Source organism: Pituophis catenifer, unplaced genomic scaffold (genome assembly GCF_029215685.1).
Source record: "Pituophis catenifer annectens isolate HBS135680 unplaced genomic scaffold, rPitCat1.0.hap2 SCAF_3, whole genome shotgun sequence".
Taxonomy (NCBI): Eukaryota; Metazoa; Chordata; class Lepidosauria; order Squamata; family Colubridae; genus Pituophis; species Pituophis catenifer.
This window is the reverse complement of record NW_027256883.1, coordinates 163574726-163714866: the sequence shown is the minus strand read 5'-3', so window position 1 is coordinate 163714866 and position 140141 is coordinate 163574726. Positions and strand designations below refer to the sequence as shown.

Sequence of the window (140141 nt, the reverse complement as noted above, 5' to 3'; positions counted from 1 at the left end):
TAATTTGTCAGACTTGCTGCTTACAGTCAAAACTACTCATACAGTTCTGATTCTGAATTGGAATTACCAATGACCACATTCGTGACTTCCGTCCCACTTCTTCATTCTCTTTCTTCCTACACAACTCTGAAGTGAATAGCCACAAAACATTTCTCCTCCCCACCCCACTTAAAAGGTTCTGACATCTAAGTCTGTCTTAGATATTTTCTTTTGGCAAAACTTAAGTTTTTGTGCAAATTTTAGTATTGTATAATACTAAAGACTGCTTTAAAATAAACAGATATAGGAGCTAGCTGCTAGATCTGACAAAACCAAGTGCCATTCATCCCACTTCTATTCCAGGAGCATTTTCACAGACTCAGTACTGCCATACACTATGTCGGAAATTCATACTTTCTGCTTTGTTTTCCAACCTGATACAGACCATCACTTGATAGCAAAGTGTTATAATTCTGCAAGAAAAATACACTATTAAAGGAACACTTTAACTTTTTAGAACATCATAGACCTTAGGATGGTCTTTCTCAACTAAAGTCATCTGTACTGAAAGGCAGGTTTTGACGGGAAAATGCTTAACCGCTTTTCTTCAGGAAATTCAGTCTTTAACTGCTGTCACTTGAGCAGAGATAAAGGTTTTTCTTTTTTTAAAAAAATCACATTGCATGCATAAATTAGCTCATTGGTTCATGGAAAGTTTCTGCTGTCACCTATCAGCTGCTTCTGAACGGCTGTGGTTGACCCAGAAAATTAACACAGTATTTTTTGCATTTCATTTCATTTCATTGCCTTGACTTGTTTACAATTTCATTCCTCCACATATGTGTTTATGCAGCCTCAACTCAGTTTAACGCATCGGTGATTTTATGAAACTGCTCACAAAAATCTATGGCGCATTACAAAAGTTTTTATAGTGATTCTTAAAGTGGTAGGATTCTTTATAATTTTGATATAAAATAACAGTGGTTTATTTTATTTAAAATTGATATTCAAAATTTCTGTCTAGGATAAGCCAGTCTACACTGTTATCAACTAGAATGAGTAATTTTTTTCTCCCTACCTACTACTCCAGACAATATCCTGTAATCACAGGTACAGTTAAGATCTCTTCCGTCTTCCACGCAGGAGTCATGTGAGGCAGAAAACTATTTGGGTGCATCTGATGTGTAAATTATACAAACATGTAACAAAAGGAACCAAGACCACAAAACTGATTAACTGCTGGATCCAAACTAGGAGTCAAAAAGATGTGAGGATCCAGTGTTCTTGCACTTCTTGAAGTTTTTTTAAAAGTATCCTCTGTTGCTGTTTGCAGCTAGGTTGACTTTTACTACATATACTCTGTTTACAAAGCTTTTCAGCAGGAGAGAGTTGTTAGTATAAGCATTCTACTGAGATATAGCATGACGTGGTCAACATAGCATGTGACCTGAGCTTGAAGCAAAATCCTTTGGCAGTGATGAGAATTTTTCTCCCTGGGAAAGAAATCTGTTTCCAAATGGAAAAATTAAAAAATCAGATGAGACATTTATGATTAACCAATTCCACCATGAAATTATTGATGTAATATCCTAAACAATCAGTCACCCTCCTGAGTCAAGGAAGGGATGTTTCTGACTAGCTATATATTTGTTTAATAGATTTTAAAGCTCCATAGGACTAGAGGGCTTTATATAGCTATTGTTTACATTTATTGTACTCTATCTATTCAACTGATTCATTAATCAAAGGTCCAGTTGGAAGTAGGGACTCTAGGAGTAGCTGTGGGAAGCAACCTGACTTGAGAACAACCTCCTGCTCAATACTGCATTGAACAGAGAATGCCATGCTACCATGATGTCGTCTTTCTCTAATCATTATTAATTAAATTCTCTATTACCCTAGACCACTTATATTTCCATTGGCTCCTTTACCTGTCTTTGTTTTGGACTTATAGGTACTTAACATCTGTGAAAACAACATCTCTATGATTTGATCATTCCAATTATTGAGAAACTGTCATCATATTCTCACCATATGCATTCTTATTTTTTGTCTGTATTTTTTTTCACAAGTGATTCTGGAAGATCTGCCAACCCCAGATAGCAGAGACAGTGCTTGCAATTTCTCACTGAGTACAACTCAGATCACCAGATCCAGAGACATATACATACAGATTTTCCCAAACAATACAGGCTTTTAAAGAAACAGCACCCTGAATTAATTATGTAATCCACTTAATCTAAAGATGACTTGCCACCAAAGTCCTTGGCTGGTATACAAAATGCTAAATATCTAAAAAGAAATCAAATCTTCCCCTTTTTAAATGTGGAAATTTTAAATTTTTAAATTTTAAATTCGTCTTATTTATAGGGGCATGGGTAAGGCGTTTTAAATTGGGGAGCCATTTTGGATTTAATTCTGTTTTAAATGTATTTTTAATGTTTATATTGTATGTTTTTGAATTTTGGCTGTTCACCGCCCCGAGTCCTTCGGGAGAGGGGGCGGTATAAAAATCTAATAAAATAAAATAAAATAAAATAAATAAAATAAAAGATATAAAACATAAATATTGCAAATCTAATTAAAATAAAGTTACTTTATCACTTTGGCAAAAGGCTTAATTAAACCTTTTAAAATGGAAAAAAACAACAACAATGTAGCCCAACTGAAAATGATATTTTACAAACTTTATGTCTCATTTGGAAAGTAGAAGAATGGCATTAAATGGCAGATCAGTCAAATTGGGCTATGGTGGCTACTATACATAACAACCCAGAATATGAAGATTATCAAGCAATCCTTCCAGAGCAAGTTGAAAACCATTAATTGAACTGGACGAACCATTCATAAACAAGAACTGTATTATTTAAACTATTGTTGTATCCACTCAGCTCTTCTTTCATTGCCTTAACTTTCTGTCCATTAAATGTACTTTCCACATTTTGTAAAGAATGTGACCACTGAATTTCAATTTTTCTTGAAATTCAGAATTGTTATTGAGATCTTTTAAGTTGGAATGGGACAACTCGCCATGACCAACTAGTCACAGTCATCTCGTTGCAGCCACCTCGCCACAGGACAACTCACCACAGCCAATTTGCCACGGGACAATTCTATGCGGGACAATTTAACCCGATAAATGTTATCCGCCACTGTTTCTTCAACATTATTTCTATTTTTGTGGAAATGGACAAAAAAAAATAATGTCAAAGAAAGAGCGGTAGATAACATTTAATGTGTTTTTTGTTTTTTGTTTTTTTTAATTTGATTTATATGCCGCCCTTCTCCGGAGACTCAGGGCGGCTTACAGTGCGTTAAGCAATAGCCTTCATACTTTTGTATATTTATACAAAGTCAGCTTATTGCCCCCACAAACTGGGTCCTCATTTAACCTACCTTAGAAAGGATGGAAGGCTGAGTCAACCTTGAGCCTTGGCGAGATTCAAACCAGCAGTAAATTGCAGGCAGCTGTGTTAATAACAGGGTGCTTTAAACCACTGTAGTACCAAGGCTGTGTTGAGTTATCCCACGTGGAATTGTCCTGAGGCAAGTTGTCCCACAGCAAATTAACTGCGGCAAATTGTCCTGTGGCAACTTGGCCGTGGCAAGATGGCTGTGCTGTGTTTCAAATATTAGCTGCCACTGCCCCATCTCACAAAGGTGTAGGCAACTCTGTTTTACATCTGGAAAATTGCAGAAAAATCTGAAGCAAAAGATTTTTGCTAAGAATATATAAGAAGCTGGTGGTTGAGGTAAAGTGATAACTCAAACTATCATTTTTGCATTAAAATCCTTATCTAGTTCTTGATGGGAGATCAGTTCCACATTGCAAAACAAATCCAATACTCCTCCCTATTCTCACTTAGAAATGTAGCATCCAAACTTGTTTACCAGGTTGTCCAAGTTTCTAAGAGTCTCATCCACGGGTTATAAACTTGTTCTTGAACTGTACTGCAAAGTATTTAAATTCCTTCAGATATGAATCTTGGATTCTAAAGATCAGATTGAACATTCATATGGAAATCAGACATGATCGGATGAAGGGAATATTTTTCACTTCTACCCAATTCCAAATGTTAAGTTTTCCGAAAGAAAGAAAAAAAGCAACAGTTAAATTGCAGTAGTTATCTAGAGCCTCCAAAATTTACTTTCTTGATTATTATAAACCCGATAAAAGTGGTTATTTGAGGAACTGCATCTCCCAGGTTATATTTACCTGTCCCGTTGGGATAGGCAGGTTACAAGTCCCATTGATGAAAGGGTGTTTTATGGAAATAATCTAGTTATCTAAGGAGTGGAGGAGAGAAAATAAGGAAAGAGGATGTGCCGGCATTACAAAATTACTGGATATATGCAATACAGGAATGGCCTTCCCATATTGGAAAAGTGATGAAATAGCAAGTTATCATCATTTTTTTTTAAAACTATTAGTTGAGTGAGATCAACTTTTTCCTGTACATGAGAGCTGGTAACCCATCATAGAAGCTAATTACCGGTAATCTTGACATCAAGTTATTTTTTCCCACTTCTTCTGGCAGAAAATGCCTGGGTCCAGCTCTGCGACCTGGATTACAAAGAGCCTGCAGGAGTGATAGAGGTGACATCAAGAGCACTGATGCAGAAAGTCAAGGAGTGAATTTGACTGAGCATAAGTACATGCCCCTGTGTGTGATAAGAGAGGCAAAACACCACTATTTCTTCTCTCTTATTGCCTCAACATGTTACGGCCTTGCTTCAGGAGGTCGATATCCTGTTTGGAAAGAACCAACGTCAAAGGCTCTAGCCCAAATGATGTAATCAATTGCAAGACTTTGCTGAGAGTCATCCAGATTGGTTTAAGTCTTGACTCCACATAGACAGGATCCAAGATGATGATAACATCTTGCTTGGTTACCTGGGATTCCTTTTTCCCTCTGATCATCAGTTAACTGGCTAGGGTACTCTCTCAGGTATCCTCTGCCACCTGCAGACGAATCCCTGCCCCTCTTGCTTCTAAGGGGGAGGCAATTCTCTGAATCTGGTAAACATATTGACACTTCATTGTGGAAGGACATGCTACTAGTGGTCTTGAAAGAGGCTCTGGTGAATCCCCTTTCTTAAGCCCTCTTTGGATTTGGAGATACTAGACAATTATCATCTGGTCTCCAAATTTCCGTTTTGGGGAAAGGTGAGGCAGTGATGGGGAAGCAGCTATGGAGTACCTTACAAGAAAAGGGTAACCATGATTGTCTAGAATCAAGATTCAGGACTGGATGTAGAAGAAATGGCATTGGTTGCACTAGTAGATTACTTTTATTGGGAAATGGGGTCTCTACTCTTTTTCTGATCTCTGCATTTGATACTACAGCATCATTCTGGACTCTCTATAGGAGGAGGGGATTGGAGGCACCATGTTGCAGAGGTTCCACTCCATTCCTTGTGGTTGGTTCCTATTGGGGGGGGGGTTGAAGAAAGGCCCAATACTATTTCCTTGTATGATGCCCAAGGGTTGGTTTTCTCTATCCAAGCTAATATTTACAGAAAGGCACTGGATGAGGTCTCTGGAGATTTGGTATAATCAACATGCTACTGATTGATTATGTATCATCAAGTCATTTTCTACTCCTAGTGATCACATATATAGATTTTCTCTATGCTGATGATACCCAGCTTTATATCACTCCCCCAGATGACACTGGTGATGTCACTGAAGTCCTGCTTGAGTGCTTGGAGGCTGTAAGAATCTAGATGGATGAGAAGAGGCTTAAATTGAATCTTAGTTAAGGGGGAATTAAGGGACGCAGTGGCTCAGTGGCTAAGACGCTGAGCTTGTCGATCGAAAGGTCGGCAGTTCAGCAGTTTGAATCCCTAGTGCCACGTAACGGGGTGAGCTCCTGTTACTTGTCCCAGCTTCTGCTAACCTAGCAGTTCGAAAGCACGTAAAAAATGCAAGTAGAAAAAATAGGGACCACCTTTGGTGGGAAGGTGACAGCATTCCGTGCGCCTTTGGTGTTTAGTCATGCCGGCCACATGACCATGGAGATGTCTTCTGACAGTGCTGGCTCTTTGGCTTTGAAACGGAGATTAGCACCGCCTCCTAGAGTTGGGAACAACTATTTTTATTTATTTATTTATTTTATTATTCATATTTCTATGCCGCCCACTCTCCGAGGACTCTGGGCGGCTTACACCAAAGACAGTATACTAAATAGCATATTGCCCCCAACAATCTGGGTCCTCATTTTACCCACCTCAGAGGGATGGAAGGCTGAGTCAACCTTGAGCCGGTGAGATCTGATCCGCTGATCTGCTGAATTAGCAGTCAGCTGAAGTAGCTGCAGTACTGCACCCTAACCACTGCGCCACCTCGGCTCATATGTGCTCGACTAGCACATATGTGCGAGGGGAACCTTTACCTTTAAGGGGGAATTACTGTTTGTTCACTGGAATTTCCAGTCCAGTGGTGTTTCTTTACCAGACAGCACTAGCACTGAAAAAGCCTTTGAAGATCATCCAGCAGGGATCAGCCCATCTGCTGATACATATAGGAACACCCTGTACCAATATTGCAGTCTCTTCACTGATTGCCAGTACAACTCTATGTAGTTATCAGGAGTTAAGAGTGACTTCTTGGCGTCGAACGAACCAACCTCAGAACCCTTTATCTGTAAACCTTTTTACAGGTAGTCCTCGACTTACAACTATTCATTTAGTGACCATTTGAAGTTACAACAGCACTGAAAAAAAGGACATTGTCGCCTTTTGTGACCTTCTGACAAGCCAAGTCAATGAGAAAGTCAAATTCAATTAACAACTGTGTTAATAAAGGTTGTAAAATGGGGCAAAACTCACTGAACAAGAACAACGGTCTTAGCAACAGAAATTTTGGGGTCAACTGTGGTCACAAGTTGAGGACATAAATAAATTATGGATAACCATTGAAGGAAACAAAAATGCTTCCATTTGTCCCAAATTCTATCCAGGAGAACTTCAGGGCAGAAATTCAAGTTTCTGATCTTTTTCCTCATATTTTCTTCAAGTAATTATTCCTTGTCATCATTAGATCATTGATACTGAGCCTTCACTGAGTTTCCTCTTCATTTATCCAGTGATGACGGCACAGATACAAGATCACCAGTTTTTCCTTCCTACACTCTTTCAGAGTACAAACAAGAAAGGAGAAAGATCAAGGCACAGCCAACACTTCTAGTTTACTTGGAGGCAAGTTAAGTTTAGAAATAAACTTAAACTGCAGCACAGATACATTAATCAGACTGTTGAAACCCTAGGATACAAAAAAAAAAATCAAGTTAATCTAGAATGCAACTTTTACAACAGTTGGCTCAACTTAATACCTTCCCAATACATTGATATCCAAGTATACAAAATCTCAATTTAGCACAGAAGTTATAATCTCAATACAACCCAATGCAGTTTTAGAAATCTGTTGTCTTATCAAAGCTTATAAGATAGAAGGCAGTGCTTCCCATAACCATCGTTTTTCTGTAGAAGATCCCAAAGGGCAATACAAAAAGAAAGAATTCATATGATCATTCACTTGGTCCTAATGCTATCCATTTGGCCAAGTGTGATTTCAAGTGAGTTCAAGGGATCTGAGTTTTACCCTTTGCATTGCAACTGGCCGTATCAAGGACTCAGTAGAGTCCTTTAATTGAACTTAATTGTTTTTCCATAACACTTCCGGGAAAATCTAACACCAATTAGTAGGTTCAGACTCTGAAGCAAGACCTGCCTTGCAGCCTTGCCTTTTGACACCACCCTTTAGCTGCAGTATTAAAAAGTGTGCACTTGCCAAGATGGTTAAGTGGGAGCTGGAGTCTCTCTCTCTTTCTCTCTCTCTCACACACACACACACCAGTTTATAAGGAAGCAGAAATGCCCATACTAGATGGGGGGTGATAACTTTAAATCCAACTAGCTTCAGGAAGGTGACAACAGGGATTATGTCCTAACGACCAAGTCTCTTTCCTTCTGGGGTTATTTACAAGAGCTAAAGAGCAGCAGATGAAAGATAAGCTTCATCTCAGTTCAGTATCTAAGTTTCCAGAGCCCAAGAGGAAGGAACTGTATGTGCCAACTTTCTTAAGCTTTTGCTGCCAAAGGGTGCAGAAGGTGTTGCTGCTCACTGATGGGGTTCATTACAAGGCAAAGTGTATTTTCTCAGTTTGGCATATCAAATAAAACCAGTCAGGGATTTGCAAATACTGGCTTTTGCCTTAGTATATCATGTCAATCAGTGAATTTAGTGTATTCACTAAATCATGATTAAACAGACCATAATTTACATAGGTTAGTCTAACCCCTGCTAACGTAAAATTCAGAAACAAATTATATACAGGTTGTCCTCAACTTACGACTACAATTGAGCCCAAAATTTATGTCGCTAGGTGAGAAATTTGTTAAGTGAGTTTTGCCCCATTTTATGACTTTTCTCACCACATTTGTTAAGTGAATCACTGCAGTTCTTAAATTAGTCACACATATGTTAAGTGACTGGTTTCCCCAGTGACTTTTGCAGAAACTTGCAAAAGGAGATCACATGACACTGCAACGATCATAAAAGTGAGTCAGTTGTCAAGCATCCGAATGTAAATCATATGACCATCGAGATGCTGCAACGGTCATAAGTGTGGAAAATGGTCATAAGTTACTTTTTTCAGTGTTGTGGTAACTTCAAATGGTCACTAAATGAACTGTTGTAAGTCGAGAACTACCCGTAGTGCAAAGAAGGCAGGACCAACAAATGAATAAATCTGGAAATACATCTTTCCTCTCTTATTGTCTAGCTTTACTGAAAATTGTGAGCCAATTGTTTGTGTTATAAGACAGGCAGCCAAATCTTTCAAATAAAATAAAATGTAAAAATGAAATGAATTTTTTTAAAAAAAGGCTCTCTGTTGAAAGCTGTCGACGGGATTTAGTGCCTTGATTATCTCTGTACATTGAGGACAGAAAGTCACATTTATCCAGGCATAGAGATTCAGCAGCAGTGTCAAAGTCTCTACCAGAATTTTTGTGCCAGATCCAAATGCTTACAAGAATTGGCTAATGGTCGAAGGCAAGCGTAAATTGGCAAAGTGAAGATCTGCCAAGGTTGAAGACAGGTTTTATTATTCTAGATAATAAAAAGCTTGAAGAGAAGGGTGTTTATAGCTGTCCAGAGAGTCAACGATTCTACAATAAATTACTGTAGTAATGACAAAGGAGTACTGACAAAGGAGGAAATACATGAGGAGTCAGACTGCAGATCTAACTTCTCTTTAAAACCAGTGTTGGCCAGCTTGAGCCAAATTTTAAACAGATTTTAAATTGGAATGTTTTAATTACGGCCAAAATTATTTAATTATTTTAAACAGTTTTTTTTAGATTTTGTATGTATGTCTTGTTTTTACTTTGGCTGTTCACCGCCCTGAGTCCTACATTGGAGAAGGGCGGTATAGAAATTTAAACAAATAAATAAATAAATAAACTCTTCCCATCCTTACTAGACAGGAGGGCTCGTAACCTGCTAATAAAACAGAACATCAAGTCGTTTTTCGGCTTCCGCTGAATCAAAAATATTGCTATAACAGAAAACAACAGGGGTGCGATCACAAGTCCCAAGTCTGTGCTTTTATCAACCAGCAGCGATCCGTCCCCACCCACAAATATAATAAGAAGAGGCAGGGGGAGTCCTCCATACCCACAAAGACCTTCATCTTTAATCCAATTCTTAGAACCCTTCTAAGTCCTTTAGGTTTCCCTCCTCGTGGCCAACCTCCCTTGCCCTGGAAGGAAAAGGGTCTGCCCCTGGCCTTTTTTTGGGTGTGGGAAGGCGAAGGAGTGGGGAGGGGGAGAGAGAAGAGCCAAGCACTCTGCATATGCTTAGCGATACCCTGTTTTTATTGCCGATTCATATTCCAGGCTACCCCCCACTCCACGTCCAGACCTACCCGCGGTCGTTCCGGCGAGGCAGAAGCGCAACAAAGACGCGGCCCTTCCTCGCCAGACGGGGTGGGGTGGGGGAAACGACGGAAAAGCCCCTCTTCTTCCCGCCAGTTCTCCTTTGGGGGCTGGGAGTAGAGCCGGGGCGCCGTTTCTTCCGCCGCGGGGACTCCGCTCTCGGCTGAGAGGAGCTGCTGGGCTGTTCGGGGAGTTCCCGCGCAGCCGAGGTGCCCCTTGCCCTTCTGGGGCAGGGAAGGTGGGGAAGAAGAAAAAAAAAAAGGAGCGGTTCCCTCCCGAGCTCCGCAAGAAACAGACGGAAGGAGAGCATCGGGCACAGACTGAGAGAGGACGGGAGCCACATCGCCGCGAAGGCGGGGCTTCCCGACCGGCCGGGCGTTTCAAAAGTCCCTAAGCGACGTGGGCTGGACGTCCCTGAGAGCTTATTGGTGTCGTGGGTCGGAGTGGGTTTATCGCGCGCTCTCGCGGAGCGGACGGAGCCTGGAAGGCGTCCGATACTCAAGAGCTCTTTTTTGGGGGGGTTGCCCCGCTTTTAACGACGATAGAGTCGTTGGATGTGGGGGGGGGGAAGGGAGGAGAGGGACTTGCCTGTGTCATGCCTCCCAGAAAAACGTGTTTTGGTGCTTAAAAGAGACCGAGAAGAGGGATTGTGAGAAGAGACTGTCAGGATCAGGGGTGAAATTCAACAGGTTCTGTAGAACAGATAGTGGAAATTTTGAGCAGTTCGGAGAACCGGTAGCAGAAATTTTGAGTAGTTCGAGAACTGGCAAATACCACCTCTGGCTGGCCCCAGAGTGCGGTGGAAATGGAGATTTTGCTTCCCCAGGAGTGGGGAGGGAATGCAGATTTTGCAGTATCCTTCCCCTGGAGTGGGTGGGAATGGAGATTTTGCAGTATCCTTCCCCTGCCATGCTCACCAAGCCACGCCACTCCCACCAAGCCACGCCTACAGAACCGGTAGTAAAAAAATTTGGATTTCACCACTGGTCAGGATGTAAGATTAATGTTTCAGTTTGGACACAGATATTCTTCAAATTTCGTTGAAGGAGGTGGCTCAGTCCTTGACTCAAAAACAGCACTTGAAAAACATTGTGGAGAACATTGCATATTAGGTGAAATTATAGTAGAAAAGTAATAAAAAGTGCATATGAAAATAACGGCGAGAGAGAGAGAGACCGAGAAATCGCTACTACAGTATTCATTTTAACTAATAGATTAAAGAATAATTCCAAGATTTAAGATAATATTTCAGGTTTCCTTCCTTCAATACAGCATATTGAAAACGAAAAGGAGGGGGGAAATGCACGGACAGAAAGGATATTTTAACTTCAGAAGTTGTGGGAGCTTCAACGCTGGAAGCTTTCAAGAAGAGACTAGACTGCCATCTGTCAGAAATGGTGTAGGGGTCTCCCGCTTGGGCGGCGGGTGGGGTGGGGGGGTTGGACTAGATGACCTACAAGGTCCCTTCCAACTCTGTTATTCTGTTCTGTTCTACATACTGAAGTGGGGAGGGGCGTATTCAAATGAACATTCGCCTCCCTCCTCCCCAGTTTCTCAAATTTCTTAGAATACTCTCCGGATTGCATTTCTGACTTGAGCAAAAGAAATGAGATCTTCCTCTTTTGAATAAGATTAATCCATTTAACCGGTTTATAGTTTAGTTTTACTGGGTTCCATCTGGAGATTTGTAAGGGAAAAAGATGAAGTATAAACAAAAAAAAAGAAGTGGTTTTAAAGAACTGATCACATGTGGAACAAATAATAAACAGTTGCACTTCCTGCTCGGGCAGAGCGACAAAATGCAACCACACTTTCCTCTTCGGTGCCCAATACTGAGAACAGAGCAATAGATATTACAAACTTATTTCCTGTACATGTGAAACCTTCTGCAGGCACTGTTAGAACTTGATAGATCCTTGGTGCTCTCTGGGTTTGTTTGTTTTTCTTGCAGATGTTTCATTACTTGGATTAGGTAATATCATCAATGCTAGTCACTGTTAGAATTTAGGTCCCATTTTGATGCAAGGCACTGACATCATTTTTCCTCAAAAAGAATTAAGGCACTAGCCAGAAATAGTTCAGCTTAATCTTAGAATACATGTGGTCATTGTGATGAGCTGCAGTACAATACAGGAAATTCAAAATCAATATAACAAAGAGAAAAAGTGAAGAAAGCAGAATTTGTTCGCATCTTTACTATCATAAGAAACAACATTCCTCTTTTTTTTAGCTTTGAGCACTTTCAGAAAAAGCAAAAATATTTCATCCAGCACAAGTAATCTTTGGAATTCACTATTTCAAGGCAAAGGTGATCACCACTATGTTCAATGCCTTTAGAAAAGGACTTGATAAATGAAATGATATCAGTGTTGAAGATTCAGTATAACCTCTGTGTTGGGGTGCAGCATGCTTTGACATATTTTTGTGTCCTTTTTTTGTGTCCATAATTTTCTGACAAAATTTTGTAATATGATGGTAAGCAATATAGCACCATAAAGTAAATGTTAACAATAATTTAATTGTGGAGAAATGTAATAGTTCCTATGTAATTTCTTAATCAGTTAAACAGTCCTCCAGAAGAGCTCTGTTTTGACTCATTTCTGGAAACTCAACAGGTTTGGGACATGGCCTATCCTCTTTGGAGGACTCTTCCATTAAATAAGCCAAAAAGGAAACGCCTCTTCCTAACCTCAGCACCCCCCACCCCCCCAATTTCATGACATGGCTTTACTAACAATTTCCCCATGTAGTGCATATCAGATAAATTGAATTTGGTTTAAGAAGATGGTCTGAAGGTGCCTTGCTTCCTAGGCATATAAGACTTTATAGATTATAGCCAGCCCTTTAAGTCACACCCAAGATCCTAATGGCAATCAGCACAGGAACAAAAATAGAGATGTAATATGTTTGCAGTGTCTAGTTCTCGTTAGCAAACAAAAATGATGTACCAACTGTATTTCCAGAGTGGTCTTTAAAAACAGAAGCTTTTAGAGTGCATTACTGCAGTTCAATCAAATAGTCCTAAAAGCAAAGCTGATTGTTGATGGGGTCTTTTGCTCCAGGTAGGGTTTCAACTAGCACATCTGCAGCCATGTTCCAAGTTATGAATCTGCTTCCTCAGCTACCACTTTGAGAGGCGTTAGTGAAATCGACCAAGAACCTCAATGGGCAGATAGCAGTTCTGTCTTGGGTTTAGCTTCAAGAAGTTTCTTCCAGCCCAAATGGCTTCTACAGATTGGAACAGGACTTCAGTTATATATGTTTCCATCTCATATTTGCATGTAACAAAAGATTATAGTCTTCCATTTTTATATTCTCCTAATTCTTGGAGACCACATTTAAACAACAGGATTTATCACATCTGATATAGTAGATTTGACATTACAGGAGAGGAAGGGATTTGAGAGTTGTATATTTTTGCTTCTGTCTCTTTTTTTTTATAACGCATCACACTTGTAACAAGGATGAAAGCCACCATTTTCTTAGCAGCAATCAGCAGAAGTCAGGTTTTCCAAGCCTGATACTCTCTAGTCATGCTGGGACAATTCACAAAATTTGCAGAGACCACATAAATTGTTTATATCTCAACACATCTGGAGGCAGGTTCAGCCACAATTGGAACAAAATACAACATAGTTTATTCTAACTGCCTTGACTTTTTGTTTTGTAATAAAAATAAAAATGGTCAATGTGGATTCCAACCAGGTTTAGAAATAGCTGTATTTTAGGAGTATGCTATTAACATTAACATTTCAACATAACCTATAGGAAACGGAGCACCCCCAAACCCAGTGGTTAGTTCCAGTTCCGGAAAGTGTGCTTGGTTTACAGGTGATATATCAGTCAGTACCTCTGATAAGCTTTGTTGACTCTCAGCAATTTTTCAACATCTTTTATTTGCATCCATTCCTCAGGTAAATAAGACATAATTCCAAATTCTTAACAGCATAAATGTAATGATATTAGTCAAATGGGAAGGGCATCCATTCTCAGTCCCACCCTGTTACATTCAGGGTTTTCTCAGGTGAGACAAAACTCTCTGCTATTCTTGAAATCCAATCCTTTGCATGTATCTTTGCTTCAGTCTCATGCAGTTTTCCAAATATGAAAGGGTTATGCCTTTGGTTTGCAAATAATGAAACAGAAGGACTAGGAGAGACATGTTAGCAGTGTTCCAATATCTTAGGGGCTGCCACAAAAAAGAGGGAGTCAAGCTATTCTCCAAAGCACCTGAGGGTAGGACAAGAAGCAATGGGTGGAAACTAATCAAGGAGAGAAGCAACTTAGAACTAAGGAGAAATTTCCTGGCAGTTAGAACAATTAATCAATGGAACAACTTGCCTCCAGAAGTTGTGAATGCTCCAACACTGGAAGTTTTTAAGAAGATGTTGGATAACCATTTGTCTGAAGTGGTGTAGGGTTTCCTGCCTAAGCAGGAGGTTGGTCTAGAAGACCTCCAAGGTCCCTTCCAACTCTTATTCTATTCTAGTCAGTTTATTTTTCTTCTTCTCAAATATTGTTACTGCAATTATGTGCTGGGCGAACCTCATTGCCACCCATTAGTGGGAAGGAATGTTGCTCAGCACATTTCCTCATCTGTGACTTTGATAAGTATCACTCTCATACTGAGGTTCAATTTCAAAGATTGTTTTAATCCTAGGACTGTAATGTATTCAATTACATATTTCTACCATCTTGAACATGAAAAAACTCCCTATTAAAAACCTAAGAACATTGCCTTTTTAGGCAATGACAATTATTCACATTATATATGAATATATTAATAAAGAGCTGTAAGCATTACCCCATTATTATAGTATCTCTTGAGCCGTGGTGGTGCAGTGGTTAAAATGCAGTACTGCAGGATACTTCTGCTGATTGCCAGCTGCCTGCAATTTAGCAGTTCAATTCTCACCGGCTCACAGTTGACTCAGCCTTCCATCCTTCTGAGGTCAGTAAAATGAGGAACCAGATGGTTGGGGGCAATATGCTGACTCTGTAAAACCGCTTAGAGGGGGCTGCAAAGCACTGTGAAGTGGTATATAAGTCTAAGTGCTATTGCTATTGCTATTGCTATTGCTATTGCTTAGCAAAGATATTATACTTACCGAACTAAAACCATATCACCTTCAGAAGAGTTCATACTTGAATTCATTCAAGTACTATTTGTGAGGTTTTTCAGGACATTTCAGCAGGGTGGAACCATATCTTGGGGCCTGGTCGGACTGAGTAGGACTATGTCTCAGGTCCTTTAGGGCACAGTGATCACAAACAGACATTCATATTGTTTTCCTTTTTTATTTTTCCGTAAGTCTGATGATGCAAAGTTATGTGCCTTCTGTGTCTAACAATCAGAGGCTGTAAATGAACATTGCTTCTGCAGCTCCAAGATCCAGATTAGAACAAGGCAAGCAATCCCCAAGACAAACATCCATAATGAAACCCAGTAGTATATGGGTATAGAAAACCAGGCTCTGCAAATCTCCAATTTAGATTTTTTGACCCTGCCAAGAATACATTTTAAAACAGTCATTTAGTGCAACTAAATATTAAAGCTGCTATCTTATCTCAAAATGAAAGTTCAGATCTGTAGCTCAAACCCCAAAATATATTCATATGTGGAGTTCTCGGTGATCTCTGAGCTTGGCTGTTTGCCGGCAGATATTTCATTACTCAACTAGCTAATATTATCAATGCTACTGGGTTTGGGGTTTGCTTCCTGTTTATATACAGTAACTTGCCCTGCCAATGTTGGTGGAGGGGAGTATGGTTTTCTCCTTGGTAGTTCCTTAATTAGGGTATTGGTTTGTGTTTGATTGTTTGACATTCATCCCTGATTATATAGGTGATAGCTGCTGAAAAGGATCTGTCTGTCTTTCTTTCTGTCTTCCTTCCTTTTTTCCTTCCTTCCTTCCTTTTCTTCCATTTTGAATGGAATGCAAATATAGTTTATTTTTATATGTCTATTGGTAGTTGATTTGTCTGAATGCCAAGCTTGCAGGAATTCCTTAGCAGTTTTGGATTTAGCTTGGTCTAGGATGCTCACAATTTCTCAGTTGGAGTTTTAATTGAGTATATGGTTGACCATTTTTGTGACATTAAGGAGTTTCCATGATGTCTTTTAAATGTTAGTTGGTGTTCATGGATGCACTCTGCTAGTCTACTGCCCATCTGTCATACATAGTGGCTGTTAGAGTCCTATATTCTATGTTAAATTAGCAAAAAAAAAATCTATAAATTTTAGGAATTCTTGGAAGCTCGACATTCAGACAAATCAGCTGTCAATAGACACATAGAAATAATCTATATTTGCATATCAAAAGACACAACAAAAAGCTAAGAAGATTAAAAAAAGAGACCAGAACACATCCCCTCCAGTAACCAAAGCTCAAATAAGCAGGGATTATCACCAGCAAACAAGCATAAAATGATACTCTAATGAAAGAACTACCAAGAAGAAAACCACATGCTGTCCAACACTGGTAGGGCAAGCTACTGTATACAAACAGGAAGCAAACTCCACACTCAGTACTACTGATTATGTATCTAGTTGGATAAATGAAATGTCTGCAAGCAAACATCAAAAGCTCAGGGAACACCAAGGACTCCACAGTGCAAGCCTGAGCTACATATATTCTCTTCTATTGGATACTCATATGCACTTCCCAGATATATAGACTCTAGTTCCATTATTATTGGACGTGAATGCAAAGTAAAATATTATGCCTACGAAACTCAAGTTCTGTATCTGTTGGAAGAAATAAAAAATTACACAACAATCTATACATTGCTTAATTCCATATTTGTACTTTGTCTGTTTACTTTTTTTGTAGCCATAAAGGCAAGAATCGTGGTTTTAAAATATAAAACAAGGATATTCTCAGCAAGTAAAACCCTGTACCTGATCCCAATTTCCTTGTTACACAGATGCATAAGTGGATTCTGTTGAATCAGATAAGTACTTTAGTTCAGCATTCTACAGGAACCACTCAGATGTCTCAGAGAAGGTTATAACACTTGCTTCCTGGCATTCATTGGCCATGTGTTACCGTCATGACTACTACAATAAACATTGATGGACCTACTGTTTGTAACTTCACCCATGTTCTTTCCTTCATTCCTACTTTAAACCCATCTGAGCTAGTATCTATTCTCACCATGGCAAACCTTCAAAATCCTTGCTAAGAGGCCACCACAGGTGATAAGAATAAAAGACAATATTCACTCACAGCAGAGCATTTTCTTCCAATTCTTCACATTCCTTGTTTGCCTCTTCAGTACCCAATCCTTCATTGAGATTTTCTAGACTTTTGCTAGTGTGGCTTCTATTCGTAAGTTCTGAATCTCTCCTGAGAAAGACAAGAGCACGCATCCTTTATTGTCAGCTCCAAAGAAAGAAATTTATAGCGCAGTTGGATACCGACGTCACTAAAAAGGCCAAGGAAGCCAAACCAGCAGTTTTGTTGAGCCTGACTTGATTTTCTTTTATGGTCTCAAACAGCTGCCTTTGCTTTACACAGCAATCATTATAGATGAAGCTGCATATATGTCTGAATGGGCTTCTGCTCCCCTGCTTTTCAATAGATCAAGAAATGCTTTTGAAATAAAATGTCTATGCTGAAATAAAAATATCTTTCTCACATTTTAAAACAATTGGAGCAGCATCATGATTTTAGGAGTAATAAAATGAATATCTGTAACTTCCACCACTTGTCTCCGAACCTGACCGAAGAATGTTGTTTAACAATAAAGAGGTAATATTGGCCTTTGCTAATCCAGGGCTAGGTTGCCAGTGTCCCCATCACTTGCTGATCCAGCACTGCATCACAGCTCAATGCAGGGGCAGGAATTCTTTGTTTCCCACATCAGAATTCTTTGTTTCCCACATATGCCAATGACCAATGGTATAAAAAACAACTTTGTATAAACACTTAGAGCTGGAGACCAATCAGAGCTCTAAGAGAGGGGTCTCCAACTTTGGCAACTTTACGACTTGTGGACTTCAACTCCCAGAATTCCTCAGCCAGCGCATGCTGGCTGAGGAATTCTGGGAGTTGAAGTCCACAAGTCGTAAAGTTGCCAAGGTTGGAGACCCCTGCTCTAAGATGTACACAGGACAGGATATCTATGCTTTGAAAATGATTTGGCACACCTTAATTGCTAGATTAACATTTTTCTGACAGAGAATCTGTCACAAAAATCAACTCAATAGGGAAACGATTTTGGACCAGAATGATAAATTACATACAGGCGTCTGCCACATCTGAAATGTGGGTTTCTTTAACATAAAGTCCTTTTTCCTCGGACTGAAATTCTTAATATTTTAGGCTTTATGTCAATAGGATTGCTATTGACATATGATTTCAATTTTTGTGGTTGGTAGGTTTGAAAATGAAAGCAGACCCTGCACTTGTGGGAATATGCTAGGAAGAAGAAGAAGAAGAAGTAGGTTTGAAAATGATACAGTATATTCAGTTACTTGAAGAAATTAACAAAATATTGAGTCGTTAATGTTTTATTCTTCCTTTTTGCCTCTCCATTTCCTGTTTGCTCCTCTATTTCTCCTTAAAATGATTAATAAAATATATCTAATAGACAATAATTGGAGGTGCTTCAGAATGTAAGGAATCGTGCAGTAGCTTCAAAGTAGCTGCATCCTTTTTCAACTGCCTTAATAAATAATGTCTTTTATGAGACTCTACATACAGCTAAGTTGATGTAGTGGCTAAAGCATCAGGCTAGAAACTGGGAGACCGTGAGTTCTAGTCCTGCCTTAAGCACAAAGTCAACTGGATGACTTAAGGCCAGTCATTCTCCCTCAACCCTAGGAAGGAAGCAATAATAAACCCACTTCTGAAAAATCTTGATAAGGAAACTGCAGGGACTTGTACAGGCAGTTCCGAAAATGAGACTCAATGGAATGAAAGGGGGGGGGAAGTATCTACATCATTTTTCAGGCTTATGCAGAAATTTTTTTAAAAAAAGATGTATGCTTTTAAAAAAGCTTTACTTCCACTTCCAAAGATCTCTTTTGGTTAATCTTTGAAGACCTAATTAAAGGCCTTCATACTGAAACTATTTTACCCATGGCAAAAAAATAAGAATGCAACAAACCCACATCTCCATTTACTTACAGGGAGCTAGTGCATTATAGTGGGAAAAGTACTAGACAAGATATGGGAGTTCACAAGCTGACTTGGCTCCCAGTCTTTCAGTCCAACCTATACCAGTTGAAGGCCAAACTAAAAAGAGAGAGCTTCTGGGCCTTCTTAAATGCTTGAGATAACAGGACCGTAATTTAACAAACTTAAGACGGAAATAATTTTTATAGCTACATCTGGTAAACAAAAAGATATATTTTAAAAGGACCGGCTATCCCTCAAAAAAAACAAAAAAACCCTGGCTCAGTGTGAGGTCCTTGAGCTACATTTCCTGGCTTTGAAGCTTTGAATACAACCCTCGAGATCCACAAGAGTTGCAAAGAAATCAGGTAGTTTAAATTTCAGAAAAGGAAAAATCATTACCTATTTGGGATTACATTTTTATATTAAAAAATTAATGCATATTTAGCTTTCTGCCTTCATTTACTTCTTGGCCCTGAGCTGCTTCCTTCTGCAGCACGTCCACCCACCCCAGCACTCATAGGCCAAATGCAGCCCATTTCTAGCAGAAAGGATGCCTGGATGATGCCTTACCCTTCTTCACAATGACTTCTTTCTCTGATACAATGGCTGCTATTTGCTCTTTGCAGGCTTTGCTGTGAGAAACTGGAAGGGCTTGGATGCAAGATCAGGTGATTCTCTGCAGGGTCTTCTTGGGAGAAATGGGAATGTCTGGGGTGGGAAAACAAAGAGAAACCATCACACTGAAGGCTAAGCCAAGCCAAAACAGTTCTCAGTGAGCGAAGGTTTTTGGGTTAGATGATCCCTACCTTTGTGGACTTTCATCTTTGTCTATTGATGGCTTAACCACTTCTCCCTCCAGGCCTTCCTCATTTTCAGAGCTATGGAACTGATGCAGATATAATTAGATAACAGAATAACAGAATAACAGAGTTAGAAAGGACCTTGGAGGTCTTCTAGTCCAGCCCCCTGCTCAAGCAGGAAACCCTATACCCATGATGGCGAACCTATGGAACGTATGCCACAGGTGGCACGCAGAGCCATATTGGTGGACACATGAGCTCAGCTCCAGTGCACGTGCACGTGCTGGCCAGCTAATTTTTGGGCCTTCTGGGCCTCCTGGAAGTCAGCAAACAGGCCGTTTCCGGCCTCCAGAGGGCCTCTGGGTGGGGAAGGCCGTTTTCGCTCTCCCCAGGCTCCTAGAAAGGCTCTGGAGCCTGAGGAGGGTGAAAAACAGGCTTATTTATTTATTTATTTATTTATTTATTTATTTATTTATTTATTTATTTATTTATTTTATTTCTATACCGCCCTTCTCCCAAAGGACTCAGGGTGGTGTACAGCCTGATTAAAAGCATAAAGACAAACAAAATTTAAAAATAATTAAAATTATTAAATAATTGGCTCAATTATAAAAACCCCAAATTTAAAATCCCATTTTTAAAACCAATTAAAATCTTTACATTGATAGCCCGGCCTGGCGGAACAACAAGGTTTTGAGGGCACAGCGAAATACACGGAGATCAGAGGTCTTACACAATTCTGGGGGCAGTTCATTCCAAAGGGCAGGAGCTCCCACAGAGAAGGCCCTCCCACTGGGTGTCGCCAGCCGACATAATTTGGCCAATGGCACCCTGAGGAGACCCTCTTTGTGGGAGCGGACTGGCCGGTGGGAGGCTACTGGTGGCAGAAGACGGTCTCGAAGGTAGGGCTCACTGTGCCATCATGTGCCAAAAGCTGAGGAAGCGCGGGGGGGTCACACGCTCATGTGCGGGGGTGGGGCTCATAGAATTATGGGTGTGGGCACGTGCGCACATGACCCCCCCCTGCGCTCCCCCTGCTTTTGGCACCCGATGGCAAAAAGGTTAGCCATCACCGCCCTATACCATTTCAGACAAATGATTATCAAATCTCTTCTTTAAAACCTCCAACGTTGGAGCACCTATAACCACTGGAGGCAAGCCGGTCCACTGCTTAATTTTCTCACTATTAGGAAATTTCTCCTTAGTTCTAGGTTGCTTCTCTCCTTGATTACTTTCCATCTATTGCTTTTGAATACAAGCAGAAGCGTGGGAAAGAAGTTGTGACTGGCTTGCCAATCTGTAGTACTCTCATCCAAGTATCATCTCTTGTATGATTTAAAGCAATTTCAAGAACGAGCATTTTAATGTAAGTTTCTTGTCCTCATGGGGTAAAGCTGGAAAATATGAGCAACTAAAAGCAACTATGCCAGTGGTTCTCAAATATATTTGTCTTGGGACCCCTTTACATTATTAAAAATGATTGAGAGCCCCAAGATCTTTGGTTTATGTGTAAAATATCTATTGATGTTTGCTGTATTAGAAATTAAAACAGAGAAAATTTAGAATATTTATTTTACTTCATGCCCTCCCCTGAAAAATTCTCAGGGGCTCCTGGGCTTCTCTAGTCCAGACTTTGATAACCACTGGCCAAGACAAGCTGCTATCAGTGTTTCTCAACCTTGGTAGCTTGAAGATGGGTGGACTTCAACTCCCAGAATCCCCCAGCCAGCAGCGCTTTAAGAAGCTGTGCAACAGCTGTTATATAAACATGACCCTAGCCTTGAAAGGGAGAAGTAAGAATGAAACTCAAGATTCAAGGGGTGGAAGAAAGAATCTCCATCTGGCTTTCAAGACTCCTTTATTACACTCTGTAACAAAGTAGACTTTCAGTTGTTTTTGTGGAGTTTATTTCCTGACCTAGCTTACTTCAAAAGGTTGCCAGCATGGATGGTTCTTGGCTGAAGATCCTTTTGTTACAGAGGAGGAAACTACTTCTCCATTGTCAATGAGAACCAAAAAAAGGTAAAGGTGTCCCTGCAGGTTTTACTCTGCTAGTTGTAGCCGTGCTCATCTCTGTTTCTGTAAGCCATTGAACCAATGATATCTGAAGATGATTTCACAGTCACATGGCCAGCATGACATGACAAGGACAAAACTAATAACTAAATAGAGTGGTAAGGCTACAGAAAGGGAACTGAGGCTTTCGGCATCATATTATACTAACTTTATGTAGGCATTCCCTGGCTTCCATGGGATACTAGGATATCAAAAGATGGTTATGGTTGCATAAGCAACCCAAGTTGCCCAAAGTTCGAACATTTCTGGCTGCTAATAGATATTTTAATATATCTGGGCTTGAGATCTAAAGAAGGATGAACCTGCCATATCTAGAATGCTGAATAAAGTCATATGGTGCATGCAGCTGTTGAGCGTCAACTGTGATTCTTAATAGCCGGAAGGAAAAAGTAGGAACTTTGCAAACATATGTTTTTTTCAGTAATGGTAAACTTTAACAGAAGTCCACAAGTTGCACAGATGAAAGCAATTAATCACATAAATATAGATCCTAGGGGCAGGGGAATGAAAAAAAAAAAAAACCATGAAAGGAAATAAAAAGGTGCTTCTTGTAGTTTCTTTTTTCACTGATTTGTATTACTTTTGCAGATGCTGAGGTCTTTATCTTTGAGTTACTTAACTAAAACAAAAACAAAAACTGAAGCTATCTGAAGTTTAATAAGATTGGGAAGAGAAAAAACTTGATAGTTGCCGTTCCAATACAGGAAATCATTCTTGAACAGTGCATCACTGATCCCTTGGAATAATGAAAAGCATGCTTATCATCTAGAACACAGGTGTCAAACTTGACATGCCATGTTGCCTTCACGTGATGTATTGCGATATTTTTTCCCTTCGCGGAGCTGGGGTGGCGTGGCCTGCACATGACACATCCAGCCCACGGGCCACCAGTTTGACACCCCTGATTCTAGAAAACCACTTTGAAACCTTTAATAAAGCTCATCTTGATTAGGGATGGGGGTATCCAGTAGGAGGCACAATACCTGAAGAAAGCATTCAGTCAACAGATAATACCACCTATCAAATTTTCCCAACCTGGTGCCTCCAAGTGTGCTGAACTTGATTTCACCAGTATGGCAGTTTTCAAAATTGAAATGCCTAATGTTTAGGGACGCCAAATTGAAGAAATCTGATGTATTTAGTTTAACATTACTCTCAGCTGGAAACTAGAACATTCTGGAGACAATGAGATGTTACTAGCAAATTTTCTAACTTTACCCTAGGCTGTAAATGAATTCAGAACTGGCCTACAAAGAGAAGAATGACAGTCAAATGGTAATGGAAATATAGTGCACTCAGCAAGTTATATTCTTGCAAAAGAGCCATAGTAATAGAAGGGATTCCTTACCGTTAGCTGCCTGGATACGACTGCAATGCTGACTCTACGCCGAGCTGAGCCCTGGAGTGCAAAGAAGTTTGATTAGCATGCCTAAAGTTTGGGATTGGCTGTATGGGGATCATGTTTCCCTTAAGGCTATACCTGTCTCCTTTCCTCAATCTGCAACAGTTCATTTTCCAGCGACAATATGATAGAGTTCACATATCATGCTAGGCTATCTACATACTGCTTAATCACAATTTAGTACAAACATGCATGTATCTGAATCACTCTAAACTCTGGTTTACAAATCAGTGCATGGTTTTACCCAGTACCTGTAGTCAAAATGAAGCAATCAATGTGGAGATGAAATAAAATGAGATCTTTGAGCTGAGCAAGAGTTGAAAGACCAACAAGATTGGCCCTGCCCAATTACAAGATAAGACAATAATTTCACCTTTCCTTCTCTGGAGGCAATGAAGCTCAATGACTGGGCTAGCTACCTTCTATAATTCTGCCACCATCTAAAGTAATGATTCTCCATTGAAACAGCTTAGAACTACTCCCCACAATCCTAATCTTCCTTACCTGCGGAAAAAATCGTGCTAAGGGATATTTCAGTCTCTGCTCACCATCATCTATGAGACAAAAATATTTTTTTAATGGGAAGGACCATAACTCAGAGCTCAAATACATGTTTTTCAATTCAAACATGTGCTGGATTCCACCTGTGGTATCTCCAGGAAGAATTGGGAAAGTCCAGTGTATTAAATCCTAGAAAAGGTAGATTGAATATGATTTGACATTCAATTTTCCTCAGTAGATTATGTTCCGGTTGGGTCATTAAGGGGCATATAATATGCCACACAACTGATTCATAGCAAGCTACCGGTAGTATCTTAAGGCAACTTTAAAAACTGCCTTTTTCTGAAATGGATAATTGTGATCACTAAATCTGGATAATTAGAAAATGCTTATTTTATAGTGTGAGACAAAGGGAGGTTTTGTATGTTAAACAGACTGTTATTTGGTAATGTCAAGAATGGATCTTATGGAAAACATGGAATGAATATCAGTATGTAGTGTCCTCATTAGCAAAACTAAGGCACAAGAATCTTGAAAAGATTGGTTTGGGAATCTCTCCCAGGGTAGCTTGCTACTCTAGTTTGCCAGTAAAATTATTTGAAAACTAACTTTTGTATGATTTTTTTGTGTGTGTGAGAGAGAAATGTTAATTATACTGAGGATTACTTAATTACACCAAAGTTGCATGTTTCTTGTCTTTTCTTGCTTCTTATTGAGATCTATATAACAACAACACATGCAACACATTCAAAAAATGTAATTGCATCAGCTTGGGAAAGAGGGAGAGAAAAATCAAATGGTTAGGATTTATTTAGCCCTTTCCTCTCCTGCTGCATTCCTGTAGAAAACCTGCTTTTTTGTAGTTAAGTTAAAGGGGAAATTATCAATCAACCAAAGGGAGAAATTATTGCCAAAATGAATACTTTATTCATTTCATTTTGTAGCACACACCAAAAAGTGAAACTCCATCATGCTGCTCTAATTGCTAGAGCTCTTTCTTGGTGCTTAAGTTTTGATCCTTCATATGTTTCATTGATGGAAGACACATATTTATTTTCATTTATTCAATTTCTATGCGGCCCAGTTCCCCTACAAGGTGAAATATGGGCATATGTTAGGGCTTGGTTTCAAAATCCTTTAATCAGCTTGCATAACCTTAAGAGGTAGGAAAGCTTCTTTCCAAGAGAAAACAGGTCAGAGCTAAACAAACCTTCTTAATATTTTCCATATCAGATGGACCAGGTTAAAGAGAGCTTCAAGTCAATTAAGAAACAGCTTTTCTTCTGCAGATAATGCATAGATTTTCTGCACAAATCTCTGTGAGGTGGGGGGTTTCCACAAAGTCAAGATGGCAACCATGACAGTGGTGGGTTGCTCCCGGTTCACACCGGTTCACAAGAACCGGTAGTAAAAATTTGTAGTAGTTCCTAGAACCGGTAATAACATTGGCTGGCCACGCCCCCGAACCGGTCCCTGGCCCGGTTGCCACTCGCTTAACCCCGCCCACCTCATCAGAGACTTTTTTTTTTTAACTTTTAAAAGCATTTTTTCTACAACCTTTTTGGCCGAAAAAATGCTTTTAAAAGTAAAAAAAAAAAGCCTCTGATGATACCGCGGCTTAGCTGGGATTGTCAGAGGCTTTTCAAAGCATTTTTTCTACAATCACTTCAGCCAAAGAGGTGGTTAAAAAAAATGCTTTGAAAAGCGTCTGACGATCCCAGCTGAGTTGCCTGATCGGCAGAGGCTTTTCAAAGCATTGTTTTCTGCAATCTCTTAAGGTTGTAGAAAAAATGCTTTTAAAAGTAAAAAAAAAAAAAGTTGGCCATGCCCACCCAGTCACATTACCCGCCCCACCAAGCCAGGCCCACAAAATAAGCCACGCCCACAGAACCGGTAGTAAAAAAATTTAGAACCCACCCCTGAACCATGACTATACAAGCCATGAATTAGGAAAGAGGCAGAAGGTCTACTGAACAATCTTCAGGGATGTTTTGACCTACTGGACACACTTCTCTCATTGACACCTCTGATTTTCAGTTGTGAGAGCAGAACTAGAAAAGGGATGGACTTTTTAAAAAAAACCTCCCATGTATTTAAAGTACAGCTGGTTCAATACAAAGTTTTTCACCATTGTGGGACCTGTTGATATATGATCAAGAAACAAAGGTCCTTCTAACTCCGTGATTGCGAACCTATGGCACACGTGCCACAGGTGGCATGCAGAGTCAGATCTGTGGGCATGTGAGCATTCCCTAGCTCAGCTCCAGCGCGCATGCCTGCACTGGCCAGCTGATTTTCAGGCCTTCCGATCCCACCGGAAGTTGGGAAATGGGCTGTTTCCGGCCTCTGGAGAGCCTCCGAGGGGATAGGGAAGGCCGTTTTCGCCCTCCCCAGGCTCCTAGAAAGCCTCTGGAGTCTGGGGAGGGTGAAAAATGGGCCTATGGGGCCCACCGTGCCAAAAGCAGGGGGAGTGCGGGGGGCACATGCGCGCATGCACAAGGGGGGCAGGGCGCATTGAATTATGGGTGTGTGCTCCTCCCACTTTTGGCACACAATGAAAAAAAGGTTAGCCATCATTGTTCTAACTCATTTGGTATTTTTTAAAGATATGAAGCCTCAAACAGATAAAAACAAAACTTTTCCACATTTCTCCTGAGAATTGAAGCAAGTGTTAATAAGTGCTACTCTTAAACCCAAAGTTTCTTCCTCTATACACACCAGCTGTTTCATTGTTTTATATTTCCATCCCAGGCTTTTTTCTAAGGAGCCAGGAGAACAATTCGTAATCTCAAAGTAGGCAACATTCAGCGACTGAGGATAGACACCGTGGATGCTTAATAATGAAAGATAGTAGGTTTTGTATTAATCCGTTTCATGCTTCAAAACAGGGGGAACCCTACGGCTCCAAGAAAGAGATTGGAGGCCTCATGTGGGCCTGGGTGCCTCAGGCTGCCCAGAGAGCCAATCTTACCCTTATTTTCAGTTAACTGCCAGTTTCGGGAATTCTGCTGGATCAGTCTCTTCATATCCTCCAACTCTGCATGCTCCCTCAGGTGATGCCGTTTCAGGTTCTCCACATGTTGCACCATCAGTTCTGCAGCTCGACTCATGCGAGCCTCCTGCAGGAAGGACAGGAAGGTATGAATGAATCCAAGGAGTGGAGTAATAAAGAAACTATGACCAAGCCAGCCCAACTTTTTTCAAGGAGATCGGTGAACAGGTTCGCCTGCTTCAACCCTACATTTTTTAAATTGTGCAGATCCTTCATTGAGTAATGACCATCACTGTAGGATAGTCAATGATTAATTGAGCCCATGAACCTTATGACTAATATTTTGCATTGGGATAGATTTCCATGCCCTGCTGGATGGCTGATTTTTAGACTTTAAGGGAGATCAAACCTGGTTGGTGGAAGACAGCAGCAGCAAAGCACTTTTATATTGATATAAATCACATAGCAATTAAGCTTCTCAAAGGATATTTTTACCTTTTATAGTATTTCCAGAGGCTCAGGATGCTACATTTTGCTAAATCTGCTATATTAACCCATATTGCAGGAAGCAGAGTGATGGCGACTTGCCTAAAATCATTTAAGGAGAATGAATACAGGGCCAAGTTTTGAACTGGAGACTTCCTAATCCTGGGAGAGCATTAGGTTCTCTGTTCAATTTTATTTCATCTGATTTAGTTTCAAATGTGACCTAATCATATAAAACTATCCAGTAGCTAAATTAAATGCAAATTGGGTGATTATTTGCCTACATGTAACACCATTACATAAAAATATGTTAACAGGATTCTAAGATTCTAACATTCTACAAATGTTGCTCCTTATTATCAAATATATCAAAACTGTGTAAACTCAAAATTAAAGCCAATTATTTCACTTCCTTTCTCAAAACCCTGAACTGTTCTCTGTGCTACCAACATACTAGAACAGATTCCATGATTTTGCAAATTCTTAATAAAAAAAACTTTCTACTGGGCCTTTTCCATACAGTGATACTGTGACAAAGGGAGGAAGGAATGGGTATTTTAGCTTTCCATCTACAATATCTGGAATAAAACTACAATTGAATGGATTGTGGGACATTAAAATAGGGAATTTAACATCAGAGCTGCATGACTCTTATCTAGGAAGTTACAGTCTCCTCAGCTCTTCAAAGAAGCTTAGTTGTGGTGTCTGAAGCAGAAATACACCACCAATGATGGCACTGCAAACATGCAACTGGAATATTATCTTTCTGTCCTGTGATACCTGAAGATGGGGATAAACAATCTTAACAACTTGCAACATGGATTCCATGGAGTCAACAATAATGCAGCTTCCTTCTTCCCTGGCACCAAAAAGATAACAAGTTGTGGCATTTTTACCTGGTTTCAATGTGGTTTTCAGGAGAACAAAGAGGAATGGAAGGTAGAAGTAGAAAAGATTCATTGTACTGATAAAACATGAAAAACGTGCATTGTTTATAAGTAATCCCTAGCAATACAACTTGCAAGCAGGCTTTCACTTGAGTTATCTTTTGGTAGCTAAATGCCAATGAATTTTGCATGTGACTTTATCTTATTTTTTACAAAGTATAAGAGCATTTATAAACTACTCTCAGGAAATCCTGGTGAAATGTATAGAGTTTGCCAACTAACACCATTTTTAAACTTGTTTTATCTCAAGCTCATCCTAATATTTCCAATTTTGTACCAGGGGCTTTTTTTTTTTTGTTTGATTATATGCCATCAAGTTATTTACAACTCCTAGTAACCATCTAAACAGAATTTCTCCATGATTAATTGTAGATAGTTCTCGACTTACAATCATTTTTAATTACAAAATTCAAAAAAGTGAACTACAACTGGTCCTTGCATTTATGACCATTGCAGCATCCCCAAGGTCAAGGGATCAAAATTCAGGTACTTGGCAACCAGCATAAATTTACAATGCTTTCAGTGTTGCAAGATCATGTGATAGCCATCAGTGACTTTCCCATCCAGCTTCCAACAGGCAAAGAAATAGGGAGGATCACTCAACAACCACATAATTTACTTAACAATAAAACTAGTGACTTGCTTAAGACCATGGCAAAAAAAGGTCAAAATTGGGCATGATTCATTTAATAACTGCCTTGTTCAGGAATGAAAATTGTGGTCATGACTACACGTATCCCTAACCTGGTGTCAGACACCAGGACTCAGGACTGTATGTTAAGTTGTCTGACTAGCCCAAGTTTAGTAACTGCCCTTCCAATGATCCCATAAGATGGCAGTTGCTGAGATCAGTAGCAATCTACTCACCTTTCCAATAATTCAGAGTTTAAATGACAGAAATAATAAACTTACAGTCTCACCTGATGGACAGCTCCTAATTTCTCTGCTGCACCTGTTGCTCTTTCAATTGTTCTTGTCAGAATTGCTAAGCTGTTCTGTAAATGTTCAACCAGTTCCTTATGCCTGGGGTCCAGACAGGCCTGATCTAATTTCTGGAGGGATAAAACAGAAATTCTTGAATGAACTGAAATAATGACTACTAGGACTTCTTCACTAGACTTCACACAATTTTCAGGATTGAATCAATTCATTATCAATGCAATGCAAGAAAAATTGGCCCAATTTCCTTCAGAAATCTTTATGTGCAACCTGCTCAATAGTAGCATACACAATGTTTTAGCCAAACTGTCTTAACTCCATATGGGTCACGATAAAATCAGAAAGGCAAATTATTTATGGTTAATGAATTAATGAAAAGGATAGGAAAAATGCAAAGTGTGAATCCATCCCAATCTCTGCTGGTCCTCTCCCTTTTGAGATTTTGGAAGCTCAATGCTATTGATGGCTCTAGACTACCATCCTTTGGAATGCAAAACAAATGGTCAAAAGACTCAAGAAAATTACTTCACTTGCCTGCAACACTGCCTGACATTCTGCCAACTCCTCTTGAATATTCTCTTCTGCTGTGTTCCGGGCTCGTTCTTCTATCTGTACTCGCTGTCTCAGGGTAAACATATCGCAGCGTAAAGCCAAGGCTAAATGCGCAAAAGCTGCCTGCCAAAAAAGGAAGATCATCCAAATTGTATTACTGATGGAACTCAATCATATTCCACACTTTTCAAACCAAAACATTTGGAGAAAACTGTTAATGAACAGATCCTAAGTCAAATGTTCTAATTTTCTCTAGGAAACAGAAAAGATAATGTACATTTTTTGGACTTTTATCAGTATCTTATCTGCAATCAAGTTTCAAGAGAAAGTCAAGATGTTGTGCATATGTATCTATGTATTTGTATTTCCATGTTAAACTAGCATGAAATTCATCCATGCTGTAACAAAAAGACAGAAAACCAATTGCTATAATGGTCAAAGGCTCTTGGCTTCGAGATGGGAGGTCCAGTTCTGTCTTGGGCAAAAAATCCTGTTGTGGGCCAGTTATTCCTTCTCAATTTTAGGAAGAAGGCAATGCAAATCACTTCTGAAAATGTTGCCCCAAAACCCAGAAGTGCTTTTTTTTTCCCACACGACAACTGGACTTCCTTGGTTTTTCTCCTTTGAAAATGTTTAGCTTCTCATCCAAGAAGATTCTTCAGCTCTTGGTTGAGAAATGAAATGTTTCAAAGGAAAAGAACCAAGAAAATCCAGTTACCTTTTGAGGGGGAAAAAAGAACCTTTGGGGCAACCATGACCTGAATCTCCATAGACGTGGCCCAGAAAACTGCATGGACCTGTCTGGGCAGTTTGCCAGGAGCTTTGACTGACTAAAAGACACTGATACGAAATGTCACCTTTCACGATGACCTGGTCATCTTAAATTATTAATTGTTTCAGACAGTTTCCCAGGACTCATACGCTTTAACTAAGAAAACAGTGGTGCCTCCCAAGCAATAACGTATTATTGTTTCCTTGTTGGAATACAATTGAATACAATTGAAATACAAATGTTTTGTTTCCCTGCTGAAAAATGTCTGGTGTCACAGCAAATTACATGCATTTATCCATTGTATGCTTTCTAGTGACACTGTAATGCAATGAAAAAAAAATTTAAATCATTTGAGTCCTCTGGTACCTAGAAAATTTGCCAACCCAGCCAACGTTAATATGAGCTGAACTTAATGCTAATATTTTGCAAATATCTTTGATGAAGGGAGATGTTCTTCACTAAGGACAATACTGTAGTATATATATGTAGTTGGGCCTCAGAACAAATAATATTCTGCAGGTCAGAAAAAGAGGTCTCCAAGCTAGCCAAGAAACCAATTATTTTAGAACATCTATCTCAATAAGCCTCAGAATATCTTCTGAAAAAGCTGAAATGCTATGAATTAGAAAGAATGCAGCTGCATGGACAACAACACTTACCTCCACATCTTGCTCTGTCAGAGATGCCCTGCAAGGAAAATACAAAATCATACAGAGTAGATATTACTAATATCTGATATTAGTGATCTGGCAAAGCTCAAACAACTTAGCAGAGGAGAGGTTCTGTAGCTTCCAACCTGAATAACTTCACCCATAAAGCTGGAAATAATGCAGAAAAACATCCCCCACTATTGCAACTTTGATCTCCGATTTACAGAACTTGTGAGCAAACATATTCAAATTGGTATAGTTCAGAGGAATGTTAAGTGCAAGAAGTAACTCACATTTACAAGAGGAAATATTTTGTAAATGATATGGAAATATTATTTATAATAATTGATAATGATTTCAGAAATGCTGTTGCTAAGGTTGGTAGAAGCAATTATTGGAGTTCAATTGTGTTCGTTTGGATTTTAAGGCCATTTTGAAGTTAACATCTAGGAATAGATAGATGCCTTATTTTAGAGAGCCTTTCCCACTCACAAAAAAACAGACAAGAAAGAAGGCCTATGAAAGAATCCTGTCAGACATGTGGATGGCTCTTACCTATGCAGGCCCAGCCTCTGAAGCACAGAAACCTCCACCTGTGAAGTGTTCAATTCATCTTCAGAAGAATCTGATTCTAGATAAGAAAAGTTGCACTTGAAATGTAAGTTACATTCCTGATAAAACAATTTGCCCTAACAGTTCCTGGGCATTTGTTTTTATACAAACTACAGTAGAAACCATTCAGATAGGACATTAATCTGGATCCTTTTTTCTAGACTAAATGACCATTCTACACAGTCTAAGAACATGACTATGGGGTTTGCTTATTTCAATAGAAATTTCAATATATGGTTAACTTTCAGAACTTATAATTCTAGAGGAGCACGCTTGAAGAAAATTCCTGATGAATATACAAATGGAGAAGATGGTAATCTTTTGGAGATGGAAAAATTGGAATTGGGGAAAAAAAAGAAGTAAACTAGTCATTCCTGGAATGTTAGGAGCATAAATTAAATATATAAAAGGGCAAACAAAATTGGAAGAAACAAAATGAAAGGTAGGGGACTATAGAAAACAAATGGAGCGTGGAATTCTGAAAGACATTTGAATATAAAATAAAAATAAGGAGGGGAGAGAAAAATTGGAACGTATGGAAGGGCAACAATGCAAAGAAAGGAGAATACAAGATAAATCCAGCACTCATTCACCAACCTTCATCGCTGTCACCACTGTCTTTAAAGCACACTGCTTGGACTCTACTCCTCTTTGCCGGCTCTTGGGATCCCACCACAGAAAGCTGCAAAGGAACAAATGTAGTTACAACCAAGCAACAGAAATATACACGCACATTCGTTCCTCAACATGGATTAGATCCTCTTAGGGAAATGGAGTTAACTTGGAAAGAAGGACCATGATACCACCCCAACTATACACAGCAGAGTGGGCTGTTATGAATAACACCAGCTGAAGAGAAAACCTTCCTTCATACGTTTTTCATTTAGAACATTGGTCTATTTGTTTCAAGCCCCACATCATGTTACAATACAGTAAAAGAGATTCCAATTGAATAATATGCTCCAATAAAGTTTTCTCCAACCTGGTATTCTCTATACATCTTGGATTACAACTCTCAGAATGCCCAGTCAGCCCATCTCCAAGATACTGAAGTGAAGGCACATGTTTTGGAAAATACTCTGACGATAGTACATACAGTTCTAAAGCCAAAGCTAAGCCATTCGGAGCCTGACCAATACCCAGCACTAAAAGCTGGGAATCTCCTCTTGAAAATAAGGCAGAAATTGTAAAACCATTCCAGTCTTACTTACTTTGGGTTTGCCATCAGAGCTTTGGCTTCTTTCATTCACCATTCTTTCTGATTCTCCTTCTGAAGTGGCCGTTGTTTCTGAAGGAACAAATACAGAAACATACTCTTCTCTTCTTGCATTGATTGTGTTCACGAGAAAATTTCCCATTCAACCTAAACCTAAAATCTGACAATAGGATTGACATCATCCATATATTTTGGGCATCTTAGGGACAAAAGCAGAATGCTAGAGGACTCAGTATAGAAAATGAGAGAACTAGCAGGTCCTCACATTTCTCCTTGCTAAGTAGGTTCCTTCCAGAAGGAACAATATAAGTTCTAATATGCAGGTCAAAGGTGAGTTATCAGAGTAACTTAGGCCTTTATTCAGAGAATTGACAATGAGGATGGGAGAATGGGCTGACAGTACATGCATTCTAAAGCAAGTAGAAAATCTTAGCTATCTCCAATCTAATGTTCTTCAAACATTTTTTGAAGTTGGGGTCTGAGCTCCCAGAAATTCCACCTGGTGTAGGGATGGCAGCATAGTGTTCTTGAGACTTGATCACAGAAGAGTGGTCACACAACTGACAGATAAATATACTGAATCCATAAAATATTTTTATTTAAGCAAAGACATATTGAAGTAGCAGTAACTTTGTAGTACCACTTGTGAAACTCTATTTGCAGCGGTGACCAACCTTGGCAATTTTAAAACTGGGGAATTCTGGGAGTTGAGGTCTACAAGTCTTAAAGTTGGTGTGATTGGACACCCCTACTGTAGAGGAATACAGAGATGATCTTGATGAAGGAACAGATGAGACTTGAAGGGAAAAATATTTACAATTTAATCCTGATAAAGTGGAAAGCATGAGAAAGAAACTCACAATAACCCTCTCTTAGTTTCATTCGGTATAAGATGGGGCACAGAGAAACTCTGACAAGTTTTCAAGTTTCTGTTATTATATCCTACCGTGATAAAGTAGCATTCCTGGAATCCTTTTGGTGTCTGTTTCCTGACTTAGACTACCTCAAAGGGATGACATAACCTTCCATCTAGCATGGAGAATGTCCAAACCAGCATTAGCCAAGTGATCAGAGCAAGGCCTTCTGGTGTGAATATGCTGTACGCGGGGCAGAGGAATAAACAAGGAGTGGTGCTGATGTTAAAGTGGCAGAGAGAAAGCAGCCACCGCATCCAGAATAAATTGTGGCAAGATACTGGATCTGTTGCAACTGAGAAATGATCCAGTGGTAGGCCAGAATAGAAGAAAATAAGAATGAAAAGAAAATGTGGGAGCCAGAGTGGGTTGTGTTCTATCTCCCTTTTAATAGGAGCCAGAAGGGTTCACCAAATACTGGACTTGTGATTGTTCCATTAGATGCAGGGGCATTTGCTCTCTTTGAGATACAGTTATATCTGTTGAAAACTGCTAACTTTGTGCAGTGAAGACCCATCAGCCACTAACGATACCAAGCTCTGATTAATCTTAATAGATCACATAAGGTTAGCACCCCATAAAATTAGGAGACAGCCCCCCTCCCTATCCCAAGGCTGGTCGTTACTCCATCGAATCCATGCCCAAGCTGCTTACCGGCATCCAAAGGCAGCACAGGTCCATCCAGATCTCCCAGATGCTGTATCTGCATTTCTTTGCTGAAAGGATAATTAGGCTTGATTAATTACTATGAAGTTCCACCGGCAATGAGACAAGCTCCTTAATGAAGTGGGCGACCACTCCTCCAGTTGAGTGTGGAAGTGAAAATTGTATGAGGTTTTTCACTCCAGGAGAGATAACCTTGGAATATCTGGCAGAGTGTGCAGTCAGAAGGGCTGCTTCAGGCTGAACCCTCTTCTGCAGTGTGATCTAATCATATGGAGTGCAGTAGGCATCCTTCAATCTTTCTTTCCCGCCTAAGCCTCACCATCTCCACAGGCACCCCTTGGCATGGAATCAGCTATCTTACCTCTGCAGTAGACTGCCATTCTCTTTGCTGGTTTAGGCTGACAGCCAATGCTGCAGTCTGCTGTGCCTTTTGCCTCCCTGGTAAATAAACTGAAGGGAACTCCCTGTAAATATATTTCCACAAAATCTGCGAGTCACAGAATCACAGAAAATAATCACATTTTAACCTTACTAGCAGCTTCCAGACTCCCAAGATGACTCTCTTGTCTAATACAGGAAGTAGGAAAAAGAATTTTAAAAAATCTACAAGGCCATCTGCTGGGGAAGGCTCAGAACTGAGTGGAAAGAATAAGCAAAGAATGGAGCACAGTGGAATACTAATTTTGCCAGCAATGGTAAAATTTAGCAATTACAACAAAACATGCCATTTAGCATGTTTATTGCTCAGTACAGTTACCTATGATCTGGAAATCAAATGTTTTTGACTCTATTCTTGGTTCAGCTGCAGGGGACTACAAATCCCAACATGCTAAGAATTTTGGGAATTGTAGTTCAAACATATCCAGAGGCTACCCACCTGAGGAAGAAAAGTATTATGAGTTTGCATCGTGGAAATGCCCACAAGATTCTTCAATTCTCTTTCTCACATAACTATCCAAGCATGACACCATGTTAAACTACAGTGAACTCGGCGCAATTGGCAACTCACAGTGTAATGTGCCATGCAAACTCAGAATAGAATTAATTCACGTGTAAGTAAATGATCGATAAAGTCGTTGTATGACTAGAATTTCTGATGTTGCATCTCCAGATTAATCTTGAAGCCATCTTCGTACAGGTTCAAGTGAGAAAAAAAAGAAACTGGTGTTTGTTGTTATCTAAGAGAGTATTCCAGAACATAATAGAATAACTCGCTGCAGCCAACTCATCACGGCCAATTTGCCACAGCCAACTCACCGTAGCCAACTCGCGATTTGGCAACTTGCTGCAGGACAATTCAACAATCCAATTTAATTATTTAAAATAATTTTAAAAATATTTTAATTTTTGTCATTCACATTTCATTTTGTCCCTCCTTTGGCATCTTTTCTTTAATGATTTAAGGAGCCGTGGTGGCACAATGGTTAGAATGCTGTATTGCAGGCTAAGCAGTTTGATTCTCACTGGCTCAAGGTTGACGCAGTTTCCCATCCTTCTGAGGTTGGTAAAATGAGAAGCCAGATTGTTGGGGGCAATATGCTGACTCTGTAAACTGCTTAGAGAGGCCTTTAAAGCACTATGAAGTGGTATATAAGTCTAAGTGCTATTGCTATTCTATTCCACTATTTCTTCAATATTAGTGTAACTCTTGTCCCGCAGCGAGTTGTCCCATAGTGAGTTGGCCATGGCAAGTTGTCCTGTAGCGAGTTGGCCCCAGCTAGTTGGCTACGGCAATTTGTGCAGATTTTGTTTGTCCTTTTATCAGCAGCCTCTTTTGTCATTCTGCATCGTCCCCCCCCCCCCCGCTGCCCTTGCAAAACTATAAAATTTAGTATTTATATTTGGTAATAAAACAAACAGGGGGTAGCATCTAAATCAAACTTCCGTAATGAAATTGAAGAAAGAACTGTGGAAAAGAGTGATCCTCTGTCTAGCACGTCTACAGTCTACACAGCTCATGCCATTACCAAGATTTTTACCCCAAATAGTTCTCAAAATCCAGACAAAATTGGAGTATAGTAAAAGGGCCTGATACCGCTCAGCTTATTAACACAGAGTCATTGCGGCCATTGGAGCTAAAACTGCTCCACCTCAGCACAATTTCTGGGTGAACAATGGGTATCCCTCAAGTGGTTATACCTCCCCACTTCCCACAACTCCATTGACACGGGTCCTCTACAAAATCCACCTCCACCAGAAGGCCAGAGAAGTTAGGCTTACTTTTTATATCTGCTCATTATTTGAAAAGACATTTAGGATTACTTTTTATCTATCCATTATTTGAAAAGACGTCACTCTTTTCAAAGGGGGCAACTTTATCTTAGTAGTGGAAGGTCCTTCCACTTTATCTGTGGAAGCTCCCAGGCTGGCATCTCCAGGCAGGATTGCTAATAAGAACAGGTAGTCCTCAACTTACAACAGTTCATTTAGTGACTGTTTGAAGTTACTGTTTGAAGTTACAACAGCATTGGAAAAAAGTGACTTATGACCATTTTTCATACTTACGATAGCTGCAGCATTCCCCTTCCCTTAACAACAATGATTCACTTAAAAACTACCGGTATGGCAAGAAAGGACATAAAATGGGGCAAAACTGACTTAACTGTCTAGCTTATTATATTGCAATAGGAACAGAAATTTGGGGCTGTGTTGTGGTTAGAAGTTGAGGACAATGTATGTAAGTAAATAAGACAAATTATAGACGAGATGAAATGAATAGTCTACTCAGAATGTAGTTTCCTAATAGGCAGTAGCTTTGCACTTATTACAAGTGCAAAAAGATTGTATAATATACTTGTTTTGTTTAGGAGAAGAATAGGCAAAAGAACTAGACACGAGACAGGAACGTAGGTGGAGACATTATTTCTTTATGTATTTAAGTATTTTTTGTTAAATACTTCCAAGTGGAGGAATATCAGCAAGCTTAACATCATTTCATTTCACAGATACTGATGGTGAGATGAGTTCAGTGAGCTACATTGACAAACAGCTCTGCAGGCTACATTCAGTTCAGCGCTGATCCACAGAGAAAAGAGAAGTATTCAGGGCCTCCCAACAGAAAACTGCCATCACCTGGAAGCTGTCCAAAACTGCCTCAACTTCAGAGCTTCCCTACATGGCAATTTATTACAGGGCAGCAGCTTGACATGCAAATCAGGTCATCATGCGCAGACAATTTTGGAGCTTTGAAAATGCAGAAGAAACGCTGTAGGGCTTAAACCACTAGATAAACACAGAAGCCAGATGAAACAAGAGTTGAAATATAAGAATGCAGAGGGAGAAAGGGCTACATGGAAGTGGGAAAAATGCTTTAAGACAAAACGAAAGGACTGGGAGCAAATACATTAAAAGGAGTCAGGAGCAAATACATAAAAAAAAAAAGCCAGTAAGGTTGGTGTGCAATGAAAAATCATGTTTATTTCATAATAGGAAAATATTTTCATTCCATTCTTCCCATGTGCTGCATAGTTTAACAACTCATAAACTACGAGACGCAACAGAAACAGCCATCACCATCTTAATTTGTGCCCCTATTTGGGGCCAAATAGCCCTAGTATCCAATGCAGCACGGAGGAGAGACCAACAGGAACTCCTTTGGCTTCAGATTAAATTGAGAAGTAAAAAAAATATTCTGGAAAAAGGCAAATGGTAAATTATTTCCATATTGTTGTTGCAACTCAGAGGCATCCATGGAGTCACACAGTCAAGCTCAACTGCAAGAAGACTCTCTCTCTCATCCATTTATATTGTCCTACTCACCACATAACTCAGGGAGCTGTACATAATCAGTACAGGTAGTCCTTGGGTTACAATCAGGGGTGAAATCCAGCAGGTTCTGACAGGTTCTGGAGAACCGGTAGCAGAAATTTTGAGCAGTTCAGAGAACCGGCAAATACCACGTCGGGCTGGTCCCAGAGTGGGGTGGGAATGGAGATTTTGCAATATTCTTCCCCCAGGAGTGGGGAGGGAATGGGGATTTTGCAATATCCTTCCCCTGGAGTTGGGTGGGAATGGAGATTTTGCAGTATCCTTCCCCTGTCATGCCCACCAAGCCATGCCCACCAAGCCACGTCCATAGAACTGGAGTAAAAAAAAATTGGATTTCATCACTGGTTACAATGGCAATTGGGATGGGAATTGCCATTGCTAAGAGACTTTATAAAGTGCGTGTCTGCACCAGTTAGCGATGGCAGATTTGGCAATCCCAAGTTGCCATTGTTAAGGATGAGCGAGAACCTCATGTGACTGTGACTTCCGAGTTGCTGCTGGTTTCCCCATTAATTTTCCTTGTGGAAAGCTGGCAGGGAACATTAGAAACCACAATTACATGACTGCAGAGGTACTGCAATGGCTGGATCTCTGAGAAATGATTGTAAGTGCCCCTCATTTATCACTGTTGTGAGTTAGAATGGTTGCCGAATCAATGAACTTAGGCGGAGGACTAACTGTGTCAGTAAAATAAATAGAAAACACATAATGGAACAAAATATAAAGAATAATTCAAACATTAAAAGCCAAATCCAGAGTGCTGGAGGAAAAAAAAATTATGCAATGGGTCGTACATTCTCAGACATGAGGAGGAGAAAAACCAGGTCTTTAATGTCTTCCAAAAGTCACATATAACCGAAAACTAAAGATATTGGAATAGATAAAGCAATAGCACTTAGACTTATAGACCGCTTCACAGTGTTTTACAGCCCTCTCTAAATGGTTTACAGAGTCAGCAGATGGCCCCCAACAATCTGGATCTTCATTTTACCGACCCACGGAAGGATGGAAGGTTGAGTCAACATTGAACCGGTCAGAATCGAACTGCTGGCAGTCAGCAGAATTAGCTTGCAATACTCCATTTCTAACCACTGCACCAATACGGCTCTTACACCCGATTGAGCGCATCTATTTAATAATATGCAAATTCAGACATGTCTTTTTCCCAGGATTGGTTGATATGGTCCTGAAAGCCAATAGGAGCCTTTTACCAGTGCTGCAGTGGTGGAACTGAGCTAATAAAATCCAATCTCAGCCATGCATTCATAAAAACAGAAGCCATGTATTAGCGACTGTATGCTGTGAATACTGTAACGTATCAACATACTCACAGGATCAATGCAGTATCTCTGCGTTTCATTCAGCGTTTTCACTTGTTTCTCAAAACAATTTTCAGAATCCCTGAAAGTACCATTTACTCTTTTAAGAGTGGCTGACCTGTCATTGACTTACCTTTGGGCAGTCTTTTTTTTTCCAAGGGTCCTAGGAGGGCTTGAAAGAATGGGAAAAACAAAGGCGAGAGGGCGTAAAGGTATTTCTGAGCTGCATGACCACCACCATTGCATTCTTGTTTGCTGAGAGTATGAAGTACCTGTTAAAGTTTGCTTCTTCACAGCCTGTTTATTATCACCATAATGAAGAAGCTCCTGGCTCCGTTGTTCCTTTTAAACCTGTCCCATAAAAAGCAGTTGTAATCCAGACCAGTTATAATCCAGTCTGCATGAGGCAAACCAGAAGCACCAGGAAAGGCGGGGCCACTAAACACTGTAGAACCTCTCTTTTATCTCACTCTTGCTATCTGTTAGTTATGCCAGGCTCCCAAGTGCTAACCCCTTAAAGCAGTGTTTCTCAACCTTGGTAGCTTGAAGATGGGAGGACTTCAACTTTCAGAATCCCCCAGCCAGCAACGCTGGCTGGGGGTTTCTGGGAGTTGAAGTCCTCCCATCTTCAAGCTTCCAAGGTTGAGAAACACTGCCTTAAAGTAAGGAATAGGACAGTTCAAGGAATCGTTATTACCACCCTCAAATTATGCTTTTCAGTCCCCAGAGAAGATCTCTTCCTCTAGAGTCTAGACTCACTCAAGTTTCTCCCACGTCAACCCAAATCTGAAAGAATTCTGACTCCCTTTTGGCTTCAGAACACAATCTGCATTTGTATATCATCGTACAAGTTCAATAAAGTGGCAAAAAGTGATTGAACAACATCGATCTATTTTTTTTTCAAAGTTATGCACAGAGATTTCTACAGAGTCTCAAAGAGACATTTGCTATTGAAAATAATTCTACCGTACGGTTCAGAAAGTGACATACAACGTGCCGTTTTAAATCCATAGTGCATAAAATATACTCGCCAATAAAAGCAAATAAATCACAAGAAAGGAAGGAAAGCAGAACAGGAACAGTTAAATACGACATCTACTTACGGTTGCTCTTTCCCCTCAGGCCCCATCATGTACATAGTTAGCTAGCATATTTAAAAGTATTCTTTAATGATATTAAGGACAACTTTCATTTGGGATAACATGGCATTGCTTGGAGAAAAATATTCTTTATTTCAAAACTCCTTTAAATGAACGACGAGAGAGCAAAAGAGGCAGTTTGTTGATCTTCCTTTGTGCATTACTTTCCCCATTTGTATATCAAATATTTAAATAACCGACTTACCCTAAACAGGATTTTGAGTGTCGTCAAGCAAAGAGAGTCTAAAGTGTGACGAGCCAAGAGGAATGAATGATCTCAGACAGGGTCTTCCTCTTAATCTGAAGGTACCCAAGGTGAGAAGCCACAGCAACACCGGTCCCTGCTCTGCCCCTTAGCAAAGCTGCCGACTTCTGAAGATCAGGTTCCTGGGCTGCCCCTCCTGCTCTCAGGCAGATGCTCTACTAACCAGACTCTGCTTCTCTGGAATGCACTTTTTCTGCTGCTGGAGAAGCCCCTTGTTTATAGGAGGGATGACGGCTGTCTCGTAAACACTGCCTGCTTGTGATGGTTTAGCTCTTTCTGGTTGTATGTTAACAGAGGTTAACCTGGAACGAAGAGTTAACCCTCTCTCGTGCTGCAGGAAGGAAATTCCCCTCGACTGCTCAAGGAACAAGAGAATATTTTGCCAAGGCTGGGAATACCATGAAAGGAGACCTGTAAAGAACATTACTGTTATTCCTCAAAGCTTATCATTTTTGGAATCACATCAACATATTTGAGACATCGCAACTGCTGCTGTTTACCCCCAACCAGGGCTTAATAGAGCTCCAATTTAATCATGCTCAACACCCATTGCAAACCTGCTAAAAGGCAACAGCTTATTCCCAAAATATATAAGTATGCCTCTGAGCACTCATTGAACGAGACTGCAAAGTTTAGTTGATGAATAATAATGTGATCTAGATTAAATGGGCATCAATTTTGAAAAAAAATCAAATGAAGAACTAGCAATGACTCAGATGGCAAAATGCATTTTTCTTTTTATCATTCGCATAGAAGAATGCTTCTTCTAATGCTTTTGTAATGTATGTGTGCAGAATCCAAACAAAAAAATATATTACTGATTTAAAATCAGTAGTATTGCTGCCAATGATACTGTATGTACATTTATGCAGATGGCCTCTCCCGACCAGTCCTCTCAAAATTGATTGGAATATAACTCCCAGGTATAGTAGCTAAGAGTAATTGGAGATATTTCCAAAAAAGTACACCATATAATTAATAGACAGGCAGCTTTCCTCTTTTCTTGTGACAATCCACAGGCAGTTCCAAAAGAAAGGAAATGATATAGCCTTTATGATATGTTAACATCAGGAACCAAATATCAAATGCCCACTTTCTGGCCTAATTTCACTGGCACTGAGCTATAGCCACAAAGCATCTATATTGCTTTCAACAAACTTCCCTGTACTATTTCAATCTTCCCTTAAAGCAGCTTTGCTACTTTTAATCAGACTTAAGCTGCAGTGATTTCTGGGCACAAAGACCTTCACTGGTTCCCAGATGTCACACCCTTAACATTTTAGGCTCTTCAGGTGAAGAGTTGAAGCCTTGCAGAATCACCTCAGCAGTTTGGGATGACTAATCTAGCTTTCTTACAGAATCCTGAAATTTACTCACGCTGCTGCCATTTCTGTCACAGGACTGAAGCTTACTACTTTGTGCTTAGGATGGAAGCACAGCATGAACCTTGAACTGTATGCATTGATCATCACATGTGACAATTATACAATGACCTCTAGTGCACCATGAGGATAACAATTGGAAGCTTTCTGTAGTTCTTTGTAATCATGCACAGTAGTTTGATTTAAATTTATCACACTTGAAATGCTCATAAAATCTATTGGGACTTTAGGAACTGTGTAGACAGTGCAATTTTTGCAGACAGTGCAAAAATTTATCTCATGCTTTTTAACCAGGGCCAAGCGTGAGCATTCTGTCCCCTAGTTAGGTTAGCTCTATCCCTGTTATCATTCTGGAAGTCCCTCGAGGCCTGGGGTCTCAGGGAGTCTTAAGAGGGTTCCACTGTGGTTAATCTTTTTTACTCTCTGCGGTTATATATTGGTTTTATTGATGTTTTAAAAAAACTTTTAATGACCTTATATTTTTTAATGAATTTTTAAATATATTTCCTGTATTATTGATCGATGAATTCCATCCATAATCACTTTTTTGTGAGATGAGCAGCCATGTATATGTGATGAATAAATATTTAAGCATTTCCACAGGAATTATCTCTGGGGAAGCTGGGTAGGCAAGAACCAAATTTAAACTAATGAATTAAAAACATATATTTGTTCAGTTAAACTGTTACTGAGGAAAATGATTCAAAGTTGGCTCTCTTTATCTAGTTTTAGGACTTGTATGGAGAATAGATCACATTTTAAGTCACATCTAAGCAAAAATGTTGAAAATCCAAAAGGGTTCACAAAGATTTAAACATCAATATATCTTTCTAGTGTTTGCTCTCCCTCTTTTCCCTTTCACAACTTATTTTCCTTTCTCTTTTTTCTGAGATACAGATGACTGCAGGAAAATTGTATCTCTTATCATGATTTTGAAATGAACTCTCACAATGTCTTTGGAAATAAGAATTAGTGGACACGAATACTCAGGAGCTGCTGTGCCAATTCATTTTCAAGGGCTATAAGACATTTTGTTCTATCATCACAAAATAAGGGAACTTTCAAATTAACTAACTTGATGTTTTTGAAATGTTTATGAAATACCAGGATCAAGCTTTACTCGATGACTTTGTCAACCTGTGCATGTAATTTTTTTACTGTCTTTTGCCAGTATCTTTCCCCCTCATCCAAGTTATTTCTTCAGCTCCCCAATCTAACCTACATTGGTGAGCTTTTCATCCAACTTCTAACCTGATTTGAACTTGTTTCTTCACTATCAGCTGAGATCAGCTAGATGTTGCCATCTGCTGTCACTAAATTATGGTAGATCCTGCAAATTAAAGTGCAGCTTTTTACAATTAGCGAATACAGCAGGCCCAAAATAAGCAAAAGTAGGACTTATAACTTGTTAATTTCTCAGTACATTGTGTGCCCTAGCAGTATGATTTGCAATTTTACAAAGTCTTCAAGTTAAAATGACACACCTGAATTCTGAAAACTGTTTCCCTCATAAAGTTTTCTTTGTATTTATTATTCAGTGCTTTTTGGAATGTTTCTTTTCTTATGATTCTATCTCTAAATGCCAGTTCCATTTATAAAAAAGATTTTAAGGGATGTTTTCAATATAACAACTATGAACACCGTAGAGACCCATTTTGTTTTATCAATTCAAATCTCAAGATATATGCAGAAAGTAAAGTTTTGATTGAGTGATTGTTAGAATTAGTAGGCCATGCATTGTAAAAACAAACAATCCAGACAATCTGGGTTGGGCTCTCTAGTACCAATACATCCATAATCATAATATGGATAGGAGACTTATGAGGTGTTTAGGAAATTTGCGATCAGTTTTATTAAAGTTGCTCTCCCAAATTACTTACAATATCTAAGGGTTTCACTGAAAACATACCATTTCCTTTTTAGGACATTCAAGTCCTTGCAAAAGCCACAATATTCCAAACAAATTTGAAATGGCTGATGTACAATTAGCTCAGAAAACCCAGTGATGTTCTGATTTGAATGCAACAGAGCTGTTTCATAATCATAATCCCTTGTACTCCCCAACTTCACCCACATAAAGGGCAGGATTCTTTACCTCTTAGCAAGGAGACAGTCAACTTCATTCAATAAAATATGATAAATTGTAGCCTGGTGCATTTCAGTAGCCCTGCAACACCATCTCTGCATATAGGAAACTGTCACATATAATGTAGTAAACAATACTCGTTTTTTCACATATTTGCCCATTGCATATTCTTTACGTGCAAAGCTTCCAAATTAAAAAAATGGTCTAATACGGCAAACTGATGCCGATGTCTTGAAATTTTATTCCTGCTAATGTAAATATCAAGTTTATCTCCTTTTCCAGCAAACTGCCTCCTGGAGTAGGCAGAGCCAAAAAACTATATTACTCTTTACTGAGACAGTAAAAGCAAACTGGTCCTGAAGCATCATCTCAAGCTATAATAGAAAAAATAGTAATGGTAGTAATGTAGTAAATCAGCATATGGTTGGTATGTAAAACTACCTTTGGAGATCAAAAACGGTATTTCAGGCCTGATTCAATTTGTGCTCACACCTCATAAAAGCTTTCCATCAGCTGTGAATTGCTTTGTGTATCATGCTAAACAAAAGGTAGGCAACTTGAAGACCAGGACTGTAGGAGCCTCCCAAATCCCTTTCTGTGGTTCTTACAGTCGAGATCAGTTTTCTATTCCTTTGGAATGAGAAGTGGTGAAATATGAACAAGGATTAACTCTTCCTCCATCCAATGTATACTTCTACCTACTTTCCAACCTGTTCATTTTGTCCCTTCCAACATTGTTTAGTATGGCCATCAAAAGATTGCCCATCTATCCCCTAAAAACAAGACTGCTTACAATAAAACAACACCCTATTCTGGCACTTCAAGTTTGGGGAAATTGCTCACTATCACATTGTGCAGGCTTTGGGTTTACGCAATTCATGTTGTCACTTATTTGTACCTGCATTTGTTTTTACAAATAATCCAAGGCAGTGAATATATCCAATACACTTTTTTCCTCCCATTTTCCCCACCACAACCCTGTGAGGTGTTGGACCACGAGTGAATGTCTGATAACAAAATATTAAATAAGTCACAATATTTTTTACCATATTGTTCCAATAAAGAAGCTATACTTGTTCTAATCCAGTATGTTTTTCTGCTCACAGCCAATAGTTTTTTCACGATTTCTAGTTTGGACATGTGAATGCACACATTTTCACTAGGGGAAAGTAAAATACCAGTAGTTTTTTACTTATGACCACAATCGAGTCCAAAATTAGGGCCTGGTGGCTCAGCAGACTAAAAGCATTGTGATTAACACCAGCTGTCTGCAATTACTATAAGTTCGAATCTCACCAGGCTCAAGGTTGACTCAGCCTTCCATCCTTTCTAAGTTAGGTAAAATGAGGACCCAGTCTGTGGGGGCAATAAGCTGACTTTGTATAAATATACAAAAGTATGAAGGTTATTGCTTAACACATTGTAAGCCATCCTGACTCTCCGGAGAAGGGCGGCATATAAATCAAATTTAAAAAAAAAAAAAAAAAATTCCCATTGCTAAGCAAGACAGTTAAATGAGTTTTACCCCATTTTACCTTTTTTTGCCAGTTGTTAAGTGAATCTCTGCAGTTAAGTGAGCAACAGGTTAAGTGAATTAGGCTCCCCCATTGACTTTGCTTGCCAAGTCATAATCACATGACCTGGAACACTGCAACTGTCATACCTGCCAGTTGCCAGGCATCTTAATTTTGATCATGTGACCACAGGGATCTACAATCGCCTTATTTGTGAAAAACAGCACTTAAAACCATTTGTCTAGTAACCATTCAAAGTTAAAAAGGGTGCCATTTTAACTTCAAATGGTCACTAGACAAATGGTTTTAAGGCAAGGGCCTGCATGCTTTCATAAATACTGAATACCAGTTCATGATATGCCAGGATTTTCTGAAGTCTAATTTATCATTCTGAACATGAACATTTCTCAGATTAAGAGTTAAATATTCAGTGATTCCATGTAATTTTATAAAAATCAAAACTCACACACTAGTAAGTTAGCTTAAAAGAACTGTATTGTTATATGAAATATATGTATCTATATTGCCATCAGTACAGACGCTGAGGTTTCCCCATGGTGCTCTTGATGTACAAGGCACGCACATTTTGCCAATTTTTCTTCAGCAGGGATACAAGGAAGTTGACTGCCAAATGAATGTTGTAGACCAACTCATCCTCAGTCATCTTCACATGACCAACTGCCACAGCAAGACACAGTACCTAGAACACAAGAAAACACTCAAATGTGTTACAATTGAATAGGAATAGAAATGATTTGTTCTAAAAACAAATCAGTCTCAAGTTGATATGGCTAGGATGTTCAATTTTCCACAAAACCGGATAGAAGCAAATAGCTGAAGCCTTCAGGAAAACAACTGCAGTGTTTCTGGGAATCTTGTAACTATTTGTAATGAAGAATACAGTATTGTTCTTCTAATACAAAATATGGTACCATTGTGCAAATTAGAAGGATAAATCAATTTTAGGTGCTTTTACATTCTTCCTTCGCTTCACTGATATTGAAGAGAAAACCCAATTCAGTAGATGCATTTTTTTTTATTCATTAAATTTATATGGTGCCATCTCACTCTGCAAAGTGACTCTTTCTCTAGATATTTGTTGAAATATTCTTTCCCTCTTCAGCTAGATAATTTTCTGTGGGTCTGCTTTACTTTAGAGAATACTAGGAATTACTCCCCCCCCCAATAAAAATACATAGTGCCAAATATAAGGAGTTTAAAAAAATACCTTTTTCATTTGAAACTTGATTGTGGATTTCACTTCATCTACTTTGCCCACCATGTTCTCATTGTGAGTGAGAAGAGAAGGGAACTTGCCAGCCTTGTTCAGTCCCGGCCCCAGGATTCGAGGAATTTGCTTAATCAAGGATTCAGAGGCCAGGAAAGCATCATATTTCTTGGCTGTATAAAATAAAAATACACAATACTGAAAGTACTCAAGACTCATCTCAAATATCTGCAAACAGGTATACATGTTAACAATATGGAATGCAACAATCTAGACTCATCTGAGTGCTTGTGTGTGTATGGTCTCTTAACTATACACTTCTTTCAAAAATAGAAACAAAAAATGTGTTCTGCATATGCCCAGCAACATTTCAGATGTGCTTTTCTCAGGCACAAGGAGATTCAATCTGCCTCAGAAACACCGAATTTTGTTTAGTTGGGGACCAACATAAACATTCCAGTGTTTGCTTACAAGTTCAGGTATGTTCTTACATGATCTAGAACAGTGGTTCTTACACTGTTTGACCCATGTACTCCTTTTTCTGCTCTTGATAATATCATTACCCCCTCCCCTCACATAGACTCAGTTGTTTTAGCTCAGCAGTAGCTCCAAACTGGGTCCTTGGCTGAGCACAACTGAACAATTACAAATTACCCTCAGGATACGCCAAATACTCCCTTAGGAGTAACTCTCCTCAGTTTGTACAGAACCTTGGCTATCAGACAGAATAGGAGCCCGTCATAGTAGATATTCCACAACAACAGCTGCAGAAAACAGGCATGTAAACAGTTCCAAACCCATCAACATATAGGACAAAAGAAATTTAGATTAGTGGATACAAGTTGCACTATGCTAGAAGGCATACATTTATACTAAGGGGTGCTTTTATATTTCAGAGGAGTAGATATGGATGTTGTTCATGTACCAATTCAAACTGTATTCCAATAAAATATTTTAAAAGCCAATTAATATTTATTGGGTTCATATCCCACATCAATCAAGCATCTCTTAATGTCTTAAAATGAACAAAACAATTTAAATCTTTTTATGGCCTACCAACATAAATGCAAACAAATAAAATGCATTAATAAAAACACCTTAATAGATTAGAGTTGTCCAAATCAGAAAAATATTCTCTAGTATAATTTGGTTTTAAATAGTTTCTTTAAGGCCAGTATCAAACTATTTATTGAGGCTACTAAAATAAGGACCAGGTGCTAGACTGCTGGAAATAGTTCACACATATTTGCAGAAAAACTTCCTTACAGCGTAACGTATTTGGAAAGCTATTAACAGCACAATTATTAGGATACAAAGTTCTTTGAGATCAGGGCTGCAACAAACCACAATGTTAATATGCTTTCCCTTTTGCCACGTTACAATATGGAGACCTCTGGCTCCATCCCTTTTCAGTCCCAAGAACTCAAATTATATGCCTCTGCTTCACATTCTTTATTTGCAGTTGTTGGAGGGGGATGGGTCGGAATGAATACACCGTAGTTTTTCACTATTAGCCACAAGAACGTTAAACCAAAGTGAATCTAACATGGTACAGAAAAGAGAGAATTCAATTTTATCGGATGTTAAAATCTTGGATATTCTTTTTTATTTTGCTCACCCAGTTTCTTCACTAGCTTTTTGTTCTTATTCAGTTTTTTAAGGGCCTCTATATCCATGTGTGGGATGTCAACGGCTTTGGCTTCATCACAATGCTGCTGATCCCCCAGGACACAAACAGAGAACTTAGGTCTCGGAGCCGACTTGAGCCTGAGAGAGCGAAGAGATCATCACAATAGTCACTTCCTATCAATAAAAGTTCTACAAAATGGCAAAAGAACATTCAAATCTGGTGCCGACAAATCTTACCGGACAGCTAATACTTCTCTGTGTACCAGGATCTACTTCTGGCTTCTTAAAAATGATCGGCAGGATCAGCATAAGAGCCTCACCATACCTCCCCTGATGTTTTAAGACCCAGGGTAGGGGTCCGTCCAGCCACACCTGCTGCATACAGTGAGGTGAACTGAACTACCCTGGCAATTCAGCATTGCACCCAGCTACCACAGATTTTACAAGCCAACAGGCTGTCTGAATGCAAATTCAAAGACTTCTAACAGGGAGAAGGGTGCAAGCAGAAGGCTGGGTTGTACAAGAAGAGTGCCAAACCTGACAGTGCCAGAAAAACGCTTGTCCTTCTGTGGGTCATAGTTTTTCAGACTGATCTGCAACTCTACAGTCTCCAAGAACCTAGGTAAAGAAAACAGAATACATATTTGAGTAAAAACTGAGGACAACTGAATACAGTAGGAGAAAGCAATCAGATGGCCTTCAGTAGTTTTGGATTACAGCCTCTACTCAGATTACATACTTATGACTGTATTTAATTGGGACTTTGAAACATCTAGAGGCCACTGAATACATGAAATGGTAATTTCATTTAAGATTAACTTTACTTTCTACAGGAAAGGATTCGGCACAAACATATCAGTACTGAGTAAATTACCCCTTCTATGAAGTTTATTTATATACTTTTTATAAATAGCTCAAGATGGCAAACACCTACGTATTCTTTCTCCTAATGTCCCACAATATCCCTATGAGATGGGTAGAACTGACAGAGAATGACTGGCCCAGTCACTCAGGTTTTTCATACCTAATATGGGACTAAGAACTCAGTCTCTTGATTTCTAACCTAATGCCTTAACCACTAGACCAAATTGGCTACTAATTACTCAATTACTCCAAAATGTTTTTTTTATCGTGCAAGCTTATAAAAACTTTTTACTAAAAACTAATAAAAACCAGCTTTCTGTTTAGTGTAGACACTATTTTGTTCTCCTATAGGAAAACCAAGTGGAATATTTGTAATGTTTACAATAATTTACAACTGCAATTGATTTTAACACTATCCAAGAGAGTTGTAATTGAACTACTGCCTTATATTGTTAGAGAACTTTCCAATATGAGCTGACAATGAGCTTCTTGGAAAACTAAATAAGATCTATTGTTTTTCCAAAAGGTTCAGGATTTCAGTGGCCATGCTGATTCCAGCTCCTGCTAATCTGTCTTCATTAATATAGTCACACAAACACTCCAATCCCTTCAAATTGCAGAGAAATTCTGTCAAATGCTAATCTCAGTGTTATGCATGAAGGCAGTGAGGTGCTCACTGAAGCTATAGCAAACTCTGGTGTTTGGTTTACTTAAATTAACTTTATTCGGTAGGTCTTCTTAAATTCTTACTTGCGGGTCTTTGTCTGACTCCCCTGAAGGACTTCCTTCACAGCTTCATACAGTGTATCACGGGAGACTTTGCTGCTGTGGAAAAACGTATCTTAATTTAAACTTATACAGACTTTCCTATTCGCGTCAATGTGTTTCTGGAGACCAAAGAGAAGCAACCCCACCCACCCAACATGCTATTTAGACAGGAGCTCCCCTTGATATGGCTCTTGAAGTTCATTCATATTGAAAGAGAGTAAGTGAATGAAGACAAAGTATGCTGTTATGCATCAAAGACTAGTAACACTACTGTGCAATTCGCTATGGAGAAGAACTATGTCACCCAAGGGAAGTTTATGCAACTTTAATATACAGCCTACTTGGATCCGACTCCATTGCAAAAAAAGGTACCGCTTAAAAGCTGCTCTTTGATTGCTGAATTAATCGCTTCAATGGAAGGCAGATCGGCAGAAACGGCTCTGAATCGCGATCTGAGAATCACGCCATGCCAACATGGCCCTCGCGGCCTACTTAACCCGCAAGACCGACTGTTAAGACCGGGCATCTAGAAGAACGATGGTCCCTTTCCGTGCCAGTCTCTTTGCCCCAGGCCTGCCCCACTGGCTCACCATCTGCGACTCCTATTCAACGCCACTCAACTGGATCCCGAGAGCAAGGATGGCGGTGGATTCTAGAACAGATTCACACCTACCTCATCTTGGCGTCTCTGTTCACCGGAAAAAGGACCAGGCTCTCACTTCCGCCGGTATTACAGAGCCCAGTCTCGCGGGATGAGAGATCAGGCGAGCCACGTGAATTAGCCGCTTTAGGTTTGGGGCGGGGTTTCTTCTAATCGAGGCCGTCAGGAGTCGGCACTTATGGAGTGACGTCTTGCACCTCCCCCCCCACCCCCGATTGAAAGAGGGTTCGTAGCTAAATAGACCGAGTTCGGAGCTTTCGGTGCTTTGGAGCAGGGATCTCCAACCTTGGCAACTTTAAAACTTGTGGACTTCAATTCCCAAAATTCCTCAGCCAGCAAAGCAGAAAAATAGCAGAAAAAGCCAGCTTTGCTGGCTGAGGAATTCTGGGAGTTGAAGTCCACAAGTCTTAAAGTTGCCAAGGTTGGAGACCCCTGTTTTGGAGAATAGAATAGAATAGAATAGAATAGAATAGAATAGAATAGAATAGAATAGAATAGAATAGAATTCTTTATTGGCCAAGTGTGATTGGACACACAAGGAATTTGTCTTGGTGCATATGCTCTCAGTGTACATAAAAGAAGAGATACATTCATTAAGAATCATAAGGTACAACACTTGATGATAGTCATAGGGTACAAATAATCAGGAAACAATATCAATATGAATCATAAGGATACAAGCAACAAGGTTCCAGTCATACAGTCATAAGTGGAAGGAGATGGGTGTTGGGAACGATGAGAAGATTAATAGTAGTGCAGACTTAGTAAATAGTTTTGACAGTGTTGAGGGAATTATTTTTTACCAGAGTAAAAACGTTCGGAAAAAAACTGTTCTTGTGTCTAGTGTGCTTGTGTCTTGCATCTTGTGTTTGGTGTGCAGTGCTCTATCGTGTCAAAATTCTGGGAGCTGAAGTCCACAAGTCTTAAAGTTACCAAGGTTGAAGACCCCTGCTTTGGAGGATAGTTTTGGATCTCGAAGCGTGGCGAAGGCTCTCAATGAATTAAGAAATTGTTCTTTTCTAAATGCCCTTAACTGGAGAGTTTGTGTTATCCCTTGAATGGATTCTGGAGTAGATCCCAGAGTTCAATCCCCAGAACAGCAGCTCATCACATCCATCGATCATCGATGATCATTTCTTATAAACGAGCTTCTGGAAGACTGCCACAATTCTGCCACAATTTCTTGTGACTGCCGAGTTTAAGATGATATAAGCTATCTTCTTTTCAGATTGTATCATTGGTGAAATGGAAGACATTTAATTAATCCACTTGTTTTGGTTTACAGGGAGTCCTTGACTTACAACAGTTCATTTAGTGACTGTTCCAAAGTTACAACAGCACTGAAAAAAGTGACATGACCATTTTTCACAGTTACAACTTTTATAAAATCACCATGATCATGTGATCAAAATTCAAACGCTTGGCAACTGGTTCATACTTACAACTTGCCCTGTCCCAGGATCAGGTGATCACCTTTTGTGACCTTCTGGCAAAACGGGGAAGCCAGATTCACTTAACAACTGAGTTACTAATTTATCAATGGCAGTGATACACTTAACAATTGTGGCAAGAAAGATAATAAAATGGGGCAAGATTCACTTAAATGTCTCACTTAACAACATAATTTTTGGGCTCAATTGTCGTAAGTCAAGGACTAGCTATATTGGTTTTAAGCTTCTAGTCCTATCTGGCTTTCTATTGCAATTACAATGGCTTGATTCTCTGTCAGGTGTCTTCTATTACATGAATATCTACTTCTCAATGGTGTCTCAGTGTAGAATAATTGTGGTTCTGGGCATGATGCTATTATTATTCTCACCAGTTGCCAGCCCTCTTCTGTTTTCAGGAACATTACATCTTGTGCCTAAAATACTGCTGGTAATTTTGCTGACTGATCATAATCCTTATTTTGCTTGCTCCACAGCAACTGCAATCCCTAACACAATCCTGAGAGAAATTTGGGCTATAAAACTGGGTAGAGAGCAATTTTATACCTGGAGTTTATTCCAGACCAGTCAAAGGTATATTCTGAAATTCCAATGAAACTAAATGAAGTTCTTAATCTGCTGCAGTGACTACTTAAAGTATTGATTTAATAGTTTGAATTTTTGCTCTGCCATTCCACTTGATTGGGGAGAGTCTGGACTACAGTGTATTAATTTTAATTCCAAGTTCTTCCAAATTGTACATTTTCTTTACTGGCCAGTGAGACATTTAACCATCTGTTCCAGAATACCGTATCTAGGAAATAGAAATTTTCATTTTAAAATAAAAGATAAATAAAAGATTAAGTTGATTAAATGAGGAAGTTCTGAATACTTTGAAGTATAATCTTCTAGAACTTGTCAGAAGAATAATTTGGGGTCCCAATTTGAGCTGGGGTTGCAGAAGAACAAATCGGAATGAAATCCAGACACACTATGAGGAAAGGAGAGTTATTTATTCCTAAAAGTAAAAAGGTTTGCTTGTGTGAGTAGCAACAGAGAAAATGAGGTACAGAGTAGGGGTGGGTTCTACTTACCTTTACTATCGGTTTACAACGGGGCCGCACGTGCGCATGCTCTTCTGCGCAAGTGCAGAGACTTCTGCGCATGCACAGAAGCAGTTTGATGACATCGGGGTCAGTAGGCGAAGCCTCCCACCGGTTTTACTACTGGTTCTATTGAACTGGTGCGAACCAGGGGCAACCCACCACTGGTACAGAGACATTGCTTTATGGGAGGGGACTAATCCTTGGTGTGGGTTTGAGGGGTGTGGGTCTACATGTTGGTTCTAGTGTGTGACTGTCAAAAGGTCAATCTTAATTTTCTTTCCTTGTGTCTGACAGTTTGTCTTTGTTGTGTGGATGGGTGTCTGGGCAGCTGATTTGTGGGTTTGGGGAAGAGTGAATGTACGGGTTCTTTGCTGGTTAATTAACTGTTGCCCAGGTAATTGGTTTTTCTATTTATCCATTAAAATTCTTCTCACAAAGTAAATTCCAAAGGCTACCAAATTAAAAATATTAGCAGATATTTTATAATTTGGAATTTCACAGGACATTGATGACTCTTTTTGATAGCTTAGCCTCTGTTCCTGACTATTCTTCCTTACTCGATTAAATGTTCAAGGTAACAGAATAACAGAGCTCTCTCAATTTCTGAAGACAAGCTGTTCCACTGGTTAATTGTTCTCACTGTCAGAAAGTTTCTCCTTAATTGCAGGTTGTTTCTCTCCTTGATTAGTTCCCATCCATTGCTTCTTGTCCTACTTTCAGGTACTCTGGAGAATAACTTGACCCCTCTCTTCTTTGTGGCAGCCAGTCCCTTAGATATTGGAACACTACTATCCTGTCACTCCTACTCCTTTTCATTTAAACCAGACATCCCCAATTTCTGCAACCTAAGCATTCCTAAAATGCTTAGAAGTTTGATGTCCTTGCAAAATCTGTGTGTAAGTAAATACATAATCTCTTGTAGCCTTTTACTTTCTGAATACCCGGAAGCAACTTGCAAAGATAACTATGCATTTCTGTCCACATATTATTAGAGACAATGACTTTATCTTCTGTCAACAAGGAATCTTCCTGTATGTTTTTCACTGGCAGTATCAGCAAAGGGCAGGACTTATTGCTTTCCCCATTGAGGCCACCCTAAAGTGTACAATTCTAAAAAGACCTGCAACTCAGCATCTTGATTTATCTGATATCAACTGAAACAACATATCTGGTTCCACGCTAAATACAGAATTAACTAAATAAATCACATTGTAATCTGTGACAATACCATTTACCTCAGTGGTAGGATTCAAACATTTTTACTACCGGTTCTGTGGGCATGGCTTGGTGGGCATGGCAGGAGAAGAATACTGTAAAATCTCCATTCCCTCCCCACCCCAGGGGAAGGATACTGCAAAATCCCCATTTCCTCCTGATCAGCTGGGAGGCAGAGAATAGATGGGGGCAGGGCCAGTCAGAGGTGGTATTTACCGGTTCTCCGAACTACTCAAAATTTCCGCTACCAGTTCTCCAGAACTGGTCAGAACCTGCTGAACCTGCTGAATACCACCTCTGATTTACCTCCTCAATATTTGGTAGTTCTACTTTAGGTAATATATATGCAGTAAACATTTGCTTTCTAGAAAAATCCTGAAGGCTCATACCATACTTCTGCAACAAAGCAGGTGTGGCCATTGCATTTTTTTTGTTCACTCCAGGAATTCAAAACACTTTTGCCTCGGGCAGTTTGTAATTTGTTTGTACTCTTATATTCCATAATTGTACTGATAATTATTTTTTCCCAGCAAAAAGCCATAAGGTTTTTTTCTATATGGACATAATTCTATTCTGCCTTACTTGGAACTTGCAATGCATATGAAACAGGACCATGTTCCTGGAATACATGATTCTAATCTGTCCCTAGAGGCATCTGCTTGAATAATAATTGACTTAGTAGAATCGTAAAACTTCATTCCTGAAATACCAGTCACTCACTACTTCCTGAGTGCAACACTTTGCAAATGCACATTATGTCCATGTTTTCTAGCATTGATTCAGTGCTGCTGTTTTCTGACCCAGCTCTCATTGGCTGGAGTACCTGGATCATATTCTTTTTTACAGCAATTGATCATTGCCCAGGACAGGTGTTTCATCCTGGACTGTCAGACTGCTATGTTCTCCAAGTTTATCATAAACTTGCAGTTGATCTAATCAGTGAGCTGATAAATGAACTCTCCTCAGCCTGAAAAACTTATCCATTCAACCCTTCTGTCTTCAGCTGGGCACCCTTTTGGATTCTGTTCAGTCTCCTCTTGTTGTCCTAGCTCCTGCCTTTGCAGTAGTGCAAAGATTCCCTTCTCTTCCTTTACATGATTAGTTTTTTTTCTTGTTACAACTTTGTAACTACAGAGAACCAAAGAACAGCCTGACCCTCAGTTGGTTTGGTTATTAAAGCAGCAGAGTAGGGATTAGTGAGGAAGGAACAGTCCCTCAAAGGAAAAGACAGGTATTGATAGAGGGGTCTGGGCAGGAGCCAGATGGTGAGACTTGTCTTCTCTTCATGAATGGGAAGGGCAAGAAATGAGAATGACCAGTCAAGAATATAGCCTTGTATTTAAAATAGGTGAAGCTGTACATCTTTAGCTACTATACTAAGAATATTGAATTGGCTAATGACAGCATCAGGAATGAATTTCTACAATGGCCTAGTAACCCAATCATAGCAATTATGAGGGTGCTGGATGGAATTTCTAATCTGATGCTAGCTTGAATTTTGGGAGCTGACCCAACACAATCTGAGGACACTAGATGGTGTCTCTAGACTACCACCCAAGTTTTAGGCTGAACAATGAGGGAAAAATCATGGATAGTCCTGAGTGAAGTTTCTTCCTTCCTTCAACCAAGTCTCTGTGATTCATGTCTGATCATATATTAATTAATGAACTAGTCCTGGATAAGCGAAGTCATTCTAATAATAGATTTGTCTTAGAAATCTAGGATCTTTATGCAAATAAATCTATCTTCCCTGTCATCATGTTCCTTAATTCAATGGCAGCCAGCAAGACAATAAAAGGAAGAACTAGTGACCCACTTTCCTTTCTCCGTACTGTACTGAACCTACTTAAAATTGTGCCAAAATCTGTCTTGCAAAGAAAGAGTCCCTTTTTAACCCTACACTTGAGATACTTGAGAATTTCTTTTAAATTTGTCTTGATGTTTTTGAGCTTATTTTGTTGCTCAGAGCGGTGGAAAGTGGTATTGCTATTTTCTATTACACATCTTCCCATCACTCTGAAACTTCTGTCACTCTTAATTGGAAAAAACCTCACAAGATGAGTTCCTTATGTTGTTCCTTATCTTGCAAACAGATAAGTTGCATATTACTAGAGATGTTATTGTATAGGATATCCTCACACAATACCTTGCCCTCTAAGTGAGCTAACTAACTAAATAAATGAGATCCGTGGATTTGTCCACATAGTTTTCATGAATCGAGACTGACTCCAAAGTGCATGTGTACACACATTCTGACACATACACAGCAAACACAATATGGCATGCTATCTATGAGAGTTTCTGCAGAATTAAAATTTTCCCTCAGGGTGCCAAAGCAATCAAATGACTGCTACTGAAATATCAGTTGGAAAGAGGGGAGGGGTGGTAACTCAACATTTAAATCATAGTCTATGGAGACATCTACTGGAATACCCAAAGATAGCAATGGTGAGGATAAAAATGTAGAAGGGGGATATGTAGAGAACAAGGTATTCCTATCAATGCTTTGTTTTAAAAGGGAATGAATTTGAAAAATGTATAGGTGGTCTTTGACTTACAATCATTCTTTTCTAATCATTTAAAGTTACAACAACACTAAAAAAAGTGTTTTCTCACAACTATAGTAGCATCCCCATGGTCATGTGATCAAAATTTGGGTGCTTGGCAACTGGTATGTATTTATGATGGTTGCATTGTCCCAGGCTCATGGAATCACCATTTATAATCTTTCCAACTAGCTTTTGACAAGCAAAGTTAATAGGGGAAGCCAGATTTACTTAATGTCTGCAAGTTAACTTAACAAGTGCAGCGATTCAATTAACAGTGGCAAAAAAGGTTATGAAGTGGGGCAAAACTAACTTGGCGCACATAGAAGTTATGTCATCTTATTTCTTTTTGTATTATTTAACATTATTCAATAATATTGTTAGAAGGAGGTGGAAGAGCTCAGTTATAAAGGCAAAGCTGTGGCTGCAGGCTGACTATGGAACAGGTCACAAATTACTTGTGGGTAAGTTTCACTTTAAGCTAAAGTGGAAAAAGAAAGCCAAGCAGTGTCCATATGATATTGAGCATATTCCTGCACTTCAAGGGCAGCTTCAGGAAGTGCTGTGAATCCTGAATTTCACTGATAGAAAGCCAGAGTAACTTTAGGATTTAAATGAAAGAAGTTGTCAATGATAAATGTGAAATGAGTCTGCCAAAGATCAAGAAAAAGAAGAAAGCAAATTGGATGTCAGAACAAACCATGGAGATTGCCAAGAAAAGAAGCCAAAGCCAAGAAAGACAATGATCTCAGGAAGGAACTTAACCAAGAATTTAAGAGAGCTGTTAAAAGAGACAAGAAGCAGGGTTACAACAACTATAATAAAGTCACAGAAGATGGAAACAGACATGTAAAAGCAAGGAAAGTCTTCCAAAAATTCTCTAAACTCAGAAGGTGGTTCCAACCTCAAATTGGTATACTGAAATAATAATAATAATAATAATAATAATAATAATAATAATAATAATAATAATAATAATAATAATAATAATTTTATTTCTATACTGCCCTTCTCCCGAAGGACTCAGGGCGGTGTACAGCCAAATTAAAAACACAAGACACAACAATAATTAAAAATTAAAATAATTAAATAGATTTGGCTGATTTAAAACCCTAAAAATTAAAATACCCCAATTTAAAATTATTATATTGACAGCCCGGCCTGGCGGAACAACAGGGTCTTCAGTGCGCAGCGGAACACCCGGAGGTCGGAGATCTTACGTATTTCCGGGGGCAGTTCATTCCACAGGGCTGGGGCTCCCACAGAGAAGGCCCTCCCCCTGGGTGTCGCCAGTCGACATAACTTGGCTGATGGCAATGGGATGATGGCAAGTGATTGAAAAAGATCAAAGATGGGAGGGTATACTGAAATTCTGTACAGCAACGATGTCAACATCCAAACCACCTCGGATAGAAGATATTCCTAATTTACAAGAAATTCTAGTACTGAAAGATGAAATTAAATCAGCATTCTGATTGTTGCCAAGTTGGAAAGACTGATGAATTCACCACTGTACAAGGGAATTCAGCGAATACAGCAAACGAGAGAGAGAATCAGTAATGGTTCTAACAAAGCTATTTAGAATACCATGGATAACTAAGAAAAAAACCCACAAATATGTCATTAAACAAATCAACCCAGAATGCTCACTTGAGGCACAAATCTGCTGCTTGCAATTAGTTCAACTAATTCAAACCTCACCAGGCTCAAGGTTGACTCAGCCTTCCATCCTTTCAAAGGTAGGTGAAATGAGGACCCAGATTGTGGGGGCAATAAGCTGACTTTGTATAAATATACAAAAGTATGAAGGCTATTGCTTAACGCATTGTAAGGCGCCCTGAGTCTCCGGAGAAGGGTGGCATATAAATTAAAAGCAAAAAAAAAAATAAAAAAATGACCAGGCTCAAATTGTCATACCTTAGATACATGCAAAGATGTAACTTTCTTGAGAGGTCCATAAAGCTAGAAATGGTGAAAGGAAAGAGAAGAGGATGCTAGAAAAATAGTTTGACTCTATTACAATATAAATGTAGGTGTGTCATTGGAAGACCTGAAGAACCAGACAGATCACTCTGAAAAAACTCTGCCTATATGGTCAAAAAGAGTTTAGACGGATCCAATGGCACATAGTCAGAGACAGAGTTAGATAGATGTAGACATAAATATTTATTTTCTGAACAGAGATTCACTCCAATCTCGTTTTGCTACGTGTATCCCCGTAAGATATCATCTTGGTCTGAACAGATGCTCCAAATTATAGTCCATATTCTTCTGATTGATTGTGAGATCTGTTCATTAATGAAAACCACAGACCAATCCATCCTGATAATCTCCCTTAGGGCTAAAAATTGCCCAGAATAACATGCAGTGGGGAAGGGCTCTTTATAAATAACAGAGACCTTGCAAGCAAATTTATCAGAATAGAAGTGTTTGGGTTGACATCACACTGGGTGTACCCACAGGGATTGAATGATTTAAGAGTATTTACCTGGCAAATGAATTGAGGAAACGCTCTGCAAAGTTACCCCATTTTCACATTTGCTCCTGATTTTGGAGATTCTAGAGACGATGATCGCTGTTCTGCACAACATGCAGGTCAAGGACAGAATTTTCACCCTTTTAGAATAGAGATTCCCCTCTTGCTACAAGGTGATAGACTAGAACAGCTGTAAGTTCCTCCACTCAGCATCTCATGCATCTGGCTGCCAATCAAAATCCCCCTGGTTGTTCCACTCGTAGGACTATCGGTCTGAAGCTACTGGCACTTTTGCAGGGAAACTGCCCACACAATCCATTCAGTGGTGATGAAATGACCACACTATGTTGTGCCCCGGAGCATAATGTGTTGTGTAGTACAGTGTCATTCAATGTGGGAAAGAGTAGTTTTTCTTGGTTCTGTTCCTAGGTCTTTTTTTGGCAGAGGGAGCAAGCATGACATATCCTCATAGATTTGGCAAGAGAGAGGGGGCAAAAAGCCAGAGGAAGGGAACACAAAATTATTTGAAATATTCTGAAGCAGTACTGCTCAGAAGCAAATTCAGCTGTAAGGGTGTCTTGCATCAACTAATTTGCAAGCATATAGTGCCTGAACCAGTGGTGGGTTGCCCCCGGTTCGGACCAGTTCTATAGAACCGGTAGTAAAACCGGTGGGAGGCTCTGCCCACTGACCCTGACGTCATCAGAAGCAATCTGCGCATGTGCAGAAGCAAGGCGCATGCGCAGAAGAAAGGCACATGCACAGAAGCAAGGCGTGTGCGTGAGCAAAGTGAGCGTACCCGCACAATCCTGTTGTGAACCAATAGTAAAGGTAAGTAGAACCCACCCCTGGCCTGAACATTTCATTTGTGTTAGCCTGTGGGTGTGAAATAGAAAGCAATAGTACAGTTAGTGAATTTAGACTCTAGACTTAATGTTCTTATGTTTCATGCTCATTTCATGTGGTCCCAGCACCTAGTTTATAAGTCCCCAAGTTCCTTCAGCTTTCTGACTAGTTTCCTAAAGTGAGAAAGCCTGAGAATTTATTTTCAGAGGAGGCAGGCAGTTTTAAGTGATGAAACATAAAGTCATTTGAGGGCTTAAAGTACTTGTGACATTCCAAAAACCTGGAACACCTTAACTCTCCAAATTGAGGTGACTTTTTTTTAAAAAAAAATGGAAGAATTCTTTTGGGGAAAAATTGTTCCTCAAGGTTACAAATGTACCTTTTGATCCTATCACTCCCACCCCATTCATGACCCAAAACCAAAAGAACAACCAGATCCATCAATGTTGGACCAACCTATTTTCAATTGGACCTTTGAGACCCCTCTGTTTTAGATAATTCAGTTATTTCAAACTACCTTAACTAGCCTTATTATGCTTGTGGCTCTTCTCTTTATTGGAACACTGAGTGTGGTTAAAAAAGAAGTTAAGATGGCAACCACAAGGCACACAAAAAAATAGGTAGCACTTTGGTCACATTGTTGTAGATGCCATCTTAATTTCATCACCCCTTGCAGATACTCTTGCTTTGACATTTTACACAAACAGTTGCTGAAAAACCCCTTTCTGTTTCCTCCGATTTTATCTTTGTTACAAGCTCACTAATCTGCCTTTGACAAGCTATCAGTTTCTCAGCCCTTTTCCTTGTAATACTGTCATAAAAATATTGACCTATTTTAAAGCATTATTCTCAGGATGAATTAATTCTTGCAAAGTGTATTGAACACTGTAAGAGCTATATATAATTATTTCTATCACTGATGTGATCATCAGCATCAACACGTTAGTGAACCAGTCAGCATTTCATTAGAAAGTAAGAGACTGGTTTATATTTGAATCAAATGTCAGTCTCCCTAGTAGAAGGAGTTGATATAGGACCAGTAATTTACCTTTATAGCAAACAAGCCGTCTTATTAACCACAGGGTATACATACACCCACCCCTCCAATTTGTCATTTGACATTCTGTGACTAAATGAGTCACAGAATAATCAAAGAACAGCCTCTATTGAAAAGTATTTGAGACATTTGAAATGAGAGTGAATGTGTCTTTCCAGAGTACACCATCCAGGAATATTATATTTGTAATCCCATCACAGAAGACATCACTTTGGGCAAAGCTCAATCATAGCAAACATTGGGTGATTAATCTATTTAGAACATGGGAGTTCTCTTTAGATATCACTAGCAAGTAAGGAACACATGTGTCCATTCAGACTTAGGCACACTATAAAGGTTTTAAATTTCTGTTGGGAATAAATCCACAAATTAGAAGTTGGCATGGAAGGTCATGTCCTTTTCAGCCCCCAATAAATAATTTCCTCCAGAGTTCAGAAGGCCACATTTCTGGGATAGAATATTATTTGCTTCCTTCTTTTTACTCTTCTTGGCACCAAAAAGCAAACAGACTTAGCCTAACATTGGTTTCTTTGTTCCTTTTTATATTGAAGTTTCAGTAAAATTGATGGGAAATAAGAACCACATGATATATGTCACATGCCCAATATGTATCAAACTACTTCAAAATTTTGTAGTAGAAGTTTCATTCCAGATTACATTAAGTAATTTAAAAGCAGCAACCATATCTCATGTTCCTGGGAACCAGAAAATGATGGGATTTGTCTTGAAAGTATGCATTACATAAGTTTCTATTAATGCATAAAATTTGCTTGCTTGTATATAAAACATATTTCTAAGGCTGCCAGGTTCAGAATTATTCTGGACAGTTTACAAAAAAAAAAAAAAAAAGGCAAGATGCCTCACAATATCAGGAAAAAATGATAGCAACCCAGAGAGAACAATAAAAACCGTCTTCCCATACAACTTTTAGCCTAAAGGAACCTACCTGACAACCATCCTATCCCAAGACCTGGGAAAAGTGTCTGGTTTTCAGGACTTGTTTAAGGACAACTAGGATAGAGGAAGTTCAGATTTTGGGGGGATGCTATTCCAAAGGGGGGGATGCAACAGAGAAGGAACATTTCCTGGATCCCATTAAATTGTACTGTTTATCCAATAGGAACCAGATCATGCCAATTATATAGGATGAACAGAAATCCCTCATATAACCAAGCCCTATGCAATGTTGCACTTGATAAGTGATAACTAACATCATGAATTGTACCTGGAAGCTATTGGTAACCAGTGCAGCTTATGAAGCAGAAATGTTTCATGGGCATAGGAAATCTGCACATAACTGCTCACACTGTAGCATTCTGCACCAACTGTAATATTGGGCAGGACTCAGATGGGAATAGTGGTTCACCTTGATCTCTCAGTGGTTTTAAGTATCATCAATCACTGTATCCTTCTGTGCCAGGTTAGAGAATTGAGAAGTGGGGTGGAGGGGCAAGGTCTTCAGAATCTGTTTCAGTTGGTGTTAGTAGCAGAGGAGAAATCTAACTCTAGCCCAGTGGTGAGATCCAAATTATCCAAAGTGGTAGATGTCTATGGAGATTCTCAGTCATCCAGATGGTGGTTGTCCCAAAGGTGGATTTTCAAGATACAAGTGGACTTTCTGGTTTTTCTTTGAACATGTTTCTCTTCTCATCCAAGAAGCTTCTTCAGCTCTGAAATGGTAGTGGGTTCCCAGACTGGATAGCCTTGTTTCCAGAATAAAGAGGTTCCTGTCTGGAACAAGGGGTTTGGATTTGATGTCCTAACCGTCAAAATCTATGATAATAACCACAAGTTATGATGTTTCTGGGGAAATTTCTATTCATTATGAATCTAATGCTACATGTAATAACAGCGGCCAGAATTGTTTATGCGCAAAATTGGAAAAATGGAAATATACCGTCAGAGGAAATTGTGATAAAGTGTTAGAGTGCGCTGAGATGGATAGGTTGACAATGGAAATAAAAGATAGAGGAGAAACCGAATATTATTTGATTTGGAATGTATGGTACAACTGGTTAGATAATAGATGTAAAGATTAGGAAATCAATAAGGAAAGATGATCAAGGAACTAGAAAATAGGAATAAGTATAAATATAAAGATAGATGAAGAATATGTAGTATTATAGTATGATAAGACATGACAAGATGTAAAATATACATTATAAAATGTAAAATGTAAAAAATACTTAGAGTAATAACTACAAATTGTGTACATATAGCATACTAGTATATATAAAGGAATCAGTGGTGGGTTGCCCCCGGTTCGGACCGGTTCGCAAGAACCGGTAGTAAAACTGGCGGGAGGCCCCGCCCACCGCTCCAGATGTCATCATCAGCAACCTGCACATGTGCAGATCCCGTTGCGAACCGGTAATAAAGGTAAGTAGAACCCATCCCTGAAAGGTACACATACACACACACACACACAAATGTATGTATATCGGATGTATACTGCTACTGAAGTGTTGCAAAGATGAAAATTGTGATATAAAATGGAAAAAACTGTTTAATAAAAAAAATGCATTATAAATCTGCCCTATGGGTATGGCTTTTTGGGCAGAGGCCATTTCAGAGTATTTGTTTAGCATGTTTTTTAAAAATAAAACATGGTGGGAAGGGCCACATTTATGAATTAATATGAATTAAAACCATTTGACTTTAAGATTGATGGGAGAGAAGCCCACCTCCTTTCCTCTGACCTGGATTGGTAGCTCAAAAATGCCAATGCACCGAGTATGAAGAAGGAACAGCTGCTGAGGCCCTTTTGCTGTCTCAGGAAATCTGACAGCCCTGGGAGCCAGGCTAATGGCTAATTATAAACTCATGCTTGGTGTACTTGTGTCTGGGGGAGGGCAACTGCCAGCCCCGCAGCCCTACACTACACTGAGAAGATTGGGTCAACTGAAGCAAGAGAATCAGAGGGGGCTGGGGAAGGGGTCCTAGCTGTGGGGCAAAGAAGAGGCAGAAGGGACAAGACAAGTCTGGTTCACGGAGGCAAGGAGGAGAGTTATTATGGAGCCCACATCTGACCAAGAAGATAGCTTGAAGAAGAAGCAGCAGAAGGAAAAGGCTAAGAAAATTGATCTGGAACTTCCCCCCAGGCCACCCCGCTCTTTGCTGTGCCTCACCCTCAAGAACCCACTGCGGAAGGCTTGCATTGCCATTGTGGAATGGAAGTATCCTTTTGGGGGGGGGGGAATATGGGGGTAGCTTCTGGAATGATTTGTGCTTGGCCTGGGGCCCAGCAACCAGGTGTAAACAACTGAAACTTGGAAGAAGCAAAGGCAAAAAGGAAAGGCTGAGAAATATTGCTTAACAATGCAACTTTTTTGTGACCACGATCTATAGAGCAAATTCTGTTTATGTTCCCTGGAAAAGCAGGGATGGAGCCAGATTGGGTGTTGGTCTTTGTCTCTTTTAAGACAGGCACCAACAAACAGGGAAGAACTCAAGCATTTATGTTGACTCTGCCTTCAAATGATCCGTAACTCAGGAATTACTATAATAACATGTATTTACTGATGTTGTAATTTCTCATTTCGCTAAAGCAGTCATAAATGTCGATTTTGAAATAGAAGACCTGAATGCAGTCGAGATGGTTAATTTGTCTGGCTCCTCCACTGAATTACGCTGAGTTCAGAAATAGCTCCCTGTCCCTCCTCAACGGATTTTATAACTGAGAGGATATAATAGCCGGGGTCAGAGAATCTTAAGCAGGAAGGTTCTTTACAAAAGCACCAACATTTTTTCCCTGTAAAGCTGCAGGATAGTTTTGTTCTGATTCAAAATCTAATTGTTCATCATGCAATGTCTTTTTAAAAATTTATGTTCAATTTGATTCATTTGCGTGTATCACATCGCATTTGTTGAATGGACAAAGCATTCTGTGATATGGTTTCTTATTCTCTCCTATTCTTTGTGTTGGATTATAATCTGGATAAAATGGATTTGTATAGACATATTGTATGAAATGTATCTAGACTAAAGTTAAAAGAATAAGGTATATGGACAGAGGCTTAGATGAGGTGATCTTTCTAGACTCCTGTTGAAGATCATAGTTGTAATCTGAATGTAAAAAACAGATTATCAATCAGAAAAATCGCCATACTGGCATGAGTCACAGAATTTAGTTTACATCCAGTAAGCTATTTTAATGAAACAAATGAAATAAGGCAAATATTAATGCAGGTAATCCTCGATTTACAACAGTTCGTTTAATGACCATTCGAAATTACAACAGCACTGAAAAAAGTGAGTTGTGACCATTTTTCACACTTATGACCATTGCGGAATTCCCATGGTCATGTGATCAAAATTCAGATACTTGGCAACTGACTCATATTTATTATGGTTGCAGTATCCCAGGGTCATGTGATCCTCTTTTGCAACCTGACAAGCAAAGTCAATGGGAAAGCCAGATTCACTTAACAACCATGTTACTTTTAATAAGTGCAGTGATTCACTTAAAAACTGTGGCAAGAAAAGTCATAAAATGAGACAAAACAGACTTAACAAATGTTTCACTTAGCAACAGAAATTTTGAGCTCAATTGTGGTTGTAAGTCAAGAACTACCTGTATTAGTTAATGGATAGACCAGTGATGGCAAAACGTTTCGACACCAAGTGCCGATAGGGTCACGTGTAAGCGTTGCACGCGTGTGCGCTTGTCAGGGCCACACTATGGAAAAGCTGAATTTCTGGGTTCTAATGCGCATGCGTGCCCGATGATCAGCTGGCAGTCGTGCATGCGCAGGCTGGTTTTTGGCACTGCTGTGTGCAAAGGGATCACGCTCCGGAAAAGCCAAACTTCCAGGTTCTGGTGCGCATGTGCACCGGTTTTTGATACTGCCACAAAAGACAGCTGATCATCACACACGCATGCACGTCAGAAACCCAGAAGACAAACAGGCAAGGTCGCGCATGCCAGGCGACATGGCTTCGTGTGCTACTTTGGGCACGCGTGCCATAGGTTCGCCATCACGGGGATACACGAAAGAAAATGAATTTTTATCCTTTCCCTTATATTTGGATAAAAACATGTGGCAAAACAAGCAGACTTTACACTGTCTTGTAATCTGAACACTGAAGCAACTAATTCTAAGTGATGCCATGTTTCAGGCCTGTGATGTGGAGAATTGTTCAGTTCTTCTCTGAAAGAAATATATAAATCTTGGCCCTGCTATGGATAACCAACAGCAAAAATTTCATCACCTGGAAAACTGCCACAAATGAGTCTGTAAGGAAAGAGATATTGGCAAATTATTGGCAAATTAGCTGCAGGTCTTAGACAGCAACTGGGAATATGAATATATAGAGCCAGTTTAATGAAATGGTTAAGGCACCAGTCTAAAAAGCAGGAGATTGTGAGTTATAGTACTACCCCTTTGGGCATGAAACCAGCTGAGTGACTTTGGGTCAGTGACTCTCTTTCAACCCAATCACTTCATAGGATTGCTGTCATGGGGAAAATAGAAGGAGAAAGGAGTATTAGGTGTGTTAATAACTCATTTGAGTTATTTATCAAAATAATAAAAGCAGGAAATAAATAAACTAGGTTATTCCTTGTTCATATTACACATTCCTTCTTTCCTTCCTGATTTCCACCCTAGTTCCCCAATCCCTTGAACCAAGTGGAACCCCCCGCCCCAATCTCAGCCCTATCCTAGCACCATAATGGCCTCTTGTAGCCCTACTCCTCTTGTAGCCCTGCCCTTCAAATGTTGCCCACCCTTGACTTAGGGTAATGTGCAAACCCACCATATTTCAAATAGTGACTCTGCTAATGGCTAGAGAGTGACAATAGATTGATGCCATGATAAACAGTTTTGATAACAGCATCTGACCAAGTTTGAACGTGCCAAGATCATTGGCGCTAATGTTGGTCACCATGGTATTCTTTCTTCTTTCTAAAATAATGTTTACAGATGGGAATACATAAAGAAAAAATGAAATGAGACCCTTCACAGCTAGAGTCATGCATATGGCTATCTAAAGTTTACTTCTTGCCAGGCATTGGTAAAATAATAAGGCCAAGGTCCATAATTATATTTTTCACAGGTATAGAACTTTTTTGGATTTGGGGCTTGCTGGATACATCTGGAATTTTGAGAGCATCTATGACTTTAGAGGGGAAACTCTTAGGCCTTCACGAAATGGCTGTCATGGTAGCAACTGTCAGTTATAAAATACCATCTATTTATTGGAAGACATTTTGATCATATTTGTCTGTGTTCTTAATTCTAGCCTTCCAAGAAATACTATTTCCCAGTTTATGTCCCTTTTTTCTAATAATGCCTGTAAGAGCCAATATGGAGCTCTAAAGCAACCTGGGAAATAAAGACAATGCCGAAAGTAAAGTGGTGCTTTGTTCTACAATTTAATGAAAAGTGAGGGAGAGAATGTAGCTATTCCCAAATGAGGTATACCTAGCCAGTATACACTGGGGCATGAGGTTGCCTATCTCTGCTAGACTAATTTGAAATGCTTCAAGTAGTTCAAGAGGACTATATAAGTATTTTAAAAGTACAAGTAGTCCTCAATTTATGACCATAACTGAGCCCAAAATTTATCTTGCTAAGTGAGACACTGGCTTCCCCATTGACTTCACTTGTCAGAAGGTCTCAAAAGATGATTACATGATCCTGGGACACTGCAACCGCCATAAATATGAAACAATTGCCAAGCTGACATGACCATGAGGATGCTGCAATGGTCATAAGAGTGAAAAATGGTCATAAGTCATTTTTTGCAGTAGCATTTTAACTTTGAATGGTCACTAAATGAACTGTTGTAAGTTGAGGACTACCTGTAATACCGATCAACTAATCCTGCTGCATCTTGATTTGAATTCAGCCATACATATCACATGCCTGAAACTGTGGGCAGAAATTTTGGGACTTAACCAAAAGAAAGCGGCAGTACTAATACAAGATCTTTGAAATAATTCAACAGCTCAGCAAATACTCTTTTTGCCTGTAAGGATTATATTTCTGTAGAAATATAAAAGATTAAACAAATATTATCCAGGGAATTCTAAATGGATGGCAGTGATGTTTGTCTTTAGGATCAACCAGAAGAGCAGATGCAAATACTATAAATCTTGAAAAGGCGAGACAATAGCCTGATAAATGCCTTGTCTGGAGCCCTGTCTCAAAGTATTTGTGCATCTCACACACACACCAGCTGTATATGTCTCTGTTTCTCTCTTTATCACAGCTGCTTGGTGTTTTCACTGTCCATCATTTTACTAATTAACTCTAACACATCTCTTCTCCTAATTTAGCCATATGGATATAGTGCCTAGTCTTCATTCTTCATGCAAGCAATCAGTTTGCACTGAATGTAGAATCTAATCTTAGAGTTCATTCTGTGGGTATAATGTTGCCTCTTTTAAAGGGAGGTACACCCCGATTCCTTTGGTTTTGGTCACTGATGGTTTTTGGAGAGGGACTCCAATTTATAAACTGAGTAGTTTTAAATTGAAAATATATATTACATACAACATGGCAATAATTTTAGTGTTCACATTTCATATGGTTGTTTCTTACAAACTATTTATTTCTTATGTAATTGAACAATTGCTTCTTCCCCAGGCTAATGCAAATGCTATTTCTCACCTTCGTATTTTCAATTTCTGTTTGACTTTCCTTATTTCTCTAAGGTCCAGTTTATGGCATTGAACTTGGTAAGAATAAATCAAAAAATCTGAGACCAGAACAATAATTTATGTTCTATATGTTGATCTATCCATCCATTTGGGGCAATGTCCTTCTAATGCTTATTCCATTCTTCCTCCTTTCTTATTTTTTCCGTCAATCAATTCCTTTCCTTGCCATTGTTTGTGTTTTATTTAATCAGCATTTTCAGGATTCGCTAGGATGTAAATTATTTTCTTATCCTTGAAAGGTCAGTTGCTTATTCTTTCTCTTTTGTTATTGAAGGATAATATTCCTTATTGAGGAAAATATAATATTTCATATTACTTAAAGTAAAAAGTTCCTTGAATTAAGCTCCCGATGCTTACATGAACCCATCCATGTAATTTCATGAAATCCCTACAACAGTGATTTCCCATCATTGACTTGCAAGATTTCTAGCCAATGCCAATGAGCCTGGGATTTCCTTGTGGTCTCCCTTAGCTCATATATGTGTATGTGTATGTCTATATCTATGTCTATGTCTATATCTATGTCGTCCATTTAGTGACCATTCAAAGTTACAACACACTGAAATAAATGACTTATGACTGTTTTTCAGAGTTACGACCTTTGCAGATCCCCATAATCATGTGATCAAGATTCAGATGTTTGTCATCTGGTTCATATTTATGACCATTGCTGTCTCCCAAGGTCATGTGATCTCCTTTTGTTACCTTCTGACAAGCAAAGTTAATGGGGAAACCAGATTCACCTATAACAACTGGATTACTAATTTATCAACTGCAGTGATTCACTTAACAACTGTGGCAAGAAAGGTTGTAAAATGGGGCAAAACTCACTTAACAAATGTCTCACTTAACAGCAGAAATTTTGGGCTCCGTTGTGGTTGTAAGTCGAGGACTACTGTATATCTCTATCTCTATACACATACACACACATTGAAGTTCTTTTTATTATTTCTCAATTGTAGAAAAAAAGGAGAGTTTAACTTCTAAAGAGAGTTTAACTTTTAACTTTTCCCAAATCCCTTGGGAGTTGGGCGGCATAGAAATGCGATAAATTAAATTAAATTAAATTAAATAATAGCCACCTGGCATTCTGAAGCCAAATTAGTTGGTCATAATTTCTGTTTCTGAGTGATTTTTGACATATATTAATAGCCCGCATGGCAACACCACAAGCTGTTATATCTTAGTTTCTCAGAATTTCTCTTTTCTTTCTTCATAGAAAGCTAAATGACACCGAGAGCTGCCTAAAATTAAATAGTGAAATCTTTTCTTGCATATCAAAAAACAACTATGTAGAGTCATGTTAAATGAAAGAGTTGTGAGGGGGGAAATGCTTATTTAACTATGTAACCATGTCATTTAATGTTTTTAACATCATTTTTATATAGTCGCAATCTGATGCTTAACTATGAATCTATCAGTCATAACCTTGCTGGCTGAGATTGTTTGGAGTCACAGTCAGAACATTTGTGGAAAGCAACCACCACATATTATAAATGTGACAACAGCTACGGTATTAAGCAAATTTAGACTCACATTTGAGAATGCACTGAAGCCCTATCAGTCACCATTTCATTTATTGTTGGATTCGCCTCACTATTTACCTTGTGTGCTTATGTTATAATATACCTAGTCTGTGCACCATGTTGAGTCTCTGGGCTAGGAATGAGTTTTTAACCTCTTTGTTTTTTTGTTTTTTTTAAGTTTTTTATTTTGAAAACATTAAAAACAAGACACAAACACACAACATTTATATACATATCACTTTTCCCTACAGCTACTTCGAAGTGATCCTTTCTTACTATTTACATCTATTCACACATATTTTAACTTTATCTTATTCAACAATTTATTTTCCATCATTCTTTCTTTCGTCTAGATTGTACTTTGATCTTCAACATTTTTTCTCCCCTCTCTCCTTTATTCCTCTTTTTCATTTTTCCTATTCTCCAACCATTCATACCATCTACACCACACTTTGTAATATTCTGTATCCTCTTTCTCCTTGATTTCTTTTGTTAATTTGTCCATCTCTGCGCACTCTAAGATTTTCCTAATTAAATCTTCTTCTGATTGTAAGTTTTCCTTCTTCTAATTTTGCGCATAGATTATGCGGGCTGCTATCAGTATATGTAATATTAAATAATATATTTCCTTAGTATAGTTTTCTATGGAAATCCCTAGTAGAAACTGCTCAGGTTCTCCCTTTATTGAATTCTGAATTATTTTCTCTATCTACTTTTTAACTTTCGCCCAGAATTTCTTCGCCACTGGGCAGGTCCACCAGAGTTTTTAACCTCTTTGATGTGGATAGAAAGCACATTTATCACCCCTAAAGCCAAGAGTTTTCTCATGACAAACAGAAAAGGGGACAGTGAAATGTGTGTGAGAGTAAAAGAAAATTAGAGGAAGCCTTTTGCATCAAGTTACATTATATGCATTTCAAAGACCCTCACATGCCTGCAGCTAATAAACTATGTCACACTCAGAAAATGTTTTATCATAGATTAGATATTGCTTTTGCTCCAGCCAAGAAAGTAACCTTTCAGAGTGTTGCTAGCATAAAGTGTGTTGGGTCCCAGTGTAGCCAAGGATCATCATACCTCTGAGTGCTAACTAGGACACTCTTTCCACAGTATCATTTTCACAATATATTATGTATAATTTAATTTAAAGATAGTTTAAAACAAAAGCCAATTAAGTGCCCTAGCTCTTAATTGGATAATCCCTTGCAAAGCTAAGCAGGGTAAAACAGGATTATAATTTGGATGGGGGAACCACTAAAAATCTCCCAGCTGCAGACCAGACTGGGAAGTTCCCAAAACATCCTGGGAAAAATCAATGGCAACTGTCTTATGTATGGTTGCCAAGGAAACTATATGGTTGTGTCTGTGAAGTCACCAGCAGTTGAGTTCAATTCAAGTTAGTCTTTATTTTTTCACCTAAATATGGAAAAAGAAAAGAGTTTTATGCAATAGCATTCAATAGAGACTGCTAAACAGCTAGTCCTCAATGTATGTCCACAACTGAGCCCAAAATTTATGTTGTTAAGTGAGAAATTTGTTAAGTAAGTTTGCTCCATTTTACGACTTTTCTCCCCTCATTTGTCAAGTGAATCCCTGCAGTTCTTCAGTTAGTTGCACGCAGGGCCGGATTTTCCTATAGGCTAACTAGGCTTCAGCCTAGGGCCTCAAGATCAAGAGGGGCCTACATTCAAATTGTTAGCAAAATTAAAATTACACTTTCACTATAGGTGAAAGGGCCTCATAAGTGGAATAGCCTAGGGCCTCTTTTCATCTAAATCCGGCCTTGGTTGCACGGTTGTTAAGTGAATCTGGCTTCGTCACTGACTTTGCTTGTCAGAAGGTCGTAGGAAATCACATAACTCAGGGACATTGTAACCGTCATAAATGTGAGTCAGTTGCCAAGCCTCTGAATGTAAATCACATGACCATGGGGATGCTGCAAAGGTCATAAGTGTGAAAAATGGTCATAAGTCACTTTTTTCAGTGCCGTTGTAACTTTTAACGGTCACTAAATGAACTACCTGTACTTACTGTCTTTTGCATGTGTCTTTTTGCTCAGTCTACAAATCCTCATTAATAAGTGTTTGTTATCAACCAACATATAGTCTAACATGCATGCCAAAGTAGACTTTTGTACCCATTCTTTCATCCAAATATTTAAAGTACAGTTCCCAGAATCCTCAGCAAGAACAGCTGATCTAAGTGGTAAGCACTAGGTTGTGGAAAGATGGACTAATATATCATTATTGTTTCTATTATTTATTGTTGTTCCTATTATTATAGTCTTTGCCACAAACTATACAATGTAACCCAATGTTCCTTAACAAGCATCTTTAGGCCCTTTGAGACCATCATCCTATTAACTATCTTTGCCAACTGTATTGCACTGGCCATCTATCTGCCCATGCCTGAAGATGATACCAACAAAATGAATTCCAGACTCGTAAGTCACTCCAGTTTCTTTTACTCACTTTTTTTTTTGCCACTGTTAAACTATATAGAGCATGCTAGCTGAGGAATTCTGGGAGTTGAAGTCCACACATGTTAAAGTTGCTAAGGTTGAAAAACCCTGTTTAAAATGTGCTGGAGAACAGACTACTGTATTTCTTTGGAGCAGGGCAAAATAGAATGGTATTTTCTTTTCACTAGCAGAGAAGGAAACATGTTTAAATGTTGAGGTTTGAACTGTGTATCAGTAAAACCTGAGGGAAAGCTTGGGGGGCTTTCTAAAGAATTTTTGTGTTTATTTTTTTTAAAGTTTCATAATAACTAGGGATATTGGTTTCAGAGGATGTATGGATTTGTGTAGTTATGTGCAAATTTGGGACAGAGAGGGACATTTTTTTATTATTTTTTCACCCCCCCTTCCGCCCCCCCCCCCACTAAGGATAGGAGTAAACCATCTTAGGTACAAAATGACTTGTCCAAAGATCCATAGGACTTTACTCTTATATAGCTTTGGGTGTGGGGGAGCATCAGTGGTTTTACTATCTGCAGTAGTATTCATTGTCCCTTGATTTCATCCTTCCTTTGTTCACTAGCATTTGGGAGCAGGTGTGCAGATGTTTTATATAACTGCTTGCATACTTTTTTTTTGAATTGCAAAATAGGCTAATGTTTTTCATTTGGAAATGTGTTGTGTGGGGTTTTTTTCCCTGCTTATCTTCTCATCTTTCCTATTCAGTATCGAAATAACATTTTTCCTAGGTATATACAGAGAGGGGGAAGTTACCTATAAATGTAGATTGAAAAAGAGAAACCCGGTTGAATTCTACCAGATGGAAAGATTTAATTTGGGAGATTTAATGAAAGGGAGTCTTGCATTTGGCTTGTCGTGTTGAAAACTACATGTCAACTTATCGCTTCACTGTCCTTAGCATTAAAATAAGCCTTTTGTTAAAATTGAGTAGTGGGGCCTAATTTTCTGTGCCGTACCAAATACTGTCTTTATATGGAAGGATGATGCCTTCATATATTTGAGGTGGACTCTTGCTCATATGGCAGTCGTGATTTTGAGGCAGGGAAAAGATGCACAGAGCATGTCTAGAGATTACCACCAAATGCTTCTCCATTGGAGCACCCTCCTCCCCTTACACTAATCTGTACAAGGTGTGTTCACAGGGCTGGCTATAAAAGGTTTTGCTTCAGATATCAGCATATATATTGCAACAGAACTCTGGAGTACAATATTATAATAGAGCAGCCAAAATATTTGGAATGGGTATAAGGAAGGATGCAATGAAAAAACAGTAGGGTAGAAAGTATGTAAGGATCCAAATTCAGGCTGTTATATTGACACATTGAAATGGAAAGATCATGGAAGATTTATTGCAATAGAATATGAGACGGGAACAATTGATGATGTTCCATCATCACCTTCATCTCAAAGAAAAAAGAAAAGAAAGTAAACATAGAGACATAACTCATACTCAACCAAGAACTGTAACTCGCTACCATAATTGCTTGGTTTGTGGTCTGCTAAACCATTGCTTATAACTTAGCGCTATGAGGACTTAGCACTTTTTAGGAAGAAAAGATATTTGCATCTGGTGGCACCCTCTTGATTTTTTTAGAAACATTGGCATAGGAAAGAGATGAGCTGAGTGTGCACCACTGACCAGCAATGCTATGCAAGCTATTTAAAGGCACAGGGGACCTATTTAAGATCTGTCCACCAACTCAGCTGAGAAAACCAAACTAGGTTGCATGGAGTTCCTGGAAATGCTGACTCAGAGGGTCTAGCAGCTAAGAAGCCATCACAAACTAGAAAAAAGCCCTCCTTACTTGGAAGAGGAAATAGCAAGGGGCGAGGGGGACCCACCGTCTCATTCTTAACTCTCCCTAATTATTGCCAGATTGTGTCTGCTTTCTTCTTTGTTACACTTCTGGTAACAGTCGCTCAGGAGATGATTAGATACGACAAGCATCTTCTCTGCCCTTCTGTTAATTCAAACTGTTGAGTAGTCAAAGCTACTGTATAATTGACTGTTTTAGCAGATATTTCCCCCCCTAGGAATTAGTTCAGTAACCTTTTTATTTGTTTATATTTATTGTCAAATTTATACAAAACAAGTGACTTCAGACAGAGTACAACAAAGCTAGGAAATAGTTAGTGAATGCTAAACCGCAACCACTATTTTTATTATTATTATCATTAAAACATTGCTAACTATAAAAATGAAATTAAAAAGAGGAATTATTGGGCAAAGGATTATTAATAATAACAAAGCCATGTCAATAATTCACCGGTCCCCTGAAGTTCTCAGAGCTGATGGCACAACCAGGTCTTGAAGGACTTCAGAATGTCAAAAGTAATGAAACCAACCTCATTTCAAGGGGGGAAGATATTCCATAACATGTGTAAGAGCAGAAAAGGCCTGCTGCCTAGGGCCCACCAAATGTCGCTCCCTAGCCAATGGAACCCATGCCCTTTCTTCTGGATCTAGTGCAGAGGTGGATTTCAGCAGGTTCTGACCAGTTCTGGAGAACCGGTAGAGGAAATTTTGAGTAGTTCGGAGAACCAGTAAATACTACCCCTGACTGGCCCCGCCCAGTGGTGGTTTTCAATTTTTTTTTTATTACCAGTTCTGTGGGTGTGGCTTAGTGGGGCGTGGTATGGCTTGGTGGGCATGGCAGGGGAAGGATATTGTAAAATCTCCATTCCCTCCCAATCAGCTGGTACTTGGGAGGCAAAGAATAGATGGGGGCGGGGCCAGTCAGAATTTTTACTACCGATTCTCTGAACTACTCAAAATTTCTGCTACCGGTTCTCCAGAATTGGTCAGAACCTGCTGAAACCCACCTCTGGCCCTACCCCCATCTATTCTCTGCCTTCTGAGTCCCAGCTGATTGGGAGGAAATGGGGATTTTGCAGTAACCTTCCCCTGGAGTGGGGAGAGAATAAAGATTTTACAGTATCCTTCCCCTGCCACACCCACCAAGCCACACCCACAGAACCGGTAGTAAAAAAATTTGAAACCCACCTCTGATCTAGTGCGACAGGTAGATGTAACCGGGGAAGAGCAATCATAAGACCTCACATAACTCCATGTCACTTCATGTTGCTCAACAGTGTCAGCTTAAATATCGAGCTAAAACTTGCCTAACCCTGAAAATGGTCCTGAATATCCTAAGTGTGTGTGGGGTGGGTGGGTGGGTGGGTTGTAGATTGATTGGGAATTGCAGCTGTAAGAAGCTGAAAGAGTCACCTGCAGCACTCTTCAGCGGTTGAAAATGGACTTGGTTTCAGTTTAGCCAGCTACTCTTTTCCTGGGTGACAGCTTCCATATCGCAACTTCTTTCATTTCTGCCAGAAATCCACACTGACTCAACACTTTAAAAAAAAAAAAAGATGTTGAGACCCTGCAGAGAAGAGCAACAAAAATGACAAGAAATCTGGACACTAAATTCTATGAAGAACAGCTAAAGGAACTAGGTATGCTTAGGTTAAGGAAGAGAAGATTGAGAGGAGACGTGATAGCAGTCTTCCAATACTTGAAGGGTTGCCACAGGGAAGAGGGCATCCATTTATTCTCCATATCACCTGAGGGCAGGACAAGAAGCAATGGATGGAAGTTCGTCAGAGGGAGATCCAACTTGGAAGTAAGGAGGAATTTCTTGACAGTGACAACGATTAAGCAGGAGAACCATTGCAGGCGGTTTTCGAGAATAGATTGGATGATCATTTGTCCAAGATGCTTTGAGGACTCCTGTCTTGGTCAGGGGTTGGACTAAAAGACCTCCAAGGTCCCTTCTTACCCTATGATTGAATAGGCACAAGAGTCCATTGGTTTCTCTACAAAGGCATGTTGCAGCTACTTTTCCTGGTTTTCTACAACTTTTTTGGGATGGGTGGGGGGACACACTTTCTGAGAGTTGATTATGGAACACAGTTTTGGAATACTTAATGTGGGAATAGTGAGATTTGGGGGAATCTAGAAGATCCTTTTTTAAATCAATATTCTCAGCTCCAAATATGCAAGGGATATTAAAGTGATCAGATTGGGCAGGATCAATTGGCAGAAATGTTTTAGGGGAAGTTTCTCATAATAGGTATGTGAAATTAGATCACCGCTTTGGGGAAGTAGAGTTTTTCTGTCTCTGTGTTTTATCTAATGGTTGTCTAGAGTTTGTGCCACCAAAATTGCCATTTTGCTACTCCTGGGGGTTTTCTTCTGTCACAGAAATAAGTTTTGTGAGTTATATAGCATTTACATCTCAGAGTTTGATTAAAAACTCAATTTTAGTACAGTGTGTCAACTGAGTTTTGTATTTACTATTTTCTATTCCTATTTTTCATAACTAGATTCACTGTTAATTTGGATCAGAAAGTGTTTTATAGTAGGATAGTGTTTTTTATTTAGCTGTGTACTTTAAGGTTGATGTAAAATCATAATGTCATGATTTAAACTGTAAGAACATACTATAGACCAGGGGTCACCAACCTTTCGGACCTCAGGGACCACTAAACTCATAATTTTAAATCCCGCGGACCACTAATATGATCTGCCTAATGACTGGCTCGATGGCCGTGGCTCGTGGTCATGTGACTGGGTAGGCATGGCCAACTCGATGTTACTCACAGAGAAGGATGCTTTACCAGCCTCTACTCGCCCCTCCCCTCCCAGCCACTCCTCACCTCCCTGCCCGGCCTCCTTAGGGCCCCAATAGGAAGCAGTTGGAACTAAGCAGCCACCATGAGAAAGAGTTGACAAAACAGGTCAGTTCAAATTGGATCTGACAGAGAAGGAGGCTCAGTAGAAGCACCTCACTGAGGACTATGAGCATAGGCTTTCCAAGCAGAGGGAAGACCTGCGGGAGTGCAAGGCCAGGTACAGGTGCCTGGAGGCTCAGTGGGCTGAGATGATCAGCAAAGTTCCAGGCCATGATGCAGTCCCACTGGAACAAGGTCCTCCGGCTCTTCGCCACCAGCACCACTTCCCTCCAGCCTTTGCCCAAAGCCCCACACCAGGAGGCTTAAGCAGACCCCAAGTCGGAATTTCTGCCCCGCTCCAACCCACACAAAAAGACCCCAAAGGGGGAGATTCTCTGCAGCAACACAAATGTTCATTATCTGTCCCAGGGGCGGTAGTTTGAGGACCCCTGATTTAGTGCAATATAAAAAATGTAAATAATTTTTCTGCAGACCACCAAATTTTCTGGTGGACCACCACTGATCCAGGGGACCACCAGCTGGTGACCGCTGCTGTAGACTGTAGTGGTGCAGTGGTTAGACTGCAGTATTGCAGGCTAATTCTGCTGACTGCCGGCAGTTTGATCCTGATCGGCTCAAGGTTGACTCAGCCTTCCATCCTTCCAAGGTCGATAAAATGAGGACCCAGATTGTTGGTGGCAATATGCCGACTCTATAAACTACTTAGAAAGGGCTGTAAAGCACTATGAAGCAGTATATAAGTCTAAGTGCTATTGCTATTGTATATTTATGATTGTCATACATATACGCAACCAGAGCATATTAGTATGAGTAAATGTAAATAATGTCATATTATATGATCTGCTATCTGTAAAGTAATACAAGATGCCTTGGCTATGTTCTCATGTCATATTAAACCAGCATTCTCCAATATGGTTATTAAAACATTCCACTTTCTGTTAATTTCTGTTCACTGTTTCATCCTTATATTGTGTTATCTTAACTATACTAAACAAAATTTGTCAGTGTGGGTGACAGAAAAGGGAAGCAAAGACTTCTGTTTGCAACTACATTAGAGGAATACAAAACCTTGACATTGAAGCTTATTCAAATGTGACTTCCAAACATGGTCTTTGTTGATTTGCAAATAACTGCTAATAATAAACAAGAGCATTTGCAATTGTTTTCCATGGGAGAAAGCTAAATCGGCAATGTATTTTCCAATGCATTAAAAAAAAAATATTTGTCATTATGTAATAGCAATGGAACAATACTTAACCATGGCATCTATAAAAGGGCAGATCCACAGATGAAACCAAAGAAGGGTCTGGAGCTATATTCAGTATATACTGCATTCAATCTTAACAGTTCTCATGTGCTATAATTTTTTTAAAAATACAAGGAATTAAGATTTCAGCAGCAGAATTTTAATACTTTATATATATTAACACAAAATAGTTTGTCATGAAAGCGACTGCCTAAGGCTCCTGGATTGGGGCCGAAAGGCGAAAAGGATGCAGTATGCTCCTTCCCATATTTGGGTAGACCAGGTTGCATCGATAGAAAATACACACACACACACACACACACACACACACACACACACACACACACATATTTCTTATGAGGTAGACAGAAAATAATATGTAAACTGGTCCAGGCAACAAACTTGGACATTTGGAATATTGTGTCCAGTTCTGGAGACCTCACTTAAAAAAGCTACTGATAAGATTGAGTGAGTCCAGAAACAGGCAACAGAAATGGTGCAAGTTCTGAAGGACAAAACCTATTAGGAGAGATTGCAGGAATTGAATATGTACAGCCTGAAGAATAGAAGGGAAAGGGTGACATGATTGAATCCTTTAAATATACTAAGAATGTGAATAAGGTTCTAGAAGGCAGTATTTTCAATATTAAGCAAAAATCAAGAACAAAGGGGCATAACCTCAAACCAACAGGAGAGGAGTTCAAAAGTAATGTTAGAACATATTACTTCACAGAAAGTGTAGTGGAAGCTTGGAATCAACTTTCAACGGAGATAGTGGTTCATTCATCAATAACTGAGTTTAAACATATCTGTCAACTAACAAAGACTAGGAAGTAAAATAAAACTTTAAAATAAAAAATAAAAATGATAAACAATAATTGCAACAATATCTGTAACACCATCTAATATCCATATCTGCCTCTCCTAGGTTCTTGGGAAGGACTTGATGGGCAAACAAAGTGCCAAATCCAGCCTGAACATCTGGCTGACTGTGTGATGAACCCTAAACAAACAAACAAATAAATAAAACCACCAAAAAACTCTCAAAGGGCAGATTCCATGGACCACTAGGTCTTTTTCTACTGTCAGTTTTCTGTGTTTCTATTTGTAAGGCTTCAGAAGCTTATGTCTTTTAAAGCTCAAAACAATGACTGATGTTACTTGTAGAGAAATAAAGAAATGTTTTTCAAGCAGCATAGTATACAAGCAACCTAAATAAAACTATAATGTATATTACTAATATTGTACAACTTTCCCCTCTTTTTTTCTGTATCTTGCAGGAGAAGCTAGAATACTTCTTCCTGATAGTATTTGCCATTGAGGCAATGCTAAAGATAATTGCCTATGGGTTTCTATTCCATGCAGATGCTTACCTCCGAAATGGCTGGAATGTGCTGGATTTTACGATAGTCTTTTTGGGGTAAACAAAGTCATTTTATTCAAGCCTCTCTGTGGTGGAGGGAAAACCAAGTAAAGTAAAATTATTCAAATGAAGTTTATTTTTGAAAACTTGCATAGTACACTGTAAGTTATTAACAAACAATTTAATTGTTATGTACCTCTAGTGAACTGTGTTCCAGTATTATTTGGTTTTTTTGTTCTCTGTGGTTTGATTCTTTAGTATTTTGCTTCTTTATAGCTTATTATTGTCAACCAGAGCCAGTTTGGTGAGTGTCAGAAACTGAGAGACTGGGAATTCTAGTCCCACCTTAGACACAGAGATGATATTGGGTCAGTCATGTTCTTTCAGCTCTAGGATAGCCTCCTTCTGATATCTTGCCAAGAAAATTGCAGGGACTTATCTAAGCACTTGCCAGGGGTCAACATTGACTCGAAGGCATACCCACATCCATTCTTTAATGTACATTTTATATTTGTGTGTGCAAGTGTATATGTGTGTGTGTGTGTATCAAAGATTATAATACAGATTGATCTGCCTATCTATAAATGCATTCATAAAAACAGGAATAGCAAGTTGCTTATTCTTCTGTTTTAATAGATAACATTGAATCTGAGCAAGGGAGCAATCTAGCCCCAAGTGAATCATGTAGCAGAAATTTGTAGCCTTGGTGGGTCAGCTGAATCCTATGGGAACTTTCCCCTCCCCCCATTCAATAATTCCCAATCTGGGGATTCTGGCCGTCACTGGAGAATAGCCACCCTCCCCATCCATTGATGATGGGAGCTGCTGCAGTACAAAATCATCCCAAACCAACATTTTCTCTGACTCAAAGCAAAAAAAGAACTTTTATCCAGTATATACATTCTGTATTCAGTCTCTTATCGGTACACTACAAAGATGGATACAGGTGGTCATTTTCTGCATGAGTCATTTAGCTTACCATAGGACACAAACAATAAAAAGCTGACTCTGCTACCTTTTTTCCTATAAAGCCACTATCAAACAGAAAACATATTAAAGTACCCACATAGGAACAGAGAGCAAACTATATATTTTTGCCGTGCAGCTTTCTACTATGTAAATGAAAGCTATTTCTGCCACTTCATCAAAATGACCTTTGGTTGAACAAGGTCTGCTAACCCGTTTGACATGATGTAGAATAACCTCATTAATCAGTTACAGTTTTTCAAAGGAAAAGATAAAAGGAAAATTCTATTGCTTCTACTGGAGGAAAATCTTTCATCCATATAGCCCAACTTTTAATATTTTAGTTTCCTCTGGTGACTTCTACATTATTCCCACCTTGTACTTTTTCACTCTCCATTTCTTCTGAAGGGTCTTCACAGTGATCTTGGAGAGAATCAGTTTGATGGAGAGCGCTCTCCTTAGCGGGCAAGGTGGTTTTGACGTCAAAGCTCTGAGGGCATTTCGAGTCCTGCGGCCATTACGTCTGGTGTCAGGAATACCAAGTGAGTAAAATGTCCTTGGTCTTTGATAAATGGGTGGCTGTAGGAAGCCAAAGCAGTGGTGAAAGGATACAATTCCTGTGAGTCATTTCACCTGAGAAATAATATATTAATATAAATATGTTGTCACTTGAACTTATTTCTGGAAATTAGGAGGCAAATAGATGTAGCCCAAAGGAGATAGTGTTAAAACTGTGCCATTTTCTTATTGTATTCATTTGCTCCGAAATTCAACAAAAGTCCAGCCTTGCAACCTAAACTAAGAATTAGCCCTGTTGACAAGTTCTTATGAGACTCTGAAATATTGATTGATTGATTGATTGATTGATTGATTGATTGATTGATTGAATGAATGAATTTATTTGCCACCCATCTCTAGGAGGCTGTGTTCAGTAGTTTTAAGACTTGGCAAGCAGAGGAAGAAACCAATAAGCAAGTGGCATCTTATTCATCACATAGGATTGCATAATGGTGGCCAAGACCAGACAATATTGCCTTACACTAGAATTAAAATATGTTAAATTATGGAGAACATACTGACTTCAAGATGTTCTATTTCAATTTCACACAATGAGTGTGAAAGATGGAAGCTCTACTCCAGAAACATATAGGGAATCAAAACTGAAATCTTATGATATAGAAATGAAACTGGTTTAAGATGCTTTCTGACGAGAACAGGTTCAGGTCTCATAGCAATAGATCTGTTGGGTCTGTTGCTATGAGATTTAGCATATCATCTTGTATTAGTTACCACAGAGAATGTTACAGGGCATTTTAAAGTTGTCAGTGGGGTCAAATAATAATATATGATAGTAACTGTAAATTCAGAAGATATACTGAACAACCGGTTGTCTTCCTTTCTGTTTTAGGTCTGCAAGTAGTACTGAACTCCATTATCAAGGCTATGTTGCCACTATTCCATATTGCTGTACTTGTCGTCTTCATGCTTATTATCTATGCCATAGTGGGCCAGGAGCTCTTCAAGGGCAAAATGCACAAGACCTGCTATTACAATGGGACAGGTATGGAATGTGCTGCTTAATGTAATCATAATGAATTAAATATAGGAAATATGTAGATTGACTCCTCTGATTCTGGTATCTCTGCATGAAGATAAGTGTGAAATGACTACCTCTGAAACTCAGTTTCAGTTAGAACTAGAGACTAAACACATATTGAGATGTATGGATACAAAGAGGTATGAGCCATTCTTCAAAGAGTCTCATATTTGCCTCTCTGTTTCCTTCCTCAGATATCTTGGCCACTGTGGAACGTGAAAAGCCAGCTCCATGTTCTACCTCAGGCCATGGACGCCCCTGCACTATTCCTGGTTCTGAGTGCAGGGGCCCATGGGCGGGGCCCAACCATGGCATCACTCACTTTGATAACTTTGGGTTTGCTATGCTGACTGTCTACCAATGTATCTCCATGGAGGGGTGGACTGAAGTTCTTTACTGGGTAGGTTGAGCATGAATAATATTTATCAGATTGGTCAGATTGATCATGTTGCAGATTGCCTCCAGAAGTTGTAAATGCTCCAACACTGGAGGTTTTTAAGAAAAGATTGGTTAACCATTTGTCTGAAGTGATGTAGGGTATCCTGCGTAAGCAGGGGGTTGGACTAGAAGACCTCCAAGGTCCCTTCCAACTCTGTTATTCTATTCTATTCTATTCTATTCTATTCTATTCTATTCTATTCTATTCTATTCTATTCTATTCTATTCTATTCTATTCTGATAATAGAATATGAAGCTGTGGGATGAGCTTATTGGATAACCCTGTACTTTGCATCTTGAGTTTGAGAAATAAATGATCCCCTTTCCCAAAGTTGCATATGATTTGAGTACTTTCATATCCTAGCTACAATAATTCCTGGCTGTAAAAAATCCAATAATGAAAAATGATGCCACAATTCAGTTAACCGAAGTTCTGTGGTTGCCTTCCTCTAATGCATGTCCACTAATGTTGTGGTAAAAGTAGGAGAAAGAAGGAGTTATTTATAAAAAAATAATAAAGGCAGGATTTTAAAAAATCTCACTTTTGTTTGATTTGTCTCCCCATACTTTTCCTGGAAAGCTAGTGGAGATTTTTCAAAGGTGGGAATAATGATGATTTTAGTAAAACAGCATCTACTATTCTGTTTTGTTTTAGGTGAATGATGCCATTGGGAATGCGTGGCCTTGGATCTACTTTGTCAGCCTCATCTTACTTGGGTCCTTTTTCATACTTAACCTGATCCTGGGTGTGCTCAGTGGGTAAGCAATTTTCAGAAACAAGAGCAATTTTCAGAAGCAATCTTTTCTGACACATTTCTCACAAGCTGCTTTTGTTCTTAATGATTTTTGACCAGAAATAGATGGACACAGCTGTTGCTACATATCTCAGCAAATCCATTCTCAGAAGAAAAAAAAATCATTTAAATTCTACTTGTAAAATGGTAAAATTACCCCTATGTTCTTTCAATCTGAGTCAATAGATGGGGCAGGAGGCCTTGTGCTTAAATGAATGGCCCAAAAAAACACTTCTTGTTTTTTTTTAATATTCAAAGTTGGCCTCATGACAGGAAAGGATGCTTTATTAAATTCTCATTTTTTGTGATTTTTTTTTTAAATTATTGTCTAAATAGCCAAGATTTCTCTAACTTTCTGAAGAGACTTGTCTCCATTTACTTCTTTATTTGTAATTTACAAGTACTGACATGAAAATCAGATTGAATAGTTCAAATGAAGGGAAAGCTCTTGAAATGAAAATGTAGGCCCAAAGGTTATCTAATTATTTATGATGGGAAATCTGAAAGTTCTGATTTGATTGTGGGATATTTTCCACACAAGTAAAAGTGGGGCATTTTCATTATGTGTTTTGAATCTAAAATTCAATGACTTGCCTAAGGGTGTCCCTTTCTCACGGGCTTAACTGCTGTGCTATGCATTGCTAGTGCTCATCTGAGTTTATTCCAGGGAGTTCACCAAGGAGCGTGAGAAAGCTAAATCAAGAGGTACCTTCCAGAAACTGAGGGAGAAGCAGCAATTGGAAGAGGATATGAAAGGCTACATGGACTGGATCACTCATGCAGAAGTCATGGACAATGACCGGATACGCGGTGAAGGTACTGTGTTCCTTCAGCAGGATTGCCCAACTAGCTTTCTAGTATGGACCAGAGCATTCTTCAATGAAGCTTCTAATTACAGGAACTTCCAGAACAAGCTGCTTGCTTAAAAAGCCTAACTAAGCAACATAACCATTCTGAAATGCAGCAAGAATGGTGACATTGGAAAAGGATATGAAAATGAATAACAAAAACGTGGCTTAAGTTATGGTGTTTGCAAATATCCACACTTGCCTTTTAGGTCAACTATTGATGTCATCATGAGACTGATCATTATTATTATGATAGATAGATAGATAGATAGATAGATAGATAGATAGATAGATAGATAGATATATTCAACAGAGTTTTATTTATTTATTTATTTATTTATTTATTTATTTATTTTATTGTTGAGTACGTATTGAATACTATATATAAGTATAAGCATGAATGGAATACATAAAATGAATACAGTTAAAGGGAACATTAGGACAGGGACGGTAGGCACGCTGGTGCTCTTAGGAATGGGGTGAGATCAACAGTAGCCAGTCTAAGGTTAAAATTTTGGGGCTTTTGGGATGAAACCACAGAGTTCCAGGCATTGGAACACTCTGTTGCTGAAGTCATATTTTCTGCAATCGAGTTTGGAGCGGTTCACTTTAAGTATCTATTATGTGCTCGTGTATTGTTGCTGAACTCTGCAACATTTGTTAACATAAATTTCTACTTCTGTAAATAATCTATAGCTCCATTAATTAATTTTCAAGTGTCTTACCTTTGTTTAAATTTCATAGGAATGAGGTCATCAGATGAAGGTGGGTCAGAGACAGACAGCCTATATGAGATTGAAGGCATGAATAAATGGATTCTCTTCTTGTAAGTAGAGGCATTAAATTATAAGTAAATTCATGTTCTGTAGTTTGGTGTTACATAAATCAAATCATTTTGAAGAACTCTTTAACTTAATCTCTGGAAAACCATTACCTGTGGAAAATTTGCATATTTTTGATGAAGAAGTAAATGATACATACAATATGCTTGGATAATAGCATTGGTTTAAAAGTTTCCTACTTATAATGGGGGCAAGTACCGTAATACATATTTGAAACTTGGTGCCATAGCACACCTGCTTACAAAATTGATTCTCTTGACAATGTTTCTCAAACTTGGTGAGTTTAAGTCAGAGGTCTTCAAACTTGGCAGCTTTAAGACTTGTAGACGTCAACTCCCAGAATTCCCTAGCCAGCATAGGCTGACTGAGAAATTCTGGAAGCTGAAATCCACACGCCTTAAAAATTGCCAAGGTTGAGAAACACTGCAAAGATCTGGGATTCAGATGTCTTTTCTTTATAGGGAAATAGATCTAACTGCCCTTATCCTTGTTTTAAATCTCTTCTAGTCGGCACTGGCGACGATGGAACCGTCTTTTTCGCAGAAAATGCCGTGAAATTGTTAAGTCAAATTTTTTCTATTGGGCAGTGATCTTGATTGTTGGTTTGAATACTATCTCCATAGCTACCGAGCATCATGATCAACCTGATTGGCTGACCCATGCCCAAGGTGAGCTGGGCATTTAGTTTCTCAGTACTTTTCAGATTCTGATTAAAAGCAGGGAAGTGTGACATTGTCTGTTCAAACTGTAACTTCTCGTGAAATTCTATTCCTCCCCCCCCATGAACTGGCCTCATATCTATTAACCATATTCTCATAGCACTTTTGATTTATTTGCTGTTCTGTCACCAGTTGCAATATATTCAGTTTTATTTTAAAATAAATCTTCTCGTCTCTACTTCTCCATCCTCTTGTACTTTTGGCCAAAAAATAATACTTCCAGTTTCATGTGTGTCTTCCCATGATGAGAAGCATAGGATTAGTCTTCAATGAACTCTAGCTCTTCTCCTCAATCCCCAAAAGAAGAACTGGGGGGGGGGGTCTGCAGAGAACTATTAAAATGACAACAGGCAGAGCATCAATCACATCATCATGAGTGGCATTGTGACTTTATTTTGGCTCTGTGGACTTGAGCATTTGAGGAACACCTGATGGCCAGGACATATCCTATCCATTCATCACTAGTGAAGCTTTTCTGCTTACAGATGTGGCTAACCGAGTACTTCTGTCCCTCTTTGCGGTGGAGATGATTCTGAAGATGTATGCCCTGGGCCTCCGTCAGTATTTCATGTCTCTCTTCAACCGCTTTGATTGCCTTGTGGTGTGCACCGGGATCTTGGAGCTCATCCTGGTAGAGATCACTTCCATGAGCCCTCTGGGCATCTCAGTCTTGCGATGCATTCGACTACTAAGACTCTTCAAGATAACTAAGTGAGTTTCCTCTCTGGGAGAAACAGCACTGTTGAAAAACATCCCATTCATATATTATATTATTTCTAAAAATATTTCCTTAGGCTATTCCCATAAGTCTTTTTTTTTAATATGAAGTCAGAATGCACAAGGACACAGGATTTTCCATTTAGAGGGCACTTTCAGTTTGTACATTATATTGTGTTCCCTCAGTCAATGCTGAGAGTGACATTTCTGGAGTAAATAGATCAATATATTATAGCAAGGAAACTAGATAGCTAGATAGATAGACAGACAGATAGATACAGTTTTCCTTGTCATAATATATAGATCTATTTACTCCAGAAATGTGTGTGTATGTATACATTGGGGTGAAATGCTCTCGGATCGGACCAGATTGCCCGGTCTGGTAGCGATTTTGGCCGGTGGTTCGGCAATCTGGTACCAATGGTAGAGCAAAGCTCCACCCACCCACCCAGGTGTCATTACTTCCTGGTTTTAACTAGGAAGTAATGTGTTTTTACCTTCTGCGCATGCACAGAAAGTTTTGCACATGCGCAGAAGCTCTGTGCGCACACATGACATGCGCTTCTGAACCGCTAAGGAAGGTAAGTAGCTTTCACCCCTGGTATACATACATACATACATACATACCCACCCTGGACTTTTAGAAACAGCAGCATAAACTTTCTAAGAAATAACCTTAATATTGTGCTTCAATATCCTTAACATTGAAACTTGTCCATGTTACTCCTCTCTTCTCAAGTCACCTTAAATATATGCTGAGCTCTGATTTGTCTGGCCCTATAAAATTCAACAGTATAGTCAGATCCAACATGGCAGTGATGAAAATATATATGACAACTAAGGTGGTTAAATGTGCATCTTTGTAGTCAAAAGTGCTCAGCATGCCTGAATGCTAGAGAGAGGGGGAGGGGGAGGGGGAGGGAGAGGGAGAGAGAGAGATTCCTAAGTCCTTGCCCATGTATATCTATATTTTAGGACTTGTGTACTCCAAGAAATTGATTCATATTGATCCATCTAATAGAGTGAAAGGAAAACAGTTCTTCACACAATAAAAAAATGATTTTGGAGAATTCATTGCCACAAGATGCAACTGTGGTGGCTGCTAAATTGGATTGTTTTTTTTAAAAGAAAGATTATATTACTTTTTTTTTTAAAGAACAAATAGTATCTTCCTGATTTTCCTTACAGCTGAGATTACTGAGAGTCAGAACACATGATATCTCAGTTGCTGCATTTATTCTTCAGGGCATCCTAACCAGGGAAGATGATTACAGCATCTTCATATCTCATTTGAGATTAAATTAATAAAATAAATATTGAGAGAAGTGTCTTAATTTTTTCACTTGCTGCTTTATTATTACTGTTGTTATTGAAACACATTGTTAGAATTTAATTTGTCATTAAATTGATAATTTTATTTTTATGCTTGTTTTTTTATGATAAAGTATGTTTATTATCTGTGACAGACGCACAATTTAAAAGATTCCTAGTGTGAAAACAGTGATTAATTCTGCCATCCAGTCCATTAGAACCAGTGGTGGGATTTAGCCAGTTTGCACCACTTCAAGAGAACCAGTTGTTAAATTTCTGAGCAGTTTGGTGAACTGGTTGTTGGAAGAAATCATTAGGGAGAGAACTGGTTGTTAAATTAGTTGAATCCCACCACTGATTACAACCTATCAAAGGGTGGGGCTTATTGTTATGGCTGAACTGATGGTATTTGCCCCTTCCCCTCATGACAGGTAGCCTCAGATACCCCTCCATCTCTACTGGGTTCCAAGGAAGGGAGGTGATAGGAGGACTCAGACAAAAATAGTCTGTACATACTGTGCTATGCTAAGGAGCTACACTGAATATATTCCGTTCTATCTGTTAAAATAGCTACAATCTTGGATGGCCATCCTCAACTGTGAAGGCATCAATTGAGAGAACTTGCGATTCTTTCTTTTATGAACAAATAAGCTGTTAGTGGCAAGTGTAATAATACAGATAGTCCTCGACTTACAACTATTCATTTAGTGACTGTTCGAAGTTACGACATTGAAAAAAGTGACTCTTGTCTGGTTTTCACACTTATGACTGCTGCAGCATCCTCGTGGTCACGTGCTCGAAGTTCAGATGCTTGGCAACTGGCATGTATTTGTGATGGTTGCAGGGTCCCGTGGTTATGTCATCACCTTTTGCAATCTTCCGACAAGAAAAGTCAAAGGGGAAAGCCAGATTCTGTGTCACTAATTTAATGTCTGCAGTGATTCACTTAACAACTGTGGCAGGAAAGTTTGTAAAATGGTGCTTGTCTTTCTTAATAATAGAAATTTTGGGCTCAGTTGTGATCGTAAGTCGAGGACTACCTGTAGTGGATCAGAACAGTGATTTAGATCTTACTCTTCTAGATTCCTATCTTACTCTGCTAGATAACTTGGCTGATTTGCATACACTCCACACTTTCTCTGATATGATAATGAATCTTATAATCTTTCTCTTTTTTTCTAGGTATTGGACCTCGCTGAACAACCTAGTGGCTTCTCTGTTGAACTCTGTGCGCTCCATTGCCTCTCTCCTCACCCTCCTCTTCCTTTTCATGGTCATCTTTGGCCTCCTAGGGATGCAGCTTTTTGGAGGGCGATTTGATTTTGATGATACGGAAATACGACGCAGCACCTTTGATAACTTCCCCCAGGCTCTCATCAGTGTCTTCCAGGTACAGCTAAAGTCAAGGTTGTTTGGATAAAGAATCAATTTCTGAAATAAATTTGATGTCTAAGTGGGTAAATCATCAGGAAAGTAGGTTGTGGAATAATTTCTGAAATAAGTAGGACATTTGGCAGTGTCTTTGTGTGTGTATGTGTGTGTGTGTGAGAGATAGAAGGTGGGAGGGAGCGAGGGAGCAAGAGAAAAGTTGGGAGGGAGAGAGAGAGAGAGACAGAGAGCAAAATGTGACTACAATACATACAGCTTTTCTGGACAACCATAAGCCTCAATTGATATGTCTCCCCTCATTCCTCTCTGCTTTCCTTTGTTTTTCTTGGTGAAGAAAGAAAAAGTGGGAACTCAATTGGCCACTATGCAGGAAAGAGCAAAGGACTAGTAACAAAACAGTGCTTTGTCTATAGAGTGAGGAAATTCAGCAGCTGGGAGGTGGGACAAGATGGGAGTTCCCAACAATGAGAAATCATCTCTCCTAAACCCCAGAGGAAATATGGCTGAACTCATAATTAATCAATTACCCAGGCTCCAACACGCTGAAGGAGAGTTAGACATTCACTCTTGTTTGAAAGCCAAATATTTCTACATGATTTCCGGTGCTTTCAAAATATTTTGTCTCTTCCTAGGTCCTGACTGGGGAAGACTGGACCACTATCATGTACAATGGGATTATGGCTTATGGAGGGCCTGTCTATCCTGGTGTGCTGGTCTGCATTTATTTTATTGTTCTATTTGTATGTGGAAACTGTATCCTTTCTTTAAACAGTGTTCATATATTTAAATACTTGACTAGTGATGGACTGTAAGATATTCTTACAAAATATTGCCATAAAATGCAATGCAGTAATGCCCTTCTCAAAATATAGCGACCACTAACATAAATAGGAGATCCTCAGTTACTTGGAAAAATAGATTACCGTCTTCTATTTTATGCAAGTTAGTGATTCCATATGGAAGCAGGATGTGCATGGAAAAATTGCAAAGAATGTATAATTGTATCACGGGTAGGAGCTGGCTGGGGAATTCTAGGAGTTGAAGTCCACCCATCTTAAAATTGCTAAAGTTGAAAAATAATGGTTTAACATGTTCAATAGTATCAAATACTGATCAGAGTTTGATCACTGGAGGAAGACAAGTCCATATTACATATGATCATGATTTCACTTTCATTATCTGATTTGTTCTGCACACTGGCTGATTGAATGTCAGCTGTCTCTTTCCTTCGCCCTTATATACACAGTTGCTAAAATGGGGAATGGATTTTTTTTTTTGCTTTGTTTATTGTTTTGTCCATAACCATGCATGATGTTGCATGTCACATCAGGGGTGTATATGAGAAGGCCTCACCCAAGGGATGGCCTTGTCTATTCACAGTTTTGACAAAAGGAACAATATCCCACATTTTGCAATAATGGCAATATGTCCATTTCCTAAGCCCTGATTTTCTTCCAATCTTTCAGATTTGATGATATTAGAAAATTGGCTAAGTATAACCTGTTATCAAGTGAAACTTTCAGAGACTCATAGAAGTCTTGATCCATCATTTCTGTATGATGTAAATCCACACAGTAAAATTCCTTAGCTTTTCTCCCCTTCCTACGTTAGATATCTTGCTCAATGTCTTTCTGGCTATTGCTGTGGACAACCTGGCTGAGGCAGAAACATTAACATCTGCTCAGAAAGCCAAAGCTGAAGAGAAGATGTGGAAGAAAATGACCAGGTCAGTTCTTCCTTCTGCTGCTGTTTCTGACATTCATACCTTTGGGGTTCTAGACTGCTCTATGTCAACTGTTGTAACTCTAAGCTTCTTTAATACGCCTCCCCTACTCCATTCTACCTGGCTTCTCTTCCCTTTCCCCTTGCTGTTTTGGTTCTTTTCTGTAGAGGTTATCCTGAGAAATCTGAAGAAGAAAAGCTATTGTTGGCCAAGAAGCTGGAACAGAAAGCAAAGGGAGAAGGAATTCCCACCACAGCTAAGGTCAGACAAGGATGGCAGCTACCAGTGCTGCACTTCATCTCTTTAGCAATGTCTTTGTTTGTTTAGGTATTTGCATTCAGCTTTTGAAAATAAATGTTCTTTAAAAAAAAAAGAATATTTTTGTAAGAACAGACAATATTGTTATTATCTGTTCACTTCTCACTTCTCCTAATGATGAAAGTTTCTAAGATCACAAACATTTACCTAGTTTTCATTCCTTTTAAGTTAAATCCATTGTCATTTGATTATAGTTTGTTTAATAATACTGAGGCTACACAAATCTCTCTCTCTCTCTCTCTTCCTCTCCCTCTCCCTCTCCATCCATCTATCTATCTATCTATCTATCTATCTATCTATCTATCTATCTATCTATCTATCTATCTATCTAGTGCAGTGATGGCTAACCTTTCTGCCGTCATGTGTCAAAAGCGGGGGGAGTGCAGGGGGGTCATGCACGCGCGTGCCCACACCCATAATTCAATGCGCCCCACCTGCCGTATGTGGACACAGACACTACCTCCCATGCAACCCCTGCTTTTGGCACGTGGTGGCAAAGTGGGCCTGGTAGGCCCATTTTTCGCCCTCCCAAGGTTCCAGAGGCTTTCTTAAAGCCTGGGGAGGGCGAAAACGGCCTTCCCCCCCCCGGAGGCCCTCCGGATGCCGGAAATGGACCGTTTCCCGACTTCCGGTGGGCCCAGAAGGCCCGAAAATCAGCTGGCCTGCGCATGCATGCACGCTGGAGCTGAGCTAGGGCAAGGCTCACCTGTGGCACGCGGGCCATAGGTTCGCCATCACGGATCTAGTGTGTGTATGTGTGTGTGTAGCATTAAACATTCTCACACATATTCTAAAGTTTATTTCATCTTCTATCAGGTTTCTACAGAAATAGTAAGCACTGCCCTAGATTTTTTCCCCCTACTCAGTTCTACATATTTTTTTCCCTTCTGTCCCAGACTTTTTCCCAATAGGAGGCATTATCCCCAGTGCAGGGAAGAAAAACAAGGTGCATCTGATGTTGGGAATGTTAAAGGCAGCTTGTGAAAGCCATTACTGTAGTTACCCATCTTAACAAAGTGTAACACTGAGAAAGCTTGCAAGACTTATTTACAAGTTACCACTCCCATCAGATGAATTTTCCTGGGAAATGAATTCCCTGGGGATTGAATTACCCTCTTGTTTTTGATACTAATCATTTGAATCATGTTGTGACTGAGAACAGTAAATGAGAGTATGCTGGTCTTAAGGACAAAAGGATCTTTTCTGGTCACCAGGTAACCAGGACCAGCAGTTTTGTCTTCTGAGCTTTCGGACTCGTACTGGAACACATCTTCAGGGAACTTCTCTCTAGCAGAGTGTGGGCTTTGGCCTGTTCTGTGTGTGGTATTTATTTGGTGCCTGAAGTTCTCATTCACATTTTCCTCAAAGAAAGTGATTATTTTATGTAAAGGGTGACAAAATATCATTAATAAAAAATATATAGGTGTGATATGCATTTGCTATTTCATTCCAGTGACAATATTCTGGAGGGCACATTCACATCCAGCAGTCCCTTTACTTTTTATTAAAAAGCATGCAGATTTTATTGCAGGATTTCCCAAAATTTGAAGTGTACCTCCCTCCCATTGTTACCATAAACCTACCTTTCCCAACCTTTCCTTGTATTGTTTTCATTGTTCACTTGTGTTTATTTTAGTGTTTGGATTTTTAAGAGAGGTGTACCATTAAAATTTCAATAAAGAGGCATGCGACTGCAAAAAAAAATTAGGAACCCCTGCTTTATGTAATAGAATGTTATTCAATAAAACAACCATCCAATATTATACAACAAAGACATATATAAACCAAGCCATATAGTGATTTCACAAATAAGTCCATATGTATATAAAGTAGTCCTGGATGCCATTTCAATTGCATCCATTTTGATATATGGTTGCTTGTCAATCAATCCTCTTTTTTTGCTCTGCTCTTAGAGTCTCAGCCAAGTAGCACTGTTCAGCAATATTGTAATAGAGTTGCAGCACTTAATTTTCTTTTTAATTTTTCCCCTGCTTAGTTAAAAGTGGATGAGTTTGAATCAAATGTCAATGAAATCAAGGACCCATATCCTTCTGCAGACTTCCCAGGTAAGAAGATTTCAGTGCCATTTATTCTTGCCAATTCCGTCACAGGTTGAATAAAAGAGAAGGAAAGAATTTGTAATAAGTATATTACCTAACATGGCAATTAGTGTTCTTGAGTCTTAGTAGGACCTAAGACTGGAAAGTACATGGTTGTTGGAGTAGTACAAAAATAATGTTGAAAACTTTCAGGAGCTTTTTTTGAAATCTACAATTAATTACTAGCAGAAAAAAAGGTGAACATTAAGTTTTTCTGTGACTATTTTTCTACAGGTGATGATGAGGAAGATGAACCTGAAATCCCCCTGAGCCCTAGGCCACGTCCCCTAGCTGAACTGCAGTTAAAAGAAAAAGCAGTGCCCATGCCTGACGCAAGTTCATTCTTCATCTTTAGCCCAACCAACAAGTATGCCTCCTTCCTTCCTATCTTCTATCTTCCTTCCTTCCTTCCTTCCTTCCTTCCTTCCTTCCTTCCTTCCTTTCCTTCCTTCTTTCCTTCCTTCCTTCCTTCCTTCCTCCCTCCCTCCCACCCTCCCTCTCAACAAGCATATTGGTCTTCCAACTCTCTGTGAATAATAATTAAAGCTATTACCACAACCATTAAAAGTACTGAAGTGGGAGAAAACTGAATGTCCTGTAAGATGTTTACTTCTCAAATGATATTTTGATTTTCACATTTTTGATGTTTTTCTGTCAAAAATGGATAGAGTGTAAGTTCTGGAGACAGAAATAACAATGGTGCAATATCTCTCATCTCAGTATTACACAGATGGGAAGAATTATGTTAAAAATATGCTATATATTACTGAACAGCTTGGAGCTCTTAGCATGATAGTTTCTCTGCCTCTTATACAACATGGCAACTTAGCCAGTCAGATCTAACATCTGAAACAGCTCAGGAGTTTATGGATGATCACCTGATTAATTTGGGCCTATTTGTGTGAAAGTGCTTCTTTGCTGATATGACCAATCTCCTTTCAGCCTTCCCAATTTCTAGCATCAAAAGTTGGCCTCTGAGTGAATTCCTGTCTAATATCCATCATACCAATGGCTCAGAGCAGAAGATTACAATTTAACATATGTAACAATGAACCCTGAACTTTTAGTGAATCAGGATAATAAATTCTCAGGCACAACAATGTAAAATGGATTGAAGAGTGTTATGATTTTTAATGCACAATCAAAGCATGGATTCTGCTTTATATTTATCATTTTATTTATTGAATTAATTAAATTTTTACACTCCTAAAAATTCTGAGCACTTCACAGGAAAAAAAACCCACAGATACAGAATAATAAAACAATACAATAATAAAAAACAATAAAAGGTAGCACAAATCAGGCAACAAACAAACAAATCGATATTACCTGAAGAAGGAAACTTCAGTCACCCCAAAGGCCTGGGTGAAGAGCCTGGTCTTCAGGGCTCTCCGAAATACCAGCAGGGTGGAGGACAACTGGATTTCAGGGACAACTTTAGTCACTCCTACAAGGGTCAAAATCTTATGGTGATCATAAGAAGAGGAGCAGCCACCTATTGGTGGTGTAGTTATCAGACACAAAATTGTAATGCTGTACAACTCTGGTTCCTGTTTAAGAAAATTGTAAGTCAGAACAGCTCCCTTTGTAATTCCATTTCTGAACTGGATTAAAATACAAATAAAATGTAAGATGGCTGCCCCAAGACCATCATTTAATTTTTGGCCAAATAACAAATACAAATGAAATAAATTGCAATCTGGTAAACATTCCTCGCTGCTTAATACTCAGAAATTAAATCTTATCTAGTACTATAAGGGAGGCAGGGAGGCAACTTCCAGCCTCTCAGATCCTCTTTTGAAGGCTCCAGAGCTGCGTTTGACTGAACTCCCAGGAAACACCAAAATTATAGTGCAAACTTTAAGGGAATTTAAAGAACAGTAAGCCAGAAAGAAGCATAAAATCCAAGACCTACCCATATGCATGGATGTGGCCCTACCCATTAGTGACATGGAGCCCACCATTTCCTATTAAGTAAATGGTCTGTTCTTAGCATGTTCCTCTTCCTCTGTTCATATATGAACTTTCATTCAGGGGTCTTCTGATCAGAATACCAGCGTAAGCAATATATACTTAATTCTCTTTCTCCCCATGTCTTACTTTTTCCAGGATCCGGGTGCTGTGCCATAGATGTGTCAATGCCACCTGGTTCACCAACTTTATCCTCCTCTTCATTCTGCTCAGCAGCATCTCATTGGCAGCAGAAGACCCAATTCGAGCGGACTCATTCAGGAATCAGGTAAAAAGATGTAACATTTTTTTTTTTACTACTACCGGTAGCATGGTAAATGTGGCTGATTACAGACCATCTTTCCCCAGCCTGGTACTCTCCAATGGTTTGTGATAGCAATCCCAAGAATGCTGTCTTGGAATTAGAGAAGTTGTAATCTCATCACATAACAACTTGGAGAACATCAGGTTGGGCAAGATTGATCCAGACAGAGCCATGAAATACGTGCATGCATTGTAGCTTCCGCTTGAGTCCCCTCCATGATGCTGAATTGAACTGGTATTCTACCATCCTTCAGTTGAAGAAGAATGCTGTTGTGAAATGTGTTGACCCCATTGCCAACAGCTATCCTGCCACTGCTTCAGGTCACTGCATTGCTTGACTTCCCTCCAAGTTACTGGGTAACAAAGCGGAGCAAGTTGTATATACCTTAAGGCACCCTTGGATAATATTGGAATAAGGGAGAAAACACTACTTTAACAATTGTACAGCTAAAAATATGTATGGCCTATGGATGAGACAAAGACAAGAATATGGGAACATAGCACTAAAAAGTTGTACATTTATGCTGTGATTACAAGCAGTGCAAGCAGTGAATGGCACTATGTAGATTGGTAGCAACAAAATCCATATGTCAAAGAGAATAAGTAGGCAAAATAGATCAAAATAAGAGACAAGTTTGCATGTATGAACTGCCATTAGATATATAGGTAGTGATAGCAATTTATGATATCAAACAGACATTTTAAATTCTGTGTATCTACTAGAAACATATTCTCATTAACGTAAAGCATGTTTAAAATCATTTTGTTTCCAAGATAAACTGAGTTATAAAATATATTAATTATCTAACTGCTTAAAAAGAAAAAAAATAGAGAGGTACTCAACATACCGATAAGCACCTATCATTGCAAAAAAGAGAGAGAGAGAAAATAATACATGTAAAATAAAAATATTCACCTTCATAAATAAACTTTAGTTTAAAATGTCTGAACATTTTAAAAAAATGTTTAGGCAGTAAAGTTTGACATTACTGATGGAAAAGTGTCCGGTAATAGTCATATAGTTAATGTGACAGCCCTCTCTGGTCCTTGTTGCTGCATTGCAGGCTTTATAGAAACTGCATCATAATTAAGCTTTGTTTTATACCTCATTCAAGATCTAACAAATTTGGTTTACCGTAAGTAAGTAGAAACGCTGATATTTTTATCTGTTGCCAATTCATTTCACATATTTTTACTAGAGTTTAGTGTGAGTGTTGGCAGAATTGCAACTGCATTTATTGACAAAAATAACTTCTTGTTTCTTTGTGGGGGGGTCCTCTCCAGATTCTATCATATTTTGACATTGGCTTCACCTCTGTATTTACAGTGGAAATTATTCTAAAGGTGAGTTGACTTGTTCTCTTTCAAAATAATATTGGAAGGATTGGATATTTCTTATTCAGTTTCTATGGCTGCCCATCTCAAATAAGTCCCTCTGGGCAGTGAACAATGAGCACAATACAAACACAATACCAAAAAAATAAATATGTGTAGCAGCCAAGAAAAATAATAACTTATTAATATAAACCTGAAACAGAGTCCTTAACATTCTGGGCCTATAACCAGGTCTACAAGGCCTTACAAAAAAACAATAGGGTTGAGAATGTTTCAAAGATGAGTTAGGGTTAAGGGGCAGAGAAGGCACACCTCCTAGTCACTGTCAGCTGACATTCCTTGGCTGAAAGAACCCAGAGTATGACATCCTGCTGGACTGAATTGGATGGATAGAAACAACTGGGAGAAGATAGTACCTTAGGTAACCTAGTCCCAAGCCATGAAGGAGTTTAAAATGACAACCAGCACCCTGAATAGCACCCAAAAACACATTGGAAATCAATGAAGCTCACAATGTAACATGTTACACGTGTTGAATACCTGATTTTTTACCTATGCAACTGCATTCTCCATGAATGGAAGCTTTTGAATGCTCTTCCATGTAGAGCACATTGCAATAATTCAGATGGGAGGTCATGAGAACATGAATGAATGTGAGCAGAGTCTCTTGGTCTAGGAATGTGCATAACTGTCACACAATCTAAAGGTGTGCAAAGACCCTCCTAGCCATGGCTGCCACCTGCTTTTCTAATAGGAGCTGTCAGTCCAAAAGGACCCGATTGTGCAGTGGGGCCATCTGAGGAAATACCATCCATCTAGGACCAAAGGTGGAAAACCCTTGCACCAGAAGGCCCAAGTATCCAAAGCCTTGCTTGGGTTGAGCATTGGGACACCCATTGTGCCCCAGAGCCTTCAGGCACTGGGACAGGACATCAACAGCATCACTGAGGTGGCATGGGGTGATGACATAAAGCTGGGTATCATCAGCATATTGATGTTGCCTCACTTCAAACCATTGGAACCTCTTGCTCAGTGGCCTCATGTAGATATTAAATGGAAGAGAAGACCAAGCACTGTGGCACCCCACAAATGGAAGGCTGGACTTTTCATTGCTATCAACACTTTGTTTGTTATTAATTACAAATACAGTTACCTTCTAGTCTTAGTTACTTTCTTGAGTTTATTTCATCCTCTGATTTCTGCTTCATTTTGTGTAACAGTAGATAGTCTTTCAAAAGGTCATCTTAATTTCAGATAGAAAAAAGAAACACAATGCTAGATTTATCAAAGCTAATTGAATCTTCTTGTTTCCTACAGATGACTACTTATGGTGCATTTCTTCACAAAGGATCCTTCTGTCGTAATTCTTTCAACATGCTAGACTTGCTTGTAGTTGTTGTCTCACTCATCTCCATGAGACTTGAGTAAGTGGATCATAGACAGGCAAGGCTTCCAATAGGTTACTCTGAGATTTCTTGTAGACCATGCACGATTTATAGTAATCCAATAACTCAGGAGAGTAGCATGGGATTGGTTATATGAATATTTGTAAAGTACATTTGTTTGGTTACCAGAGGGTTTGACAAGAAGGTATCTTCCCAATATTTTGGAGCAACTTTTACCACTAGTAGATAGCATGGCAAATGGCAAGAGATTGTGAGAGATTTAGTTGAGCACACCTGAAGGGCACCAAGCTACTTACTGCTGTAAGGACTACTTTGAATATAAAATGTAGGAATATTAAAATATATTTCTGAAAATGCAAAATGTATTTATTATTTTATACAAACATGTTAACCACAATTCATTAACTGAGATCTTCATGATTTGGAAGATTGACGTTCTGTAATAGCAATATTAAGGACCCAGATTGTTGGGGGTAATATGCTGACTCTGTAAACCACTTAGCAAGGGCTGTAAAGCACTATGAAGTGGTATATAAGTCTAAGTGCTAGTGCTATTGCTATTCACAGCCAATGTCGGTCAAAATATTGACAGTAAAAAAGCTATTTTTATCCTTTCTTTCAGTCAGAAAAAAAGAAATCAAAATGAAAACTAGAGGTATATTTAGCACTGACAGTTTAATCCAATTGACTGCTGGTTATGCAAAGACTTTGAAAACTTAACAGATGTATTTTTTGTCTTTTTTTTCCCTGCTTATTTACACAAATTTCCTTCAAAGGTTTCTTTTAGTTACAGTGACTGATTGCAGTAGCTGGTGGATAGATAACATATTACAGTTTGAACAATTCTTCTGTTCCTCAGTAATCTAGGCTGAGATGGCATTTGAATGTTACAGGTTACAGTTCCTATGTTGTCCCTGTTTTGCTACTTAAAGCTGATAGCTATTCTGCTTTCATCTGAAATTAGGTATAAAATTGGCAAGGCAGGAACCAGTCTTGCTCAGACCAGCAGTTCTGTTGTGTAAACATAGAGCAGGTGCACTCCAATCTCAAGGCTGAGAAATGAATGGCCAGAAGTTGATGCAAAAGTGTGGGAGAAAGAGGCTTAAGAACAACTTGATCTCCGACTTCCACATGAGACGAATGAAGGCAAATATACGGGTCCCAGGATAATGTTCCAGGATCCAATCTGGGTTGATCACTGGGTGACCAACCCGGATTGGATCCTTCTATATGGAAATTTATTTCTATGTTCTAAAGTAGGTAGATCTTGCGCATGTACTTCTTTCTTTTCTACAATAAAGCTACTTATTATTTGCCACATCAATCCCTGAAGGCTTTTGCTGTTATCTAGTTCCTGAAAGCAGAGCTGAGTTTTGAGGTGGGCTGGGGGGAAATGTTACGGATGTATAGCTATGCCTGGCCTGAAGCATGTCTTTCATGGAGCTCTTTTCTGACGAGTTTTCACAAGGCATGCTGGGAATTAGGCAGCCACATAGAATTCTCTGACCTCTCTTCCTATTCTGGGAGTGCCCCAAGCCCTTCCTAAAAATAACGTCAAGGTCATATCTTCCTAGGCACACAATATCTTTGACAGCAGGACTATGAATGTAACCACAAAGGTTGCAAAAGCATAGTAAAGAATCTTTCCCATTTCCTGCAACAGGTCCAGTACCATCTCAGTGGTGAAAATCTTGAGGGTGCTCAGAGTACTGAGACCATTGAGAGCTATTAACAGAGCAAAGGGACTGAAGGTAAGCATCACTGCGACATAAACAAGGAGAAAGTGTTATATGTCCATATTTCTAAGTCTTGAATGCCATTTATAAGCTATTAGAATGCTTAATGTAGAACTGTGGCATACTTTACCTAAACTAACAAACTCCAGATATCTGGAACTGTGAATATCAGATTTATAAATTAATTAAATTAAATTAATGTCTGCTGGGACATTAAATGATCGAACAGATAAACAAAACAATCTCTCTCTCTCTTTCTCTCTCTCACCCCTCCTTTTTTTTTCCCTCTCTAGCATGTGGTCCAGTGTGTTTTTGTGGCTATTAAGACCATCGGCAACATTGTTCTTGTCACCTTCTTGCTACAGTTCATGTTTGCTTGCATTGCAGTGCAGCTCTTCAAGGTGAAAGCATTTCTAAGAATTAATTCTCATTTTGTCGTGTTCCATAGGCATGTATTGCAAACCTGTTGGCAATAACTGGGTAGCTGGGGGGGGGGTTTGGTTGGTTTTTTTAAGTTTCTTGGACATCACTGATTCAGGCTGCTGACTCAATAATCCTGTTTTTCTGAGTTTATTCCACTTGTCTCAGTGTGATGCCTTCCAGAAATACTGGGATTACAACTTTCCCAGCCATACTGAGCTAGGAACAGAATACAAGGGATAACTTTGATCTGAAGCTTACATAACTAGACAAGACTATGCAGCTGAAGACATGAAAGAGCAGCTGATGTTTATTAATCAAATTTATATAGCCACCCAACTCACAAAAATGGATTCTGGGCAGTGTACAATAATAAATAAAAATACATTTTAAAAAATGGGCGTCTAAACATAAAAATCAAAATTAAAAATTAATTAAAAATATATACAGATCCCAAGAAGAGAAAGAATGAATACATCCAACCTCAATACTGGAGCTATCTAAACAGGTCTCTGCTTGCTGGGACTCCCAGACTAATGGCAAAAATAGGCCTTGAGGGACTTCTGGAACATCAAAACATGGAGCTGATCTAATACTGGTGTGGAGAAGAATGTTCTAGAAGGCAGGGACCATGGCAGAGATAACCTGTTACCTGGGACCCACAAAATGTAGGTCTCTGGCAGGTGGTATCCATAGTATGCTCTCTCTGCTGGGCTGGACTGATAAAATTGGGGAGAGGCAGTAGTCCCTCAGATAACCTGGTCCTATGTTATGAAGACTTTAAAGGTTAAAACTAGCACCCTGAATTGGATGTGAAACAAACTGGCGGCCAATGAAGCTCAAGGAGCAAAGGTATAATATGGGCTGTTCTAGGGGCACACATAACGGTCCACATGCTAATATTTGGCCTGCTAATGCTTAGAGGTATACTACAATAATATCAGCACATTAAATAGCCCCCCCCCCATCCAGTTGTAGATAAGACTGGGAACATATTAGTCTCTTTCAATGCTATTACTATTTGGTATGGCAGTAAACTCTTTTAGGAAACAGGAATTCTTTCCATTTCCTCTTCAAGAACAGAAACCCATCTTTGATCCATTTGTAGCAGGAGATGCTCATTTTTAAAACAAGTCAAATCTAATATCATCTGGGAAACACTATAACTCTATAATGTAAGACTAACACAATTAATAATTATTTTGGTTTCTGTTTTAAATATAGGGGAAGTTCTACAGCTGTACAGATTCAACTAAAATGACCGAATTAGAATGCCGGTATGCCTCCCTTTGGTTGTATATCATTCTTTTCTTCACTTCAGAAACATATCATTACAGCACGATTCTTTCCTGAAGGTCAGATTCAAGGAGATTGTAAGGTGCAAAGGACCAGAACCAGCCATTAAGTTGCAGCACAGAAGATTCTTTTTTTTTTTTTTTTAATTTGATTTATATGCCGCCCTTCTCCGGAGACTCAGGGTGGCTTACAATGCGTTAAGCAATAGCCTTCATACTTTTGTATATTTATACAAAGTCAGCTTATTGCCCTCACAATCTGGGTCCTCATTTTACCTACCTTAGAAAGGATGGAAGGCTGAGTCAACCTTGAGCCTGGTGAGATTTGAACTTGCAGTAATTGCAGGCAGCTGATGTTAATAACATGTTAGTAACAGTGCTTTAGTCTGCTGCGCCACGAGGCTCTTTAAAGTCTATACACAAGTATCTAGCCAACTAAAGTTCAACACTAAACTGGTGCCAAATAAGGGTCAACAGAATTCAGGAGGGGTTGGATTTTGACGATTTGTGGGAACTTAAGGACTCTAAGCTAATGATGCATTTAGCTCTGCCCCCCCCCCCAACCTCTGCCTGCTGTTCTCCTATAGCTTCCCTTTCATTTCTAGGCACAAGGCAGTTTAACATTTAAGCACTTAAATGCAAGATAAAGTTAGAACGATTCACATCTCATTTTTCTGTGAGATTTGGATTTTAAAATTTGATAAACATTCCTCCTATGCCTTAAGCTCTTAGAATACATCTAAAGAGAAGCCCAAATATTATTATTATAATAATAGTTATATTATAATAAAATTAATTTGGAATTGCTCTTATACAACTAAACAAATGCAATGTAAGCTAATAACCATCTGAATTTTCTCTAAACTAATAACATATATTTTCTTAATCTTCCGTAATGGATGTTCAGTAACTAATTTTTACTGTCCAGTGTACTTGTTTCTGAAAGGTTTATTAACGTGTAGGTGGCAGAAGCCATCTTTATACTGTTTCTTGCATTGTGATATTAAGAAAATATAAAATATTAATTGAACCATGGATCAATTAGTCATAAATGATTGACTGAAAGAAAAAAATTCCTTACTATATTGAAGGCCAAAAATAAGTAGCTTGTTCAACAGAATTGAAATTAAGGCTGCAATGTTATATCTATTTAAATGGAAATATATATCCCTTGAACAAAATTGCTTATAGTATTTCTAAGTAGGCATCACTGTTATATTCTATATGCTGACTTAATGATTTAGGCTCTTTGTAGCTAATATATGGATTCTCATCCCAGGGGACACTTCATTTTGTACGTTGATGCTGATCCAACACAAGTTGTGGAAAAAGAAAGGAGGTGGCTGCACAATGATTTCCACTTTGACAATGTCTTATCAGCTATGATGTCTCTCTTCACTGTATCCACCTTTGAAGGATGGCCTCAGTGAGTACAAAATCCCCTATGGAGAAAGAGTGTTTATATGTGTGCATATTGGGTGGGGTGGGGGGGGTGTTGCTAGGTATATTTAGACTAGTCATCTTCATCATGGTATCCTCAAAATGTCCTAGACTTCAGCTCCGTGAATTCCCAGCCAATGTGGCCAGTGACATGATATAGTCCCATCAGCTTTGGAAAATTGATTTAGTGGAATCCTATGGAACGCCACTGTTTCCTTTTGTCCTAGCTATTATTGTATAAGCAAAATGGCACAGAAAGGGGAAATTTTGGGCACATCACCAACAATGTTATCAGCAGTGTGTACAATTGCTGTTCGGGGCATTTACTGTAGTTAAGCATAGAAATTGTATTATCTGTTATTATCATAACCAATGAGATAATTGGAATAAAGATTATCATATTGTGGTTTGATCATTGAACAGAATGTGCTATTTTCCTCACAGTACCATTTTGGAAAATTATGTGTTACCGGTGTACATACTGTATATTCACCATTAAATTAATTGTTTAGAAACCTGTTAAGATTGAACTTTTTGAAAGCTCAATTATTTATGTCAATTAATTTGGAATCTCTGTCCTTTCTTTTCCAGACTATTGTATAAAGCAATTGATACGCACACTGAAGACATGGGCCCTATATACAATTATCGTATGGGCATTGCTATCTTCTTCATAATCTATCTCATTCTCATTGCCTTTTTTATGATGAACATCTTTGTAGGTTTCATCATTGTAACTTTTCAGGAGCAGGGTGAAACTGAGTACAAAGACTGTGAGCTGAACAAAAACCAGGTATGGCAAGTTTATCTATTGGGCAGAATGTGACAAGTCCTAGATGTTAGGTTGTGCCAGTGGTGGGTTTCAAAAATTTTTACTACTGTGAGTGTGGCTTGGTGGGCATGGCTTGGTGGGCATGGCTTGGTGACCCACCATGGCTTGGTGGGCATGGCTTGGTGGGTGTGGCAGGGGAAGGATACTGTAAAATCTCCATTCCCACCTCACCCCAGGGGAAGGATACTGCAAAATTCCCATTTCCTCCCCAATCCAGGGGAAGGTTACTGCAAAATCCCCATTTCCTCCCGATCAACTGGGAGGCAGAGAATAGATGGAGGCGGGGCCAGTCAGAGTTGGTATTTACCGGTTCTCCGAACTACTCAAAATTTCCGCTATTGGTTCTCCAGAACTGGTCAGAACTTGCTGAAACCCACGTCTGGATTGTGCATATCAAAGATAGGAGCTAAAGTTGTGTGAACATCCCCAAAATGCAAGGCTAATGCTGAGGCAAGAAATCACAATAATGTTAAAATGGCAGAACATATATTGTGACAATACTACACAAGGTCCCCTCTTTTGTATTTGTGTTGTAACATCACCTACAGGTACTTAGGGGGCAATGTTTGCCTTGTGGTGTCATGTGACATCAACAGTTAGAAAGGTATTAGTTGGGCATAGTTCAAAATTAGTTGCAGGAGTTTGCATTCTGAATATAGTAGTGTTACATCATTCAGTCAGAAATGTTGGATATTGCAAACTTTCAAATTACACAATGAAAATTTCTGCTGTATCTGATGTGAATAGGGGAATTATAAAAGGATCTGAGCACAGCAGCTCTGTGCAATCTGTAACTTTTCTTATTCAAGCAGGAAGGATAATTTGGTTAGTTATGATTAAGTAAACTCTAAAACGTGTGGCCAGTTCACCTTCTTGCCCTGAATATTTGCTTTTTTTCTTCTGTTGGACTACTAACAGTGCTGCATAAGATATTTTCATGGTTTGTGGCTCATTCATTTATTTATTCAATTTACTGAACGTATGTGAAAAGAAGGCAATCCTAATTTTAAAATAACAACTGTCCATGTGAGGGCAATGTACATGCTTATTTATTTTTTTTATTTTTTATTTTTTTATTTTTTTATTAATTTGATTTATATGCCGCCCTTCTCCGGAGACTCAGCGCAGCTTACAATGTGCTCAGCAATAGCCTTCATCCTTTTGTATATTTATACAAAGTCAGCTTATTGCCCCCACAACTGGGTCCTCAATTTACCTACCTTAGAAAGGATGGAAGGCTGAGTCAACCTTGAGCCTTGGCGAGATTCGAACCTGCAGTAATTGCAGGCAGCTGGTCTTAATAACCAGCTTAATAACAGGGTGCCTTACACCACTGTACTACCAAGGCGCTTATACCACATACATGTTAATCCTGTGCATTGCTTAGTTTCCTTATATTGTAAATGTCCTTATAATGCTAACTCTAGCTGAAATGAGTCCTAAAAATCCCCCCCCCCACATACGTGTGACACATTTGGAGATGTGCATACTCCAATGGGGTAGGGGGAAGAAAAATACATTAATATGAATTGAATGGATATTTGTTGATTAAATTAATTGCCTTTAAAAGGCATTTCATTTATAAGTGAACTAAAGTCTTGATAGAAGAGAGTATTTGTAGCTCAGGATTGAACTGTGGGGTTCTTGGTGCTCTCTGAGCTTGGTTATTGTCTTGTGGATGTTTCATTACCAAACTAGGTAGCATCATTCATTCATTAATGAGCTAGTGTCCATTTGCATACTATACCCAAGTCACTCACTCCAATACAAGCCAAATTCATAAAATTGTAGAAATGCCCACACATGTTATTTTTCCAGAAAAGAAGAAGAAAAGAAGAATAAACATAGAGCATATTGCCCATGTTTTGGAAGCTCAAGGCAGCTAGTGTAAGGGTCTCCATATGAGAGGCCACCACTGTGATGTAGTGATCAAGAATCTAGACTGGGATCAGAGGGATCCAGGTTCAGATGCCCCCTCAGCCATGGAAACTCATTGGGTGACTTTGGGCTAGTCATTCTTTCAGTCCAACTCACCTCACAGGTTTGATATTGTGGGGATAAAATATAGGTAGTCCTCGTCTTACAACAATTCATTTAATGACTGTTCAAAGTTACAATGGCACTGAAAAAAGGGACTTATGATCATTTTTCACAGTTACAACCTTTGTAGCATCCCCATAATCATATGATCAAAATTCAGATGATTGGTAACTGACTCATCTTTATGACAGTTGCAGTGTCCCAGGGTCATGTGATCACTTTTTGGGACTCTGATGAGCAAAGTCAATGGGAAAGCCAGATTCACTTAACAACCGGGTTACTAACTTATCAACTGCAGTGATTCACTTAACAACCGAGGTCTGAAAGGTCATAAATTGGGGCAAAACTCATTTAACAAATGTCTCACTTAACAACATACATTTTGAGCTCAATTGCGGTCATAAGTCAAGGACTACCTGTAAAGGGTGATTCTCATGCTCTTGGGTAAAAGGTGGGATATAACTCTTAACAAATACATATGTACACTTGGTAAGTATGTAAGTAAGTAAGTAAGTAAGTAAGTAAGTAAATAAATAAATAAATAAATAAATAAATAAATAAATATTTTTTAAAAAATTGACAGCTATTTGTTGGAAGCAATCTGTTTAAGCATTGTGTTTATGAAAATAACAAGCCACAATAAACACTTGGCATTGCTGATCGATCTCAGAAAATCGAGGCAAGTATAATAAGCCTGTTCCTTTTTGTCCTCTTCACATCTTGCCTTGCCTCTCATTCCAGCGCCAGTGTGTCCAGTATGCCCTGAAAGCACGGCCTCTGCGATGCTACATTCCCAAGAACCCTTACCAATACCAGATCTGGTATTTGGTGACCTCCTCCTACTTTGAGTACCTCATGTTTTTCCTGATCACACTGAACACCATCTGCTTGGGCATGCAGGTATGGATGCAAAGAACTCCTCTTCAGCTGTGGAATGGTGGTGGCAGTAGCGGAAACTATGAAATTTTGGGACAAACCTGCCTGCTGAAGGAAAGCTGAAACATAGGATTCATCCACATGCCCACTAATTTTATCTTGAAGATGCCTTGCTAGCCATGCTTTAAAGACCTGTCCACATGAAGCAACCTTTATCTCATCCCAGCTGAGAGCACCTAACTTATTTATCTGCTTTGAAGTTAAAGTGATGTGTTTTCCATCTTTCCCTTACACGAGCCTTGCTAATTGCAAGGCACTTCAGTGAAACTGTGACACTGATGATGTGATCAAAGACTGTTATTTGCCAGTGTCCTCTTGGTCACTTTCCATATTTTTCATTCCTAATCTTGCAGTCTGTGAGGTTTAATTTTCCAAAGAGAAAGTCTGTGGACAAAATTTCGCTGTTCGCATTTGTTAAACGTGTCCATCAAAAGCGTCATTATGTATAGGCTATCACGCACACACAAACTCTTCATCTAGTTGTTGCTTTCTACAAAGTGACCAGAGCAGTAGTTTTTCATTGCCATTCTGGCAATAGGAATAACAGACAATAAGATATAGGGCAAGGAGAAGTTAAGAGGACAAGAGGAGAATCCATTATCTAGTACCATTCTAACTATTTTCAGACAGAGAGAGAGCAAGCCAAAAAACAAAGAGAAAGCAAGCAAAGTGACTCTGTCCTTAACGAAAAGCTTTATTCTTTAAAAAAGCCCATGTTTTCTTAATAATCTGTTTTTCAACTATCTCTACAGCATTATAAGCAATCAGAGTTTATGAACCAGCTCTCAGATGTCCTCAATGTGGTCTTCACCATCCTGTTTACTATTGAGATGATTCTTAAACTGATAGCTTTCAAGGCTAAGGTGAGTGAGAATCGATGCATCACAACTTCTATCAGAAAGCCAGCCTGACCTTGGTTTAGAATAACACAAACCATCTTCAGTGAGGATGGTCCTAAAAGACCACTTGTGTGGGCTATATATCTGTTACTTGTTTTAATAAGGTCACAAGGTTCAACAATAAGCCAAAAAGTTCAACACTGATTCTTCCAGCTTAATCTATTTATTTGGAGTTTACATTCTTCTTTCTTTTCTAGGGATACTTTGGGGACCCCTGGAATGTCTTTGATTTTCTCATAGTTGTCGGCAGCATCATTGATGTCATCCTGAGTCAGATTGATGTAAGTGCTATGAGGATAATTGTATTGGAAAGAAACAAGGAGTCGGACCGACTTCTTAAACTGAAGGGAAGGGGAACAATGACTGTCACTACTAAGCAGCCACAGTTTCCCAGCTCCCCAAAGATGTCATGAGTGCTGCAGGTTGAATACAGCTTCTAAATCACAGCAATCGTCAATCATTTTCAGTTTCTTCTGGTGGGAGATAGTAATCATTGCCATTTGCTAGTTGATGGGTTGCAGATCCCTTAGTTAGAGTTTGAGTAGGTCATGTTCTGCGAACCTCAGACATTTTTCAAGAATCATCTTAAGGTAATTTGTTCTTGATTTTTTTTACTGATCAAGGACTGATATATCATAGCCAGGGGACACCACTTCTCCTACAGCATCTGTGTGTTTTCTAAACCTTGAGCTTCAATAAATCATACATACATGGCAATTGTGATATGAAATTCCTCTTGAAATGGCTTGCCTCATGGTACCGGCAGAGAATTTCTACTCTGTGGTCCATGGCAACCATATGTCATCTGCTTAGTATTTGTGCTTCTACTGCGTCTCTCTTTATGGTACGCGCATAATTTGGGCTTTTTGCATACATGTGCATGGATGCTATGATATAAACACAAGCATATTGAAATATATGCCATAAGTGGAATTGCATATGCATTTTCCAACACTGAATATGCGTATAAAGGAGAGAAAGCGCATAGCTTTGGATGAAAAATGTCTTCATGTGCCTTTGGCTCCATTGCTATTGTTTACAGCTACAGTTAGCTATTACTTTAGAAACAAGATTAGAAGTATGAAAATCTACAATATTACTCATCAGTAGTATTTGCATTTTATTCAGGATTACTCAAATCATTACAAACTTATTCTGTAACTTGTTTTCTTTCATATATATCAGTCCCTATAAAAAATAGTTATGTTTCTTTATAGTCCAAATTTGCTTTATCACTGGTTCCAAAGTTTTATAAATCACCAATACAAAGATCAACCTGTTTTAGGATTTTTCTTCTCAAATCTAAACATGAAGAGCTAAGGGCAAGATTGTGCATCAAAAGTCCCCACTGAAATTTTCTCTTTTTCCCTGTATCATGGGGTACATTTCTTAATCTACCTGGAGACTCCCAAGTTTTTATCTGTCAAATGTACAGACTTTGTACATGACTCGACTCATTAAAACATTTGGGAAATAGACATAGAAAGTTAACATAAAAAAGAATCAAATTCAGTGAAATTTAGATGGGGAATCTGGCAGCTGCCTGGTGAGTATTCTCTTGCTTTGGGAATCTGTAGTTTTCTTCACCATCAGAGATGGAAATTCTTCTTGTCCTAATTTCATTCTTCTTATGTTACACTGGAATACTTTTTACTGAACTGTTGTGAGTTGTAAATTGTACGTTGCAAAAGGACCATCATTCTCATAAAACATCATCTTGATATACTTCCATGCTGATTGCTTTGTATATTCTTGGTTCATAAAAAAAGCAAAAATATTTTTAGAACTTCTGTTTATCTTCCCAAAACATTGTATCTTTGGTTTTCAAACCAAATTAATATTCTTTTCTTTTATCCTTCTTCATATAGTAGTCTCTTTGTCTCATTTATTGTAAGCTGATGTTGACTACATTTTGTGTTTCATACATTTTTAGATGGACTAATAGAAGTCATGTCTGATAGTATTATGTTCAGAAACAAATGATGAATACATTAAGGTTCATATCTATGGACCTAGGAATCATAACTTCATTGTTCAAATAAGGTTTATTCCCAGTAAAAGAGAAAGAACAAGTTAGAATATTGCTCCATCAAATGTGACCATATGTAGCAGGCTTAAAGCACAAATATTAGACTAATGCCAGGATTTTCAGATGTTACACCAAGCACAGCTATAAACCAGCTTAAATACTTTTCAAAATTTGGCTTATCCAGTAGAAAATTTACTAATTCAGCAAAATTAGTTTCTTTATTGCAGACAAGGATGAATCTTACACAGAGAATATCTATCTTATCAATACAATAATAATCAAGGTCTATATAAATTTATATTCCAAGTTTTATATTCTAGGATTTTTCCTTCCACAATTCCATGTTAATGGATCCTAGTACTTCTGTTGGTGGTCTTGGAAGGCACCTGATCTATGCTGACATAGCTTTTTTTTTTTAGCCTGAGGACTGTAGGGGTTTGACCAGGGGTGAAATCCAGCAGGTTCTGACAGGTTCTGGAGAACCGGTAGCGGAAATTTTGAGTAGTTCGGAGAACCGACAAATACCACCTCTGGCTGGCCCCAGAGTAGGGTGGGAATGGAGATTTTGCAGTATCCTTTCCCCAGGAGAGGAGGGAATGGAGATTTTGAAGTATCCTTCCCCTGGAGTGGGGTGGGAATGGAGATTTTGCAATATCCTTCCCCTGCCACGCCCACCAAGCCACACCCACAGAACTGATAGGGAAAAAATTTGGATTTCACCCCTGGGTTTGACCTTGTAAAGTGCTAGCTATATAAGGAGATGCATAATGGCTTCTAGCAGGAAGCCAGCCTGACAAGGAAGTATTAAAATATCTGCATGTGGATACTGATCAGTGCATTTGGAATGAACATACAGTCATGAAAAGAAACTTGTCTTGCTAATTTTTGTACAAAGACAAGTCTGTCCTTTATCTATTCAATTGTTGTATTGTTTTTATGGATTAGAACTATTATTTTCAGAAATCAATAAGAAGGAAGACATTCTGAGAATCGAGTTTTTCTGAAAACCTGACCATGATAAGCCATAATAGGACAGAATATAGAGCCTGATTTCTTCTGGAAGTACCCACCACATGACTATATTTGAAATTTAATTCACTTGTGGTCTCTTGGCAGTTTGGCTGTAGCTGATAATGTGTCATAGACAGTTATAGGCATCTAATCTTGGAAGAAATATATCTTATATAAATATTCAAAAAGGTCTCTTGATTTCTCTTAGTTTTATCCAATTCTCTTCGGAGATTTCTACGTTCTGCTAAAAACACTACTAGCTTAATGCACTTCCTGTCATTGCTTTTTATTCATTATTTTTCAATCCTTTCCTCCTTCCTCCTTTCTACCTGTACATCTCATAGTAATTCTAATGTGATTCCTTCATGATTTCTCTGTGAAACACCAGTCCACCCCTCCCCCCTCATTTCCTATCCCTTTCTCTCTCCAAATCATTGTTTCCAACTTCTCTATTTTTTTTAATACTGCACTTGGCTGACTCTGTTGTTTTCTTGACAGACAATTCTTGTTTCCAGTGGTGGATTGTACTGCCTAAGCGGTGGCTGTGATGGCGTTGTAAATATCAGCTGCATGATGTTGTTGTGGACACCATTTTGTTCCACATTTCCCTTTCCTCCTTTTCTAGATTATTTCTTCTTGCTGTGTGCTGCTGTGTAAAAGTGTGAGTTGCATGCAACTAATGCTGAAAGCGGGTCTGTAGGAAAACAAACTGTGATCCTCTAGAAATAATGCCAATAATGCCGATAAAGGGAACTTGTTTATGGAGCAGTTTTGAAGAATCGCTTAAGCACACTACAGTTTCCTTGGGTGAGGCTCTTTTTTCCTAGTTTACTTTCTGTGGTGTAAGTATTTATTTATTTATTTAGAAAATTTACAGTATATAGCCGTCTACTCGCTCACAGCTTCTCTAGGTGGCCTACAAACAATGAAAACATAGTATAGAACAAAAATAAAATAATTTAAAAAAAAACAGTACCCTCCCCTGCCCACCCTCCACCACCATCCTGCACAACACACAGTCAAATAAGCCATTTGATGGGCTCCACCCTACTCTGGGTTCCCCAGGCCCGCAAGCAAAAATGTTAGGGCCTTACGAAAGAGTGTTGAAGTGGGGGGGGGGGGGAGCAGTCTAATTTTGGAAGAGATGATATTCCAAAGGGATATTCTACTTCTTGGTGATTGACACCTTCCATATGAATGGATTGGTGCAATGGTGCAATCCGGTGGTGGGATTCAGCCAGTTTGCACCACTTCGGGAGAAAAAGGTTGTTAACTTTCTGAGCAGTTTGGCAAACTGGTTTTTGGAAGAAATCATTAGGGCAGAGAACCGGTTGTTAAATTACTTGAATCCCACCACTGGTGCAATCCCTTTAATTCTCTCCCTATAAAGGGCTATGAGAATAACCTTGAGAGACAGGAGTAAGAACCACAGCCTAGACAAAAGTCTGCTAAGAGAAAACTTGAATCCAAAGCAGGAATGGGCATGGAGAAAACACCTCAGTTATTCACTCTCCCTAGTTCTTCTTTGTTCTTAGCAAGGGGAGAACAGCAAAATCCAGGGACTGAGGAAAAGCTTTCAGACTTGCAAGATTCTGTCACTGTAACCTTATAATAAAGGTAGTATTGGTATTCATGCTTTCCTGACCTGGATCACCTTGAAGGGTTGACACTCCTATGAAATATACTGTATCAAATTTATCCCTGCCTACTTTTTTTTCAGCTTCTGTGTGGTTTCAGCTCTTTGGTTTAAGGGTATATACCTTGTTTCAGGGCAAAACAACAAATGTATAAATCAGAGAACTGGCTATTCATCACATCCTTTCCTGTTCATAGTTCCTTCTTGTGACACTTTTGGTTTTGAGTCTGCAGTGTTCAAACTTTGGAGGATGATGCAGAAGAATTTCATTTAATAAGAAAGTCCTTTCTAGAGGCAATTTAGTCCATGGCAATGCCAGTTCAGCATTAAGCTTGGATAGCCCTTTAGAACAATAGATAATATTAGCTACATATGCATGCAGCCTGTTACATCCTTCCTATCACAATGTGACTTTGATTACCTTATTTAATCAAGCTCACATGATGACAGTCCATAATTCATTCAATCCATAGGGGCTTTCCTTTTTTTGTTCACTTTCCACTATTGTGCAAATAATAAAGGTAGAGAGGTACAGTGGGTGTACATGAAGATGACAACGTGCAAAAAAATCCTGGTCAGCATTGGCAGTTCTGTTGCCATAGAGCAGTGATGGTATTGCAGCAATATCCAGTGCTAACACCATCACCTATAGTCTTCTGTCCCTAGGTTACAAATAAACAAGGTACAAAGTAATACAAATAAAAGTTTAGTGTTGATATACTGTAGAAAGAAAAGATAGGAAAAATAGAAAGAATAAGAAAATATATTTCATTATCTAGCTCATATAAACCTATTTCCTTTTGGTATGGATTGCTACCAAAGCAATGATATTAAATAATGTAATATCTGTGCTTATTGGTCAAGATCAATGTAATTTTACTGAAAAAAATATATATACTTAAAACTGCTGAAATGGACATTTAAACAGAGTTGCTAAAATTCGTAAAAACAGCTACTGTATTTTTAATGTAAAAAAAGGTCAGGTGCAATGGAATTTTTACATTAAATATGATCAAGTCTGCTTAAGAACTAAGAACTGAAACTGATTTATGAACTATGGTTTTTGCTTCTCTGCAGAAGCATAAATCTATGAATCAGTTTTGTAGCAAATGTATGCTACTTAGAAGTAACCCATGTAAACTACTTTGCAGTTCTGAGTTTTACTCTGCTTTGAATAGGTGATATCCTTGTTGCTACAATCATTATACCAATATATGCCCAATATTAGGATGAATATACAGAAAAAAACCAGTTGAACTGTTATGAGTACCTCACCAAAAAGAACTTTCCAACTACTGAATTATCTTTGGAGATATAGGTAATTCAGTAGCTTGAAAGTTGTTTTTGGTAGAGAAGCCATATCAGTTCAATATATGGATCCTAATGTTCCTTGGAAAAAAATCATTACATTTACAACTGTGTATGCACTGGTTAAGTTTATGATAGTATCAGATTTTCCAATAATCATATCATTTGGTGTTTCCTGTCGTGTATGTTTTCTTTCTGACAAATTGAATCTACACCTTCTAGACTTCAATGACTTTCTTTGTTTCAGTAAAAGCCAGCAGTCCATCAGTATTAATCCATGGTGGAATTGCTAGGCTTAGCACTAAATATAATAACAGTGGCATGAATCTCCATCCTGTATTCCAGCCCTTCTGTGTCAGCATGAAATCAACCATCTAGTTTTATCCAGTCCCTTAGTTTAGCATGTTGTTGGTCCTGAACCCCTACTTCTACTTGTGTTGCAACCATTGCCGTGTTCATTACCATGGAATATATTCACAGACCAAGCCACTGGCAGTCCAAGGAGCCTACAACAATGGAGACACGTCACAGGTAAATGCTGTTTTATTGGTTATTTTAAATATTTACATACTGTCCCTATGTTTCCAATGTGCTTTACAAAAATGACATACAGATGAAGAACAAGTAAAAAAATATTATGTGATTTTATGAAAAGTTGCATGAAGTAAATAAAAATAATGATGGAAGAATAAAATGGTGATTGTTTGGCACTGAATAGGTAATAATGATAGTTTCACAATAGTATTTGTCGGACTACTTCCAGCAAGCTGCACTGGAAACAGATAAATTAGTATATTAGAATACTGGAGCTCTGATAAGTGGCTTATACTAGAAAAGCAAACAAAGCCATTATGAAAGAATTCCAGGGATTCCTGTGTATCAAATACACATCCTGTTTAGCATGAAACTAAGGTTCAGATTGTTGTGCCTCTTGTGACATTGTAATGCAATGGTCCACTAGAAGCCACTTTCTTTGGACAGAAGGGATGGTGTCCAACTGGCTTTTGGTACTGAAATGATCCAAGAGCAAGCTCTTAATCTGTGATCATATAAGATCCAGCTCTCATATCTTTTCTGGAAAGAGATTTTTTTTTTTAGTGCAGTTGTTCCAAACAAGTGGTATACCATAGCTGAGACACAAAATTGTATAGGTGGAATAAGTCATTCAGACTTTGAAAACCTTCTTTAATTGATAAATACAATAATAGGATTTCTGTAAACATTACAGGGTCCCTTAGGGAAAAAAAGATTTTTTATATCTATCTAGATTCTTTCAAGTAAAAACTTATGGGACTTAAAATACAAAAAACTGAGAATTACTGCCTTAGTTCTACTTGTTGTACCTCTAAGGCTAAGGGCATCTAGAGAATAGCTTTCAAATATGACTTCAGTACCTGGATAAATTAGTATATAGGAGGTATTCCTTCAGATACTTGGGTCCTATTCTGTTTTGTAGTTTGTTTAATACATGCAACAGGAATGACCAAGCTAGATGAAACAAGGTGAGATATTCTCAGTGGAAATATCAGTAGGCAATGGATCTTTGATAGCTCCAGTGAATCTGGTTGGTTGAGTTTCTCATATATTGAAATATATAAACAAATGTTGGCCCAGTTAGTGTTTTATGCACTTTACTTAATACATATTTTCAGAACATACTGCTAAGCTATAAGCCTTGGTTTACAAATGACAGTGGCTGGGTTCACCCAACACACACACACACACACACACACACACATAACTGTCACTGTACATCCTTTTTTGAAAGAAGTGTCTGAATTTTTCTAGATCTTCTAATTTAATTTTGTGGTCTTGGATTTCCGCAAGGACAGGGAGTTGGAAAATGTGCCAAAAACACATAATCTAAAAGATGAATACAAGTCTGTGTCCTTCAAAGAGTCAAAGGTCTTTGAAGATGAACTAATTGATATTCCAATGGACTCCCCTGGTTGTTGGTTTTTTTTTGGGGGGGGTGTTAATTCAAAGGCTGGAAGTCGTGCTACATCCTCAGCTATATAAAGCTTTAAAGCAGGATTGGGAAAAATGATTTGTGCCTGAAGTCAAGAAGCACATGGGGCCAAAATAGTGGTAGGTAGGTCTAGAAGAGCAAAACTGAGAAGGTTAACATCTCTCCTCTCTTAGAAATATCATGTCAACTGCTTTTCTGCAATTAAACAGTAGATTGTAGCTCTCTTGTTTTAGGGAACCCTAGTGAATACAAGAGAGTCCTCCGGTGAATAAAGTGTACTTCCTTCTGTCTGCTTCTTCCATTGCAAGGGATGTGTTCTTTCCACAGCTTCCTGCCATAGATCCTGATGACAGCGGTCGTATCTCCATCACTTTTTTCCGGCTTTTCAGGGTCCTAAGACTGGTAAAATTGCTGAGCCGAGGAGAAGGCATTAGAAATTTACTCTGGACATTTATCAAATCCTTCCAGGTAAGTACACCTTACTGGATGTGCAAGCTCATATCTACCGTAAGTGAAGGAAGAATCCTGAAAAATGGGAATGGGCTGGGTGAAATGGAAACAAATATAGCACTTCAATACCTCCCAACCCATAACTGACCTGCAGTTGTGGATGACCCTCAGATTCTTCTCTGCCTTATCCCCAGGCATTACCACATGTGGCCTTGCTGATCGTAATGTTGTTCTTCATCTATGCTGTGATTGGGATGCAGGTAAGCAATGCAAGAAAATGCTCGCATTACCTCATTGGACAATCCCTCCCTAAATCCCAGTTATAAATTATCTGAATCAGGGTGTCAAACTCATGTTGTCATGGCGATGTCACATGACATATTGGGACTCCCTCCCCCCCCTTTGCTAAACCAGGCATGGCCATGGCCAGTGCATGACACATCTGGCCCATGGTTATCGGAACTTTTTTCCCCTTCCCTAAACCAGGCATGGGTGTGGCTAGCATGTGATGCATCCGGCCCATGGGCTGGGAGTTTGACAGCCCTGATCTAAATGGACAGAGACAAACCTTAATGTAATTACCTTACTTGGATGCATTTCTTACTCTCAAACTCTATTCCCACAACTATATAAGTTGAAAAGTATTACAAAGGCTGCATGTCATTCCTGCCCAGACATCCAACTCTTTCATCTTCAGCAATGAAGCCCCCCCACTACTGATTCCTTGATCACCTCTTTCATTATGTGACTATTGGTAGTCCTTCACTTACAACCATTCCTTTAATGGCAGTTTGAAGTTACAATGGTGCTGGAAAAAAAGTGACTTACAACCTGTCATCGTGTTTATGACCATCACAGTAATCCCCATGGTCATATGATCAAAATTTAAAGTCTTTCCAGGGAACTTCCAATGAGCAAAGTGAATGGAGAAAGCTGGATTCATTTTATTTTATTTATTTATTTGACTTCTAATTAATGATCACATAATTTATTTAATGACTGAAGTGATTAAAATGGGCCATGGCAAAAAAAAAGTCATACGATTGGGCATGACTCACTTAATAGTTGCATCACGTAGCAATGGAAGTTCCAGTCCCAATTATGGTTGTAAATTGAGGACTACTTATATAGAGATTAACCTACAATGTGGACAGGAAAGCCAAAGACTCAGAGAAAGATTCTGCTTCCACTTGTGAGTTTAATATCACTTACAATATTCTTCAATAGGATTTAGGATATTTTCAAATGAGGACTCCTAGCATAATCCTTTGGAATTTATTTCTATCCTTTTTTTCCCTCTTAATGGTATTTTGTGGAAAGTAAAAAGGTAAAAGAAACAGAAAAATATAGGAGAGTTACAAAGGGAAAATAATCCCTTTGTTTCAGAAAATGTGAGAAATGTATGATAGAAACGTCATCTGGAAGCATTTACTGTTTCTTAATGGAGGATTGCAAACACAATTTTACTAACCTGAAAAATTCAAAGAAAAGGGATGCTTCTAGGCATGGTTTTTACCATAAATCGAACCTCTCAAGGGGCACAGGTGTCATTATATTCTACCCACAGCACTCCCTTGGTTTTTACTGCTTTTTCTTTCTCTTCTCCCCTTACTACAAAAAATATTGTTCAAGCTGGAAAAGGTGGACCAGGTGTTTAAGTCAGGAAGATGGCAAAAGAAGCCCTCCACCTACTTTAAATAGCTCAAGTAGAATCCAGTATGAGCAAAGCATAAGGGAATGGTCACAAGCTGCAAGGCTTTGCAGATAAGTCTCTGACAACAGCATGTTCATTTATAGATGTTTGGGAAAATTGCATTGGTAGATGGAACTCAAATAAACCGGAACAACAACTTTCAGACTTTCCCACAAGCAGTGTTGATGCTATTCAGGTTTGTATCATTTAAGCTTATTTGGTTTATAGCTGAGGGCCCACATTATCTTCAATAACCTTTCCTCCCTTCTTATTGGTGGCATTTCCTCTCTTGACAGAAGATCATTTAAGATCCAAAAAGTACACCCATCATCTTCAAAAACATAGTCCTGTGTACATTTTCTATAGATATCAAGGTTGATGGTAAAGTTAGCATAAATGTGTGGTTTAAATACGATGTTTGAATAAAACAATTCCTGTTTAAGGGATTAATTTCCAACAGTGCTATTTCCTACACTTTTCAATGCCACTGACCCAGCCAAATGCATACTTTGGTTTTCCAGTGTTCTGTGAATCTGCCAATTGGTGGGGCGGGGGAAATGTAATGATTTAAATAACAACTGTTCCCAATATATCGGGAGGAATGAGGAGTAAACTCAACAGTAGTTAAAGCACGAGGATAGAACCAGGAGACTGCAAGTATTAGTTCTGCCTTAGGTTTGAAAGCCAGCTGTGTGACTTTGGGCCTGTCACCATCTCTTAGTCCAACTCCACAGAGTTGTGATTGTGGGGAAAATAGAAGGAGGAAGGCATATTGTGTTTGTTTGCCATTTTGAGCTGTCTATAAAAATAATAAAGAAAGGAGACAGACAGATATAGATATAGATGATATAGATAAATATAGATAGATGGTAGATGGTAGATGATAGTTACAATTATCCCATCTATCTTTGAGTTATTCTTTTTTCAATTTCTTCTAAAACATTTGACCAATGAATAAGTAAATGAGAACTGCTATTGGAAAGGGTAGTATGTATGAATATGATTATAATTCCTGCAGCTCAATCTAGAAAAAATTCTGATTGATACTATGTACTTTTAAAGAAGGTTAATTATATCCATGAATTATTTTTATAATCCTTCTGGATTAGGTTCATGTATCATATTATGCCTTGCCTTAATTTCCCTTTTTCTCTAGGTGTGCCACAGGTGAGGCCTGGCAGGAGGTCTTATTAGGTGCCAGCTATGGCAAGTTATGCGATCCTGAGTCTGATTATGCTCCTGGAGAAGAATACACCTGTGGCTCAGGCTTTGCTTATTTCTACTTTGTAAGCTTTTACGCGCTGTGTGCATTCCTGGTATGTTTATTTTCCTTCCTTCTTTCTCATATCAAGCTCTTATATTGTGTGCATCCAACATATATTTGCAATATATAGATAAATGAGATGTCATCAGAACAGGAACTAAATGTAAACAGGTGGAGTTCATCCGGTTATTGAGTTATTCACAATTGAGGAAGAAAAATATTTGGATATGAACAATAGATTGAAAGGAAGACAGTGCATCAATAATCTTTATAATCTTATCTAGGAAGATTAATAATTTAAGTGTGATATGCAGTGAAATGGTACAGCATTTAATGCCCCTGATCAATCCAACCAACGTTCAGTTCAGTATTCATCCTATTCTCCCTTTTGCTCTCCAGATTTCCATGCCACATATCCTCTCCCAAACAGACATTCCACACCCTCTTATTTCTGAGCATTCTCATTCTTATTGGGCTGTTTAGGTTTGTTGTTTAGATTTCTTTTTTTTACAGTTTTCCCACTACTATTGCAAAGCTGGGGGTTCCTTCCAGAACACAAATACCTCCCTGTAACCATGTTGGTTACTTAGCCACCAGAACCTAATTCCTAAATTCACATTTAGTGTATAGGTTTCTACCCCCTACCCAGTGGTGGGATTCAACCGGTTCGCACCACTTTGGGCAAACCGGCTGTTAAATTGCTAGGTGGCCTCTCCCCTCCCTGCCCCGCTCCTTCCAGAAGTCCCCACATGCCCCGTTTTTGCTCCCAGGTAAGTGCAGGGAGGCCTAGTAGGCCCAAAACTGAGCACAGGGGGCAGCGCCCCCCCTGTGGCCCATTTTTGCTCCTGTGGGATGTAGGAGGCCAAGTGCTGCCTGTCACAACCCCTGGCCACGCCCACCATGGCCACGCCCACCCAGCCGGTCATTAGGGCAGAGAACTGGTTTTTAAATTATTTGAATCCCACCACTGCCCCTACCCTGTGCCATGATGCAGATGAGGAGATCAGGCTGACTAGGTTCCAGTACATTAGGGCTAATATGATTTGAAGTGGAGACCTTTTGGCTTAAAAATTCATATTTCCAGGCATTACATTGTAATATGTTAATGAAAGGTACATTACGGGTCTTTGGTGCTCTCTAAGCTTGCTTGTTTTCTTGCAGACATTTCATTACCCAAACTAGGTAATATCATCAGTCTAGTTTGGGTGTAATTTGCTTTGCAGTTTGTTTTTTCATTTCCCAGCATGTCTGTGGGATGTATTCTAGCACCGATGATGTTACCTAGTTTCGGTAATGAAATGCCTGCAAGAAAACAAGCAAGCTCAGAGAGCACCAAGGACCCCTCATGTCAATCCTGAGCTACAAATATTCTCCTTTATTAGAAATGTACATTACTTTAATTTCAAGGGTCCTTTTGTGTCTGTCATGTGGGGGCAGGTGAGTTGGCTACACCTTCCAATGCCAGAATGCAGCGGTTATAAGGTTTGTGCCAAATCAAGTCTTAAGGGTGAAAATAAGACCAGAAATGGACTGTGTGGCATCCCACCACCCCCAGAACAGTGAAAGTTTTATGGAAGTGGTGTATGTGATATAGGCATTGTTCATCACTTCTGGACAGATCTTTTTCCTTGGTTTCATTCTGTTTGAACATCTGCAAAAACTATTTGACCAGAGGTAGAATAATATATTTGTAGATCATGGCAGCTATTGCTACCGTAGTGTCTTTCTTAAACTATTTCTGAGACGTGAAAAACAGGCTATTTTTCCCCCCAGACTGCCCCAGCTACTGCACATAGCTCATTTCATTAAAAATGATGGCAGGCTATTAAGATGCTTCCATAAATTAGTGTTAGGAACTGCTGACCACTAGTCTCTAGAGCTGTTCATGGTCTATGATCCTCAACTTCACTGAAATGTAAACTTGACTAAACTGACCATGGAACCAGGGAATATTAGGCCACAGATATTAAGATTAATTGATTTCCTTTGGTTGTGAAGGGCGATTAGAGGCCAACTCTAGAGTAAAAAAAGGGCTGAAGTTTGCTTGCCTTCATTCCTTTTTATAAGGCTTAAGGAGATTAGCAAAGCCTTGCTTCTGTCTATTTTATTAGTTCAAATAATGTTAAATAGCAATAGCAGTTAGACTTATATACTGCTTCATAATGCTTTACATCCCTCTCTAAGCAGTTTATAGAGTCAGCATATTGCCCCCAACAATCTGGGTCCTCATTTTACTGATCTTGGAAGGATGGAATGCTGAGTCAACCTTGAGCAGGTCAGGATCGAACTCATGGTAGTGAACAGAGTTAGCCTGCAGTACTGCATTCTAATCACTGTGCCAACACAATTCTTAATGTTGCCCCCATATCAAATTTCACATTTGTTTGAATTTTCTCAAATCTCCAGACAGATAATTCCTGTAGCAACATTATACTGCAATAAAATGGCACTTTGGAATATTCCTTTTCTTCCCCCATTTAAATGATACTTCTTCAGAACTTTTCCTCATACCAAAGCACATTGTTATAGCTTGGTGCGGTATGTGAATCTATTGAAGATATCATGATAGTATCCTCTCTTGTGGTATATTATGAATGTGTCTGAGCTGGTGGTACATGTTTCACTTTTAGAAAAGTCGAGTAGCCAAGTGGGGCAGCACTTCCCTGATACTATATATTTGTGGTTGAGAAAAATGTTTTTCTCACAACCTCTTTTTGCAACAATTAGAGGAAAGCTACTATTAGAAAGAGAAGGAAACTTGCAATATATGTTCTTAAAGCTCATTTCAACCGATAAATCCAACAACAGGATGTATGTCTGTCTTGGAAATTTCATTTAAGAAATGAAAAGTTGAGGATCATTGTATTAAATTATGATTTGTGCTCATAAGAACACCTTTTTATGATGATCATTTTTCTGCTTATGTCCTAATTACTATCTTAGTTGGTATCTATTTTGTGAAACCATCCAGATTCATGAAAGGCAGAATTTATGGAAATATTGTTTTATTGCCTGAGAAAATCAGCCAGTTAGTTTTTATAACACAGTCAAGAGTTTAATACTATGAATTCTTCTGATGCCAAAGAAAATCTCTTGATGATGCCTGATGAAGCTCCATTGTCTGCTGTCATCTTTCATCTAAAATGTGCCAATTTATTTCTCCTTAGATTATCAATCTCTTCGTTGCTGTCATAATGGATAATTTTGACTACCTCACACGGGATTGGTCCATCTTAGGTCCCCACCACCTGGATGAATTCAAAAAAATCTGGGCAGAATATGATCCTGAAGCCACGTGAGAATCTCTCTATTGGTAGATTGCCATGAATAGCTTCACTGAAAATTAAAAGCAAGCTCAGTAATTTGGTTTTTTTTAAATGCAATCTAAAATTAGCATATTCACTTATGCATCTACATAATGAAAAAGCTATACTTTTGCTTTGCTTTCAGTCTATTTCAGCCTAAATGGAGAACACTAATCATAAGACACTTTCTTGGAATACATGTTCATTTATTTGCAAGTGTGTTTATAACAGGAATATTAGAGGGATATAATAAAATATAGTTAACATAATCTAAGAGGGAGATTATGATGCAACCTTATACTCTAATATAAATATTAGTGGGCTAAATTTCCTGTTTTTGTTTTGAGCATTCACTGCAGTCTATATCTCTAAAGCAGGGGTGTCAAACTCACGGCCCGCGGGCCAGATGCTTCACACACTGGCCACACCCACCCAGTGGTGGAATTCAATTTTTTTTACTACCGGTTCTGTGGGCGTGGCTTGATGAGTGTGGTGTGGCTTCATGGGCATGGCTTGGTGGGCATGGCAGGGGAAGGATACTGCAAAATCTCCATTCCCACCCCACTCCCGGGGAAGGATACTGCAAAATCCCATTCCCTCCCCACTCCTGAGGGAAGGATATTGCAAAATCTCCATTCCCACTCTGGGACCAGCCAGAGGTGGTACTTGCCAGTTCTCTGGACTACTCAAAATCTCCACCACCAGTTTTCCAGAACTGTCAGAACCTGCTGAATTTCCCCCAGTTTAGCGAAGGGGGGAAAAGTCGTGATCACATGACTACGTGACGTTGCGAGTTTGACACCTGTGCTCTAAAGTTTCCTATTAAATTGTGGAGTCCTTGGTGCTCTCTGAGCTTGGTTGTTCGCTTGCAGACATTTTATTACCCAACTAGGTAATCATCAGTGTTAGTGAGTGTGAGGTTTGATACCTGTTTATTTGCCTTGCCACTGATGATGGGAGTAGGCTTTTCTCCTTGATTGTTCCTTGATTAGGTTATTGTTTTCTGCTTGATTGTTTCTCTGCAGTTAATCCCTGCTTCTCTGGATATAGGCTGCCGGAAAGAATGTGCTCTGGTCTTTTTGTTTCTTTCTTGATATTTTTAATAAAAAAAGCTTAAAGTACACCAAGGACTCCACAGTTCAATCATGAGCTACATATATTCTCTTCTGTTGTTTTCCTGTTAAAAATGAATGGAGCATCCATTTGTTCACCAACAACTTTGCTAATCAATGTTTTAAAGATATTGAATAATAAATTTAGAATGACTAGCTGTTCTGGAAACAGAGGAAGTCCCGATTATTACTTTGCTGCATAGGTGTAAAAATGGATTTTCCAAGAATAAATATCATCAAGGACCATTCAAAGACTTATAGGTGTTCAATATCCTTTGATAAATAGTTCTTCTTAAGAGTTATCTTTCATAAGTTATATTTTTATATCACCAAAAAAACATGTGTTTATGATACAGTGCCCAGAGTGCTGAAAACGTTTTACTGTTTAAGGCATAAAGAGATTGTCCTCCCCCAAATCTGTATCTTAAATAGCTTAACTACTTTCAACATGGGATTGTGACTTCCATTATAACTAATACAACAAGCTAGTGTAAAAGCCCGACTGTATAAATCTGTCCTCTGTAGAGGAAAAAACAGAAGGCTGTTACTACTACTCCCAATACTCATCCCTTAGTGGGATTGTCTGACTTTTCTTTATGTTAGTCAGTCTTGTAAGGAAACTGGGGTTAGTTGTCATCTTGCATTGAAAGTTAAGATTTCAAACTCTTGTTTTGTCAGTGATATGAAGACACTGAGTGGGGCAACATATTACGCTAAAGTATGCCTTGTTTAGCCATGATTTACTGGCCAAATCACTATTTGATTGATTTGTACCATATGCAAGCCATAAACTCTGGTCTGTAATAACTAGGTCTGCATTAAATACTGACCCAAACAAACCATGTTATGGCTTTGTGGGATGTATGAACCAAATAATGACCTTTCTCAATCTCCTTATATTGTTTTATTTGCATGTCACAATCAGATTTGTAATGAATGTCAATCTGCAAGGCTTGAAAGGAATTGAGAGATTCTTGGAGTTTGTATAGCTAATTTCCCAGTTTTGATTTGCTCCACAGGGAAAATTACCAGCTTCTTCTAGGAATGCTTTATGACACATGCTGCAGGTCATGGACAATGCTAACTGATCAAAAACATAAAACCAAAATGTGTGCTGATTCACTTTGATTAAAAAAAATGCCAAAGGGACATTAAATTGTGGCCTCTGCCTTCTGAATTAGGGATCAAAGTTCTATTTTTGCATCAGATGTATAAAATATGACTATGTTTTGTATTACCTCAGGGGCCGAATTAAGCATCTAGATGTGGTAACTCTGTTGAGACGAATCCAGCCTCCCCTGGGATTTGGGAAATTTTGTCCACACCGTGTGGCTTGCAAGGTAATTGGCTAACAGACAATGTTTCCTTATTGGTGCTATGTAGACCCCCATCTCATTTCTGTTCTATTACCCAAAATGGCACTATAGTCCCCATAGAAAAGACTGTTGCTCCATCCTGTTTCTTAGTGTCAAATAAGTAATGAATATTAAAATGAAGATGTGCTCCAGCACCAGTCCGAAAGCTCGGAAGACAGAACCTTTGGTCCTGATGACTGACCCAGACTACTAAAATGTGTTTGTATATGTAAAGGCTGAAATCACATATCATACAAAACTAGGATTTTTTTAAACCATGTTTTGTGAGTGAATTAAAAACAAATCCAATTGTGAAATAGTACTACAGTATATGTAAATCCAACCATCATGTTTTGTCTTTCTGGCATATATTTTTGTGTGTTTACAGCGCCTAGTGGGCATGAATATGCCACTGAACAGTGATGGCACAGTTACTTTCAATGCCACACTCTTTGCTCTGGTGAGAACTGCTCTCAAGATCAAGACAGAAGGTAAGAGTGGAAACTGCCAATGTTATGTCATGAATAATTTCACTGCATTCTCTAGTTATTATTTCATGAATGGGAAAGAACATTAATCACCTTATATACCAATAGAAAAATAGCTGACACTAAAATCCATTACTGCACAATTACATAAGGCCAACAGTAGATGCTATAAATCAATAATAATTAATACCTTTCTAGTGCATTTAATCACAAGACCTCAACGAGTCAAGACTTCATCTGTCGTAAATTACAATAAGTAGTTTCAGTAGGGATCTGTGCCAACACACTGCTCCTAGAGCTCTAGGGCTTTAAAGAACCTGAGCAAAAAACAAACACTAGCAAGTTCATCCATGACTGGGATTATAGAAGATTTGAACCATCCTATTTAAATTGATCTTTAGTTGTAGCCTTATTTAAGTAAAATAAGACACCCAATGCCATTGGAAGTTGGGTGGCCTCTAAATTTAGATAAATGAAGACATTTGATACAAAATCAATCATGAAAGAGCCACACGCTAGTGGCAGAGAAGATACAGGGGCACTTTGTTTCCAATGCTTCCATAAACCGAGGTTTGGATATTCATAATTGGTAAATACAAACCAAGAGTTAGCCATGATAATGGAGGCTAACCAGAGTTAGCCATGAAAACGGAGGCACCGTTTTACAGTGGTTCTCCTCCTATCTCTCGGGCCGTACGCAAGCGGTGTTGGCAGGGGGGCAGAGGTCGGCTATGAGGCCCCTCACTTGTGGGCTACCCCAGGGGTCAGTCCTCTCGCCTCTCCTGTTCAACATCTATATGAAGCCACTTGGGAAGTTCATCCGTGGTTTTGGGCGCGGTATCATCAGTATGCTGATGATACCCAGCTTTTTATATCCACCCCAAACCAGCCCAGTGATGCCCTTGACGTGATGTCCCGTTGCCTGGAAGCGGTACGGACCTGGATGGGGAGGAACAGGCTTCGACTCAACCCTGCCAAGACCGAGTGGCTGTGGGTACCGGCATCTTGTTCCGATCGAGATGTTCCATCGTTGACCATCGGGGGTGAGGTGTTACCCCCTGTGGATAGGGCTCGCAACTTGGGGGTCCTCCTGGATTTATGGTTGTCTCTGGAAGACCATGTGACAACCGTGACCAGGGGGGCATTTGCCCAGGTTCGCCTTGTGCGACAGTTGTGCCCTTACTTGGACCAAGATGACCTACGCACCGTTACTCATGCGCTGGTCACCTCCCGTCTTGATTACTGCAACGGTCTCTACCTAGTGCTGCCCTTGAAAACCACTCGAAGTCTTCAGCTGGTGCAGAATACGGCCGCGCGGGTTGTGATGGGAGCGTCCCGACACTCCCATGTTACACCCCTCCTGCATGGCCTGCATTGGTTACCGGTTGCCCTTCGGGTGAGGTTCAAGGTGCTGGTTATCACCTATAAAGCCCTTCATGGCCTAGGCCCAGGATATTTGTCGGACCCCCTGCAGCCAGTGACAATCCCCAATCGCCCAGTGCATTCCCACAGACAGGACCTCCTTAGGGTGCAGTCAGCCAGACAGTGTCGGCTGGCGAACCCCGGGGGAAAGCTTTCTCTGTGGGCGCACCCACCCTCTGGAGCCAACTTCCGTTGGAGCTCTGGATGGCCCCTGATCTTCGCTCGTTCCGCTGCGAGTTGAAGACCTGGTTGTTCCGTAGCCTGGACTGATGGGGGGTTTTTAATGAATTTTAAACTGTTTTAATTGGGTTTTAATTTTATATCGTTTTAATAAGGAATTACGCATTTTACCGTTGTGAGCCGCCTTGAGTCCTCGGAGATAGGGTGGCATATAAATTGCATAAAATAAATAAAATAAAATAAATAAATAAATGATAAAGGACTTTGAGACTTTATCTGCATTTTGAATCATGTAATTCTGTTTGAGTCATGTAATTCTAGCACATATACATACAGAATTATAGAGTTTTTGTTCAAGGTTTTTCAAGCTCTATTTATCATGGTGTAGGGTCTCCTGCTTGGGCGCGGGGTTGGACTAGCTGATCTACAAGGTTCCTTCCAACTGTTATTCTGTTATTCTGGTTTGATTTGGTTAAGCTACAATTGAACTCTGAATATTAAGTTATGTACTGGTATAAATCGTTTTGTATGATGGGTGCTTTGCAGGCAACTTTGAGAAAGCCAATGAAGAGCTGAGGATGATTATTAAAAAAATCTGGAAGAGAACCAGCATGAAGCTTTTAGATCAAGTCATTCCACCAATTGGAGGTGAGTCCTCAGACTATCAAGACTTTTGATCTTCATTTCAATTTCTAGTGCTTGTGAAGAAGCTTTTGACTGATCTACTTATAAATTCTCATCAAATTTAATGTTTAGAAAATAGCTTGGTACATGAATTCATACATACTGTGCATTTCTTGCATAATTACAATGCCTTAATTTGTATATATTCTTCTAGATGATGAAGTTACTGTGGGAAGGTTTTATGCTACTTTCCTCATCCAAGAGCACTTCAGAAAATTCATTAAGCGCCAGGAAGAATATTACGGATATCGACCTAAGAAAAATGCTGTTGAAATCCAGGTAAATGGGAAACTGATGAGAGAAATGCTGCATGCATATTTTCATAACTTCTTAAGAAGCAGAAATATTTCAACCTACAGTGGAGTGAGGGCCAGTGAAAGTTTCTCTGTTCTGGCACTGGGCTTAAATTTGTTATCCTAGGATATGTGCATGAATTATGTGGATTCTTAGCATATATGTTTTGGGGATCTTTTAAGAGCTATGTACTAATATATTTGAGAAATGTATTATTATTTCTTATCAAACAATCTTATTTTCTTTAACTGCTTATAATTCAAGTCTTTCTTCAACACTATATGTTTGCTCTGGTCTGAAATTGACCTTCCTTTATGCAACATGTACTATATAGTATGTGTGAGTCTATGCAAATCTGAGCAAAGTGTTAGTTATCATTTATTCTTCATTCCCTATCACCTACATGGAGAAGGAATAAGCTATAAAACAATTTCACTTTACTCCAAAGTTTTGATTGATGATTATGTATAAAGCCAATCTGTCTTTAAAGAAGTTCTAGAATTTGTTTTTGGCATACTTAGCAATTGATTTAGAGCACGATTAAGCAACCTAGATGCTTAGATATCAACTCATATTATCCCTTAACTCATATAAATAATGCAATGGGACTGTGTATAGCTATTGGGAATCCAGAAAACCAGGAAAAAAAAAAACAGACAGCAGCAAAGAAATAGTATTTCAGACATCATGCTACATTGTAAAGAGCCTTAAAAATAATGACCAACACAACTGGGTTTAGAGCCAAGAATTGGTGTATTTTGCAGTGGTGTGATTGTCCTGTCAGCAGTTGAATTACTGCTTTCTACCCCAATTGCTTTCTATCTTGTTGAGTCATGTTCAAAATCAGCAGCAACACACTGGTTGCATTACATTTGTCCAATTCAGAGGTGATATGGAGAATAAGGTTGAGAGGAGAAAGTTAATAATTCTTGGAGGATATATAGTATCTGCTCCATCCCTTTCCCATTTTGGTATGAATGGCCCCTTCCAATGCTAAAGGATTCCACCTCACTTCTCACAAGGCTGGCTTAAGGACCATTGAAGAGGAAACTGCTCCTGAGATCAAAAGAGCAATCTCTGGGGATCTGACTGCAGAGGAGGAACTTGAAAGAGCCATGGTGGAGGCAGCAATGGAAGAAGGCATCTACAGGGTGAGTATACGTACAGAAGGTATTAAGTGTATGGCAGATATAAAAACAGATCTATTCTTTAATTAAAAAGGTCCCTTCTATCTACAAATTTGCTGTTGTGACCTATGCTTTCTTACAGATCATTCCCTCTTTCACTTTTGCCTTCCTCCCCACATTAAAATCATTCATTGCCCAGAACATATACAGTTTCCTTTGTTATAAGTATCAGAATTATAAAGGACAGAAGGGCTTTTGCTCTCCTCTTTATTTCTAAATTACTACTGGTGGTTTTTAAAATTCCTGTTAAAAAATGCATTCATCATTCTGAAGAATAGAGATGAGAGGGTTTCATGTTGTAAGCATTCCTTCTGAGCTAAACGAATATCTTTTTGCAAAATGATCAGATGCATGCATACTTATCAGTACACAACAGAGATTTAGTAAACCTACCTAACGTGCACACTTCCTATGTATGGATGCATACATGCACATCCTTCTTTAAAGCTAATTTAAAAAACACCATTTTTCTGCATCAACTTCATTTTCATAAAATATGATTAAGAAAGAAAATCCTGACATAAATTTAAATGAATATTAAAGTACTGCCATTATATTTTATTAGCAGCACAATTTGCAATTCAGGAGGACCATCAGAGATACCTGAATAAATTCTTCATAAGCCCCTACTGGACTGGTCATATTGATATTGAAGTTTTGATTATATAATTCTATTTTTATTGATTCCTAAGCTTTGTAGATCACCTAGAAAACTTAGCTGATGAGACTATAAAAAAGCCACACAAAATCATAAAGAAATTTAACAAATTGTTTACTTCAATTTTATCTCCTAAGATAACATATCTTCCTCCGCTCTGGATGCAATTGCATAATTTAAAGTCGTCGTCATCCAATCCTATATCTTGAAAGATCTGATACAGACTTAAAGGAGGGTAAGGGTGATTCTGCAAATTCTGAAACTCACTTTGCTCAATCACTCATATTAAAGTTGGAGAATTTTTCCATTTTCTTTAAAAAGTTGACAGGGATCTTAGTGTGAAGTTAACTATTGCTGCTAAATTCTTTATTTGCACTTTTCATACTCATTTGGTCTCTGCTCTAAATATAGTTTTTCTATATTGGCTAAATGAAAGTTCCAAGAAGCTTCAGAGTGTAAAATTTAAACCCGTGTCTCCCTGTAAGGCTACTCACCTATCACAGCACTACATCGTTTCTCAGAAATAGGCAAAAAGAAAATACTTCAAGTAGTAAATATAATATTTAATCCATCCCAAGCTGTGCTCTGTGAAATTGATTCTTGATCAAACAATTGTGAAGCAGGTATAAACAAGCAACTTTTCTTTTAATAATTTTAAATATACCATGGAAGTTGTTTCTTGTTGAGCCCAACAATAGATGCATACAAAGTGATAGGAAAAAAATTATACATAATTTGTGAATCTCAACGAATTTTGTACTATGCTAAAAAAATAAATAAATCCAAGAAGCATATTTAAAAGTGGCCATGACTCTTCAAAAGTTCAGCAAGCTGGAAGGTACACCTGGAATCCCTCTTCTACACTTTTGCTCAAAATGGTTCTCCGTTACTACTCATGAAAATTATTCATCACAAATAATAATTTTAAATTGATAAATTAAACTTTCAGGCAGTAAAATGGTGTGAGGGGAAAGAGTTAAACTTGTTAAACTTGTTTAACTCTTATATATATAGTATATTAAACACCTTTAATATAATGTGTAGCTTGATCCTTAGCTTACCAGAAGTGTGACTTCTTGAGCTTCTTCAGTTTTAGCTTCTTCAGTTTTCCGCTGCTGAAACACAAAATGGCTTTAGGAAAAAGAAGGTGGCCAATTTTTCTCTTTCTCCATTAAATTCAGAGAACAGGGGGCTTGTTTGGCCAGGTTGAGAACTTCATCGAACCCAGCAGCCCACTTCCACCACACATGGCAAACCAAAGACCTCTGCAGTTCACCGAGATGAGTAGCGAAGAATTAGATTCCCCAGTATTCATTGAGGACTTTCCACCTGCAAGAGGCACCAATGTGAACAACAGCAACAGTAATGCTAACAACAATGCAACAATACGGTAAGAACTAAAATTGCGATAAAAAATGGGAACAGTTAGGATCAGGATTGAATAGTAACATTCATTTCAGAATAATACTTTGGTATAAATAATTAGGTGGGATCTGGAATTTTAAAGGAGTCCTTTTCCAAACCGTACAGCAGCCCAACACATTGTGTAAAAGAAAAATAATGTTTTATGAAAAGGATTCTGCATTTACTACAAAAGATATAAATCAGGCTGCCTTAACCAATATTCCCAGGAATCATTTCCAGGCATTATAGGTCGATTAGCTTAATGCTCTCTCTGTCTTTGGAGTCTGCATATGTTCCAGCGGCTGGTTACAAGGACTAAAGTTCTTCACCAAAGATTTATGGCCAAACTCCATTAGGACAATTCCTATTAGGGACCAGTAATTAATTAAAGAACACGAAGTAGGAAATATAGATAGTTCTGGAAACAAAAGGAACAGAAAGATCTCTTCTGACACTATTGCTTTATTTATTATTTGAAATTGGGATTAGCAATGAAGTGGCCAAAACTGCTGATGATTTCAAATTATTATTGTATTATTAAAGCCAAAAGAAACAACAAAAGCATTCCAAAAATACTTTTTCAGACTGTAGAAATTATTGTAGAATTAAAACAACTATTTTAGTTCAGTATACATAGATGTAAACTGATGTCATATGATTGTGCAGTTCTTACCATGGTTTTACCTGAATTCAACCATTCATAGTCAGTCTTTGGTAATCAGATTTTAAGGCACCATCATATTTTGTAAACTGGTAAATCACAAATGGGCAACTTACAGTATTGCATCAATTATGTTAAATATACACAGATATACAAGAAAACAAATGATAAAATGGAAAAGATCATCAGTATCTGATTCAGAGGTGGGTTTCAGCAGGTACTGACCAGTTCTGGAGAACCAGTAGCGGAAATTTTGAGTAGTTCGGAGAACCGGTAGTAAAAATCCTGACTGGCCCCGCCCCCATCTATTCTCTGCCTCCTAAGTTCCAGCTGATCGGGAGGAAATGGGAATTTTGCAGTAACCTTCCCCTGCCAAGCCCACCAGGCCATTCCACGCCCACCAAGCCACACCCATAGATCCGGTAGTAAAAAAATTTGAAACCCACCACTGATCTGATCAGTATCCCAGAATAGTTTTCCAGTATACCAGGATAGTTTGTTACGTTTAAAAAGCATTACTTAAAATGCTTGTATTACATATACTTAAAAGCATTATCAAATGAACACTAATTAGTTGATTTGGATAGGGTACTAGGATTTAATCATCAGTGTTTTGCTTCACAGGATGACATATGAGAATGAATTGAACGACCAGAAGATGGTACCACCATCTCCTCATTCATCTCACCTCAGTGAGTTCTGCCAACCTTCCTTCTGTCTGATACACTCTTTCTTGTCCAAATGATGCAAGACTGCCCAAACCAGGAGATTTCCACTACAGGATTAGTCTCAAATTCTCTTGTCTTTAGGGCTGGGAGATAATTGTTGCTCTAACAAAAGGATTGCGTAATGTATATATTTACATATGTCTAGATCAAGAGCTATTAGCCTAGTAAAAACATTATGTCATTTACTTATAGTTCAGCTATGTATCCCTATTATCATTACATCATTATTATTTTTTTGTTTCCCACTTTCCCCCAGTCAAGCAATGTTCTATTCAAAATGAAAAGCAGCAAGACAAAATGAGCAAATTATCAGCAAACAATGTCAGGTGCTCTTCAGAACGACAATTTTCCACTCGGCAGGTAAATGTAAACTCAGATTGTTTAAATTTATTCACACTTGATTAACTTATCCACATTTGACTAGAAAAGAGACTTACAATTCTATCAGCAATTGACCATAATGGATATGTGAGTAGTTACCTCGCTAGAATATTTTTACTTTGCTCAGGTATAACTTTTTCACAATTAGGAGAAAGTAATACAATTTATATAGTATTGTATTACCTACTATTACTTCTCTATAACTTAGGTGCTATAAAGCTTCTTTTAGCAAAATGTTCCTTATAATACCTATTAAAGTTTCCTATTTGCAGATTTAGTTCACTTCATTGCTTACTGTTAATTAAAGAGTAACGTAATATTACCCCTTAAACAGACATTCTGAATTGCCCATAATTTTCAGTTTTTCATCTGACTTAGGGAAATTTCATTTCTGAGTAGCAAAAAAGCAATGTTTCACCATATAAAACTGAAACTATGAAAGATAATGGGAGAAAACTAATAAAAATATTGATGGAGTAGCTAAAAATAAGAATTTAGACTGTTATAACAAGATATTTTTCTGTTGCATTGAACAGTAAAAGAAGCATAAGCTCAGAATATTTATGTATGTATCTGGGAAGTATAAACAAAGTATTTTTTCCCATATATATTTTGCATATGTTTCTAATGCAGCAAGTTGAACTGCAATGTCACATTTAAAAGGGTGGGGGAATGGTTACACCTTGCATTTTTCAGGGTTTTTCTTAAATTTTGGCAGTGAAGTCAAAGAATTTCCATTCAGATAGTTTCATTTTTTTAAATCTACAATTTCTTAAGAACATTGTCAGTCAAGATACAGATCATGGTGAAGTTTCACCATCTACAAGTAACAGTGAAGAAAGCACTTCAAAGAATCCAGAAGCCCGTACCCCAGCCACTCTTCAATTTCTTCAAGAGGTACGTCAAATACTGATAATTGGGGTCTGTATAATGTCCAGGATATACAGGGAATATGAATATAATGATTGGGTTCGTGCATTACAGTAAGTCACACTTTGCTTATCTATTGCTTATTAAATAAACCATAACTAGTTAAGTTCACCCAGACTTTAAACACTGACAAACTGCAGTGCCTGACTCTGAATAAGGACTAAGATATAAACTATTATGTATGAATCACAGTAGCTGGGATCTAGTTTAGGGTGAATGAAATGATAAATGAGGTAGGATTGGCTTAAAAGGTCAATAATTTTAAAGCAGCTCTACCTTGATTATTTTTTTTAAATAATCAAGGTAGATTATTTTAGGTAGATTGTTATGCCTTACAAAACCTCAAATACGTTTTATTCAAGAGCAGAGAGAGTTGGATTAAAAAATCCAGGCTCATGCTTATATTCAAAGGCATTGAGTGGGGAAATTGCATAGGATTTATGAAATAATCTGTTAAAATTATGGAATTTTAATATGCAAAAGTTGCTTCATTAAGCATAAACTGTTAGCAGGGGAAGCTGGTGTGTTTTTCTTTTTTCAAGAACATAATTTGAGAGCCAGACTTTTCTTCCCCATTTGCTTGACCAGTCTTTAGACCAGTGTTTCTTAATTTGAATGGACTTCAACTCCTAAAATTCCCCAGACATTACACACATCTTAAAGTTGCTGAATTAAATAAAGAATTCTATTCTGTTGTTCTATTCTATTCTATTCTATTCTATTCTATTCTATTCTATTCTATTCTATTCTATTCTATTCTATTCTATTCTATTCTATTCTAATTCTATTGAGGTTGAGAAACACTAGTCTAGACAAAGATTATGAGCAGGCATGAATAGGCATGTCCATATCAAAGTGACCATATTCCAGATAGGTTCTTCTATGACTCAGTCTTATGCTAAACAGTAGTATTGTGCAGGGTTTCAGAGCTGGTTTGATTGGAAGGAGTGTTTCAGAATGTGAGCATGTATGCAGCAGCTCTCTAGGACTCATTAAAAGCCTAACAACTTTTCCCCCTGGATTGTGTGGCCACTGTAAAAGAGACTCTGCTGCACTTATGTGATGTGGTGCTGCAGTCATGTATTCTGAATCATCCGCCTTGAACTGAATCTGAAATACTGCACAGCCTCCTTAATAGGTATTATAGGAATTACCTGGAGGTTCAACCTAGCCAAGATATTGATTGAAATTTCCTGGAAGCTTTCCAAATACCTAAGGAAACTATGTTGTATGAATTTGGTTTCCCTTCAAAAGGTTGATTAAAAGTCAAGGTTGGACTCCACTATGAGTCCCAGGGAAAACCACCCTGAAACGATCCTTAAAGGATAAGATTCCTGATATATTTTACTAAATGAAATCTATGTTTTATTTTGAACTGAAACTGACCGTTTCTGATTTAGTGCTGCTGAATTCTTTAATAAATGAACAGAACCGGGTTGGGAGTTGATTTATCCTTCTGCCTGGCCTGGGGAGTGGTCTTATCCATAAAATGGCTGCTGGGGTATATGCTGCCTTAGTTATAAATCTCATGAGTTACTGTGGTGGCATTTAATTGATTTCTGAAATATATGACAAAAAAAAAATCTTCCTTTAGGGAATGGAGGTACAGATGCCTCAGATTGTAAAAAAAAAAAAAAAAGAAGTTGGATTTTGAAATATTTCTCTCATAAGGCTTTTCTATATTTTTAAAATCGATAAAAAAGGACTGTTGTAATCTGCCATTGCTCTCGATTTTTTTCTAATCCATAACAAAGAATTCTTCCTTGTCACAGGAAAACATTCAGCCTTTCATGGTTATTGTGAAGTACTACCGGGGGGGGGGGAATTCTGGGAGTTGAAGGGGCATGCTGCCTGGGGAATTTTGGGGGTTGAAATCCACACATTTTTAAGTTGCCAGGTTTGAAAAACACTGGTTTAATGTAAAATTTGCCCTTTTTGTAAGCCAGTATTGGTTGTCTCTTTTTCTTTCACTTCCCACTCAATTTTGCTAGTAGAGATGCAAATTTGATTTACACATCATATTAATGCATAATAGTATGCCTTTGGTGGGGGGGGCTTAACATTATTAACACAGGCATTGTAGTGAACTCAAGAGATCAAATTAAGACTTAGAATAATATTACAGTATTAATAACATACAGTATCAACCTTGTGAACTCTCAGACTTCCTCTTTCTGCTATCTATTCAAAATGGACAGTGACTAATTTTATATATATTTATATGTTAGACTGTGTATACATATGTATGTATATAGCAGGTGTGGGTTCTACTTACCTTTACTACTGGTTTGCATTGTGCCCACGCTCGCACGCTTGCTTCGCTCGCACACGCGCTCTTCTGCGCATGCGCAGATCGCCTATGACGACGTCCGGGTCAGTGGGCGGAGCCTCCCACCAGTTTTACTACTGGTTCTTGTGAACCGGTCCGAACCTGGGGCAATCCACCACTGGTATATAGCATATCTATATGTGTATTATATGCATGTACACTTTTGAGAGGAGGCAACAGAATTTCATTTTTCATGTGTGCCAGAGTGCCCACAGAAAAAAAATGATTAGTATTAGTAAATGCTTATTAGTAAATGCTGAAGTTGCAGATCCCTGCATGGGGGAACATTTGATTTGTAGATAGTCCTCATTTAACAACCACTTTTTCAATGATGTTAAATCACGTTGCAGGTTACAACAGCGTTGAATGTATTTACAACCATTCTTTATAGTTGTGGCTATAATCCCGGCAGTCATGATTGTGATTCAAACTCTTGTTAATTGGCTTGCAATTTTGACAGCCACAGTTTTCCAGTCAAGTGATCATCATTTGCGATCTTTAGTGCTAGCTTCCAAAAAGCAAAATCAATGGGCAGGAAGTCATGACTGGGCCTAATGATTGCATGGGATTCGCTTAACAATGGCAACCGGAACTGCCACCACTGCTGTTGTAAGTAGGCATGTCACGTGATATGCTTTACAACTACATTGCTTAGCCATTGAGTTACTGATCCTAACTGCTTTTGTTAAGTGAGGACTACCTTTAGATGATCTCAAAAATACTTTCCAACGGTAGGATACTTTGAAATACCTGAGAAGATACAGGCCATTCTCATTCATGAACCATGGTGGCACAGTGGTTAGAGTGCAGTACTGCAGGCTACTTCTGCTGACTGCCGGCTGCCTGCAGTTTGGCAGTTCAAATCTCACCAGGCTCAAGGCTGACTCAGCCTTCTACCCTTCCGAGATCGGTAAAATGAGGACCCATATTGTTGTGGGCAATATGCTGACTCTGTAAACCGCTTAGAGAGGGCTGTAAAGCACTGTAAAGTGTTATAGTATAAATCTAAGTGCTATTGCTATTAATCCAGAACTTTAAGTATCACTGAGGTACAAAATTGAGTTAGGTATTTGATTTAATCCTTAAGGCAAATTTTATTTTTCCCAAAGGCTTGGACAATACCCAGCTAATCTTTTTCCCTCTCTTCAATGCAGGCATTGGCCTCTGAGGGACTTTGTTTCCTAGCTAAAGATGATTCTTTTCTGAAGCTGACAAGAGATGAGATGGTTGCAGCCTTCCAAGCTGAACTGACAGATGTGGAAGACACGGCTGCCATGCTGTTGGAGAGACGGAAGAGCTCAGCTTCATCTCTGTAAAGGGCCTATAACATGGCCGTTCCATTGTTTTCTTGACAGTATTGCTCTATAGCGGTAGCCACTTTTGTGTTTTTGGATGATTATCATGAAAGCGCTACACAATCTGCTCATGGTGGCCTGATTGATTTCCAGCCTGATAGGCAAGCAGAAGAGATGGCAGATGGAAAAGGGGGCGGGTTTTTTTGGCTGCCTTAGAAGAGATTTTAGGAATGGATTCCTATAGAGATTTGCACAGGTGAAAAGAGAATCTCTTGCTCATCCAGGTCTCATAACATCTATAGCCTGTAATTTAGATGGATTATTACATAGTTCCAAAGTATTGTAACACTTCTTCCCGTTGGCAGTTTGGCAAGGATTCTGAAAAATGCCTTTAAATTATATTGAAGAATCTGGAGAAAAAAACAAAAATGATTAAAAACTAACACTTTTAATAAACAGAAAGTCCCCCAATGGTTTTCTTTATACATTTGAATTTTCATTGATATATTTTAAACTTCAAAAGATTTGAATGCAGTTTACACATAAAAATTATACACGGCTGTTACAAACAGTGAGATACTGATCAGTTTGTTTGTTTTTTAGAAAAATGGTGTTATAGACATTCATTCATACAATCCAACATAGGGAAGAAGATTTTTACTGCTTATTTATATTAAATCTCCAAGCTGTTATAAAGCCATTAACAAAATATATGTACAGTGAAAGCCAATATCCTTTTTTTCTCATCAGTTAGCACCTCTGCTATAAAAGCAGCCAAAAATAGCTAAATCCTTTTACAAGGCAGCCGAAGCTATTGCTTAGCTGTAGCTTTCTGTCCAGTGCACCTGCCACCTTCATCTTCACCTCCTTTATATATTAAGGATCCGAACCCTGCAGCCAGCGTCTTCCAGAACAGGTTTCCTCTCAAGGTTAATAGATATTCAAATGAGAAATTATGCATCCCAGGAGAGGTATTGAATCAACAGAGCCTAGCTGCTCTCTGGGTTTTTATTTGTTAACTCGTAAAAGGAGAATGGATAAAGGGATGCTTATGAAAAAGGGGGTTGGGTTGTTAAAGCAAATCCTTTTCTCTCTGGAGGCCAAACTCTGATTACAGTCTGCTTGAGCTACTGGAAACCCTGGAGCAATACG

At 38.8% G+C, this 140141-nt stretch overlaps 3 protein-coding genes across 6 annotated transcripts; 1 reads left to right on the top strand and 2 right to left on the bottom strand.

Moving 5' to 3' along the window:
• Positions 1-15238: 15238 nt before the first annotated feature.
• On the bottom strand, positions 15239-34617 carry LOC139315071 (inositol 1,4,5-triphosphate receptor associated 2-like). Its single transcript, XM_070941096.1, has 14 exons — positions 34560-34617; positions 32987-33063; positions 32373-32457; positions 31719-31794; positions 31173-31200; positions 29724-29864; positions 29171-29302; positions 26797-26944; positions 23829-23878; positions 23271-23321; positions 19853-19932; positions 19617-19754; positions 17151-17270; positions 15239-15425 (listed from the first exon to the last, which is right to left on the bottom strand). Exons 1-14 carry the CDS (start codon positions 34612-34614, stop codon positions 15266-15268), a joined length of 1341 nt encoding a protein of 446 aa, XP_070797197.1. The 5' UTR covers positions 34615-34617; the 3' UTR covers positions 15239-15265.
• Positions 34618-46521: 11904 nt separating this feature from the next.
• On the bottom strand, positions 46522-51274 carry RPL10A (ribosomal protein L10a). Of its 2 annotated transcripts, none has more exons than XM_070941450.1 (6): positions 51207-51274; positions 50516-50590; positions 49439-49519; positions 48891-49039; positions 47273-47445; positions 46522-46744 (listed from the first exon to the last, which is right to left on the bottom strand). In XM_070941450.1, the coding sequence occupies exons 1-6, from the start codon at positions 51209-51211 to the stop codon at positions 46574-46576; spliced, it is 654 nt and encodes a 217-aa protein (XP_070797551.1). In that variant the 5' UTR covers positions 51212-51274; the 3' UTR covers positions 46522-46573. The 2 variants fall into 2 exon arrangements, with proteins under 2 accessions (XP_070797551.1, XP_070797552.1); XM_070941451.1 differs by having other exon boundaries at positions 50516-50587; positions 51207-51268.
• A 13472-nt stretch (positions 51275-64746) lies between these two features.
• Positions 64747-139562, top strand: CACNA1S (calcium voltage-gated channel subunit alpha1 S). Of its 3 annotated transcripts, XM_070941447.1 has the most exons (45): positions 64747-65043; positions 73397-73502; positions 80760-80899; positions 82217-82350; positions 83217-83369; positions 83600-83805; positions 84499-84602; positions 85305-85453; positions 86230-86311; positions 86835-86995; positions 87532-87757; positions 90257-90464; positions 91096-91216; positions 92075-92189; positions 92354-92447; positions 94501-94570; positions 94838-94970; positions 96713-96842; positions 98162-98221; positions 99530-99636; positions 101282-101369; positions 101648-101755; positions 102999-103051; positions 104349-104495; positions 105101-105302; positions 108123-108281; positions 109070-109180; positions 109414-109497; positions 112755-112811; positions 115681-115731; positions 117497-117637; positions 117814-117879; positions 119417-119508; positions 120469-120628; positions 123744-123871; positions 126237-126333; positions 126737-126839; positions 128985-129086; positions 129277-129401; positions 130439-130567; positions 132443-132651; positions 133951-134018; positions 134311-134414; positions 135213-135332; positions 138849-139562. In XM_070941447.1, exons 1-45 carry the CDS (start codon positions 64880-64882, stop codon positions 139008-139010), a joined length of 5529 nt encoding a protein of 1842 aa, XP_070797548.1. In that variant the 5' UTR covers positions 64747-64879; the 3' UTR covers positions 139011-139562. The 3 variants fall into 3 exon arrangements, with proteins under 3 accessions (XP_070797548.1, XP_070797549.1, XP_070797550.1); XM_070941448.1 differs by lacking the exon at positions 112755-112811 and having other exon boundaries at positions 138849-139561; XM_070941449.1 differs by lacking the exons at positions 64747-65043; positions 73397-73502 and adding an exon at positions 69504-69551 and having other exon boundaries at positions 138849-139561.
• Positions 139563-140141: the final 579 nt, after the last annotated feature.

Coding starts and splice junctions, on each gene's coding strand:
- LOC139315071 (XM_070941096.1), bottom strand. CDS start 34,614: ATGCAGATACAGCATCTGGGAGATCTGGATGGACCTGTGCTGCCTTTG. Junction 31,201..31,718: donor CAGAGGCTGGGCCTGCATAG/GTAAGAGCCATC, acceptor TTTTCCTTGCAG/GGCATCTCTGACAGAGCAAG. Junction 19,933..23,270: donor TCGTATCCAGGCAGCTAACG/GTAAGGAATCCC, acceptor TATCTGCATCAG/TTCCATAGCTCTGAAAATGA.
- RPL10A (XM_070941450.1), bottom strand. Junction 49,520..50,515: donor AGTCAGACAAAGACCCGCAA/GTAAGAATTTAA, acceptor TTCTTTACCTAG/GTTCTTGGAGACTGTAGAGT. Junction 47,446..48,890: donor AAAGCTAGTGAAGAAACTGG/GTGAGCAAAATA, acceptor TATTTTATACAG/CCAAGAAATATGATGCTTTC.
- CACNA1S (XM_070941447.1), top strand. CDS start 64,880: ATGGAGCCCACATCTGACCAAGAAGATAGCTTGAAGAAGAAGCAGCAG. Junction 85,454..86,229: donor TGACCGGATACGCGGTGAAG/GTACTGTGTTCC, acceptor TAAATTTCATAG/GAATGAGGTCATCAGATGAA. Junction 94,571..94,837: donor TCCTTCTGCAGACTTCCCAG/GTAAGAAGATTT, acceptor ATTTTTCTACAG/GTGATGATGAGGAAGATGAA.